The sequence below is a fragment of the Cloeon dipterum genome, chromosome 2 (assembly GCF_949628265.1).
Source record: "Cloeon dipterum chromosome 2, ieCloDipt1.1, whole genome shotgun sequence".
Lineage (NCBI taxonomy): Eukaryota > Metazoa > Arthropoda > Insecta > Ephemeroptera > Baetidae > Cloeon > Cloeon dipterum.
Genome location: NC_088787.1, coordinates 1525116 through 1661414, shown reverse-complemented (window position 1 = coordinate 1661414; position 136299 = coordinate 1525116). Strand labels below are relative to the sequence as shown.

General features: G+C 39.0%; 17 protein-coding genes and 5 long non-coding RNA genes across 26 annotated transcripts; 8 read left to right on the top strand and 14 right to left on the bottom strand.

Annotated features, from left to right (window-relative positions):
• Positions 1-5397: 5397 nt before the first annotated feature.
• LOC135935945 (uncharacterized) lies at positions 5398-9034 on the top strand. The gene is made up of 9 exons (XM_065478576.1): positions 5398-5462; positions 5518-5729; positions 5787-6010; positions 6062-6197; positions 6255-6447; positions 6536-6750; positions 6804-7018; positions 7087-7162; positions 7223-9034. Exons 1-9 carry the CDS (start codon positions 5398-5400, stop codon positions 8425-8427), a joined length of 2541 nt encoding a protein of 846 aa, XP_065334648.1. The 3' UTR covers positions 8428-9034.
• A 2768-nt stretch (positions 9035-11802) lies between these two features.
• Positions 11803-18298, bottom strand: LOC135935944 (uncharacterized). Its single transcript, XM_065478575.1, has 9 exons — positions 18231-18298; positions 17965-18176; positions 17723-17904; positions 17539-17668; positions 17274-17478; positions 16957-17201; positions 16685-16902; positions 16514-16592; positions 11803-16462 (listed from the first exon to the last, which is right to left on the bottom strand). The coding sequence occupies exons 1-9, from the start codon at positions 18296-18298 to the stop codon at positions 12129-12131; spliced, it is 5673 nt and encodes a 1890-aa protein (XP_065334647.1). The 3' UTR covers positions 11803-12128.
• Positions 18299-26746: 8448 nt separating this feature from the next.
• Positions 26747-27419, bottom strand: LOC135938144 (uncharacterized). The gene is made up of 3 exons (XR_010574606.1): positions 27191-27419; positions 27000-27135; positions 26747-26945 (listed from the first exon to the last, which is right to left on the bottom strand). It is a non-coding gene; the product is annotated as an uncharacterized LOC135938144 (long non-coding RNA).
• Positions 27420-30550: 3131 nt separating this feature from the next.
• On the bottom strand, positions 30551-36308 carry LOC135935940 (serine/threonine-protein phosphatase 6 regulatory ankyrin repeat subunit B-like). Its single transcript, XM_065478571.1, has 6 exons — positions 36272-36308; positions 36009-36213; positions 35691-35938; positions 35419-35636; positions 35224-35299; positions 30551-35163 (listed from the first exon to the last, which is right to left on the bottom strand). The coding sequence occupies exons 1-6, from the start codon at positions 36306-36308 to the stop codon at positions 30935-30937; spliced, it is 5013 nt and encodes a 1670-aa protein (XP_065334643.1). The 3' UTR covers positions 30551-30934.
• A 130-nt stretch (positions 36309-36438) lies between these two features.
• LOC135935939 (uncharacterized) lies at positions 36439-46482 on the bottom strand. Its single transcript, XM_065478570.1, has 15 exons — positions 46420-46482; positions 46162-46344; positions 45898-46105; positions 45625-45839; positions 44629-44814; positions 44433-44577; positions 42207-42271; positions 41945-42040; positions 41684-41891; positions 41414-41631; positions 40856-41041; positions 40664-40802; positions 36957-37032; positions 36690-36901; positions 36439-36635 (listed from the first exon to the last, which is right to left on the bottom strand). The coding sequence occupies exons 1-15, from the start codon at positions 46480-46482 to the stop codon at positions 36439-36441; spliced, it is 2397 nt and encodes a 798-aa protein (XP_065334642.1).
• A 10763-nt stretch (positions 46483-57245) lies between these two features.
• LOC135936198 (uncharacterized) lies at positions 57246-61136 on the top strand. 3 transcript variants are annotated; one of them, XM_065478940.1, is made up of 6 exons: positions 57246-57388; positions 60000-60126; positions 60266-60317; positions 60382-60648; positions 60706-60821; positions 60884-61136. In XM_065478940.1, exons 2-6 carry the CDS (start codon positions 60084-60086, stop codon positions 61015-61017), a joined length of 612 nt encoding a protein of 203 aa, XP_065335012.1. In that variant the 5' UTR covers positions 57246-57388; positions 60000-60083; the 3' UTR covers positions 61018-61136. The 3 variants fall into 3 exon arrangements, with proteins under 3 accessions (XP_065335012.1, XP_065335009.1, XP_065335010.1); XM_065478937.1 differs by lacking the exon at positions 57246-57388 and adding an exon at positions 58405-58543; XM_065478938.1 differs by lacking the exon at positions 57246-57388 and adding an exon at positions 58405-58543 and having other exon boundaries at positions 58792-60126.
• A 662-nt stretch (positions 61137-61798) lies between these two features.
• On the bottom strand, positions 61799-63799 carry LOC135936286 (uncharacterized). Its single transcript, XM_065479046.1, has 5 exons — positions 63665-63799; positions 63391-63599; positions 62767-63333; positions 62376-62713; positions 61799-62323 (listed from the first exon to the last, which is right to left on the bottom strand). Exons 1-5 carry the CDS (start codon positions 63795-63797, stop codon positions 61870-61872), a joined length of 1701 nt encoding a protein of 566 aa, XP_065335118.1. The 5' UTR covers positions 63798-63799; the 3' UTR covers positions 61799-61869.
• Positions 63800-64993: 1194 nt separating this feature from the next.
• LOC135936368 (uncharacterized) lies at positions 64994-66485 on the top strand. Its single transcript, XM_065479159.1, has 3 exons — positions 64994-65552; positions 65608-65945; positions 66002-66485. Exons 1-3 carry the CDS (start codon positions 65121-65123, stop codon positions 66453-66455), a joined length of 1224 nt encoding a protein of 407 aa, XP_065335231.1. The 5' UTR covers positions 64994-65120; the 3' UTR covers positions 66456-66485.
• Positions 66486-68289: 1804 nt separating this feature from the next.
• Positions 68290-70303, top strand: LOC135936115 (serpin B4-like). The gene is made up of 8 exons (XM_065478813.1): positions 68290-68424; positions 68513-68695; positions 68754-68961; positions 69013-69230; positions 69332-69520; positions 69574-69712; positions 69911-70065; positions 70120-70303. Exons 1-7 carry the CDS (start codon positions 68305-68307, stop codon positions 70060-70062), a joined length of 1209 nt encoding a protein of 402 aa, XP_065334885.1. The 5' UTR covers positions 68290-68304; the 3' UTR covers positions 70063-70065; positions 70120-70303.
• Positions 70304-70466: 163 nt separating this feature from the next.
• On the bottom strand, positions 70467-72585 carry LOC135936114 (uncharacterized). The gene is made up of 5 exons (XM_065478811.1): positions 72339-72585; positions 72144-72283; positions 71651-71861; positions 70981-71588; positions 70467-70925 (listed from the first exon to the last, which is right to left on the bottom strand). Exons 1-5 carry the CDS (start codon positions 72441-72443, stop codon positions 70517-70519), a joined length of 1473 nt encoding a protein of 490 aa, XP_065334883.1. The 5' UTR covers positions 72444-72585; the 3' UTR covers positions 70467-70516.
• A 486-nt stretch (positions 72586-73071) lies between these two features.
• LOC135936667 (uncharacterized) lies at positions 73072-76005 on the top strand. Its single transcript, XM_065479551.1, has 6 exons — positions 73072-73124; positions 73245-73428; positions 73771-73967; positions 74086-74625; positions 75002-75321; positions 75424-76005. Exons 2-6 carry the CDS (start codon positions 73260-73262, stop codon positions 75875-75877), a joined length of 1680 nt encoding a protein of 559 aa, XP_065335623.1. The 5' UTR covers positions 73072-73124; positions 73245-73259; the 3' UTR covers positions 75878-76005.
• A 570-nt stretch (positions 76006-76575) lies between these two features.
• On the bottom strand, positions 76576-77719 carry LOC135937685 (uncharacterized). The gene is made up of 5 exons (XM_065480870.1): positions 77532-77719; positions 77335-77386; positions 76991-77266; positions 76818-76933; positions 76576-76755 (listed from the first exon to the last, which is right to left on the bottom strand). The coding sequence occupies exons 1-5, from the start codon at positions 77572-77574 to the stop codon at positions 76622-76624; spliced, it is 621 nt and encodes a 206-aa protein (XP_065336942.1). The 5' UTR covers positions 77575-77719; the 3' UTR covers positions 76576-76621.
• Positions 77720-80624: 2905 nt separating this feature from the next.
• Positions 80625-81299, top strand: LOC135935322 (uncharacterized). The gene is made up of 4 exons (XR_010574202.1): positions 80625-80707; positions 80771-80838; positions 80891-80990; positions 81058-81299. It is a non-coding gene; the product is annotated as an uncharacterized LOC135935322 (long non-coding RNA).
• A 7892-nt stretch (positions 81300-89191) lies between these two features.
• LOC135935021 (uncharacterized) lies at positions 89192-90232 on the top strand. Its single transcript, XR_010574168.1, has 3 exons — positions 89192-89330; positions 89379-89575; positions 90021-90232. It is a non-coding gene; the product is annotated as an uncharacterized LOC135935021 (long non-coding RNA).
• A 7675-nt stretch (positions 90233-97907) lies between these two features.
• LOC135935927 (RCC1 and BTB domain-containing protein 1-like) lies at positions 97908-99241 on the bottom strand. Its single transcript, XM_065478558.1, has 7 exons — positions 99015-99241; positions 98857-98951; positions 98626-98798; positions 98452-98576; positions 98304-98401; positions 98125-98255; positions 97908-98076 (listed from the first exon to the last, which is right to left on the bottom strand). Exons 1-7 carry the CDS (start codon positions 99239-99241, stop codon positions 97936-97938), a joined length of 990 nt encoding a protein of 329 aa, XP_065334630.1. The 3' UTR covers positions 97908-97935.
• Positions 99242-101131: 1890 nt separating this feature from the next.
• LOC135936402 (RCC1 and BTB domain-containing protein 2-like) lies at positions 101132-103349 on the bottom strand. 3 transcript variants are annotated; one of them, XM_065479200.1, is made up of 9 exons: positions 103118-103349; positions 102925-103062; positions 102311-102531; positions 102120-102214; positions 101875-102062; positions 101703-101818; positions 101553-101650; positions 101374-101504; positions 101132-101325 (listed from the first exon to the last, which is right to left on the bottom strand). In XM_065479200.1, the coding sequence occupies exons 1-9, from the start codon at positions 103223-103225 to the stop codon at positions 101185-101187; spliced, it is 1236 nt and encodes a 411-aa protein (XP_065335272.1). In that variant the 5' UTR covers positions 103226-103349; the 3' UTR covers positions 101132-101184. The 3 variants fall into 3 exon arrangements, with proteins under 3 accessions (XP_065335272.1, XP_065335271.1, XP_065335273.1); XM_065479199.1 differs by having other exon boundaries at positions 101875-102214; XM_065479201.1 differs by having other exon boundaries at positions 101387-101504; positions 101875-102214.
• Positions 103350-104020: 671 nt separating this feature from the next.
• Positions 104021-107588, bottom strand: LOC135935926 (uncharacterized). Its single transcript, XM_065478557.1, has 21 exons — positions 107576-107588; positions 107283-107518; positions 107173-107223; positions 107081-107126; positions 106934-107010; positions 106779-106875; positions 106470-106726; positions 106361-106420; positions 106268-106307; positions 106145-106212; positions 105993-106092; positions 105674-105936; positions 105546-105618; positions 105431-105489; positions 105335-105370; positions 105218-105285; positions 104966-105162; positions 104815-104912; positions 104614-104759; positions 104478-104491; positions 104021-104328 (listed from the first exon to the last, which is right to left on the bottom strand). Exons 1-21 carry the CDS (start codon positions 107586-107588, stop codon positions 104021-104023), a joined length of 2307 nt encoding a protein of 768 aa, XP_065334629.1.
• A 7373-nt stretch (positions 107589-114961) lies between these two features.
• LOC135937744 (uncharacterized) lies at positions 114962-116310 on the bottom strand. Its single transcript, XM_065480959.1, has 6 exons — positions 115983-116310; positions 115827-115927; positions 115690-115777; positions 115564-115634; positions 115411-115510; positions 114962-115351 (listed from the first exon to the last, which is right to left on the bottom strand). Exons 1-6 carry the CDS (start codon positions 116164-116166, stop codon positions 115041-115043), a joined length of 855 nt encoding a protein of 284 aa, XP_065337031.1. The 5' UTR covers positions 116167-116310; the 3' UTR covers positions 114962-115040.
• Positions 116311-124139: 7829 nt separating this feature from the next.
• Positions 124140-126319, bottom strand: LOC135935924 (uncharacterized). Its single transcript, XM_065478555.1, has 11 exons — positions 126062-126319; positions 125933-126005; positions 125818-125876; positions 125730-125765; positions 125604-125671; positions 125349-125545; positions 124952-125049; positions 124795-124888; positions 124676-124743; positions 124522-124621; positions 124140-124474 (listed from the first exon to the last, which is right to left on the bottom strand). Exons 1-11 carry the CDS (start codon positions 126317-126319, stop codon positions 124164-124166), a joined length of 1362 nt encoding a protein of 453 aa, XP_065334627.1. The 3' UTR covers positions 124140-124163.
• Positions 126320-126391: 72 nt separating this feature from the next.
• Positions 126392-127149, bottom strand: LOC135935183 (uncharacterized). Its single transcript, XR_010574181.1, has 4 exons — positions 126871-127149; positions 126664-126818; positions 126545-126612; positions 126392-126492 (listed from the first exon to the last, which is right to left on the bottom strand). It is a non-coding gene; the product is annotated as an uncharacterized LOC135935183 (long non-coding RNA).
• Positions 127150-128712: 1563 nt separating this feature from the next.
• LOC135935871 (uncharacterized) lies at positions 128713-129088 on the bottom strand. Its single transcript, XR_010574256.1, has 3 exons — positions 129011-129088; positions 128800-128960; positions 128713-128744 (listed from the first exon to the last, which is right to left on the bottom strand). It is a non-coding gene; the product is annotated as an uncharacterized LOC135935871 (long non-coding RNA).
• Positions 129089-134082: 4994 nt separating this feature from the next.
• Positions 134083-135069, top strand: LOC135935922 (uncharacterized). The gene is made up of 7 exons (XM_065478553.1): positions 134083-134191; positions 134246-134281; positions 134340-134407; positions 134457-134647; positions 134754-134851; positions 134914-135012; positions 135058-135069. The coding sequence occupies exons 1-7, from the start codon at positions 134147-134149 to the stop codon at positions 135067-135069; spliced, it is 549 nt and encodes a 182-aa protein (XP_065334625.1). The 5' UTR covers positions 134083-134146.
• The last annotated feature ends 1230 nt before the right edge of the window (positions 135070-136299 follow it).

Sequence of the window (136299 nt, the reverse complement as noted above, 5' to 3'; positions counted from 1 at the left end):
TCGTCTCGTTTCAGGTGTGTGAAGAATTCGTCGAAACTAAAATGGACATGAGGGAACAATCACGATATTGTGACATGTGTCGCAATCCCATTCACGTATCACTGATACGATGCGAAGAATGCAGTTTCCATCTCCTGCGTGATGGTAAATTTCGAACAACTTATAAATTTTCCTTACACTTATTCGTCGATTGTCAGTTCATGGACAGCCCCCAACTGCAGGTCTTGATCCGAGAATAAATAGATCTGTGTTTAACCACGAAAACCAGGCTCCTCAGGGTGGAATTCCGATGCTACCTCAGTTTCAAAATCAACCTGTGCAACCATTCGGACTGCGAGGTTCGTTATTGAATTTTTCTGCTGGTGAATATAATGTAAATTAAATTTCCAGGACTTTTGGAGCGTCCTCAAGATCAATATGCACCTTGCTACGGGATGAGCCCCCAAAATCTGGCTAGACCATATTTCCGTCCCTCTATTCCTCTGATTGGACTGTCTCAGCCTTCCTTCTCTCCACAGGGTATAATAATTACACTCATTTGTTATTTTATAAACCGTCATTGACAGGTTTCTCAGCAAACCAATCAATTCTTGAAGGTTAAATGGATATTTTACCAATTAACATTTTTCCCGCCAAAACAATATGAATGCGTGAGAGCTGGTTTGAACACTTACAGAGAGACGAATGCCTTAATTGTCGATCAAGCCGCAGCTCTCACGCATGCGCACTTCTCGCATTCATATTGTTTTGGCGGGAAAAAAGTTCTTAACGTCGCGCTGCACTTTTTATCGATTGGTAGGCTCAGAAACTTCGTCAAAGACATAGGCTGTTAAAAAGTATATCAACCAAATATCCGATTTCTTGCTGGGTGATTCTAATGTACTCTATTTTTATTTCTCACTTTGATGTTTGTAGTCGGTGCAAATTTGCCGCAAAATGGAGGCGGACTCGCCCTGCAGTCGAGCGGGAATTTGAATCACCCCGCACCACCGAACCAGCTGACTCAGAATCTCGGTGGAAACATTTCTTCGGTGCAACAACAGCGCCAACCCTATCAACCAAGACTTTCTACTCCAAGCATTCCCCAACAAGGTGAATTATAATTTGACCTTAACAATTTTTGATTCTAATTTTCTGCCCACGTTCTAGCTGCTGGGCTTCCTGTCCAGGATCAAGAAATCACATCTTCAGGTTCCAGATGCAGACGCCGTGGTAAACAAGTTCGAGAAAAAAGGCGGGAATTCCAGCAGTGAATTTGAACAAAAATTGCACCAGCCCAAAAAATCTTGCTGGAACCAACAGTTTGAAGAAAAGTGTGGTGAATTTTAAAATATGTCAAACTGTTATACTTATATACTTGGGAAATTATGGTAGACAGAGAAACGTCAATTAGTACGTTTCTATACAAACATTAAACTTAAACAATTTCAGGCCAGCAAATTGCTGATTGGTATGTAGAATAAAATGTAAATTTAGTAATAGTGTAGATTGTGTCAAACTATATAGTTGAATTTTAGTATTTTAAAAGAGACTAAAAAACAAAGAGTCTCCGATTGCAATCGATTTAAGTGTACAAACTCTTTTCATGTAAAAATAAACAGATTCTGCTGCTTGTCAATATTTATTTTCATTTTTCCAACAAAAGAAAAAACCTTCACAAAAGTTTGCCCTCTCGCGAATATCCTTTTTTGTTTTAATTAATCAAAATTCATGAATGTGAGAAAGTTCTGTATGCGTCGAGACAAAAAATATGCCAGTTTGTTGTCAGCTTTAATTAATTTAGGTTTTATAAAATAAATTCTGCTTATCGCGTATGGCCGTAAACATCTGAAACCCAGATTACAGTTATTTTTAACTTGTGTTATTGTTTTCAACAACTTTAAGCAGCTCAAAAAAATATCCAAATCACTTTCAGTGTAGCATTTAACTTTTTTACTGAATTTAATTTGCAGTTGAATAACAAAAAGTCCAATTTAATGTCTTATACACACGTGCGTGTAATGGATAGCAAAAATAATCTTCTTTATCTCAGCGAGATTGGCAGCTGAAGTGACTAACGTTCAGCGTGAAAAAGTGTAGCTCGTGAGAGGCAGCGAATTTGCCGTGCAGCCGCACCGCTCCGCACGGCGCATGCACACATCAACAAGCAGCTGCCGCGAGTCGCGAGTGTGACCGACCACGCGGCGACGGCGTGTTGCTCTCTCTTAACATCGTGAGAGGGAAGCTGCCCTGAAAATTTTCAAGAGTTGTCTGACCAAATGTGAGATCAACAATGAGGTAAATCAAAAAAATGTAATTAGGGCAACTTGTTATTTCCCCCCTCGTGCTGACGATTCGATAGCATCGATTAACGTGAAAAAATAACTATCCACTAATCAATATTAAAATTTGTTTAAATTCTACAAATTCATCCGTCAAAAAAGAGTAGCATATATAATTCGATTTATTAAAATTTGTCGTGTGCTTAACGAATCTTCCATTTCTCTGCTTGGATGGTCAAGTATAACATTTTTTTCTACAACAGAAAAATTATTTAAAATTGAAAACAATTAATTTTTATTTAAGAATTTAATGTACAATTGCCGCGTGTGTAAGTAAAAAATCAGAGTGCGGTGCGTAACAAAATAAATCATTTTTATCTCAAGACGAGATTGGCTGCTGCCGCCTCTGTGCGGCCGAGTGTTGAACTGCCAGAGAGGAGTGTGAAACCGCGGTGACACACTATCTGTGAAAAAGTCTAACTCCAGAGAGGCGACACGCCAGCGAGCCGCAGCCGCTCCGCACGCACACCACGACGAGAAGCCGGTGCCGCGAGTCGCGAGTTTTGACGTCCGCGCGGCCAGCTGCGCGTCCCTCTTGAAATTTCGACAGCAGCTGCCCTGAAAATTTTCAAGAGTTCTCTGACTAAATGTGAGATCAACTATTAGGTAAGTCAAATGTTTTTTTTTTGGTTAATTGTTCCCGCCGCGTATCTGCAATTTATTATGATTCGTGCTAACGTTTATATAGCATCGAGGATTTATTGAAAAAGGTAAATGGGAATAATTATTATTCTAATTACATTTATTTTTTTTTAAATTATAGTATTGGATTTTTTGCGGAGTCGTCAGTAAAACGAACAGAGAAAACAAAGCAAGTGTTAATAGATTTCATATTTTTTGCGTCTAAAATTTAGACAAAGAGATAATAATGTTTGAAGTGTGCTGACGGATGCGATAAGAGTGCGATAAACCGAGCGGCCTTGAGAGTGGTCCAGTGGCCCCTAGACTTTCGTGCGCGTGTTGTTTCTCTCTCTCTCTTCCTCATCCGCCCACCAAACGCGCAACTGTTTGTGGGATGCATGTGAAATATTTAAATATAACTTCTTCTATTTTAAATAACATGCGGAAATTAACGTAAAATAAAACTTCTGATGACAAAAGTTTTCCTGCACGTTAAACGTGTTAGTAAATAGATAAAACACGGCAAGAAAATTAATGAAATTAATTTATTTTTGGCAACCTTGCATATTTTTAAAGCCACAAAGCTTGCGAATTAAAATAATCTAGGCCGCCAGCTGACTGCTGCGATAAAAATGCGGCTAACCGGGTGACCATGAGAGCGGTTTTTGGTTCTTAGCCTTTCGTGCGCGTGTTGCTCTTGCTCGCTCTGCGCTGGAGCCGACCGGCAGGAGGTCCTCGGAGGTGGCCCAAAACGCGGCAAGAACGGACGCAATTCCGCTGCGGTGGGCAATTCTTTAATTAGCTCGACTTTTGCTGCTGCCTCGTGCCTCTATGCGTGCGCGTGTGAGGATTTATGAGGAAATTACACTGACAGTGAGGAGAGTGTTATACCGCGGAGAATCACTTTATACAAAAAAGTCTAACTCTCGAGAGTCGGTCGTGAGAGGCGAGAAAAAACCAACCAGCCAGCAGCAACGCAACCGCACGCACGCCACAAGGAAAAATCTGCTGTCGCGAGTCGCGAGTGTGCACGTCCGCGCGGCGACAGCGAGTTGTTGCTATCTCATAAAATTGTGAGATCGTAAATATTTGCCCCGATCAACTGTTAGGCAAGTCAAACGTTTTTAGGGTTACTTGGTCCCCGGCTTTGCAATTTATTCTATTCGTCGCTTGAAAAAATAATTACTTAAAATAATAATTATTAAAATATATGGATTGGACTGCTTCGTAATTAAACAGAGATAACACAGAGAAAGTTAATAGAAATAATATTTTCTAATGCAAAATTGCAGAATTTTTTTCTTCAAAAAATTATTCACAATAATTGGGAATTAAATTAATGTGTTCCTTCTGCTGACTGCTGCGATAAAAGTGCGATTAACTTTCATGCTTGAGTTGCTCTTTGCTCCTCTCTCCTCAAACTCCGGCCGACTAGCCGCGCGCAGTGGAACGGCAGACAGGCTTTTAAAACAGTAAGCTTGATTGATCATCCAAATATTGACACCCAGCCCTAGTGCGAACCAGTTACGGCCCTTTGGAAATACGAAAAAAAATTAAACCGAAGGAAAACGAGGATTTTTTTATTTTTGACAGGCCCACGGAGCCCGCGGGCCACATGGACCCCAATCGGGTTCAGTTACAATACATACTGTTCGGCGTGGAATTTAATTTTTTCCGATAATTGCCATTCCACCACACACGCAAGCCCGACGCAGGTCTGGACACCGATTTTGAGATTTCTAACACTCATAGAAAAATTAAATTTTTTACGGATTCCCGCCTTTTACAACTCGGAAAGTGCCCAGGCGAAAATAGTTTTATTTTTGTTAAAATTCAACAGATTAGTGGATTTCGAGTTACGAGGTCTTAAACGAAACGTCTCAGCAAGCCCTACCACCTGAGTTCCCTTATCGACCTTTTTCAGGGTATCCCACCTTTAGATCGGTCCTGGAGGCACTTTTCACTATTTTTGCAACGCCGTCTCCGGCCAACCTTTAATCGCCGAAAATCGGCCAGCACCAAACGTCAAGTGCAAATTGCGTCTTTTCTATATAAATATTTAGAGAAATTATTAATTATGTCAGGTCTGTCCCATTCAGTCTTGTTTCATTTTTATGACTAAATACAGAAGAACCATCGACGATGGAAAAAATGCCCCAAATATTGACAAAAAAAAAGTTAAAAATTTACTTCTAGCACGTGAGGTAGACGTTCTCGCATGTTAAATTGAATGTCTTGCAGTTAAAAGGCAAAAATGAAATTCCCATAACCTTCTTCCATCTCTAAGAAAGGTACGCGTCAAAGGTGGGCACCTCCTTGAGGCCCGGACCCCTAACATACCTAATAATACAGGTTAAAATTTAAGCCCGTCCCGATGCCTGAACACAAAATTTTTTCCACGACCCGGAGCTTACTATAGTGGTTTTCACTGATATTTTATTATTTCAGGGGGAAAATGCCTGACGAACCTAGTTTAGGATATTTCGTGTTGAACGACCAAACCAAACAAAATGCAGACAAGTATAACTATCGTAGAAACTATCCGACAAAATTAAATCAAAACCTTACTTCTCAGTGTTTGCGTGCTCGTTGCTCACTACAACTTTGAAAATACCAAGAACGAAGCCTGGATTCGTGGAGGTGATGCTCAGGACGTAGAGAATCTGGAAAAAACCTTCAAAGTGAACCGGAACTGCAAATTCAGCAGTATTTTGTCACCTGGAAAAGGGGAGTTGCTCCAACTTCTCTCCAATCAAGAAAAACTGCTACGATTATTTGGCACTTCAGGTAAAATATATTATAAAGCTTTTCGATAAAATATATTTTATCGTAATGAATTTACAGAAGATGTTCCATCAGTTTTTGTGCTGTACATTCTTTCTCACGGCCACAGAGATGGAATAATCTTCACAGACTACTTCAAGGACGATGCTCCCGCGAGCGCAGAAGAGCGTGCCAGAAGTACGGACCCGATAGAGTTGTTTGTTTCCTTCACAACAACCGAGATATTCGAGTCTCTGAAAAAGCTGACTAATTTCGAGGAATGTCTCAAATTTATCAACTTTGGTGTAAGTCTCAGCTAATATCATGAAAACATGGTGTTAAATAATTAATTTTAGCCATGCAGAGGGGAACTGATAGACGCAGTTCATAACAGAAACCAGAAAAATACCACGTACGAGAACGAAAACTCTTGTCGAATCACCTACAGCCCTCTGATGAGGAACACGGTAGTGTTCTTCTCAACGGTTGAAAGTGAGACTTATTGTCAATACAAATTTTATTATCTAATTTTTGCTATAATTTTCTCAGCGACCATGGCCAATCGGGACCAGACAGGAACAACTTTTGCCCGCCATACTTGCACGGTCTTAGACTCGCTTGAGAAGGACGAGAGTTTTATAAATGTCCTGACAGCTATTCAATACGAGAGTCAAAAAAATTACACTGAACAAACTCCAGAAGTAAAGATGTTTACTCAGAGCAGAAGTTTCGTCTTCTCAAAGTGAGTCTTGGTGATTTAACATGAATTCTCTTGAGTTGTGAAATAATAAGGCTATCAGCTTTATGCTATAACAAATTATGTATTTCAGAAGTCCTTCAGCTTCCTCGATGTCTGACGCACATGAAAATGAAAAGAGAGGCGATTATTATTGTTGGGAAAAATTGCGACGCCGCCTTGCGTTCCTATTTTCCGCAGAGCCAATTGATAAGTCGGAAGAAATTAAAAGCGCACTGTCCCAAAATCTATATTTTGAGACCAGCGAATTGAAGCTGATTGAAAACCTGAGAGAGTCAATCAACAAAGGTTTTACTTCTACTCTTAGTGATATACCGTAAATTATGCAGTTTATATTTCAGTCTCTGGGAATGACTCCGACTTTGGCTGCATTTTCCTATTTATGTTTGGCCGACTGAGCGAAAACCAGGACATGGAGGTTTGCGTGCAGATGAACAACAAAAAAACTGCAGTTTCCGAAGTACTGCGCGAGCTAATCGGACCGAAAAATTACCAATGGATTGGAAAACCAAAAATATTATTCCTTGTGAATCAGGAATCGGGATCGTTTGACGCCGTAAGTGTTTGATTTTTGTAAAAAAAAATATATGAAAAAAAGTAACTCATATTATATTTGTTTTAAAGAAAGGAACAAACCACGAAATGGAAATTTCAGCAACAAACCACAGTGGATGGTTAGTCCACGTTTTGCACAACAAAGGTTGGTCTTTTATATTCTATAAATTTGTTAGTATAATTAAATAAATTTTCAACTATATAGACGAACTTCAAAAGCTGATCGATATCTTCAAGGGACAGGAGCTGAAAAAGGAGAAAACGCTGCAAGAACTTCTCGCAAGTCTGTTAATTTCTGGATCAAAAGAAAATAGGGATTTGCTTAACTCGACGCTTCAGTATCTTCTGAAGTTTCCCGATCCTTTTGTCAAACCCTCCTTTTCAGTTACCAAGTCTAACGAATATCGACAAGAGCGTGTCAGCTTCGACAGCTTGGTCAAGGAATCAGCAGGAAAAATCCAAGTCTGGCTCTTGAGTTCATTCGCAGGAACAGGAAAGACGACTATCCTCAGGGAAATCGCTTTTCAGCTCGGAATACTAAGTCCAGAATTCAAAATTTTACGCTTTTCCCTCCCCAAGGTTCAGTTCAGAGGCCAAAAGAAGAAGAACGTTGTTGACGAGATTGAATTTCTCACGGAAGCCACCGAAAATTCACGAGAGGAAATTATCAAGAGCTTAGAAAACAAGCAATGTGTTGTGCTACTTGATGGGTTTGATGAAATCCCTCCTGAAAGCCAAGAAACAACACTGAAAGTAATCAAAGCTCTAGAAGAGAAGCTGTTATCAGTTTGGATCGGAACAAGACCGCACGCAGCAGAAGCAGTCCTAAAGTGTTCATCAAGTGCTGTTTTGGTACAGATTGAACCCTTGGATAAAGAGCAGCAAATCGAGTTGATTCAGCTGAAGACGGGAAAGAGACGAGATGTATGTGAAGGATTCATCAAAGATTTTCCAGCAGAGGACATCTTGGAAAATCCTTTGGACCTTTCTTTCGTTGCTCAGAGCAATGTCGAAGGAAACTTGTACCAGATATACGAAAAAGTTGTGGAACACAAATTGGAACTCTCTCTGCTCAGGAATGGATATGACAAGAACAACAAAAAAACGTTTCAAGAGGAATTGGACACTGCTTTGGAACGTCTTCAAGAGATAGCAAGTTGCCATATCAAAGGAGAAGAAATAGATGGTGAGTTAAGGGAACGGCTTGAAGAAATGAATTGCCATGGCTTTGCCACGTTTGAAAACAACGAGGTTCTATTCATTCGTCAGAATTTTGCTGAATTTCTTGCAGCCCAGTACTTTCTACAGGAAATCAAGGATAGTGGCGAATGCATTGAAGAAGCTGCAAATGCATTTTTTGGGCAATCCTTTCCGAGGTGCAAAAGGTTTCTACTCCACAAGTTAGAATGAGAGGGAAAAACTCGGATTGCACAATACATCTATTCTTCCCTTCATGGCGTTGGGTCCCGATTATGTATTGGGATTGATTGCTTCCGATTCAGCATTATGTCGCAAAAATTATGTTCATCTCCGTTAAATGATTTGATATCATTGAAGCGTAATTGAAGCATATTTTCTGGTGTAACATCTTATGTGAATAAGAAATTCCTTATCACCTTCTTGAAAAATTATATAGATAAGATTTTTCACTGTGAAACTCTTTATTTAGAGTAAGATTTTTCATTTGCATGTGTTTCAGTTGTGTTTTGATAAAATTAATGCTACTATAATTATGCTATATGGTTATTAAGAATTTAAAATTGAATTACACTAACATTTTGCATGAATAGAAGATACCTTCATTACAAAAATAAACGGCTTACGTACAAGTATGTGTTTGTCAGATTAATGTTTTAGAATTTCCTCTGTATGCCCGAAAATTTCAAAGTAATTGTTCATTGCGTAGAAATTAAAAGTGTCATATATATATGCATGATATTTGTAATATTGTTTTTAGAAATTAACGATATATTAACCCATTTTTACTGTTTTGCGGTCAGTAACATATAATAAATAAATTTGCTAAAAGCTTGTATTTGTTTCACTGTTTGTTGTCATCCTTCCTCATCTCTACCAGCAGCATAACAGAAAGAAAACGATAGAGAGATCAGAATATTTTCTCTTACTGACTGACAATGAGGAGCAGAGTTTTTCAATTTTAAAGCTAATTGAACATTATTTGAAGTGAGATTACCGCGGCATATTTTTATTTTTATGGGCTAGTGTCTTAGCATGGCTCTCGGGCTCGGCATTGAATAATGAAGATTTGCTCTGGGACTTATCAATTTTTCTGTGCATTTATGAATCAATTTAGATCATTATGGAGAGATTATTTCGTTTTTTAACTATGAAACATGCTGCAATATTACTATCTCCACTTATTAATATTTAAATGCAAATAAATCACTCGAAAAATAAGATATACAATATTGGATAATATATGATTCATTAAAAATATATTCAATCAGGAATAAAGTGAAAGACTTGAACATCCTTTAATGGAAGGCCAAAAAAATAATCTTTTCAAACTCAAGAAGGCCATCTTTTTCAGGAATGGTCATGTTTGTTAGAGTGCGGTGCAGCAGAAATAATTTTTAATAGTTTTTATCTGATGGCTGGAAAAATGGATCATATCACCAGCTTCTCAAAGTCGTGGCAATCCCAGAATTGACCTGATTCGTGCGAAAAATGTGTCACGGTAATCCATAGTGGAGAGTTTTCGTCCGATAAGAAACGCACGGTTTTTCATTTTGCTCTAAACGCGAAGGATAAAAGCTATTCAGGCCAAAATAATTCAAATCGTCGCTGTTGGTACTGCAAAAGTTGACAAGGCAAAATCTCAGGTACAACCTGAATCACTGGATCATGGTCCACAAGGATGCGGCGGAAATATATAATCCTATTTCTAGCTTGTTAATTTAAAAAAAACTTTTATGTGTAGGATCATAGTTTTCACATCGCGAGGTTAAAAAATATTTCTATGGTAGTAGTCACAGTTTCTGACGGTAGGTGGCAACGGAATTTTCAGAAACGAAATAATTCTGCAGCTAAGGTGACGAAATAATGTAACGCACAAATAACAATTTAAAAAATGAGCGAGACAATTGTTAGCGTCAACTGGGCTGTCTTGTCGAAAGTCGCAGCCAAGAAACGGATATAATATCTTACGAAATTTTAGCTCTGTTATTAGTACAAAATTTCCGAAATATCGCATAGCTTGCAGTGCTGGGTCTCGAAAAAGAAAAACGTCCTTTTACATACAATATTGCGTTCCATTTCCTCTCAGGCGGGGATAAACCGGATAAACTTACCTAAATTTGCATATCTGCGCGCTTTAAACAGAATATTAGCAACGCGAAATTCGGCTAAGTATCAGCAAACGCAGAGAAAAACCTGATGTAATTTATGTAACTTTTTCAGGACAGGTAAGTCGGAGATTCTGGCAACAAAATTCGCGTGCAGTACTGACCAGTTGACCACAGTTGTCCGCAGCATCCAGCACCAGCACTGACCAGCACCACATAGTCTTGCTTGGCTTTGTTTACTTTTCATCTGGAAGCGTCTCATGGCGGGAATATGCCTTGTGGCGCGCAAACATCGGGGAGCAAGAAAAGGAGCTAAGGGTTTGAAATCTGAAAATTATTTTACTCGATTTAAATCACAAATTAGAGTTAAAGTTTCCATTTATTAATGCAAAAAAATATATTTTAGTAGCATTTTTCAAAATTCTTACTCTATTTTGGATGAACAAATAATTAAATGTTTACTCCTTTTCAAAACCTTTTCTAATGACGTCACTGCAGTTTTGCAGGCGCCCTTGCTTATAAATGAAACTTACATTGGTTGATCCTCCGCCGCCTCCATGGACTAGAGAAATCAAATCGATTTCAATTTCTGCCAGCAGAAAACCAATAAAGCTGATAAATAAATTTTTCAAACCTGAATTTGGTCGCAGTCGAGATGTTCGGAGACCTGGAATTAAAAGATAAGACTTGGAAGGTTTTCGTCATTTATTCAACGCCACACCGGGCTCCAACTCCAAACATATCTGCCAAGGTCAAGGTAAACGGCACTTTGGGATGATGGAAAATGATTCTTTTGTTTGATGAAATTTTTAATTGTTTCAGTCAAAATACTATTAAAACGCACTGAACTATGAGCATCGTGCTATTGCCAAATTTGATATCTTAATTTAAGAGTTGTAATATTTTCTTTGTTCAACTTATTTAAAATAATATCAAATCAATTTCCGGCCCAAAAGCCACAATATAATTAGGACTCGGATGATCGCCTCTGTTGCCGGGCGGTAACTTTTTTTTACAGCTCACAAAACTGTTGCGGCATCTTCATCTTCATCTTGCCGAGCGCTCACTGTCGCTAGATGAGCAGATCCTCGAGGTTTTCGTCGTGGTGGCTGCTCCTCAAGATCAATCGTCTCTTCGTGTTTAATTATATTACTATTTATATTATAATTCCATCAACGGCTAGATCATTCGAACAAGGATGATTCTCGTAAAAAATTGATAAGTCCCAGAGCTAATCTTAATTATTCAGTGCCGAGAGCTATGCTAGGATGAACACCCATAAAAATCAGAATATTCCACGGTAATCTCTTTTTAAAAAATCTTCAATGTGCTTTAAAAATGACTGGTTAACATTCAGATGATTTCTTAATCGTTGTCCTTCTGTTTACGCTGCTGGTAAAGATGAGGAATGACAAATAGAAAGTACAATTTCATGATTTTACAAAATTATTTATTATATGTTCACTATAAACGGGTTTAATTCATTAACTTATACAATCAATATTATAAATTTCATGTATACATGACAATTTAAATGTGTGCGAACTAAACAATTGCTCCGATGTTTTCGGAATTTAGAGGTAATTCTAAAACATAAGTCTGACAAAAACATATAAGTAAGGAAGCAGTTCGTATTTCTAATATAATCATCTAAGATTCATTCTTAATGGCTTAGTACCTATATATACAAATTTAATTAAACATAACATTTATTATAGACAGAAAGATTAAGTTTGTCAAACAAGAAACTGCCACAAATCAAAACATATCGAATTAAAAATTTTATCATAAAAAGATATTTTACTATCATTTTTCAAGAAGGTTGTAGGGATATTGCTTATTTACAGAATGGTTTGAATCAGGAAAATGCTGCACATTAGGTGGCGAGGCTTCACGTTTCAATTCAATAAACCCTTTTAACGGAGTTGAACATATGTTGTCACTGTAGTGCTGAGCAGATTTCCCCTCATGGTCTTTTATAGTGACATCCACATCTTTAGACAGTAGTATTTCAACAATGTTCATTTTCCAGTCTCTCTCCTTGCAAGCCAGAATCAACGGTGTTTCGTTCAAGGTATTTGTCGCGTTCAAATCAATGCCACCATGCTCCACAAGCCAAATAATAAAGGATTCATTTCTTTCAAATTTGTGTAATTTGATTGCCAAGTGCAGAGTAGTATCGCCATTTTTCAATGGCTGTTTTACCAATTCATTGTCGATAGCATGAATGAATAATGCCATGTGAAAGTTTTGTATCGCATGGTGTAATGCGTTCTTCCCCTCGTTGTCTGTTAAAGCCAAATCCGCGCCTTTATTCCGCAACTTTTGTACCAGATCAAAAGCATGGGAATGCTCTATATCATAGAAGTTTTTCAAATTCACGGCGTAGTGTAGAGCCGTTCTATCATTTCTATCCGGCACTTGTACATCAGCACCTTTAGCAACCAATATTTTAGCAACTTTCCACAATCTACTCTTGCAAGCCAACAGAAGTGGAGTGTCACCATTGCTGTTTGTTACATTCAAGTCAATTTCGCATTTTTGGACAAGCCAAAGGAATTTGTCAGCTCGAAAGCGAGACTTTATAGCCCAATGGAGGAATGTGTCTCCGTTTTTCAAACGCTGCTTCAACAAATCATTGTTTTTCTCGTAAAGGAATGAAAATATCTCGAAGAATTGCATTGCATGGTGCAAAGAATTCATTTCTTCGCTGTCTGTTAGAGCAAAATCTGCACGTTTCTCATGCATCCTCTTCACCAAAAACAAGTTGTCACTATTTGCGGCGTAGTGCATTGCAGTTTTTCCCCACATGTCCGTGGCATTGACGTCAACATTTCTGGTCAGCAGCAATTCTGCGACACTCCAGAACATTTTCCTGCAAGCCAGTAATAATGGTGTTTCACCAGAAGCATTTATTGCGTTCAAAACGGTGTCGTCTACTTGTTGCACAATCCACTGAATGATGTTATGGTCGATTGCATTATCGAATTGCAATGCCAAATGTAAAGCTGTGTTTCCGTTTTCTGAACACTGTTTCAGAAGATCTTTGTCCTTCTCATTGATGAATTTTAACATTCCTTCGTTGTTAACAGCGTAGTGGATTGCATTCTTTCCTTCAAAGTCCGTTAGACTTAAATCTGCTTTGTTTCCCTGGAAAAACTTCACCAAATCAACATTTTCTGAGCTAGCAGCAAGGTGCATAGGTCTTCTTCCAAAATTGTCACATCTGTTTACTCTCTCGATCTCTTTCAGTGAGGATCCAGAAGAACACTCACCAACATCTTGTTTCTTGGCATCGGCCTCAGCTGCGCAGGCTAAGAGCTTCTTCACAAATTGCAAATGTCCTCTACAAGCGGCAATGTGCAAAGCTGTCAATCCTCTTACGTCTTCAACATCCAAGTCTCCACCGAGTTCTATCCAAGTTTGCAGAGCCTCTAAATCGCCCCTTAGAGCAGCTACATGCAAGCACGTTTGGCCCCGTTTGTTTTTGACGTCCAGGTTGATATCTTTTGTCATCAAATAGTCGACGCAATCCTTTCCTTTGTTAACTGCAATACGCAACGCAGTGCGGCCTTGGTTATCCTTTGCTCTTGCGTCAACTCCAATTTCTTCGACCAGAAAACGAGCTCTCCCATCCAAGGGGTCATCGCAACTTGCCACAAGAATAAGCAGCCCTGTTAGTCCTGTTTTGGTTTTATCCTTGGCCAGCTGACTGTCAATGCTGTGCAAGAATCTAATCACATTTATTCTATGGTCACTGTAAATTTTGCAAGCATAATGAAAAGCATTCAATTCATTTTTGGAAACAGCTCGAATATTTGCACCAGATTTGATCAATTCTTTGACACGTTCAAGATATCCATGTTCCGCAGCGCAGTGAAGAGCAGTTTTCCCTCTTGCGTCCTTCATGTCGATGTCACTCTTCTGCAGAATTAAGAAATGGTCCATGCATATCTGGTCATTCGGGGACCAATCTCTCGGTTCTCCACTTGGTCGTAAGGTGTTCACGTCAACCTCAACTTCGTCAACAAGCCATTGACACATTTCTAAATTTCCATTTACAGCCGAAACTTGTAAAGGACTTCCATTGGAGCCATTTTCCATGTTTACCAAACTTGGGCTCTCTTTTATTAACAATTTTGCGATTTCATTGTGCCCTTCCTGAACAGCAAAATGGAAAGCATTCAAATCTGATTTTACTTCATTGATTTCTAAAGTTTCTTTGTTGCGCTGCAGTCCACTGATAGTTTCCTCCAGTAAGAATTTGACCATTTCTAGGTTATTTTCTCTTACAGCCAACATCAAAGGGTCCCAGCTGTCACTAATTCCATCTTCTGCCAATTTCGCGCCGAGCTGAAGTAAAATTTGCACGCAATCCATAGCTCCATAAACAATAGCACAATGTAGAGCGTTTCCTTCCATAGAATGTATGAAATCTCTGTCGACGCCGTATTTCAGGAGTAGAATAAGGATTTGGCCGTGATTCTTTCTTGCTGCAAGCACTCCAGCATCGATTAAAGATCTTCTATAGTGGATCATCTCTGGCAATCTTGAATATTTTTCTCTCATCTGCTCAAAGAAGAGACATGCGTTTGCTTCAGCTACTGCCTTCAACAGGTAAGGTAAAATTATTACCAACTCTTCATCCCTTTCGATCAAGTCCGTGTCGAGCAGAATTGTTGCAATTTCTTCCGAACTATCGATTGCCCTGACCAAAAGAGTCCTATCCTTTGTAGCATATATAAAATTACCCTGGATGGTTTCTCCGAAGGAAATCATTGGATAAATCATTTTGAAAGTATTAATGCAGCCATTGTGAATGATGAATCGCAAAAACCTGTCTGGATCTAACATCATGACCAGAAGAATTGATTCTCTGTGCTCCGCAATTGTTTTCGCGTCATTCAAAACTGTGGAATAGAACAGATCGATGAACATTCTGCACAACGAAAATGGTTCCCCGAAAAATAAATTTGCACAATCTTCAGTGCTGGCTTTGAAGTCACTCTTACTATTTTCCTCGATTTCGCGTAGAAAATACAGAGCTGCAAGAAATTCGGCAAATGTCCGATGAATGAAAATAGCCTTGTTGTTTTCAAAGGTGGCAATGCCATAGCAGTTCATTTCTTTAAAGTATTTTCTCGCGACATCATTTAGATTAACTCCTCTGATGTGGCAACTTGCTATCTCTTCAAGACGTTTCAATGCATTGTCTAATTCCGCTTGAAACTTGACTTCATTTTCCTTGTCTAACCCTTTCCTGATTAGAGAGTCTTCCATCTTTTGCCGCACAACATGGTCGTAGATTTGGTACAAGTTGCCTTCGGCCCCGTACTTAGCAACCAAAGAGAGTTGCAATGGGTTTTCCAATATCTTCTTGGATGTAATGCTCTTTCTGATTAGTTCACAATCGTCTTTGCTCTTGCCCGTCTCCAGCTTCAACAAATCAATTTGCTGCTCTTCATCCAAGGGATCAATCTCTACTAAAACAGCTTTCGATGTTAGATTTTTAATTCTTTTTGCTTCGTGTGGTCTCGTTCCAACCCACACGGACACCTGCTTCTTTTCTAGAGCTTCGATTACTTTCAGCACTTTTTTTTGGTTTTCAGGACGAATTTCATCGAACCCATCAAGAATCACAACACATTTCTCATTTTCTATGCTGTCTTTTATATCCTCCTGCGAATTGTGAGTGACTTTAGCGAGAAATTCAATCTCAGTCTTGTTCCTGAGATCCCTGTTGAACAAAACTCTCGGGAGGGCAACGCGTAAAATTTTTAATACTGGATTGAGTTTCCCAATCCGACAAGCCATTTCCCTGAGGATTGTCGTCTTTCCTGTGCCTGCGACTGAACTCAAGATCCAAATATTTTGGTTTTTTCTTGCTGATTCCCTCGCCAAGCTGTCGAAAGAACGGAACTTTGCTTGAAAATCTTGATAATTTGTTACTGTAAAGTTAGGTTCAACTAAAGACCTGGGCCAGTCGGGAAAATTAAGAAGGTACTGGAGCGTCGAGTTAAGCATATCCCTATTTTCTATCGATTCGGAAATTAACAAACTTGCGAGCAGTTCTTGCAGACTTTTCTCCTTCTTTTTCAGCTCTTCCCCCTTGAAGATTTCTATCAGCTTTTCAAGTGTTTCTATATAAATTTTTTTTTAAAGTTTTTACATTTTGATTAAAAATAAACTACCTTTTCCGTGTACAACAAGAACTAACCATCCACTGTGGTTTGTTGCTGATATTTCCATTTTGGGTTTTTGTGGTACGATCTATAGAAAAATAACATAGAGTGAGTTTCTTACTTTGATTATTTTTCTATACGTTCTGGATTAATTCGAAATTAAATAGAAATATTACTTACGGAGTCAAACGAGCCCGTTTCCTGATGCACAAGGAATAGTATTTTAGGTTTTCCAATCCACTGGTCGTTTTTTGGCCCAATGAACTCGAACAGTATTTCAGAAACTGCAGTTTCTTGACCGTCCACCTGCACGCAAACCTCATTCGTGTCCTTGCTTTCACTCACAAGGCCAAAAATAATGAGGAAAATGCAGCCAATGTCGGAGTCGATCCTCGAGGCTGAAATATTAATTGCTTAATTTCAAGCTTATCAATATAAATATGTTGTAAAACCTTCATTTATGGGCGCCCATGGGTTTCCACTCAGCTTCCTTTCGCAGGTCTCAAAATCTAGGTTTTGGGATAGCGCTATTTTAAATTCTTTCAACTGCTCGTTTATCCTTGAGGAAAGTAGGATCGCAAGGCGGTGACGCAGGTTTTCCCCTGAGCTTGACTTCCACGAGTAAAACTCGCGTTCCCTTTTATTTTTAATACTCATTGCTTCAATTGTCGATGAAGATGAATCATTGGTAGAAATTCTGAAACATTTGATTCATCATATATTTTTATTCAGACTCAGGCCATATGCCTGTTCAATCATGAAAACTCACTTTGAGAAGACAAAACTTCTGTCCTGAGAAAACATCTTTACTTCGGGAGTTTGTCCACTTTTCTCTTTGACCGCAACTTTGTGAGTCTCATTTTGAATAGTTGTCAGGACGTTAATCAGACTCTCGTCCTTCTCAAGTGAATTTAAGACCTGACACGTCAGCAAGGCGAATGTTGTTCCTTTCTGGTCTCGTTTGGCCTTGGTCGCTGGGAAATATTTTGCACTTAAGCTAGAGAATCAAATTTTTATTGACATATAAGTCTTACTTTCAACCGTTGAGAAAAACACAACCGTGTTTTTCATCATAGGGCTGTAGGTGATTCGGCAGGAATTTTCGTTCTTGAAATTTTCGTCTTTGGCGAAAAAAATTGAGTCTATCTGTTCCCCTCTACATGGCTAGAAGTAAATTATTTTAATATGAGTCTTGGTGATATATAAACAGAGACTTACACCGAAGTTTATTAATTTGAGGCAATCCTCGAAACCAGTCAGCTTTTTCAGAGACTCGAATATCTCCGTTGTTGTGAAGCAAATGAAGTCTTTTGGGTCATCGTTCTGGGAGTGATCAGTGAAGATTTTTCCATCTATGTCACCGTGAGAAAGAATGTACAGCACAAACACTGATGGAACATCTGTATAAAATCATTAAGATAAAACGTAATTAATCAAAGCAAGGGCTTCTTTTGTGTTACCTGAACAGCAGAATAATTTTAATAGCTCTTCTTGATTGGCGAGAAGTTGGAGCAACTTCCCTTTTTCCGGCGACAAAATACTGCGGAAGTTGCAGTTACGTTTCTCTTCGAAGGTCTGTTTCAGATTTACTACGTCCTGAGCATCACCTTCCCGAATCCAGGATTCATCCTTTGTATTTTCAAAGTTGTAGTGAACGACGAGCACGCAAACACTGAAAATTAGGCTTGGTAATTAATTAAGTTGGATAATTTCCACGATTTCATACTTGTCTGCGTTTTTTCTAGGATGTTCGTTCGACACGAAAAATCCCAAATTGGCTGGCCCCTCAGGCATTTTAACCCCTAAAAATTAATGTCTGTTTAAACCAATGTCACGGACTACAAAACTTTAACCGGTAATTTAGGTAACGTGATGCTGAGCCTCAAGGAGGCGCGCACACTTTTTTATTCTTGTTCAAAAATTGGATTTTTTTAATCGGTCCTGTTCTCTTATCTATATTCCTCTATTTTCATATTTTTTTTAATATTCCATTTTGCAAAATGGCCTTAGCAATTTATACTACTTTCAGGGTTCTCCAGTATTTTTCAATGTTGAAAAAGTCATCATCAATTTTTGACGTATAAGAGAACACCAATTTAAAGTGGATAAGTGTTTTTTAACATATCCATCGATCAGCCACGCGGCTGATCTGCGGCTGAGGAAAGGAAAAGAGCAATACTTGCTTATTAGTCTAAGAACCGCGCTCAAAGGCGCGCATTTAATATTTGGCAAGATTGTAGACGAAAATAAAATTCTAAAATGTTGCACGAAAAACATAATACTGATTCCGTTAATTTTAACTGCGTTTGCTCTCTTCTCTTTACCGAGCAATCCACAAAAAGTCAAACACATAAATTTTAAAGAATCAGTCAATACAAATGGGAAAGTTATCATTAACATATTTTTTTTTTAATTTAGCATCGATGCTATCAAACCGTCAGCACGATTAAAATAAATAGCAGAGCCGGGAACAAGTTACCCTCCAATCATTTGACTTACCTAATAGATGATCTCACATTTAGTCCGAGGCAACTATAGTTCTGCTCTCACAATTTGAAGAGAGAGCAACTTGCCGGTCATCGCGCGGCCGCTGCTGCTCGTGGTTGTGTGCGTGGCTGGTTTGTGTTTTGCCTCTCGCGGGTTAGCAGAAAGTGAGTCACCGCGGTGTCGGTCTCGTCACTCTCTTTCCTCAGAGCAAGCAGCAGCCTAACTCGCGGAGCTAAACAATTAAGATTATATTTATTACGCAGCGCGCGGATTAGACATAACATTGAAAATTTGATTTTTGATTATACGCGGCAACTTTTTTAATTAAATTCTTTCTATTTTTTAGGTTAAGGCCAAAAATATATATTCCTGACTGTTCAAGCTAAGAAATGGAATGAGTAGCCACCAGCCTAAAACTTCCAACTAGCAAATAAAGAAGTTCGTGGAATTTAAGTGCTCACTCAGTAAAAATCTTAACTTCATCACAGAACTATTGATGATTAAATTTTTACAGAGATTGTAATTTTAATTCAAATTCTGAAATTTTGCATTTTATAATATTATTTGTATTAACTATCTCTGTGTTATCTTTGTTTAAATTCATATGTTTTAAGAATTAATATTTTCAGTAACAGCAGCGACAGCAGCTTTTTCCTTGTGGCGTGCGTGCGGTTGCGGTGCAGCTGGCTGGTTGGTTTTTCTCGCCTCTCACGACCGACTCTCGAGAGTTAGACTTTTTTGTATAAAGTGATTCCCCGCGATATAACACTCTCCTCACTGTCAGCGTAATTTCCTCATAAATCCTCACTCACACGCATAGAGGCACGAGGCAGCAGCAAAAGTCGAGCTAATTAAAGAAGTGCCCACCGCAGCGGAATTGCGTCCGTTCTTGCCGCGTTTTGGGTTTTGGGCCACCTCCGAGGACCTCCTGCCGGTCGGCTCCAGCGCAGAGCGAGCAAGAGCAACACGCGCACGAAAGGCTAAGAACCAAAAACCGCTCTCGTGGTCACCCGGTTAGCCGCATTTTTATCGCAGCACTCAGCTGGCGGCCTAGATTATTTTAATACGCAAGCTTTGTGGCTTTAAAAATATGCAGGGTTGCCAAAAATAAATTAATTTCATTAATTCTTGCCGTGTTTTATCTATTTACTAACACGTTTAACGTGCAGGAAAACTTTTGTCATCAGAAGTTTTATTTTACGTGAATTTCCGCCTGTTATTTAAAATAGAAGAAGTGATATTAAATTTAACATGCATCCCACAAACAGCCGCGCGTTTGGTGGGTGGATGAGGAAAGGAGAGAACACGCACACGAAAGTCTAGGGACCACTGGACCACTCTCAAGGCCGCTCGGTTTATCGCTCTCTTATCGCATCCGTCAGCACACGGCAAACATTATTTTATAACGCTAGCTCTGTGTCTCCATTTTAGACGCGAAAAATATGAAATCTATTAACACTTGCTTTATTTTATCTATTCATTTTACTGAGCACTCCGCAAAAAGTCCAATACAATAATTTTAAAGAAAACAATCAATGTAAATAGCAGGATTATAATTCCCATTTACCTTCTTTAATTAAGCCTCGATGCTATATAAACGTTAGAACGAATCATAATAAATTGCAGATACGTGGCGGGAACAAATAACCCTAAAAACACTTGACTTACCTAATAGTTGATCTCACATTTAGTCAGAGAACTCTTGAAAATTTTCAGGGCAGCTTCCCTCTCACGATGTTAAGAGAGAGCAACACGCCGTCGCCGCGTGGTCGGTCACACTCGCGACTCGCGGCACCGGCTTCTCGTCGTGGTGTGCGCGCGGAGCGGCTGCGGCTGGCTGGCGTTTCGCCACTCGCGAGTTAGACTTTTTCATTAGACTTTTCACAGATTGGTGGTTTCACTCTCCTCTCTGTAAGTTCAACACTCGGCCGCACAGAGGCGGCAGCAGCCAATCTCGTCCAGATAAACAAGATTAATTTTGTTAACGCACAGTACTCTGATTTTTTTTGCTTATACGCGGCAACTGGAAATTTATATTCTTATAAAAATTAATTGTTTCCATTTTGAAATGATTGATGGCTTTGTGTAGAAAAAATGATACTAGACCGTCCAAGCAAAGGAAATGGATAGTCTTGTTAGGCACGACAGCGTATTAAGTTTTAATAAATCAGATTATCAAAATATAGATCAGTTAAACTAAGGTTTTATCTTAAGCTTTAAAAATGAAAAATGCTGAATCTCATCGTATGAAATATTCAGATTTCTTTATCATTGTCCTCCTGTTTATGCTGCTGGTAAAGACAAGGATGGGCAAAAGAAAATAAACATAAATTCATATTTTTTGGAAATTTATTAATTATTATAACTTCCCCAAGTACAAACACCAAAAGAGTTTGATATCGATAGTTTTTAAAAATCATTATTACTATTATTTATATAATATAACACCGTTAATGATTCCCTATTGAACATTTAACTTGATAATTTCGGAAATTTAGAGAATATATACTGAAACAATAGTCTGAAAAACATATACTTAGGAGCTTTGTGATTTTATATTGAATTTTAAATAAAATTTACATAATTACAGTCGTAGATTAAGTCTATCAAAACCGAACTAGAACGAATTAAAACACATAAATATAAAATATAATATTTTTCTATAATTAACAATCAATTTTCAAGAAGGTTATAGGGATATTGCATATTTACAAAAGAGTTTGAACCAGAATAGCTGATGCACATCAGGTGGTGATGTTGCACGCTTGAATTTTATCAAAACTTTTAACGGAGCTAAACATAATTTTTCAACATAATGTAGAAACTGCTTTGCAGGAGTAGATTAAAGATTTCGCCGCGATTCTTTATTGCTGCTTTCACTCCAGCATCTATTAAATATCTTCTCGAGCGGATATCATCTGTGGTAATCCAGGATATTTTGTCTTCAGCTTCTCAAAGAAGAGTGTTGCCTTTGATTCAGCTACTGACTTCAACAGGACAGGTAAAATTAATTGCAACTCTTCATCACTTCCGATCAAGTCCGTGTCGAGCAGCAAGACTGCAATTTCTTCTGCTGCACCATCGATTGCCCTGACCAAAAGACTCATATCCTTTCCAACAGAAATATATTCGCCCTCTTGTTTTTTACCAAAGGTGATAGTTGGGTAAATCACTTTGAAAATATTTGTGCAACCATCGGAAGCAATCAATCCCAAAAATCTATCTGGATCCAACTTCATGACTGCAATCAGTGATGCTCTGTGCTCTTCAATTTTGTCCTCGTCGTGTATAACTGTGGAATAGAACAGATCGACAAATTTTCTACACCACTGAAAGGATTGCCCGAAAAATAGATTTGCAACTTCTTCAATGATTTCGCTAACACCCTTGATTTCCTGTAGAAAATACTGGGCTGCAAGAAATTCAGCAAAGTTCTTATGTTCGAAATAAACTTTGTTGTTTTCAAACGTGGCTATGCAATAGGAGTTGATTTTGCCAAGGTTATCTCTTGTGTCACCATCTATTTCATCTCCTCTGATGTGGAAACTTGCTATCTCTTGAAGACGTTCCAATACAACGTCAAATTTTTCTTGAAACTTGACATTGTTTTTCTTGTCATATCCATTCCTGATCACAGAGAGTTCCACTTTGAGTCGTACAACCTTGTCGTATATTTGGTACAAGTTTCCTTCGGTCCTGCACTGCGCAAACAAAGAAAGGTTCAAAGGATTTTCTAAGATGTCCTTTGATGCAAAGTTCTGAATGAATCGTACGCATTCGTCTCGACTCTTGCCCGTCATCAGCTGCATCAACTCAATTTGCTGTTCTTCATTCAAGGGATCAATCTGCACTAATACAGCTTTTGATGTCCTCTTTTGGATTGCTTCGGCTGCGTGAGGTCTTGTTCCGATCCAAATGGATATCTGCTTCTTTTCTAGAGCTTCGATTACATTTAGAACTTTTTCATGGTTCTCAGGACGGATTTCATCAAACCCATCAAGCAACACTACACATTGCTTATTTTCTATGCTCTTGGTGATTTCCTCTCGCAAATTGTCAGTGTCTTCCGTGAGAAATTTAATCTCGTCAACAACGTTCTTCTTCTTTTGGTCTCTGAACTGAACCTTCGGGAGGGAAATGCGTACAATTTTTAAACCTGGATTTAGTATTCCAAGCTGAAAAGTAATCTCCCTGAGAACAGTCGTCTTTCCTGAGCCTGAGACTGAACTCAAGAGCCAGATTTGGCTTTTTCCTGCTGATTCCTCGACCAAGCTGTCGAAGCTGACATGCTCTTGTCGAGATTGTTCAGGCTTGATCACTGAGAAGGTAGGTTTGACAAAAGGATCGGGAAACTTCAGAAGATACTGGAGCGTCGAGTTAAGCATATCTCTATTTTCTTCTGATTCGGAAATAAGCAGACTTGCCAGCAGTTCTTGCAGACTTTTCTCCTTTTTCAGCTCTTGCCCCTTGAAGATTTCGATCAGCTTTTCAAGTTTATCTAGACAGAAAAAAAATATTTACTGGTTCTTATATTTTGATTAAAATTAAAACTACCTTTGCCATGTAAAACAAGGACTAACCATCCACTGTGGTTTGTTGCTGATGTTTCCATTTTGGGCTGCTTTATTCCTTTCTTTAAAATAAATACAATGGGAGTTACTTTTTATTATTTTCATATTGGAAATGTTACGAAATTAACTAAAAATCAAACACGTACGGCGTCAAACGATCCCGATTCCTGATTCACAACGAATATTATTTTTGGTTTTCCAATCCACTGGTCGTTTTTTGGCCCAATCAACTCGCGCAGTATTCCAGATACAGCAGTTTTCTTGCCGTCGACCTGCACGCAAACCTCATTCGTCTCATTGTTTTCACTCACATGGCCAAAAAATATAAGAAATATGCAACCAATGTTGGAGTCATTTCTAGAGACTGAAATGTGAATTTTTTTTAATAAACAGCATTTCATTATAAGTAGTAGTCAAACCTCTATTAATAGTTTCTCCAAGGTTTTCATTCAGCTTCACTTCGCTGGTCTCAAAATATAGGTTTTGGGACAGAGCGATTTTAATTTCTTTCAAATGATCATTTTGCTCTGCGGAAAATAGAATCGCAAGACGGCGTCGCAATTTTTCCCAAGGGTAATAATCGACATTCTTTTCATTTTTTACAGCTTGTACGTCCAACATCGAGGAAGCTGAAGGACTTCTGAAAGACATAATAACCCTGCAAGAAAAAAAATATCACTGTGACGTCATATTGATGTCACATGATATCACCCGGGTGACGTCATATTGACGTCACTTAATGTCCGTCACAATTGGATCATATTGATATCATTATGATATCACGACCAAAAAATTTTCCCCAAATGCTATTATTTTAATAGCATTTTCAAAACTGACAGTTTTTGGATCCGTATTCCGAGCTCCAACCTGGAGTGACGTCAATATGACGTCATATTGACGTCACTTGAGGAATACGGATCCAAAAACTGTCAGTTTTGAAAATGCAATAAAAATAATTTTCTGGGAAAAATTTTTTGGTTGTGATATCATAATGATATCAATATGATCCCATTGTGACGGACATTTAGTGACGTCAATTTGACGTCACCCTGGTGATATCAATATGACATCACAATTATATTTTTTCCTGGAAAATTCAATTAATTTTTTGATTAGGAACGAAGAACACACATATGAATTATATTTTATTGTCACATACATCGCATACAATATAATTCTGAGTGTAAGGAATCTCCACCGTTATGAGCATAAGCGGAAAAAGTAGCCCCGTCACGCTTGTCACTTTTATTTTAATAATCTTAATCTCCCAGCCATCGCAAATTATTTGCGTTTCCAACCAATCGAAAACATGGAGTTTTTTCCATTTTATAAAATAAAAATATTTACTGATTTCCTTATTCAAGCATTAAATTTTCCATCCCTGCAATGACGTCACTGTGACATCACTTTGATATCACTCACGTCACAATTACACTCAAGTGCAAGAAAAATGATGTCAGTGACGTGAAAATGATGAAAAATTTTGTATTTCCAAAAGGCTTTAAATTTTTATTTTGAACAACTAAAAACAAGTTTTGTTGGTTTTCCATTGAATTTTGAGCAAATTTGGAAAATTTCCCATTCCTTCAATGACGTCACTGTGACATCACTGTGATATCACTCACGTCACAGTTTTTATTTTAACAACTGAAAACAAGTTTTGTTGGTTTTCCATTGAATTTTGAGCAAATTTGGAAAATTTCCCATTCCTTCAATGACGTCACTGTGACATCATTGTGATATCACTCACGTCACGATTTTTATTTTAACAACTGAAAACAAGTTTTGTTGGTTTTCCATTGAATTTTGAGCAAATTTGGAAAATTTCCCATTCCTTCAATGACGTCACTGTGACATCATTGTGATATCACTCACGTCACGATTTTTATTTTAACAACTGAAAACAAGTTTTGTTGGTTTTCCATTGAATTTTGAGCAAATTTGGAAAATTTCCTCATCCTTCCAATGACGTCACTGAGACATCACTGTGATATCACTCACGTCACGATTGCACTTCCGAAGAGACGAGGAATGAAAATGATGTCAAAATGACATACTCACGGTGACCATGGAAAAATATTAAAACGTTTGCAAACGTTTTAATATTTTTCCGTTGATATTCAAAAGATATAATATCTCTAAAATTTTCCAATTTTGGAAAAATTTAAAAAATTGAATAAAATCAAAATTTTTTGTTGGTCATATTGTCATACTTTTTTATATTTCATAGCATATGGGGCCTACAATTCAGGTGTGCAGGGTCACGATTCGATGTGATGTCCAAATGACGTCAAAGTGACGTCAAAGTGATATCAATATGATATCAATATGACATGCTCAGCGTGATGATTTTTTGAAATTCTAAGGATGCACGTGATATCAATGTGACATCAATGTGATGTCCCAAAAGAATTTGAAACAAAAAAATATGAAATCTTTGCTGATCATTAACATTTAAATTAATTAATTAATTTCATAATTTTTTTGTTTCAAATTCTTTTGGGACATCACATTGATGTCACATTGATATCACGTGCATCCTTAGAATTTCAAAAAATCATCACGCTGAGCATGTCATATTGATATCATATTGATATCACTTTGACGTCACTTTGACGTCACTTCGACGTCACTTTGACGTCACTTTGACATCACATCGAATCGTGACCCTGCACACCTGAATTGTAGGCCCCATTTGCTAATTTAAAAAAGTATGAAAAAATGACAAATTTTTTTTTAAATTTTTTGAATTTTTTCCAAAATTGGAAAATTTTAGAGATATTATATTGATTTCTTTGGTATATCAATGGAAAAATATTAAAACGTTTGGTCACCGTGGGTATGTCAATATGATATCATTTTGACATCATTTTCATTCCTCGTGTCTTCGGGAGTGCAATCGTGACGTGAGTGATATCACAGTGATGTCTCAGTGACGTCATTGAAGGGATGAGGAAATTTTCCAAATTTGCTCAAAATTCAATGGAAAACCAACAAAACTTGTTTTTAATTGTTCAAAATCAAAATTTAAAGCCTTTTGAAAATACAAAATTTTTCGTCATTTTCACGTCACTGACATCATTTTTCTTGCAGGGAAATCATATGATTTTTCAGCATTAAGCTGATATTCATTATGTCTTAAAACTCAACAGAATGCCTGTTAATCACGAAAACTCACTTTGAGAAGACGAAACTTCTGTCCTGAGAAAACATCTTTACTTCAGGAGTTTGTCCAGTTATCTCTTTGACTGCAACTTTGTGACTCTCATATTGAATAATTGCTAGGACATTAATGAGACTTTCGTCCTTCTCAATCGAATCTAACACCTGGCAAGTTAGGCGGGTGAAAGTTGTTCCTGATTGGTCTCGATTAGCCAGGGTTGCTGCGAAAATTAATGCAAATTAAAGAATACAAATTTAAATGACAAAAATCTTACTTTCAACTGTTGAGAAGAACACAACGGTGTTCCTCATCTCAGGGCTGTAGGTGATTCGGCAAGAGTTTTCGTTCTTGAACGGTATCTTTTTCTGGTTTTCGTTATGAACTGCGTCCATCAGTTCCCCTCTACATGGCTATAAATTAATTATTTAATTACAAACTCTTGATGATATTTAAGAGAGACCCTACACCAAAGTTTATAAGTTTAAGACAATCCTCGAAGCCAGTCAGCTTTTTCAGAGAATCGAAAATCTCCGTTATTGTGAAGGAAATAAATAAATCTATTGGATCTAGGCCTCCGTCACTTCTGCTGGCGCGCTGCTCTTCCACGCCCGCGCGATTATCGTTCTTGTAATGATCTGTGAAGATTATTCCATCTCTGTGGCCGTGAGAAAGAATGTAAAGCACAAATACGGATGGAACATCTGTAAAACCAACACAATGAAATAGAATTTATTGTAAAGTGATTCGTTTTACCTGAACACCCGAATAATTTTAATAGTTCTTCTTGATCGGAAAGCAATTTGAGCAACTTCCCTTTTTCCGGTGACAACTCATCGTGGAAGTTGCACTTCCGGTTCTCACTGTAGGTTCTTTCCAGATTCTTTACGTCCTCAGCATCTCCTTTTCGAAAAAGGTAGTTGTTTTTGACATGTTCAAAGTTGTAGTGGACGACGAGCACGCAAACACTGATAATTGGGGTTTTAATTCAATTATATTTGCTAATTTCCACGATGATTATACTTGTCTGCGTTTTGTATAGTTTGGTCTTTCGACACGAAATATCCTAAATTGGCTGGGCCCTCAGGCATCTTTTCTCCTGAAAAAAAAAATCGTTGAAAACCACTAATTACCTACAATGCTGTGCAAAAATGATTGCGAAGTAAAGTTTCGGACTGGATCTAACATTTTAACCGAATGTATTCAAGATAGAATGGCTTCAAGGAGGTGAGAATATTTGAGATGTAACCTTTTGGGGACTGGAAGGTTGTAGGAAATTTAATTTCCCTTTTCATAAGACATTAAATTTAAAGTGCAAACCTCAATGATCGAAATATGCACTATATAATTCAACGGATCGCATAAAAGTCTCGGATAAAGGACAACGCAGATCTTGAACTATGAGGCAACACTTTTTGGGTTGCCGTTATTCTTTTGTTTGATATTTGAAGTTCATACGAGGCTGCTGGTTTTCCCCCTTCCACATGGAATACCAGCCCGTTGGCTCGCATTGTTAAGGCACTCTCAGGAGTGTTAGAGCAATGGGAGATATTTGAGCAGTTCGGAGATCTAATACTGGCTACCCAATGTCAGAGATGGCAAAAAGTGGTTAGTTTAGTGACTCGAAATGCTGAAATTGATCGACGGGCTGCTTTGCACCTTTCCAGCATGCGTGATTTGGATTCACGGGACAAATGTCTAGCGTTTCAATGCAGTCCTCGGTGCGGAGTGCGGAGGCAAGTGGCCCTTGAGTGGGCTGGGTCCCTGTGCGGCCCGGTGCGCCCATGTTATCCGTTCGCGGTGTTATTGGGACCCGGGTTTCAGCATTCGTGCTAGTGCAGTACGCGCCCTTCCCGGTCCTCCGGTCCTCGGACAGGGATAAAACGAGCAAAAAAAATGGATTAAATTAAACCTTAAATCAGTGACACACGTTTTAACCGTGTTATCTGTATGGAAAAGCACTTACCTTGTCGGATTAAATCACTTTAGATACAGTTCATGAATAAAAGCAAAACATTCTATTGTGCATTATGTAAAACTTGACTTTATTAACGATTATTTTGGCACGAAAGTTTAACTAGAGAATCTCTAGGTTCAAGGAAGCGCGAAGGCGGAGGACAAGTCCATCCCTTCTCGACTTCTTTTCCTTACCGAGGGCCGGATTCACGAAACACGCAGATATGGCGTCTTGGTAGAGTACGGTGGGAAAGTAACAAATTGGCTTGGAGAATTTATCATGTAAATACCGTCAGCACAATATGAATATTTTTGTTGTTATTTCTTTGCGAACAGCTGATTAGCCCGGTAATTGGCGAATTGACCGTTAGATGGCACATCAGACTAAGGGAAATTTAGCAATTAAATATTTAGATAAAAAAATATTCTAAAACTTATTTTATTGAAATTTTGTCTTAAAAAGTTGGCAAGAGAGCTGAATAGGCGAAAATCAACTGCTGCAAAATTTGTTTGCAAAAACACTGGAAAAACTAGCCGCAAAAAACCTAATTATTCTCATGCCCAGCTCATCTAGCCTGGAAGGAGTTATTATTTAACATATCCGTCGATGAGTAGCGCGGCTGGTCGGCGCATCAGGAGATGAAAAGAGCAACCCAAAAAGTCTAAGTACCGTTATCAATGCCGCCTTGTTAATCATACTCTTATCGCATTAGTCATCAGACGGCAAACAATATTTCAATACGCAAGCTCTGTGACTAAATTTTAGCAGAAAAAAATCTGATTTGTTGCATGAAAAATATAGTATTACTGAGCACTCCAAAATAAAAACACCTATTTTAAGGTGGAAGAAGCTATATTTAAACAAATCCGCCGATCAGTCAGCGGATGAGGAAAGGAAAGAGCAACACACGCGCTCGAAAATCGCCTCAAGGCTTTTTAATCTTAATCAAATTCGCACTCTTATCGCAGCACAGTAGTCGGCATGCGTCAAAAATTATTTTGAGACGGCAGCCCTGTGCGGTTAAATTTTATAAGAAAATTTTGTGCAATGTTGCTTGAAAAATAAAATATGAATTATTAAGCTGTGTATTGTTTTAATAATTTTACGGAGCACTCCGCAAAAGTTACAATATATTAATGTTAAAGAAAACTGTCCCTATAAATGCGAATTTATTTTTAATTTCACCTTCAAGCTGTCAAAACGTTATCACAGATGTAATAAATTGCAGTTACCCTAAAACATTTGACTTACCTTATAGTTGATCTCACATCTAGCCAAAGAACGCGTGAAAATTTTCAGGGCAGTTTCCCTGACAATTTGGAGAGAGAGCAACTCGTCGGTTGCCGCGTGGACGTTCACACACGCGACTCGCGGCACCGGCTTCTCGTCGTGGTGTGCGTGCAAATCGGCCGGCTTGAGTGTCGCCTCTCGCGAGTTAGACTTTTTTGGCTGTGAGTCACCGCGGTTTCACTCTCTCCTTTCTATCAGTTCAACACTCGCCCGCACAGAGCCAATCTCGTCGAGATAAACAAGATTATTTTTGTTACGCACAGCAATTTTATTTTTTTCTTGTACGCGCGGCGTCTGGATATAAAATGCTTATAAAAATTAATTGTTTCCATTTTTAAATGATTTTAATTGTCTCTGGTGTAGAAAAAAAATGATATACTTGACCGTCCAAGGTAAGAAACGAAAGACTCGTTAAGCACGTATTACTGCACGTATGTTTCGCAGTTTCATCGTTGAAAAAACTGTAACCAATGCTCCAAAATGATTCATAATACATATACAAAAATGAACAAGCATCATCAAGATAATCATTTCTATTTTGGAATAAAAAAGCAATCATTTTACTAGCTATTTTAATTTTATTGTATGACGCCTCAAGCAGTACACCATTCTAATTATTTACATTCTAAAATTATTTTCCACAATTCAGAATAATTACTTCAACAACGCATTTCTTCGTGGTATATTTGCTACAGCAAGTGTAATCCTTAAGCTAAACAACCAGTTGATTTTCATATTCGTCACCGATTAACAAATTTTCCATATAAATGAAAGGTTCTTATATTCTACAAAAGTGGTTAAAATTTAAACATATAAAATGAATTCAAAATATTAAAATCAAGTATAATATATGATCCCGTTTACAAAAAAACGCTATGAAAACATTACCTAATCTGGTACTTACAAACTTAAGAGAGAATTTATCGCTAATTCTCTTCGTTGGTGACAATGCTTGACGCTTGAGTTTAATACATCTTTTTAAGTATTTGCATTGGACAAAACTGTTCTACGTAGTGCCGAGCCAGTTTCCCTTCATTGTCTTTTACATTGACATCCACATTTTTTGACAATAGAATTTTAACAATATTCCTAAGGTGATAGCTCCCCTTGCAAGCCAGAATCAGCGGGGTTTCGTTCAGAGCATTTCTCGCGTTCAAATCGATGACGTCTTGCTCCACAAGCCAAGTAACAAAGTATTCATTTATGTATCTTTCGTCTACTTTGATTGCCAGATGTAGAGAGGTATCTCCATTGTTCAAACGCTCTTTAACCAAATCCCCATTTAGCCCATGAATGTATAGAGCCATGTGATGGTTTGTTATCGCATGATGAAATGCGTTCTTGCCTTCGTTGTCTGTCAAAGCCAAATCGGCGCCTCTTTTGCACAACTCGTGCACCAAATCAAAGGCATATGGATCTCTCCATGGAATAAAGTGGTTATCCAAATTCACGGCGTAATGCAGGGCTGTTCTTCCATTTTTATCTCTCACATGTATATCAACTGCTTTTGCCAGCAAAATGTTAGCAAAAATCCAGTTCCTCACCTTGCAAGCCAGCAGAAGAGGTGTCTCGCCCTCGTTGTTTGTCTCATTCCAGTAATTTTCGCATAGTTCAACAATGAAGAGAATTGCGTTAGTTGTACCGAAATACCCGTAAAAACTAATTGCCAAATGGAGGGTTGTGTCTCCGTTTTTCAAACGCTGATTCAACAAGTCATTGTTCTTCTCGTGAAGAAATGAAAGTACCTCAAAGTTGTGCATCGCGTGGTGCAAAGCGTTCATTCCCTCGTTGTCTGTTAGAGTCAAATCCGCATCTTTCTCATACATCTTCTGCATTAAACCCAATTTTCCCCAATGTGCGGCGTAGTGCATTGCAGTTTTTCCTCTAGAGTCCGAGACATTGACCTCAACATTTCTGGTCAACAGCAATTCGGCGACATTCGAGAACAATTCTTTGCAAGCCACTAAGAAAGGTGTCTCGCCTAAATTATTTTTTGCGTTTAAATCAATGTCACCTTGCTGTAAAATCCACCCAACAACCTCTTTGTTGTATAGTGTCAAATGAAGAGTTGTATTTCCATCTTTTAAACGTTGGTTTACAAGATGTCCATTCTTCTCATTGATGAATCGAAACATTCTTTCGTTTTGGATGGCGTAGTGGATTGCATTCTTTCCTACCATGTCCGTTAGAGTTAAATCTGCGTTGTTTTCAAGCAACCATTTCACCAAATCAATATTTTCTGATTCAGCAGCAAGGTGCAGTGCTCTCCTTCCTTTTTTGTCACATCTGTTCACTCTCTCGATCTCTTTCAGTGAGGATCCAGAAGAACACTCGCCAAAATCTTGATTTTCGGCTTCGGTGGCCTCGGCTGCGCAGGCTAGAACCTTCTTCACAAATTGCAAATGTCCGCTTTTAGCAGCATAATGCAACGCAGTCGATCCTTCTTCGTCAACCACATCCAAATCTCCACCCAATTCTTTCCAAGTTTGCAGAGCATCCAAATCATCATTTACAGCGGCAAAATGCAGGCACGTTCGCCCCCGTTTGTTTTTTACTTCCAGGTCGATATCTTTTGTCATCAAATAGTCAACGCATTCCTTTCCTTCGTTAAATGCAATACGCAACGCAGTGTGGCCATTGTTGTCCTCTGATCTTGCATCAACTCCAATTTCTTCGACCAGAAAACGCACTTTCTCAACCGAGTGGCATTTGCTGAATTTCAGAAGAATGTGCAGCCCTGTTTCACCACTTTTGGTTTTCTCCTTGGCCAGTTGACTGTCATTGCTGTGCAACAAGCGAATAATTTTTTCTTTATGGTCGTCACTGTTACATTTGCAAGCAAAATGAAAAGCATTCCATCCATTTGTGTCAACGGATCGGATATTTGCTTCAGCATCAATCAATTCTTGGACGCGTTCAAGATATCCATGTTCCGCAGCGCAGTGAAGAGCAGTTTTTCCTTTTTCATCTGTCATATTCATGTCACTCTTCTGCAGAATTAAGAAATGGTCCGAGCATATCTCTTTATAAAAACACCAATTATCATCACTTGGTTGTAAAGTTTCGACGTCCACCCCTTCTTCGTCAATTAGCCATTGACACAATTCCAAACATCCACGTCTAGCCGAAAATTGTAAAGGACTCTCATCATGGTCATTTTCCTCATATTTCAAGCTTGGACTCTTTTCTAATAATAATTTAGCGACCTCTATGTGCCCTTCTTGAATAGCAGAATGGAAAGCATTCAATTTTGTCTTCACTTCTTTGATTTCGAAAGTTTCTTTGTTGCGTTGCAGTCCGCTGATGGTTTCCTCCAACAAGTATTTGACCACATGTACGTGATTTTCTTTGACAGCCAATATGAGCGGGTCAAAAACGTTATCTCTACAATCTACGGCCAATTTTGCGCCATGCTTGAGCAAAACTTCAACGCATTGCAAAGATCCATAGCTGACAGCACAATGCAGGGCGTTTCCTTCCATATCATGTATGATATCGATGTCGATACCACTTTGCAGCAGTAGATCAAGGATTTCGCAGCAATTTTTTCTTGCCGCCACCACACCAGCGTCTATAAAAAATCTTCTAGAGTGTATCATCTCAGGCAATCTTGGATACTTCGTCTTCAGCTTCTCAAAGAAGAGTGTAGCGTTGAATTCTGCTACTGGTTCCAACAGGTAAGGTAAAACAATTAGCAATTCATCATCACTGTTGATCAAGTCCGTTTCGAGCAGCATGATTGCAATTTCTTCCTCACCACAGATTGCTTTGGAAAAAAGAGTCTTATTCTTTTCAGCAGAAATGCAATTTTTCCCTTGGGTTTTACAAAAGGCAATCATAGGATAGATCATTTTGAAGATATTAATACAACGACCAGAAACAATCGACTCCAAAAAACTATCTGGATTCAACTTCATGACTTTAAGAAAGGATGCTTTGTGCTCTTCAATCTTTTTCTCGTCATTTACAATTGTGGAATAGAACAGATCGACAAACTTTGTGCACCCCGAAAACGATTGCTCGAAAAATAGATTTGCACCATCTTCAGTGCTGGTTTGGGATTCACAATCGCCAATATCCTCGATTTCAATTAGGAAATGCTGGGCTGCAAGAAATTCGGCGAAAGTCTGATGAATGAAAAAAACATTGTTGTGATGAAACGTGGCAATGCCATAGTAGTTGATTTTTTCAAGGTCTTTTCCATTTTCACCATTAAGTTCAACTCTTCTGATTTTGCAACTTGCTATCTGTCGAAGACTGTCCAAAGCAACCTTTAATTTCCCGGGAAATGTGTTTTCATTGTTTTTGTCAAATCCCTCCTTGACCAGAGAATCTTCTACTTTCTGTCGCACAACCTGGTCGTAGATTTGGTACAAGTTTCCTTCGACCTCGTACTTAGCAACCAGAGAAAGGTGCAGAGGATTTTGTAAGATGTCCTCTGATTTAAAGTTCTTGATAAATAGTTCACATTCTTCTCGACTCTTGCCCGTCTCCAGCTTCAACAACTCAACTTGCTGCCCTACATTCAAGGTATCCATCTCTACCAAAACAGCTTTTGGTGTCCACTTTTGGATTGTTTTTGCTTCTTGTGGTCTCGTTCCAACCCAAACGAACACCTGCTTCTTTTCTAGAGCTTCGATTACTTTCAGCACTTTTTGTTGGTTTTCTGGACGAATTTCATCGAACCCATCCAAAATCACAGCACATTTATCATTTTCTATGCTTTTTTTGATATCCTCCTGCGAATTGTGAGTGACTGTTGCGAGAAATTTTATCTCAGTCGCGTTCCTGAGATCTCTGTTGAACAAAACTCTCTGGAGGGCAACGCGTAGAATTTTCAATTCTGGATTCAGTTTTCCGAGCTGAAAAGCTATTTCCCTGAGGATGGTCGTTTTTCCTGTTCCTGCGACTGAACTCAAAAGCCAGACTTGTTTTTTTCTTGCTGATTCCTTCACCAAGCTGTCGAAGCTGACGCGCTCTTGTCGAGATTGTTTAGTCTTTGTCACTAAAAAGTTAAGTTTAACAAAAGACCTGGGCCAGTCGGGAAAATTGAGAAGATACTGCAGCGTCGAGTTAAGCATATCCCTATTTACGATTGAGTCGGAAATGAGCAGAGTTGCGAGCACTTCCTGAAGACTTCTCTCCTTTTTCAACTCTTGCCCCTTGAAGATTTCGATCAGCTTTTGAAGTTCTTCTGTATAAATTCAAGTTTGATTTTAATTATTCACAATTTATGAGAAGATCAATTATCTACCTTTGTTGTGTAGAACTAGGACTAACCAGCCACTGTGGTTCGTTGCTATTATTTTGGGCTGCTGTGTTGATCCGATCTTTAAAACAAAGACGGTGTGAGTTTCTTACTTTGATATGATCAATCATTGTAATTTTAATTGGTTTACACAGTTTAAAAATATTTCGTAGTTATTAACTAAACACCAATCACACTTACTGCGTCAAATGAGCTCGTTTCCTGATTCACAAGGAATAATATTTTCGGTTTTCCAATCCACTGGTCATTTTTTGGCCCGATGAACTCGAACAGTATTTCAGATACTGTAGTGTCTCTACCGTCCACTTCTACGCAAACCTCATTCGTGTCCTTGTTTTCACTCACAAAACCAAAAAATATGAGGAATATGCAGCCAATGTCGGGGTCAATCCTCGAGGCTGAAATATGAATTGCATAATTTCCAGCATTTCAATTGAAATGAGTTGTAACACCTTCATTTATGGACGTCCATGGCTTTCCTCTCAGCATCCTTTCGTTGGTCTCAAAGTTTAAGTTTTGGTACAACGCTCGTTTAATTTCTTGGAACTGCGCATTATTAGGCTTTGCGGAAATTAGAAACGCAAGACGGTGACGCAAGTTTTCCCCTGAGCTTGACTTCCACGAGTAAAACTCGCGTTTCCTTTTATTTTTTATGCTCATTGCTTCAATTGTCGATGAAGATGAGTCATTGGTAGAAATTCTGAAACATTTAATTCGCCATATATTTTTATTCAAAATTAGGCAATGCCTGTTCAATCACGAAAACTCACTTTGAGAATACAAAACTTCTGTCCTGAGAAAACATCTTTACTTCGGGAGTTTGTCCACTTTTCTCTTTGACTGCAACTTTGTGGCTCTCGTATTGAATAGTTGTCAGCACATTTATTAGACTCTCGTCCTTCTCAAGCGAATTTAAGACCTGGCACGTAAGCAAGGCGAATGTTGTTCCTTTCTGGTCTCTTTTTGCCTTGGTCACTGGGAAATATTTTGCACTTAAGCTAGAGAATCAAATTTTTATTGACATAAGTCTTACTTTCAACCGTTGAGAAAAACACAACCGTGTTTTTCATCATAGGGCTGTAGGTAATTCGGCAGGAATTTTCGTTCTTGAAATTTTCGTCTTTGGCGAAAAAAATTGAGTCTATCTGTTCCCCTCTACATGGCTAGAAGTAAATATTTTTAATATGAGTCTTGGTGATCTTAATAGAGACTTACACCAAAGTTTATTAATTTGAGACAATCCTCGAAACCAGTCAGCATTTTCAGAGACTCGAATATCTCCGTTGTTGTGAAGCAAATGAAGTCTTTTGGGTCATCGTTCTGGGAGTGATCAGTGAAGATTTTTCCATCTATGTCACCGTGAGAAAGAATGTAAAGCACAAACACTGATGGAACATCTGTATAAAATCATTAAGATAAAATATAATTTATTGAAAAGTGATTCGTTTTACCTGAACTGCCGAATAATTGTAATAACTCTTTTTGATCGGAAAGCAATTTGAGCAACTTCCCTTTTTCCGGCGACAAAATACTGCGGAATTTGCAGTTCCGGGTCACTCTGAAGGTTTTTTCCAGATTCTCTACGTCCTGGGCATCACCTTCCCGAATCCAGGATTCGTCCTTAGTATTTTCAAAGTTGTAGTGAACGACGAGCACGCAAACACTGAGAATTGGGGTTGTTAATTAATTATGTTGGTTAATTTCCACGATGTTTATACTTGTCAGCGTTTATTCTAGTTTGGTCTTTCGACACGAAATATCCTAAATTGGCTGCCTCCCCAGCCATTTCCTTCCCTGAAATAGTAAAAGATCAGTAAAAACCTGCTAATTACATCCAAGGTCGTGGAAAAATGATCCGTTTCCAGTTCCGGACGATGGGTTCAAAATATTATCAAATAATCTATATATGATTGCATCGGGCCCTTTTGTGGTAAACGTTTTAAGTTTTAATTTCTTCTTTTACGTGCCAAACAATCAACTTAACGTGCTAAAAGTTATATTTACCGAGCAAGAACACCTATACACTGTATTTAAAATGGATTTTTTGATCACTTTTATCCGTGTCACTATTATAGTTTGCTCGCCGTAACCGGTGCTGGCCGCCACATTACACAATAACATTTATATTAAATACCTTAGACCTTACCTTATTTGGTTAAGTCCTGAATTCCTTAATGCAACGGACCAGGAGCAGAACATGCACAAAATAATTCGACGGACTAAGTTATCGGAAAAAATCGTCCCGAACGCGAGATTACAGGACTTTCCTGTGATTCCTGAGAGCGCGACTCGTTGTTTAATTGATCTTTAACTAACAATCAGTCGCGTAGCTTTTAGTGCACATAAAGCTGAACGTGGAAATAGTAGGGCATCAGCTCTGATATCACTGTCACCACTCCTTAAGGCGAGGGAAGAGCTACACGTGTACGAAAATTCTATAAGAATCGCGCTCTTATCGCATTAGTCATCAGACGGCAAGCAATATTTCAATACGCGAGCTCTGTTAGCTAAATTTAAGTAGAAAAAAATCTTCCATGTTGCATAAGAAATAAATTCTTTTGAGCACTCCCCAATGCAACACCAAATTTACGTGTAACAACGCCAATTTAAAGTAAATTATATAAAGAAAGTGATGTGGACAGGCAGTTTTCCTTATGCCATGTTAAATGCACCTCAAAACGCTCTCGCCGGGCAAAATTTATTTCATTGGTACCAATGGGAAGCCGAAAATTTTTAATTTAACGGAACCAAAAGCAAAAGAATTAAAAGATTGTGAATTTCATTTTCTGTCTAGCGAGAGGATCCGGCAAATCGACGCGGGTGAGCGCGAGATTTGTTGCTGGCCTTTACACTTCAATGTAAAGTGGAGGAAGTTATATTTAACAAATGCACCGATCAGACGCGCGGCTGGTCTGCGGATGGGGAGAGAAAAGAGCGACACGCGCACGAAAATCGCCTCAAGGTCGCTCGGTTAATCTTAATCAAACTCGCGCTCTTATCGCAGCACGGCAGTCAGCAGGCGTCAAAAATTATTTTGATACCGCAGTCCTGTGTGCAATACTGCTTGAAAAATAAACATGAATTCCGATAATTCAGTGTTTTCTGTTTATTTTACTGAGCACTCCGCAAAGAGTCCAATTCGTTAATTTCAAAGAAAGCAGTCAATATCAATTTTAGTTACTTTTGCCTTGATGCTCTCAAACCGTTAGCAAGAATACAAGAAATTTTTGAGTTGGGAGCAAATAATAACCCTTAAATCATTTGACTTGCCGAATAGTTGATCTCACATTCAGTCAGAGAACTCCGGAAAATTTTCAGGGCAGCTGCTCTCGAAATTTGGAGAGGGACGCGCAGCTGGCCGCGCGGACGTGAAAACTCGCGACTCGCGGCACCGGCTTCTCGTCGTGGTGTGCGTGCGGAGCGGCTGCCTGGCGTTTCGCCTCTCGCAGGAAGTGAGTCACCACGGTTTCGCTCTCCTTCTCTCCGATAGTTCCTCACTTGCCCGCACCGAGGCGGCAGCAGCCAATCTCGTCGAGTTAAACAAAGATGATTTTTGTTACGCGCCGCACTTTGATTTTCTTGCTTGTGCGCGGCAACTGTGCATTAAATTCTTATCAAAATTAATTGTTTCCATTTTTAAATGATAAATGGACTTGTGCAGAAAAAATAATACATCTGACCGTCCAAGCTGAGAAATAGAAATTGAAAAAATTAAAATTAATGCCACAAAATGATTTTTTATTGAATCACGATACGTATATAATATTCATAAATGGACACTGTCAAAACGATATGCCGCATCTAAACAAAAATCAAAGTTTCAATGTAACCTCTTATCCGCGTGCTGCGTGATACATTTCTTAATTGTGTAGCTCAGCGAGTGTTTGTTGCCCCCTCTGTGCGGGCCAGTGACGAGAGCGAAACCGCGGTGACTCACTTTCTGCTATCTCGCGGGAGGCGGATCGCCAACCTGTCGCTCCGCACGTGGAGCATCGCCACCTGATGTGCAGCAATTTTCTGGTTCAAACCCTTTTGTAAATATGCAATATCTTTACAACCTTCTTCAAAAATGATTGGAATATATTTCTTTATTTTTCATTTCGATGTGTTTTGATTTATGCCAGTTTCGGTTTGATAAACTTAATCGTACTATATAATTATATTATGTTTAGTTAAAATGTTATATGTGTAGGTGCACAGCCATTTAGAATAATCGTAGATATTAGAAATGTAACATGCTTCCATATATATGTTCTTGTATTACCTCTAATTTCCGAAAATATCGACGGAATTGTTTATTGCGCACACATTAATATATACGCGTACACTTAGGATAATTATAATATAGATTTTAGAAATTAACAATATCAACCCTTTTTTAGTGTTTGCACTTAATGAACTTATAATAATTTTTTTTGCAAAATCATGAATATGTTTTTTTTCATTCCTCATCTTTACCTGCAGCGTAAACAGAAGGACAACGATTAAGAAGTGAACTGAATATTTCGCCAGTCCTAGATTCAGCATTTTTCATTATTGAACATTTTTAAATGTATAATAACTTGGCGTTTCCTGATTTTCTGGGCTTGCGGCCTCTAGCGTAGCTCTCAACGTTGAAAAATTATGATAGGCTTTGGGACTTATCAATTATTTTTGAGAAACCTTAGTTCCACTGAGATCTGGCCGTTGATGGAATTTTGATAGAAAAAGAATGAATATGAAACATGAAGATACGATTGATCGTGAGGGGAAGCCGCCACAAAAAAACAACCCCAACATCGAACACTCGGCAAGATCAAGACGCCGCACCAGTTCTGCAAGCTGTAAAAATGGTAGCCGAACCATTAAAAATTTTACATCAAAAGCATCATTATTTAATAATATTTATAGCATCTATATTGACTTTTGGCGAGCTCATACTTCATACAAAAATAGCTAAAGACGTCAGATAATTATTCAAGATAAAAATGGACGGTCCAAAAAATCTTGTAAGGTTAAGCACATCGCATTTTGCCTCGCACCTACAAAAAATCCAACTGAAGAAAGAAACTGCGGTTTAAGTAAAGAACTTACAAGTCACAAGCTAATTGTTAGCAGGGTTTGTGACTCTGCCTCCGAAAACGTGGGTGCCTCCAAAGTTGAGGTAAAAGACGAACGGATGGTCGCATTTCACGATTGGCGACTGCCATGTACTCCTTCAGACCAATCCTTTTTAGGGCACAAAATGTTAAAAATATATTGGTAAGTACATGCATAATTACAATATTTTAGCCTATATAGTGACAATAACCACATTTAAATTAGATTTGAAATGCATGGTGTGTCAGATTGAATGTTTTAAAGCGAGTTTTTGAAACTTTTGCAAATATGGTACTAACTCAGCCAAAGAATGACATTTAAACGAGAAACATTTACTGAAATTTACCTGTTGCAGCAGATGCCTCAGTGCCCTCCTCGCTGACCTCAATAAACGCCTTCTGCACAACTTTAGAAACTTTCAGATTCCCAGCTGTGCTGATTCCGGTCAAGTTCACGTTGTCAGAGAAAAAGTGGCTCAGACCCATCTAAAAAAACCCATTTTAAGACAAACACGACAGAATAAGGAATAATGACAAACCTTGGCCAAATGGTCTACAAGATCCAAAGACGTCTCGATCTTAAACTTGGGCAGGTGAACCTCCACATTCAGGGGGGAAGCAGATTGCAGGAGTTCGCCGAGGTCTGCAGTGGCCAATTTTTCCTCCAACACTTTCAGGCCATCCTTCTTATTTGGTAAAATTATTGCCATGCTCATTTTACTGCCCTAAAAATTTAAACAAATGTTAACTAGAATATTGGCAATTCTTACAATATGGGAAATCAAACATTCCTCTTTAGTCTGGTCGCCCATATTATGCTCAGTTTGCAAGTTTGCCTCTTTACTCTTTATTTATTTGTTAGATGACACCCAAATTCGAAACAGAAGGCCAATGCCACAACAAACGAAAGAAACATGATTGGTAGAAAGGAGAAAAGTTTATAATGAGCTGCAGGTTTTTTTTATTTTAGAGCGTCAATGTGGTAAAACTTATGGTATATTGTTAACGGAGTTTGTTAATACGCGCATAGAGCAAAAAGGCCGCTAGCTTTGATGCTTTACTGCAGTGTGTAAACACAAAACCTTTTGCATTTTTACCTGATAGGGCATGATCAATAGTTGGGCGTCCAGCTCATCCAGTTTCTTGTAGGGAAATAAGTACGTCTCCTTGTACATGATTGGAACTTGGACGCTGGTATTTTCGTCAGTGAAGAAGGGCTGGATATGAGTTGAGTGTTTTTTGAATGGATCCAGCCACGAGCCCTTGAAGTAGATGGCGTTGACCAGAACCAAACAAGTCTGGGCGTCAAAGAAATCTAAATGTCGATTTGATATTTCTTTTTAATGTATATATTAAAGTGTACCCACCGGATTGGACGAGGCTTGTGATCTTATCCTTGGTCTGCTTGGAGACCCAGTTGTTGATCTTGTCCGCAGTTGAGGGGTCAGTAAACACGACATTCTCGGCTTCAACCTGGAAGTACTTCTTGATATCCAATGAGTACTCTTCTAAAATGGGGAAGTCCTGCGTGACATTGATCTTGTTGGCAATCGACAGCTCCACATATTCCGCTCTCTTAAGTTGTGAATAAGTTAATCTTGATCCTGAATTACCCTAGAAATTTGTACCTTCAGCTGTTTTACCACTTCCGACAGCCCCTCCAAAGCGTGCGTCATGTTCTCAGGGAGGTGCAGTACCCTGGCGATTTCCTGGATGGAATCTCCCTTTGCGCCAGCGTGAGCCATCGCCATGCAGGCCAATCAGACAGCTCATGGGCGAGGAAACAAAGTTTCCAGACTCGGCTTCAGCCACCACCTGAAGATTGCATTATTATGCAAGGAAAAATCTAAAATGGGGGAAAAATAAAACTAAAAAATCAGGATTTCTTACCTTGTAGAATTCTCTGCTGAATTCCGAGTTTCCCTTAACTACAGCGTCAAACGGAGTATCCATATCTGCAGGAGCAATCAACAGAAGAAAACTGTAATATTATAAGCAACTGGAGATGATTCATTGTTAGATATAAACGAAGGTGGGACTCAGAAGATAAAAGATAAAGATCACTAAATGAGAGGAAAAGATTAGAGGTTTCTCTCCATAAGTTTTGCAATCACTTGAATTTGACTTTTCTCATTCTATTTTAATTGATTGGCTCTTGTGAAACATGTCAAATTTACGGTGTGTTCTGGTGCCGTTTTTATCTAATTGGCTCCGTAGAATTTTTGCTGGTGCAGCACATTATTTGGGGAGGGGCCGAGGACATTATCTCAGCCACGTATTTCAGGTAGCAGCTGGCAGCTGAGTATTTTATAGCAAGTGGCTTGCGTGAGTGAGAAAATTAAAAAATTGTGAGCCCAGTGCAGCGGCACGAAAGGAAATTATGAATATCATGTTATATTTGCTACATGAGCATCAGTTAATTGAGTCTAATTCACAACGACAATGTTATACAACAATTTTTGATCAATGAAGACCTATATTAGTACGAACTGCTGAGTAAACAATAAAAATCACTAATTATTCTTCCAATTTAGTGCTCTGAGGTTTTAAATGGTTTATATTTCATGTATTTGTAATGGATTCACAAATTTACCTTTAAAGACTCATAATTAAGAGAAAAGTGCTCTTTTAGACTACATATTAACTATTAACTCATAGTTTGTGTTTTTAAATTTTAACGCAACGAGAAGGCAATTGATTGAAAAGCCAGACATTTATCCCTAAAGCCGCTGGAAAAGTGCAAAAACCAGCGAGTTATCTTCCAGCCCGTTGAGCTATATCTCTTACATTATGGGCAGCAAGTATCAGAACCCCAAACTGCTCAAATATTTATTTCCATTGCTTTGACTTTTTCCTGAGAATGCCTCAACAATGCGAGTCAGCGGGCTGTTTAATATATGTTTATAAACGTATTTCATTAAAAAGCCCAATGCAGGAACCAAAAATTTGTAAGACATAAGTTGAGATAAAAATTAAACTCACCTAACGTTGCAGTTTGGCTGACTTAAACCTTCGTACTTTCAGGAGTTATAAAAAGCCTATTTAGTTCTGAATCAAGTTTCAAAGACGGACTAAACTATAACTTCTAATAAATTGTTGATATATACCAAAGTGCCTATACTGGGCCACCCCTCTTTTTCTAGAGAGATAGGATTTATATGTTTACTAAAAATAAATTAGAGTCTAACGTCTGTACTGTCTTTAAAGACCAATTAACGGAACAACAAACGCACAAATACAAAAATTGTATATAATTTTCTGCGAAGTGCAATGTGCGAAAGGCGAAAATGGTTTTATTATTATTTTAATTCGGCTTTGTCTATAATCGTCGACCACGACCCCTTATCACTTCGCTTCGACCTGGCATACCCTTATGACTGATTTCAGGGTACACACCAACCTGAGATCATATAATTCAGTGTGGTTTAATTCTGTAGACTTAATCAATAAAAAATTAATAAAAAATTAATCAATAAAAAGATAATACAGTAATTAAAATAACTTTATTCACTTTTGGCGAAGTCATACATCAGACAAAAATATTTAAAGATGTCATCATCGTCAGGTATTTATTCGAGATGAATGGACTGCCTGAAAAATCATGTAAGATTGAGCACTTTTGCACCTAAAAAATATCTGATTGAATAGTTAAATAAACTAGTTTTATTCAGACACTTACAAGTCACAAGTTAATTGTTTGCAGGATTTGTGACTCTGCCTCTGAAAATATGGGTGTATTTGAAATTGATGTAGAAGACAAACGGATGGTCGCATTTCACAATTGGCGGATTCTTCTTCCGAATGTCACACGACATCAGGCTCAAACCTTTTTTAAAGCACAAAATAATTCTACAGTAAATCTATATTTTAAAAGCAAAATTATGTGTATTCAATAAAAATCAGCACATTGAAATTAGATGGGAGAAACAAGGCAAAGCAAAGTAAAATTTACGGAAATTAGTTTTCAAGGCATAAAACATCGGGTTAAAAAATGAGGCAATGTTGATTTAAAAAATTAAATTTAAGCAGGAAAATGTGAAATGATTGAAAATGAACACAAGCTCGGCCTAAAAATTATGCTATGTAAATATTAAAAAAATATTAGCTGAAATTTACCTCCTGCTGTGACAGCAGCAGCCTCAGTGCCCTCCTCGCTGACCTCAATAAACGCCTTCTGCACAACTTGAGAAACTTTCAGATTCCCAGCTGTGCTGATTCCGGTCAAGTTCACGGTGTCAGAGAAAATGTGGCTCAGACCCATCTAAAAAAAATAAATAAAACTAACACGACCAAACTTGCGGGAAGGACAAACCTTGGACAAATTGTCGACAAGATCCAAAGACGTCTCGATCTTAAACTTGGGCAGGTGAACCTCCACATTCAGGGGGGAAGCAGATTGCAGGAGTTCGTCGAGGTCTGCAGTGGCCAATTTTTCCTCCAGCTCTTTCAGACCGTCCTTCTTATTTGGTAAAATGATTGCCATGCTCGTTTCATAGCCCTAAATTAAACATATCATTTACTAAAACATTGACTAATCTTAGCAAAACAAGAAATCAAACATTCCTCTTCAGTCTGGTCACCAATATTTTGATTGATCAATTAGCAATTTTGTCACTTAACATTTAATTGTTAGAAAACTGTCAATTTGTTTGGTGACACTCAAATTAAAAGCAGACAGCCCCAATCACAACAAACGAAAAAATGGGATTTAGAGCGATATTGCAACATCCGCAGTGGCCTGTAAATTCAACCAACATTAATGCCAGTGGGTGCCAGATTCGTGCGATGCGCAAATATGACGTCCAGTGGAGTATAGCGCGAAAAAACGATCACGTGAAAATGAGCGAAAAGAATTATGTTTTGGTCAATATTGTGACATAATTTGCATTACTTGCACTTATTGTGTCTTTTGGATCGTAAAAACAAACTTTTTTTGACACTCGTACGGCAATCCAAAGAAAGCTTTTTGTTTCCCACATTCAGACGCCATCTTGCATCTGCGCAGTGCGAACCAATTTTATCGCAAATCTGGCCCCCAATAATGCATGACCTAAATTTAATACAATTTTCTTTCAGATTCTGTTGTGGAACGAGTGTTTGTGCTATCAAAATGTTTGTCTTTACACAATAATAATTTTTTAAAGAGCGGGAGTTTCACAAGCTGACAAAACAAACCAATATTTTGTGTATGTATACATAAATGAATGTATCGTGTCAACGCAATTGTAAATACCCATATATAGTAAAAAAGCTCAGTTTCGATGCTGTAATGACGTGTAAACACAAAATCGTGATAATTTACTTATACCTCATAGTGCATGATCAATAGTTGGGCGTCCAGCTCATCCAGTTTCCTGTAGTTAAAGTAAGTTGACTGGTACATGGTTGGAACTTGGACGCTGGTATTTTCGTCGGTGAAGAAGGGCAGGTTGCGAGTACTGTCTTTCTTGAAAGGTTTCAGCCACGGGCCCTTGAAGTAGATGGCGTTGACCAGAACCAAGTGAGTCTGGTCGTCAAAAAAATCTAAAGAAGTAGATAAATCTTGTTTAAACATTTTAATTATTATTTTGAATTATCTGACTGGGATCAACGAGGTTTGTGATCTTATTATTGGTCTCCTTGGAGACCCATTCATTCATCTTGTCAGCAGTTGAGGGATCGGTGAACACGACGTTCTCCGCTTCAACTTTGAAGAACTTTTTTAGAGCCTTGGAGTACTCTGCCAAAATGGGGAAGTTTTGCTTGACGTAGATCTTGTTGGCAATCCACAGCTCCACTTTTTTCGCTCTCTTTTTTAGTCACGAATGAGTTAATTTTGAACCTGAATTGCACTCAAATATCATACCCTGAGCTGTGTTAACACTTCAGACAGCCCCTTCAAAGCGTGCGTCATGTTCTCAGGGAGGTGCAGTGCCCTGGCGATTTCCTGGATGGAATCTCCCTTTGCGCCAGCGTGAGCCATCGCCAGGGCAATCAGACAGCTCATGGGCGAGGAAACAAAGTTTCCAGACTCGGCTTCAGCCACCACCTGAAGATTGCATTATTAAACAAGGAAAAATCTAAACTGGTGGAAAAATAAAACTAAAAAATCAGGATTTCTTACCGTGTAGAATTCTCTGCTGAATTCCAAGTTTCCCTTAACTACAGCGTCAAACGGAGTATCCATATCTCTCAGGAGCAATCAACAAAAGAACACTGTGAATGGAGATGTTTCGTTGATAGATATTGCTACGGAATAGATATTAGATCCCCGAACTGCTCAAATATCTCCCAATTGCTCTGAAACTCCTTAAAATGCCTTAAATAAGCGAGCAACTTTCTCGAGCTAGCAGGAGATATGAAATGACTCGAATACGACTCTGCTAGCTCTTATATCAAGTTCCAAGAACGTACTGAGGTTGGATTATGTACTAACAAAACTTCTAATAAATTGTTTACCAGAGTGCCTACTGGGCCATCCCTCCTCTTCTAGAGAGATAAGTTTGATGTATTTACTATACAAATAATTTAAAGTCTAACCTATGTTTACCGTCTTAACAGACAAACGGAACAACAAACCAGAAAAGTTAAATAGCGTATATTTACACGTACGAATGTCGACGCCCAAAAGAGTGTAAATATTAAGATTATGCTAACTGAATTTGCTGTATTTTTTCCTGTATAACATAATATAAAATAATATTGCGTTGAGCACAAGGAAAATGTTCGCAAAAAATTATCTTCTTCATTTACGTCGATCCATTCCGAAATTGTAAACACGAGATGGCAATGACCAGCAGAAAAACAATAAAGACGATTATTAAGATGTTTCAAACCCAAATAGAGTTCTGAGTAATCGTGTGTTTCGGAAATCAATTAAAAGAGAAAGTAGGAATTAAAAAGATAAGACTTGATGTCGAAAAACGTAGCTTGAATTTTTATCTTTATGCAACGATCCCATCCATAGATTTAAATCTAAAGGTAATCGACACTATGGAATATTTATATTCACCCTAAGCCACAGTGAACCAAATTTTGTTCTTTGAGTGTTACTAAAAAACGTAAAATCAGAGTGCAAAATTTTGATTCGGTAAGGAAAGATAACAGAAATCGGGCACAGTATCGTAGTTTGGTTTTTTACTATTCGTATAAAAGGTACAGCTTCCTTGCCGCCACTGTGCGGGAGAGCGAGGAACTGCCAGCGACGAAAGCGAAACTGCTGTGACTCACTTTCTGCGAAAAAGTCTAACTCGCGATAGGCGATACGCTATCCAGCCGCCCCGCACGTACACCACAACGAGAAGCAGTTGACGCGAGTGTGAACTTCCGTGCAGTGACGGCGAGTTGCTCTCTCTTAACCCTGTGAGGGCAGCTGCCCTGAAAATTTTCCTGAGTTCTCTGACTTCATGTGAGATCATCTATAAGGTAAGTCAAGTGTTTGTATGGTTTTTTGTTCGCTGCTCTGCAGATTTTAATATTTGTACTGACGTTTTGATTTAAGTGAATGAATTTATTCACTTCAGCTATGATAACATCGAGGCTAAATTAAAAAGGAATGCAAATGAGAACAACCCCATTTATATTGTTCGTTTCTATAGCGGATTGTTCAATTAAAGAAACAGAGTAAAAACAGCAAGAGCTATTGGAATTCCTATTTTATTTTCCATGCAACATTTGTACAGTTTATTTTTGTCTACAATCTAGCCACATAGCTTGACGTGTGCCGACTTTCGCGATTAGATTAGATTAACCGAGCCGAGCGGCCTCTTGAGAGTGGTTCTTAGACTTTTTGTGCGCGTTTTGCACTTTCCTCTCTACTTCCGCGTGGCTGCTCGACGGACATATGAAATAAAACTTCCTCCACTTTAAAAAGGCGATCTATTAACGTTAATTTAGAAGTTGTGCCTTTATAGAAGTAGCTTGTATAGTTTCCCTATCATGCCCAATATATCGTTAGCAAAGTTAAATTGAACATGTTGCATTTTTTCATCCATAATGTATCTAAAATGAGTCCCTCTGACGAGGAAAAAGCTTTCCGACGAACCAGCAAGACAATTAATCTTGACACGGCAATGATAAAAGTGATGATATGATTACAACGTGTTTCAATTAGAGGTTTATTTATGCATGTAGAAGTAGGCAAACCGAACCGACAACCTCGCGAAGATTAAATACCGTTTTTGACGAAGTTTCTGAGCACACCGGTTGATTTTTGAGGGCAAAACAAAGGAAAACCAAAATGTTTGAGCACTTGTACAGAGACCGCCTGTAAGAATTGTCAGATCCAGCCAGCTCTCACGCATGCGCACTTCTCGCATTCACATTGTTTTGGCGAAAAAAAACCTAAAATAGAACTTTTAGTACATTATATTGAATATTATACGAAAGAAAGAAGAAATTAAAATTCCTATAACCTTTCGAACCCCGAAACACGTTATACCCCCATGGTGCGCGCTTCTAGGAGCTTAAGCGGCACTCGACCTTAAATCCATAATAAAATTTAGGATTTTGGAGGTAATAACTGATGTTCAGTGAAAATTTTACTATTTCAGTTGAGAAAAATGCCTGATGGGCCAGCCAAGTTTGGATATTTCGTGTCGAAAGACCAAACTAGAAAAAACGCAGACAAGTAAACAAATCGTGGAAATTATCTGACATAAATAATTGAGAACGTGAATTCTCAGTGTTTGCGTGCTCGTTGTTCACTACAATTTTGAGAATACTAAGGATGAATCCTGGATTCGGAAAGGTGATGATCAAGACGTGAAGAATCTGGAAAGAACTTTCAGAGTGAACCGTAACTGCGATTTCAGCAGTATTTTGTCGCCAGGAAAAGAGGAGTTGCTCCAGCTTCTCGCCGATCAAGAAGAGCTGTTACAATTATTCGGCTGTACAGGTAAATCGAATCACTTTTCAATAAATTCTATTTTATCGTGTTGGTTTTACAGATGTTCCATCGGTGTTTGTGCTTTACATTCTTTCTCACGGCTACAGAGATGGAAAAATCTTCACCGATCACTACCAGAATGAAGACCCAAACGACTTTATTTCATTTACAACAACGGATATATTCGAATCTCTGAAAAAGCTGACTGGTTTCGATGACTGTCTCAAATTTATAAACTTCGGTGTAAGTCTCTGTTTATGTTATCACCAAAAGACTCGTTTTAATATATAATTAATTTATAGCCATGTAGAGGGGAACTGGGAGACGTAATTTTTTTCGAAAAAGATGCAAAATTCAAGAACGAAAATTCCTGCCGAATCACGTACAGTCCTCAGATGAGGAACATGGTTGTGTTCTTCTCAACCGTTGAAAGTAAGTCTTTTGTGAATAAAATTGTTATTCTCTTACGTTTGCTATAATTTTCGCAGCTACCAGGGCCAAACGAAACCAGTCAGGTACAACTTTCGTCAGCCTAACGTGTCAGGTCTTCAATTCGCTTGAGAAGGACGAGAGTATAATAAATGTCCTGGCAATTATTCAATATGAGAGTCACAAAATTTGGGACATCATGGAAAACAATTACACTGGACAGACTCCAGAAGTGAAGATGTTTTCCCAGGACAGAATTTTTGTCATCTCAAAGTGAGTTCTCATTATTTAACAGGATTTCCCTTGAGACTTAAAACATAAACGTTTTATGTTAAAAAAATATCTATTTGATAAAATTGTGTGTTTCAGAAGTACTACTAATTACTCAACTTCTTCGACATCTGACGCAAAGAGTAGCAAAATTAAAACGAAACGCGAGTTTTACTCTTGGATGTCAAGTTCAGGGGAAAACTTGAGACACCGCCTTGCCATTCTATTTTCTACAGAGCCAAATGAGCAGTTGAAAGAAATTAAAAGAGCGTTGTCCCAAAACCTAGAATTTGAGACCAGCGTAAGGTTGCTGAGTGGAAAGCCGTGGATATCAATTAATAAAGGTTTATCATCAAATTTTGTTTGTTGCAAATTATGCAACTTCATATTTCAGCCCCAAGGCTTGACTCCGACATTGGCTGCATTTTCTTATTTTTGTTTGGCCGAATAAGTGAAAACAAGGATACGCACGAGGTTTGCGTGCAGGTTGACGGTCAAGAAATAGCAGCATCTGAAATACTGCGCGAGTTTATCGGACCAAAGAATGACCAGTGGATAGGAAAACCTAAAATATTATTCCTTGTGGATCAAGAAACGAGCTCATTTGACTATGTATGTTTTTAATAATTAGTTATTTTCGAAATGAAAACAACTGAAAAGTAAGAAAACTATAATATCTTTGTCCTAAAGATCGGGTCAATACATCCCAAGATGACAATATCGGCAACAAACCACAGCGGATGGTTAGTCCTGGTTTTGCACAACAAAGGTAAATTTTTCATCTCCTTATTTTTGAGTTAATTAAATAATTATCATTTCTACAGAAGAACTTGAAAAGCTAATCGACATCTTCAAAGGGCAAGATCTTAAAAAGGATAAAAGTTTGCAAGAGCTTCTCGTCGCAAGTCTGATGATTTCTGAAACAATTGGAAATAGGGACATGCTCAACTCGACGCTGCAGTACCTCCTCAATTTTCCCGACTGGCCCAGGTCTTTTGTTAAACTTAACTTTTTATTGAAAAAGACTAAAATATCAAGAGAAAAGCACGTCAGCTTCGATAGCTTGGTGAAGGAATCAGCAAGAAAAAAACAAATCTGGCTCTTGAGTTCAGTCGCAGGAACAGGAAAGACGACAATCCTCAGGGAAATGGCTTTTCAGCTCGGAAAATTAAATCAAGAATTAAAAATTCTACGTATTTCAATCCCGAGAGTTTCGTTCAGATCTCTTAAGCGGAACGTGACTGAGATTGAGTTTCTCGCGGAAGCAACTCAGAATTCGAAAGAGGAAATCAAAAAGAGCATAGAAAACAAGCAATGTGTTGTGTTTTTCGATGAATTTGATGAAATCCGTCCTGAAAACCAAGAAAAAACGCTGAAAATAATGGAAGCTCTAGAAAAGAAGCAGATATCCGTATGGGTCGGAACGAGACCTCACGCAGCAGAAGCAGTCCAAAAACGGATATCAAATGCTATTTTAGTAGAGATTGATCCCTTGGATGAAGAACAGCAAATCGAGTTGTTCCAGCTGGAGACGGGCAAGAGTAGAGAAGAATGTGAACAATTCATTCAGAACTTTACATCAAAGGACATCTTGGAAAATCCTTTGCATCTTTCTTTGGTTGCCAAGTACGGGGCCGAAGGAAACTTATACCAAATCTACGACCAGGTTGTCAGACAAAAAGTGGAAGACACTCTGATCAAGGAAGGATTTGACAAAAACAACTTTTCCAAGTTTCAAGAGAATATCGCAATTGCTATGGAAGATCTTCAAAGGTTTGCAAATTACCACATCAGAGGAGACAAGCGAATAGGTGACACCAGAGACAATCTGGTAAAAAATAACTACTATGGTATTGCCACGTTTGAAAACAACAAGGTCATTTTCATTCATCAGACTTTCGCCGAATTTCTCGCAGCCCTGTTTTTTCTACGTGAAGTCGAGGATAGTGGCGAAAGCGATTTCGAAACCAGCATTGAAGATATTTCACACGTCTTTTTCAGGCAATCCTTTTCGTGGTGCAGAAAGTTTGTCGATCTTTTCTATTGCACATTAATAAATGACGAAGAAAAGATTGAAGAACACAGAGAATCACTCCTTTCAGTCTTGAAGTTGAATCCAGATCGATTTTTGAGATTGATTGCTTCTGACGGGTGCAAAAAAACTCTAGAATTGATAGATCCAATCATCACCTTTAGTAAAAACCAAGAGGGTGATTGTATTTCTGTTGCAAGAGATACGTCTCTGTTGGTCGAAGCAATCGATGGTGCGGAAGAAATTGCAATCATGCTGCTCGACACAGATTTAATCAACAGTGATGATGAGTTGAAAATAATTTTACCTTACCTGTTGAAATCAGTAGCTGAAACAAACGCAACTCTCTTCTTTGAAAAGCTGAAAACAAAATATCCTAGATTGCCAGAGATGATTTACTCTAGAAGATTTTTAATAGATGCTGGAGTAATCGCAGCAAGCAAGAATCACGACGAAATCCTTATTCTACTCCTGCAAAGTGGTGTCGACATAGATTTCATGGATTTTATGAACGGAAACGCTTTACATTGTGCAGTAAGATGCGGAGCTATGAATTGTGTGAATATTTTGCTCCAGCATGGCGCGAAATTGGCAAAATGTGGATCTAGCGTGAACAGCAACCCTTTGATTGAGGCTGTTGTTGATGATAATGTTGACCTGGTCAAATTCTTACTGGAGGAAAATATTACTGGACTGCCACGCTACAAAGAAATGTACGAAATCAATGATGAAAGAGCATATTTAAATTGGAGTCCATTACAATTATCAGCAATAAATGGAAATTTAGAATTGTGTCGATGGCTTGTTGACGAAGTAGGGGTTGACGTGAACACCTTACAACCAAGTGGAGAACCGAGAGATTGGTCCCAGAATGACCAGATATGCATGGACCATTTCTTAATTCTGCAGAAGAGTGACATTACCATGACTGACGAAAGAGGAAAAACTGCTCTTCACTGCGCTGCAGAATATGGTTATCTTGAACGTGTCCAAGAGTTGATTCACTCTGGCGCGAATATTCGAGATGTAGACGAAAATGGCTGGAATGCATTTCATTTTGCATGCAAAAGTAACAGTGACAATAAAGAACAGGTGATTCAATTGTTGCACAGCACAGACAGTCAGCTGGCCAAGGAAAGAACAAAAAACGGGGAAACAGGGCTGCATATTCTTCTGAAATCCAAATATTGCTCGGTTGAGGTGGCGTGTTTTCTGGTCGAAGAAATTGGAGTTGACGTATGGGCAGAGGACAAAAATGGATGTACTGCGTTACAATTCGCATATCACGAAGAATGCGTTAACTATTTGATGACAAAAGCTATCAACATTGAAGGCAAAAACAACGAGGGGCAAACGTGCCTGCACTTCGCCGCTGGAAAGGGTGATTTAGAGGCTCTGCAAGCTTGGATAGATCTGGGTGGAGACGTGGATGTGGTAGACAATGAAGGACTGACTGCGTTGCATTATGCCGCTAAAAAAGGACACTTGCTATTTGTGAAAAAGCTTTTAGCCTGCGCTGCTGAGGCCGATGCCAAGAAACAAGATGTTGGTGAGAGTTCCGTTGGATTGTCAATCATAAAGAATGAGAGAGTAAACAGACGTGACAATAAAGGAAGGACAGCTCTGCACCTTGCTGCTGAATCAAAAAATGTTGATTTGATGAAATGGTTGCTTGAAAACAACGCAGAATTAACCCTAACAGATATGGAAGGAAATAATGCAATGTGCTACGCTTTCGACAGCGAAGAAATGCTGAGATTCATCAATGAAAAGAACAAACATCTAGTTGAACAGTGTTCACACTACGGATATACAACTTTACATTTGGCATTGAATTTCAAGAATGCAGTCGACGATAATATCATTCGGTGGATTGTAGAACAATTAGACGACATCGCTTTGAACGCGAAAAACGATTTTGGCGACACACCACTCTTACTGGCTTGCCAAAGAAGACTATGGAGTGTTGCTGAATTGCTACTGACCAGAAATGTTGACGTCAATGTTTCAGACAGATTGGGAAAAACTGCAATGCACTACGTCGCATATAGTGAGAACTTGTGTTTAGTGAAACTGATGCATGAGAAAGGTGCAGATTTGACTCTAACAGACTGCAAGGGAATGAACGCTTTGCACCACGCAGTGCATTACTATGAGGCATTTATATATCTTCACGAGGAAAACAACGCCTTGATTAAACAGCGTTTGAATAACGGAGACACAACCCTCCATTGTGGAATAAGGTCGTCTGTAACCCATAAAAAATTTATAATTTTGCTTGTTGATATTTGCCAAGCTGATTTGAATTCCACAAATGAGAAGGGTGAAACGCCGCTTTTGCTGGCTTGCAAGAGGAAAAAGTGGAATTTTACTGAAATTTTGCTGGAAAAAAGTCCCGATATAAATGTTAAAGATTTAAAAGAAAGAACAGCCCTGCACTACGCCGTTAATTTGGACGGAGCCGATTGTCTAGAATATACATATGCTTTGGATTTGGTGCTAGAGTTGTGGAAAAGAGGCGCAGATTTGACTTTGACAGACAACGACGGGAAGAACGCATTTCACCATTCGATAATGAACTTTAACATGGCGTTATTCATTCATGATATCAATGGTGATTTGGTTAAACAGCGTTTGAACAATGGAGACACCACTCTGCATCTGGCAGTCAAATTAGAAGAAATCCTGGATGAAAACTTTCTTATTTGGCTCATTGAGCAAAGTGAAAATGACTTGAATGTAAAAAATGGCGAGCGTAAGACACCTCTAATGCTTTCTTTACAGAAGAAAAGGTTGAATGTTTCTAAAATTTTGCTGGCTAAGAGTGTTGATTTAAATGTAAAAGATAACAATGGAAGAACGGCCCTGCACTACGCCGTTCAATTGGATGAAGACGATGAGCTAGAAGATTCAGATGCTTTTGATTTGGTGCCAGAGTTTTGCAAAAGAGGCGCAGATTTGGCTTTGACAGACAATGATGGGATGAACGCATTTCACCGTGCGATAGGAAGCTTTCAAATGGCTTTATTCATTCATAATTTAAATGGTGATTTGGTTAAACAGCATTTGAACAATGGAGATACTACTCTGCATCTGGCAATCAAGTTACAGGAGTACAGGGATGATGACATTATTCCTTGGCTTGTGGAGCAGTGCGAAAATGACTTAAATGTAAGAAACAATGAGGGTGAGACACCGCTTATTGTAGCTTGCATAAAGGGAGAATGGATTTTTGCTACAACTTTGCTGAATGCAAGCGTTGATATACACGTCAGAGATAACAATGGAAGAACGGCCGTGCACTACGCCGTGCGATTCGATGATTTCTATGAGCAAGAAGATGAGCTAGAATATGAGAATGACGATGAGCTAAAAGATGAGCTGGAAGATGAGCTAGAAGATGAGCAAGAAGATGAGCAAGAAGATGAGAATGACGATGAGCTACAAGATATAAATCAATTTGATTTGGTTCAAGAGTTTTGTAAAAGAGGCGCAGATTTGGCTTTGACAGACAACGACGGCAAGAACGCACTTCACCATGCGATAGCAAACTATCACATTGTTTTATTCATTCATAAGTTAAACGATGATTTGGTTAAACAGCGTTTGAACAATGGAGATACTACTCTGCATTTGGCAATCAAATTATATAAACACAACAGGAATGATAAGTTTCTTATTTGGCTTGTGGAGCAAGGCTTAGTTGATTTGAATGCTACAAATGCTTTGAACGAAACCCCGTTGATTCTAGCTTGCAAGGAGAGGCTCTGGCATAAGAAATTTTTTAAAATAATTTTGTCTAAAAATGTAGATCTCAGCATAATAGACAATGAGGGAAAATCTGCTCGTGACTACATTGACGAATCTTGTCCAACTCATTTACTCAGAAGGTTTGATGAAATGGAAGCGTCACCGAGCAAAAAAATGCGATTGAATTAAAGTCGATTTTTGTTGCTTAGATTTATGACCTTCTTGCTTTTCTTAATTAAATTCTTGATGACTTCAACGTAAATGAGGAGAGAGAACGAATAATTCACTCTAATTTAAGTTTGAAAGTACCAAGATGAGCTAATATTAGTGTATGCATGGCGTCTTCTAATATAAGGTCGTTATTTAATAAGGAATTTAAACTTTATTACCATTTTACTTACGAACATTTTAGTCACTTTTGTAAAAAAAATGTTTTGCAGAACTTTGTTTAATATTTGGAAATAATGTTTTAGGTTTAGGAGTATGAAAAATGCAGTATAAATATCTATGTCAACTATTGATAAGAATATGTTTGTTTATGTATTACATTGGGGTAGCAAATATACCCATAGTAACGGCGATGGCTAAGAAATCATTTGATGTTTAGCAGAAAATAATTATGTGTAATGTAAATAATAAGAATTATCCACTGAAAGTCATTAACAATAAAATTCAAACATCTTTAAACACAATGACTGCGTTTTATTCCTAAAGTACGTGCAATCTCCAATTATAGTTTTTTTTTTTTTAAATATTTTTCATTATTATCTTTTTTAAACCGTGCCAAATATCTGCTTTGATGAAATTTCAATGTTCCTTCAAATATGGAATTTTTAAAGTCAGCTTCCAAAGCGAAAACAGCTGTTTACACACTCTGATCTGGTCTGGACTGCTCTGAGGGTGGTGCGATAAAATGCGGCACGAGATCAAATTTTATCGCGGGACTTTTAAATTTGCATTCAGCATCTGCTATTTCATGGACCAACCTCCTCGATTGCCCTGAAGGTGGCAGGTAAAGGCAGCAGGAAATCAGCTGCGCAATCACGAACACTGAGACGCCATTAGATGAAGCTGAGAGGGTTTACCTAGACGCAACAATTTGGCACTTTCTTTTTCTGGCGAATCAATTGTACCTACGGGTAACATATATCAATCCTTGAAACTTTCTTTAGTGATTTTAATTTAGTTTTCGAGGATTTAAAACGTTATCCCCCAGCAGCAGCGCACAATTTTAATTTTAAGTTGTCGAATGAACAAATTTAAATTAAAGTGTCAGCGTAATTTTTATGCGCGTGGTGCATAATACATCAATTCTGCGGGCTTTGCTCCCGGACCATTTAGGTGCTTGCTTTCTCTCCTGGAGCCGCCAACTGGAGGCTGGTGGTGGCGAGAATTGATGAGCGATGGGGCAAAGCAAAACTTCTTGTTTATCTCGACGAGATCGGCTGCTGCCGCCCGCCACTGTGCGGGCGATAGTTGAACTTTTAAAGAGGAGAGCGAAACCGCGCAGCGACTCACTTAGTGCGAAAAGTATAATTAAAAAGTCTAACTCGCGAGTGGCGAAACGCCAGCCAGCCAGGCAGCCGCTCCGCGCGCACACCACGACGAGAAGCCGGTGCCGCTAGTCGCGAGTGAGCACGTCCGCGCGTCACTCTCAATATTTTGAGGGCAGCTGCCCTGAAAATTTTCAAGAGTTCTCTGACTGAATGTGAGATCAACTGTTCGGTAAGTTAAATGTTTTTGATAGCATTGAGATTAAATTTAAAAAATGCCCATTTGTATAGACTGCTTTCTTTAAAATTAATGTATTAGACCTTTTGCGGCGGGAAAACACCGCGAGAATTAATAGAATTCATTTTTGATAAAGGAGTAATTATTCTGCCATTTAAATTGAATTTCTTCTTTCAAAATAATATATTGGATTTTTCCTGATTGCTCAGTAAAATGATCAGAGAAAACACACTGCAAGAAATAATGGAATTTCTATTTTTTTTAAAACCTTGAAGAATTTTTGCGGTATAAATTGAGACGCAGAGCTTGCGTCATAAAAAAATGTTTGTCTTCTGCTGACGGATGTGAGAAGAGTGATGAACTGAGGGGCCGTGAGAACGGTACGTGTGACTTTTCGTGCGCGGCGCGTGTTGCTCTTTACTCTGCCCATCCGCCGAATTGTTAAAATAAATACTGCGTAAATTTACGTCAAGTTAAATTCCTTGCACGTTAAATTAGTGTTTTTGTTAGTGAAGTGGTCAGTAAAAAAAAGAGATATCATACAGCGGAAATAAATGATATTCGTGTTTTTTTTCTCTTCACACATCGCGTTAATAAATGTGTACGCGCGAAAATGATTTTTTTTCCAAATTCGGCCGCTGGTCTGAACGTCGACCACCGTTTTCGTTTTCCCTTCATTGAGATCGTATATAACAGTCGATGTTTTTGCCATTCCACCTGTACAATTATATAAAATAAAATCATTTAATATTAATAAGAGTTTAACATTCAGCTGCCACATAAACAAACGAAATTAAAGTCTCACTGCAAACGCGCGGGGAATGAGTGATAATAAATAATCTTGTTTATTTTGACGAGATTTGACTGCTGCCGCCTCTATGCGGGCGCCTGCTGAACTGATAGCAAGAGGAGGGCGAATCCGCGGTGACTCAATTTCTCTGTTATCTCGCGGGAGGCTGATCGCCAGCCGGCCGCTCCACTCCGCACACACGTGACTACACACACGTCATCGAGAAGCCGCTGCTGCGAGTCGCGAGTGTGTTGGTCCGCGTGGCGACCCGGAGAGTGGCTCTCTCAACAAATTGTGAGGGCAGCTGCCCTGAACGTTTTCTTCAGGTCTCGGACTAGATGTGAGATCAACTATAAGGTGTAGGTCACTTTTCATATCAATTTATTATCGTCGTTTGAACAGTATATAATCCGTGCTAACGTATATTGATTTCATGGGGACTAAATTAAAAAAAGAGAAAATAATTATCACTCTCCTATTTTTATTAATGCATATTGGTTTCCTGCGGATTGCTTAGTAAAATAAACAGAGAAAACAAACACAGCAAGAATAAATGAATTGTTCATATTTTATGCAACCTTGAAGAATTTTTTTGTCTACAATTTAGCCACAGAGCTTGCCGAATGCTGACTGCTGCGATAAGATTAACCGAGTGGCCTCGAAAGCGGATTTTGGACTTTTCCTCATACGCCGCCTGTAGCCGCGCAGCAGAGAGGCAGACATAGGCTTAATCGTGACCTTGATCGGATCACCTAAATTATAATCTGAGGCAGCCGCGCCGAGCCAGATTCTCTTTTTTCAATTCACGTGTATTATGTTATGTTAAAAATATTCGCCCCGTTATCTGTTTTGTGAGTTTTTAGTGCAGCAGTCATGATATACAATAAATCTCCCTTTACCTTCATACATCCTTGACGAGTGGTTAATTTTCGCAGCAGATATTTTTCATCAGATCAGTCGCTGCTTGAGGAAAGTGAAGCAAATAATAATTCAAATTCAATAAAATTTAGTGGTATATATACTTACGAATTTTTAGCTTGCATCCTCCCTCCGAAATAAGCTGGATAATTTTAAGTGCAGCCAGATCCACAAGTTTTTCTAAAGAGAACAGCCTTCTCTTCGACAGAGCCAATAAATTTGCTTTTGCTGCGTCATCGGCCATGATTAAACAGACTCTTCTGGTGGCAAGGAACGGAGTTGTGGTGGCTGGATGGGCTATTCTCAGCCAATGATCACGTTTAAACGGTTGTTGGCTCTTTTAAAAATATATTACAATGAACACCCAAGTAGAATAAATACTCAATTATAGACTCTGATACTTACAGGACAAAATTTGACGAAACTATCGACCGCGCGCGATTTGATGGTTGTTCGACTCATCTCTGATCGTGTTTTGTGTTACGCTCATTAGATCAAGTTTAAGTTTTGGAAGTTTTGTCAGCTCGCCTCTGAAGGAGGCAGCATCGTGCAGTCAACTGTTGCTTTTTAGCGGCAATTTGTGCGTGGGTGTGAAGAAAAAAGTTAGATATATTTAACGCGAAAACCTCAGATTTGTGAACTTTATCCTAAATAATTATGATTTTTCTTTATTTTAATGATTCAAAAATAGCTAGAATAATTAAAATAGAAACACATTAATTCGATCATGTTGCGTAAATTAATAATATATCATGTGCCTGAACTTCTTTTCTCACACTTCTTATCCTGTCAGCTGGTAGATGGTAGACGTAGAGAGGGGAACAAGGACAATTTTATGAATTTTATTGACGTTCGCCACCGTGTCATCCTCCCGATTTTCGACCACTTTTGTTTTAGGCTGTCGACTGTGAGTGAATCGAGAAGAGGTTTCGCCGAATTTGCATAGCTGTACTCATCCGCGCAACACAAACTCGACCGGAAATGGGCATGGGTGGCAGAAGAAGAGGAAGAAATTACGGATGGGGTAATATATGTATATGAACTGCAGTGATTAATGGAAAGATATAAACATAGTTTAACGCATCCTTTTGACTGTTCTTTCTTACAATATTTTATTTCTGTTTATTAATTTATTTTTTCCTCATATTCTCTCTCTCTTTCAGGGCTTGCTGGATTCGTAGATGGGGTCGTTGGTGCCATGTGGGTATCCAGGAGGTAACATACCCTGTACTAATTTTAGAAGCACTCCTCTCTAAAAACGACCTTTTCTTCTAAACAGAGTTATCTGGCTCAGCGCTTCTGACCTGTTTGATTCCGCGGCTGCGGGCCTCAGGGACAGCAACGGCGCCTGGATGCTAAATTTTAGCCTGCCACGCCCTGGCATCGACTCCTGCCACCTGACAATGCGCTTCAGCGGCGGTCTTGCTGGTTCGCCTGAACTACTGCTTTACCGCGTGCCACCTGCCCTGGTCGGAGGGGCCGGCGCCGCAACCCTTTTGAAGGACTGCATTCTTCGGCCTGCTCCCTACATTTGGTGCATTTGTCGGTATGATATTTTCACAATTTTACGTCTACGTCTTGTGATGAAGTTTTGCTCTTATAGAATTGGGACTGCTGTTGTCCAATATGGACATTTTGAGGAAATATTTGTGGGCGCTGCTTCCATGTTTGCTGGCTTTATGTGTGGCAATTTTTTCGAATGGATTTTCGGTGGAATTGGTAAGTTTACTTATAATTATTTATTATTATGTTGATTAAAAGTGTTGATTTCTAATTGCCAGGTGACTGCATGTTTTCGCCCCCATGCACCAAATCCAGCATTCTTCTCGGAACGGTGTTCATCGTCAGCACCAATCTGGCCTCTTTCTATGCTGCAGGAAAAGCAGGGAGGATGATCAGGGAAATTCTCGAATAAGTGTCAGTTTAATCCAGAAAGAATATATTAAAAAAATAAAATTACAATAGTATCCATATAATATTGATATTTTCTGTCAAACAAAAATAAAATTATTGTAATTCATGCCAACAGGCCGATTCCAAACCTTTTCTTTTACTAAAGAAAACCATAATCTGTTCAGCCATTTCAAAAAATAGTTTTTTACGATTCTACGGCGAATGGCTGAACCAATTTTGGGTTTCAGCTCGTTAAAAATTAGAAAATTAATTGAAGAATGCACAAGAGCTAGATTGATTCTGAAATCGCAGCGGAAGTGCCTTAAAAGCGAAAGTCTACGGTGGCGCCATCTGTTGGCGGCTTCAAACACTTAGGGTTTATGCAAGTGGTGAATTGTTTCAAAAATAAGAGAAAAAATTTCCCTTTTATAGAGAAAAAATGTATTTCAGTTGGTTTTTATCAAAAGTTATGCTTTATTTTCGATACTTTTATTTAAATTTTTACTTTTTAACAAAAGCATTCCAAATGACATCACATTCTGTTTCTTTACGGTTTTGCATGCGCTGTCCCTTATAAATTTGACATATTTTAATTGATTCCACCGCCACCCTCAACTGACTAGAGATCAAAGAATCGAATTTTTCAATCTGCCAGCTGGAAACCAATAATAAAGCCGATTTTCACAAATTTAAGGCTCTAAATAATATTTTGCTACGCTGCGATGTTGTCTTGGCTACCCGTTCAAACAATTCACCCTTTGAGAGGTATAGGAAATAAAAGGAAATAATTTCAGGCCTCCTCAAATCTTATTTATCTGAAAATTGTGAACATAACTATTGCAACATTCCTACGCAATCTACGTGATTAAAATTTTTAATCAATTATAAAACGGTCGAGGAAGGCGATGAGGTCTGTGTCGATGAACCAAATAAGCCGTTTTCTATCCGAACCGAAGAAAAAAACTCTAGAGCGAATTTTCCGTTCTTCGTAAGGTCCAAGGTGGCACCTGACCAGGGTGGAGTACTCGTCCAGTTTGTTCATAAAAAACTGGATATTCACGAGATTCGCACCTTTGAGGCATTTCTCGGCGCAGTACATCAGCTCGACGTACGACTCGAAGTTTTCTTTCTTGACCTGTCCGATCGAGGCGCAGTTCATGTCGATGACCAGCGACTTCAGGTTGCGCAGGATTCCGTCGACGTTGCGGATGCTGCGGACCACATTTTCCACGTCTTCAACGTTTTCAGTTTGGCCAATCAACTTGACCCTCTCCAAAGTGGGCGGACGCAGAATAAACGACAACAAATCGCTTCTGTCCTTTGAAATGCTGCAAAATTAAATTGTTGATTGATATGTATATTTCCTAAAAGAGAACTTACTGAGTCACCAGCAGCTCCAGTTCTGTCAGGTGATTAATCGGGGGTCGGCTCAGATCAAAATCCATTCGGTGAGACACAAAATTGAGCTTTTCCAGATGCGGACACTGCTGGAAAATGTGGCTGATGCTGCAGGTCTTGATCATCGGAGAGACGCTCACGACGCTCAGGGTCTTGATCTTGCTTTTGTACGTTCCAAAGAGCTTCTCCAAGATTTGGTTGAAGGTCGACGGCCTGGACAAGCGGAGGTCCAGGTGTTCAACCTTGGAAAAATGGAGCAGATGGTCTATTGTTTTCAAATCCACTTCTTCGGAGAAAAATAATTCGTCGTTTTGAAACACCTGCAGGGAAAATTCCTGAATTAATATTTCCTTTATTTAAATAAATTTCAAACCTTCAAATGGGTGACGTGGGGAAACCTGAGATGAATTTCCTCTGCCTTAGGAAGAACCGTGTCCAAATCAATTGTTAAATGGAGCAGGTTGGAAGCTGTGGGCGATGTTTCATCAGGATCGGGAAGGGGCAAACCCTCGCCAGTGCAGAAATGACTGGCGAATTCCTGGACGACCTGCAACTTGGGCAGGTTCGTGACGCAGAGTTCATTCAGCTGCTCGTTTGCCGTCTTTGACGCCGAGCAGAAGAGGAAAAGCCGCAAATTGGCCAGTTTTTCCTGCAACGCCTTCGCAGGTGGAAGAGACCCAGGGTCCTCCAGGTCGAGGTTGACACTGACGAACACGAGAGAAAAGCGACAGCAATAGATCAGGTCCATCACTTCTTCCAATTTGCAGGCGAAAAGTTCAATGCGCAACTCGCGCAGATACGGTATCTTGAACAGCCAGGTGTGGTGAATCAAATCGCAGAAATAGATCCTGTGGTGGAGGAGGAGGTCCAGGTCCAGGTGCCTGAAAAGCAGCACCTTGCTGATCGTTGCACGAGCGCATTTGAAGATATCTTTGAAAAGCTGTTCGTTATTGGGTTGAATTAATTTTTATTAAATGGGTAAAATTTATTTATTCACCGTTTTGAAGATCTCAAACCTTTCGTCAGGATGGCAGAAGGAGATGGGGCCGGTGAGGTCGGCCGAGTCCAAATAAGGACTAAGGACTTGATGGTACATGATGACGCAAGCCGGCAAAATCGTCGCTTGCAAGACCCATGCGTCTCCGTTTGGATGTTTACTTTTGAACGTCTTCAGCTCAAGCAAAACTTTTGACCGATGGCTCTCCGCTGCACAAGGTTAAGTTATTATAGCCAGAGAAATTAAATAATTGTACGGAATTGAACGGACTCACGGGTAACTCGAATGGCTTTGTATTTAGCTAACAACATCTCCAGGCAGCGCTGTTCCAATATCAGAAATTGAGCCCGTTCCAAAATAGTGCATTCGCATCTCTCTAAAGTCTCTTGAACGGTACGTTCAGCCATTTCCTAGTAAATCACAAGATATTTTATTAAAATTGTTGGAAGCAGAGAAAATGTGGGAAATTTCAATTATGTGAAAAGTTTAAAGCATTTTTAAAATTTTGCGTGGGGTCCTCAGAAATTTAACGGTTTAAAATTTCCGGTTACTGAACGAATTGGTTTAAAATGTCACGACACATTCGTTCTTTTGAATATCCCAGAGTTCAAAATTACCTTAACAAATCTGATAAACCTAAAGAGTACTCAAAAAACCCACCTTGTTGTATTTTTTCCTCAAATTCTGCTGAAAGGTGTCTTTCCAGGCGAGCGGCCCAGCTGTTTCTGTTGATCTCTCCCGTCAGGTCGCTGTTTCCGTGGATGTGTGGAGGTGGAGCTACGCGTCTCACAGGTCGTGTTCGTTCCCCCTCCAACCGTCAGGTGGCGCGCAGGAGAGCCATCCACGGAAACAGCGACCTGAGATAAACACAAACAGCTGGTGGGTCGCCGCTCGCCTGCAAAGACACCTTTTCAGCCGAATTTGAGGAGAATTTACAACGAGGTGGTTTTTTTGAGTACTTTTTAGGGTTTTCAATGAATATGTCATGAAATTTTAAACTTTATTCGTTTAGTAACTGGAAATTCAACATCAGGGAAATTCTTATCTGTGGACCTCTTGAAAATGCATCGCATTTTTAAAATAATTAGAATTACCCACATTTTGTTTGCTTTCATTATTCTAAATAAAATATTTGTGATTTTTACTAATAGGAAATGGCTGGACTCACCGTTGAAGAGGCTTTGGTAAAAAGCGAATGTTGTATTTTGGACCGGGCTCAATCGCCGAAAATGGAACTACGCTGCCTGGAGAATGTGTTATCTAAATACAAAACCCTTCGAGTTGCCCGTGAGTCCCTTCAATTTTCTCTAAATTCTCTGACTAAACCTGCTTTTGTAGCACCGGATGTTCGATTATACGTTTTGCTTGAGCTGAAGACGTTCAAGTGTAAAAATCCGAATGGAGACGGGGCCACCTTGCAAACGGCGATTTTGCCGGCTTACTCCATGTCTACAACAGGAATCATTGGCCCTCAGTTGGACTTGGCCGATCTGACCGGCCCCATCTCCTTCTGCAGCCCTGAAATAAAGTTTGATTACTTCCAAGAGGTGAATAAATAAATAAAACTACAAATAATGCAATTAACCCAAAAGTAGTTTTTGAAAAAAATCTTCAGAATCGCTCATGAAACGATCAGCAAGGTGCTGCTTTTCAAGCACCTGGACCTGGACCTCCTCCTCCACCACAAGATCTATTTCTGCGATTTGATTCACCACACCGTTCTGTACAAGATGCCGCGTCTGCGCGTGTTGCGCATTGAGCTTTTCGCCTGCAAATTGGACGATGTGCTAAACCTGAGTTATTGCTGCCGCTCTTCTCTCGTGTTCGTCAGCGTCAACCTCGACCTGGACGACTCTGTGCAACTTCCAAATGCGTTGGAGTTGCAGGAAAAACTGGCCAATTTGCGGATTTTCCTCTTCCACTCGGAATCGAAGGCATTAGTCGAGCTGCTGAGTATGCACTGCGCCAGAAACCTGCCCAAGTTGCAGGTCGTCAAGGAATTCGCCAGCCATTTCTGCAATGGCGAGGGTTTGCCCCTTCCCGATCCTGAAGAAAGATCACCTGCTCCTTCGAACCTTCTCCATTTAACAATTGATTTGGACACTATTCTTTTTGAGGCAGAGGAAATTCATCTCAGGTTTCCCCACGTCACCCATTTAAAGGTTTGTTATAAATTATTTAAATAACGATAAATTAATTTAGAAATTTTTCCTGCAGATGTTTCAAAACGACGAATTTTTCCCTGAAGATGTGGACTTATTGAAAACAATAGACTGTCTGCTCAACTTTTCCATGGTTGAGCACCTGGACCTCCGCTTGTCCAGGCCGTCGACCTTCAACCAAATCTTGGAGAAGCTCTTTGGAAGGTACAAATACAGGCTCAAGACCCTGAGCGTCGTGAGCGTCTCTCCGACGATCAAGACCTGCAGCATCAGCCACATTTTCCAGCAGTGTCCGCATCTGGAAAAGCTCAATTTTGTGTCTTACGAAATGGAAGTTGATTGGCTCCAACCACCGATTAATCACCTGACAGAACTGGAGCTGCTGGTGACTGAGTAAGTTCTCTCTCTCTCGAAATAAATTAATTGTAACCAACGGTCAAAATTTGCAGCATTTCAAAGGCCAGGAGCGATTTGCTGTCGTTCGTCCTGCGTCCGCCCACTTTGGAGAGGGTCAAGTTGATTGGCCAAACTGAAAACGTTCAAGACGTGGAAAATGTGGTCCGCAGCATCCGCAACGTCGACGGAATCCTGCGCAACCTGAAGTCGCTGGTCATCGACATGGACTGCGCCTCGATCGGACAGGTCAAGAAAGAAAACTTTAAGTCGTACGTCGAGCTGATCTACTGCGCCGAGAAATGGCTCAAAGATGCGAATCTCGAGAATATCCAGTTTTTTATGAACAAGCTGGACGAGTACTCCACCCTGGTCAGGTGCCACACTGGATCTTGTAACGGTCGGAAAATTCGCTCTGCAAATTTTTTCTTCGACGCGGATCGAGATCGGCTTAATTGGTTCATCGACACTGACCTCATTCTCATCCTCGACCGGTTCTTAATTGATTAAAAAATTACACCTGTAGCATTGAAATGACCACTTAAAATTGCAATAGTTCGATGTGTTCCCAATTTTCAGATAAATAAGATTTGAGGAGGCCTGAAATTTGTCTCTTTTATTTTTATTCCTCTTTACGGTTGAAGGAAAACCAAGACAATAAAAGACAATAACAGCGTAGCCAAAAATTAGTCTACGCCAAATGTTTTTGATTATTAATATCGCTAATATATATATCGTCTGAAATATACATAATTTTACTGTTTTGGTCATCAAAATTTGAAAGTGTACGTCTGTTTGTTATTGTTCCGTCGGTCTCTAAATATTCCGCTAAAGACGGTAAACAGCTGACACTATCAGTTATTTATAGTAAATATATAAATCTAATAACAACTATAGAAATGGTAGGGGGCCCAGTAGGTACTATGATATAAATTTAAACAATTTAGTTCAAGTTCTTTTAGTTGGTCCTTAAAACTTGATAAAGTCTAATTTTAGTTCTCTTGCAAGTGCGAGAAATTCGGGTTCAGACGAACTGCCTGCAACGTTAAGGTGAGTTCAATTTTTATCTCAACTTTTATATTCAATATTTTGGCTCCTGCTGCATGGGGCTTTTTTAATGAAATATACGTGTGTATATTTTAACCAGCCCGTTGGCTCGCATTGCTAAGGCTATCTCACGAGATACAGTATTTGAGCAGTTCGGGGATCTAATACCACAATTTCAGACTTTTAACCCACTTAGCTCATCAAACAGCCAGGATAGATGATGATTGGATTGGATACACCATCTCGTTTTATCAAAAACCATATTACATCACTTGCAATTTAAAAACACAAAATAATATGCGTTACGCAGGTTAAAAGCACTTTTCTCTAGTGGGTCTTTAAAATAAAATTAAAAACACATTAAACAATAATAATTTATAACCTCAGAGCCCTAATTGGAAAAATTAATAAGTGATTACGTTTGTTTACTCCGTTGGAAATAGGCCCTAATTGATAACAACAAAAAAATTAATCTTCGCTGTGACATATTATATAGCAGCCATCACCTTGGTAATTGGTTAACTAATATATTTGAAGTAGCGCGCTACCTTCGTGTACTCTTACGGAGTGGCGCCTGTCCGAAGGGTATCGGACGTCCGGTGATTACGGATGTCTTTGTAGCTATTAGGATTAGAAGGATTTTCTTGTAGAGCGCCGTTGTGTGCTATCTAGCTCCATCTTTATTCTAACTGATTGTAGCAACAAATGCTCACTAGGTGGCATGACAGTCTCTATGTCAATTCCTCCCGGCCCTTTTTAGAAGGCAATTAATTTGAATAATTAGCCTTTTATTTAACAATTGAACAGTCTTGAATGGTGAGCTTGCTTGGCTGACAATAAATTCATTTTAAATCACTGTGTTGAACTTGAGGTTTTTTCTTGCTTTACATTGTTATTTGGGTTTATCACACTAATCAGACTTTTGAGCACTATGAAAATAATCACTTTTGAATTATTGGAAAAGCACTTTTGAGTAAATCACAAAATAGAAGCACATTATATTAGCGTCGTCAAACCTCTTCGGCATTTCGCCGCTCTCGAGTGTATCTGTTTTTGCCACAGCAAACAAGCTCACACTTAATTTTGAATTTTCTCAGCCGTCGCTAAGCCAAAATTCAGCAGGTATATGTTACGTAATTTAAATATGAGAAAGGTTTCGTCGGCCGCCATGAATTCGAAGCAATGAAATCGTACAAAACATTTTCCTATCATTTAATCACCGAGTGTTTCTTTATCAAAGCTAGAGCGCTCTTTATTCTATTAATTATCTTCTGAGTCATACCTATAAATTTAATATCTTTATTGATGGATCATGTCCATTCACTTGTATCATTACAGATTTCTTTGGTTGATTATAAATGCTGCAGCCATGGATACTCCGTTCGAAGCTGTATCTAAGGGATACTCGGAATTCAGCCGAGAATTCTACAAGGTAAGAATTTCCTGATGCGGATTTTAATATTTTTAAATTTTTCCTAGTTTGGTCAAGCGGTGCAGGATTTTAATAATGTAATCTTCAGGTGGTGTCTGAAGCCGAGCCTGGCAACATTGTTTCGTCGCCCATGAGCTGTCTGATTGCCCTGGCCATGACTCACGCTGGCGCAAAGGGAGATTCCATCCAGGAAATAGCCAGGGCACTGCACCTCCCTGAGAACATGACGCACGCTTTGAAGGGGCTGTCTGAAGTGGTGACACAGCTCAGGGTATGATTTTTCAGTGCAATATTCAGGTTCGAAATTAACTCATTCGTGACTAAAAAAGAGAGCGAAAAAAGTGGAGCTGTCACTTGCAAACAAGATCTACGTCACGAAGGACTTCCCCATTTTGGAAGAGTACTCAATGGCTCTCGAGAAGTACTTCCAGGTAGAAGCGGAAAACGTCGTGTTCACCGATCCCTCAACTGCAGACAAGATGAATGAATGGGTCTCTGAGCAGACCAAGAATAAGATCAAAAACCTCGTTGATTCCAGTGAGTTCGATTTAAACATATAATAAAAGAAACACAAATTTGCTTCTCTAGATTTGTTTGATGACCAGACTCGCGTGGTTCTGGTCAACGCCATCTACTTCAAGGGCTCGTGGCTGAAGCCTTTCGAAACACATAAAACTAGATATAATCGGCCCTTCTTCACTGACGTAAATACCAGCGTCCCAGTTCCGATGATGTTTCAACAGACAGAATTTAACTACAGGAAACTGGATGAACTGGATGCCCAACTACTGATCTTGCCCTATCAGGTAAAAACTTATCAGGATTTAGAATTGTTTTTTGTACTGCAATAAAGCTTGTATTGCAACAAATTGCCTATCTTCTAGTTCACATTATATTTTAAATTTAGGGTAATGATATGAGCATGGCAATCATTTTACCAAATAAGAAGGATGGCCTGAAAGTGTTGGAGGAAAAATTGGCCACAGCAGCAGACCTCGGCGAAATCCTGCAATCTGGTTCCCCCCTAAAAGTGGAGGTTCACCTGCCTAAGTTTAAGATCGAGACGTCTTTGGATCTAGTTGATCATTTGTCAAAGGTTTGTCCTTTTTCCTTATTCTGTCGTGTTTGTTTTATATTGGATATTTTTAGATGGGCCTCAGCCACATTTTCTCTGACAACGTGAACCTGTCCGGAATCAGCACTACCGAGGATCTGAAGGTTTCTAATGTTGTGCAGAAGGCATTTATTGAGGTCAGTGAGGAGGGCACTGAAGCTGCTGCTGCCACAGGTAAAATTTAAGTCAAAAATTCACATCTATTTTATGTCATGCTTTGGCCGACTTTCATTTTGAAGTCACAATCACATTTTCCTTGAAACTTCAATGGTTTTCGTGATTTTCACACCATGTTCCCCTCATCTAATTTCATTCAGCAAAGACTTATCTAAATACAAACTTTATTTTAAAATAATTTTGTGCCCCAAAAAGCTATGCGCATCGTGCCCATGTGTCGCCCCTGCTATAGGACGGATTTGCCAACCGTGAAATGTGACCATCCGTTCGTCTTCTACCTCAATTTCAAAAGCACCAATGTTTTCGGAGGCAGAGTCACAAACCCTGCCAACAATTTTGGCTTGTGACTTGTAAGTTATTTACTAAAGCCGTGTGGTTTTCTTATTCATACGGAATTTTTGTAGGTGCGATTAAAAATGCGATGAGCTGTTCTGTTGGCCTTGCAAGAATGTTTCAGATCGTCCTTAATCTCCAAGAAATATCTGATATCTATAGCTATTTTTGTTTGATGTTTGCAAGTCAATAAAAAACTTATACTTTTAATTGCCATAATTATCTTCGATATATTTTGTAAACAATTCTTCCAATATTCCATGAAGCCACTTGTTCATGTTAATTGCTTTTCCTAATTTGAGTGTGGTGATTCACTCTCATTATTTTGAATGAAAACATTAATATCAAATCATTTTCGGCGTCAAAGGCCGAAATATTATGATCACCAACTCTAACTAAAACTAGAGTAGAATGAACTGATGAATTTATTTTATTTATTCATTTGAAGAGACAAAAAATTTCTTTCTTCTATTCATAATCCTTGTCGGCAAATCGGATCGATTTGAAAATGCAGTAAGTCTCTTCAGCAAGTTTTCTGTTTTCGCATGTATATGTTTCATCGTCATGAAACATAGAGGATGCGCCGTTGGTTACGCGAGAAAAGGCTTTCAAGGTGGCTTCCTCGTTGATTCTATTCAGGGTTTCGTCATAGAAGCGCAACTTTCTCAAGAAGGTACTTCCTTTAAACTTCGCCTTAAAAGCGAAAATCGCGCCAGCAGGAACAAGAGTAGAGAGCTTGACGAAAGTGCAGTTGCCGCATTTAGTTGCAGAGGTTGCATCCTGCTTGACCTCTTGATGAACTCGCAACCCTTTGAACTGAAAAGAATTTGAGACAGAGACCTCCATTTTTTCAAACTGTTGTGCTTTTCGAGTAAAACTGGAAACAAACGTTTAAGTTGGTTTAAATTAACAAGTTTTTGGCAAAAAATTACCTTTCGCCACATCCAAAGGCTACGCCTTCAAAGTCCAACTCGTTGACGATTTCAATGCCCAAAATCTTGATGCTAATTTTAGGCTGTAGAATTAAAGTGAAAGCATCATGGACGTCAGAGTCGTAGACGAAAAAATCGAAAGGCAAGCAAGATGCGTCTCCCATTTCCAGGTAAATCTCTTTAGGGTCGAGGATTTGGCTGGTTCGAATCAAATTCAGCGTTTTCTCGCCAACGATCTTGATCACTTCTGTTCTCCCCTCTGAAATTGGACAGAGGCTGGGCGAAAGCTGCAAGGTTTCTCCAATCATTTTCAACAAAGGACTCGTGTGGTTGACAATGCTGATTTTCTCCTCAGGAGTGAGAAAGTGAGCAACTTTAGCAAGGTGGGCCGTGTCAAGGACAAGAATCCGAAGGTCACGGAGAAAACATCGGCGAAACACATCCCTGGAGGAATCCTTGCTCGATGCGTACTGAAGACACGCTTCCAAGAGTTCAGACTCGGAAGAAATGTCCATCTGTTCCAGAGTTAGGAAAAGCTTGATGGCCTCCTCGCTGGCATCAAGGAAGCTTCGGTGTCTCAAACACTCTCTTGTCTCCGAACGCAACAACTATTATGAATTTTAAACAGAATCATTTGTGTGCCATGTAATTTATTCCTATAAGTACTCACTTGCAGACACGGTGAGGCGATGCCCTGATCCAGACAGTGCTCGCTGAGCACTGCCCACACGTTGTCGACGCTAAGAAACTTTGCCTCGAGCAGTACGGAGCATAGAGCAGCCAGGTCGTCAATCATGAACTCCTCGGCGGCACATGCTAGCTTCAGGCAAGTCTCCAGACTGTCCACGTTGGACACCAGCTGTCCACTCAGGTGTGTAAACCTTAAATTTTAAAAGGAGATAGTGTTGGACACAATACATAAAACTTGAAATAGTAATCTATAGATATGATATCCTAAATTATGGCAACGCAACACCTTGAAAGAAAATGGAAACGCTGGGCATAAGGATAGCATTGTGTGTTTCAAGGTCAAGCTAAAAACAGTGCCGTAACATCCACCCAAGTTTAACATCATATCAAAATTTGATACCAGTTTATTTTCCGGATTGCCCAAACCTAAAAAGAAAATAAGGACAAAATGAACTGTGTTCAAAATCTCTCACTCGACGACCATTGCGAAGATATGTGGCTCGATGTTCTCCAACCTGAACTTTCCATCATATTTCAGGGTCACAGGGCTGTTGAATAGGTTGGCGAAATACTCGCTGCAAACCATTAGCTCAAACTTAAAAGCTGGAATTCTCTGGAATTTTTGGAATTTCGTTTTGATGTGATATAACAAAAATTGATGTACGTACCAATTCGTCATTTTCCCCGAAAAGAAAGACAACGTCAGTGAGGAGCATTTCTTGCAGGGCCCTCAGCTTCTTTGAGGCCACTGTCACCAGATTCCCATCAGCCATTACAACTATTTTCTGTCAGCAGGCGAAGCAATAGAAAAAATTCGGAATTCTGTGAATGTAAAATCGTTGACTGACTGGCATTCACGCTTGAGACTTCTCAGGATACTAAACTTGCCGTCAATATGACCTGAGAAGTAAAGAAGGTAGGCGTATGACAGCTGACAGGATAAGAAGAGTGAGAAAAGGAGTTAGACACCTGATATTTAAATACGAGACATTTTTAATTAATTTAATTTAAATATGAACGTTTATTTATATTTTTATCATTTAAATAAAGACGTATCATAATTATTTAGGATAAAGCTTACAATTCTTAAGTTTTTGCGCTCCAGACCTAACTCTCTTTTCTTCACACGCACGCACAAATTGCCGCTAAAAAGTAACAGCTGAGGACTAGAAGTGTGAGTAAAGGAGTTATGGCACCTGTTATTTAAAAACCAGACATTATCGAATTAATGTGAATTTATTAACTTTTATAACTATTTTTTACCATTCAAATAAAAATGAATCATAAATATTTAGAATATAGCTTACAAATTTGAAGTTCTTGCGCTACACACCTAACTCTTTTCTTCACACCCACAGTGAGCAAGAGCGTTGCTCGAACAGCTGTTTCGAACAACACAACCAACAACAGTGCACGCGGCCGATAGTCTCGTCAAGTTTTGCTCGTTTTCCTCTGTAAGTATCAGTCTTTAACTGAGTATTATCCTACTTGGGTGTTCATGATATACTTTTAGAAGATTTAAACCTGATCATTGGCTGAAAATAACCCATCCAGACACTACAAATCCTTTCCAGAGGCGTTTGTAAATCATGGCAGAGGACGCAGCTGCTTTATTTGCTCTGACGGAAAGAAGGCTGTGCCGTTTAGAAAAACGGAAACACGAGAATCTTGTGGAACTGGCTGCACTTAACATTATCCAGCCTAATTTGAGCCACTCTTTAGTTTGTTTGGACGCAGGCCACAAGCTAAAAAATATTCGTAAGTACAACATTAAATTTCATTTTATTCGGCGGGGGCCAGATTCGTGCGACGCGCAGGCAGGCCCGGATAGTCCATCGAGCGCACTGGGCAATTTCCCGGTGGGCTTGAAAATGCGCCAAAAAAAGCAAGTTTTGTTCAATATTGTGACAAAAATGTAGTAATTGTGTCTTTTGGATCATAAAAACAAACTCTTGACACTCGTACGGCAATCCAAAGAGTGCTTTTTGCATCCAAAAATCAAACGCCATCTTGGATCTGCGCAATGCGAATCAATTTTACCGCACATCTGGACCCCGTTGATTTTATTTGGATTTTTATGTACTTCACTTTCTCACGCAGCGATTACTCTGAGCGCAAAGCATCTGCTGCCTAAATTCACTGCTCAAAGATGTGCAAAAGAAGAGGGAGATTTGGAGGAGTTTGAAAGACGAAAGTTAGTTTTGCGGCTTCTGCTCTCTCCAGAGGTGAAACATCTAGAAGTCGATGGTCTTCTAAGCTTCTGCCCCAAAAGCTTGAAAAGAGATAAAACAGAAGAGGTAAAAATTATTAATAATTCAAAGTTATAATTTCCTTTTTGAACTTAGCACTGGAATTCCGGATTCAATAGGTTTTCTAAACTCAAAAGAAATCAATGTAATACTCTCTTTTCAACAGTTGGTGCAAGTCATCTCGGATCATGCCTCAAATCTTGGTGCATTGACCATCGATGAGCGCAGCAATGCCTCTCTGTCCTGCGCAATCGTGATTTCGGCTTCTCCATTGATGAAACTGGCCAACCTGCGCAGCTTGACAGTCAAGTCCTGCTCCATCAGTTACGAAGACCTCGTTCAAATGTGCAGGAAGCTGGATTTCCTCGTTAACCTGGATATAAATATATTTTTTGAGTGCAATCCGAGCTTCAAAGAATTTAAGAAGAGTTTTTCCAAGTTGAAACAGTTTGCTTTCCGCATATTCTCAGCTATGGGAAGGTTCCAGTCGCAAGACTTGGCCTTGGAGTTTTGGGAAATGTGCATCAAATCTCTTCCGGCCTTGACGGTCATCGAAAGATTTGCGGACAAGAAGGACGCAGGACGATTGCCCCCGTGTCGGACGCTAGAGAAGCTTCCTAAGAGGACTTCGGCCTTGGAGCATCTGTGCACGCGGCCCACTCTATTCAAGTTGCACCTTTCTTTCCCCAAAGTCAAGCACCTCATGGTAATGTTCAAAATTCACTCAAAACCACAATTTTTTTATTATTCCAATCGATCCCGTTTGGGGTAAATTTATATTTTAACTGAACAATGTCTTGTGACGTGCAAGGAGAGGCGAAAAGCAAAACGTCTGATGTTTTGATCGCTACACTGCGCATGCGTCTCCACTATGACCGAACAGCTGTGCTTCATGCTTAACATGGCTGAGACAGCGCTATCTTTTGGCCTTCCAAGTTCATCTAGAACTGTTCTTCAAAGGTTTTTGTTTTATCAAAAAGAGCCACAAGAATCAGAGAGCCACTAAATAATCGGTTTCTTTCGCTTCCTCTGATATCTCGCACGTCATAACTTTATTAAAACGAAAATGTTTCTAATTTTAGGTGGATTTTCAATTCTGGACGTACAGCGAGAGAGAACTCGATTCGCTTCTCCATTTTGCTGACATCGAGAGTCTGGTTTTGATTCTTGTTCCGAGTTTGGAGATTTTGGAGCGATTCCTCGATGCCTACGGGCGAAACTTGCTCTATCTTTTTTTCAAGGCACACTTCGACGATGAGATCGGATTCAAGATAATTTTTGAAAAATGTCCAATACTGGAGTCATTGGGCTTGGAAGACGTATGCGTTTCAGACAAGCCTTTGAACGCGTTCTCCAATCTCAAGAATTTCGAGTGGAAACCCTGCAAATCAGCTGAGAACACGTAAATCAATCTGTCTTTTTTATAGTGTCTATCAATTCCTGCTGTATTTAACTCGATTAAATTCCCAGTGCCCATTTTGTAAAATGCTATTAAATGTTGCAGTTCTCGCCTTTGCAACATCTTGAAGGCGCCAGACCTGAAGAATCTTGTTCTGAAAACGTTCAACTTTGGAGATCTTGCGGACGTGACACGGTTGGTTAAAAGCGGCGCCATCCTCCAAAAGCTGAAAACTCTTCACATCGACCATGCTTCTGACTTTTCCATCTATTTTTTGTCATCTGATCACGGAGAACGTGATTTTAAAGCTGTGTTCCAAGTGATTAGCAACTTTATCAAGGTCTCATCAGCTCACTTGCCGGAACTAAGTACCGTAACTGCAGAATTTTCTTTTGGAAGCACGAAATGGGACGAGATCTTCACAGAGTTGGATATCAGTCCGGAAAAAGTGGACTATTTCGACTGTCGGTACGCGGCGGCGTTTAAAATTCTCGGTGACGAAACTCTTTACAAGTTTTTGAATTTGTACAAGCGAAGAAAGTTCTGTTTTCCTGCCTAAAAGTTGTGATGCTTTTTAAGAATTCTTGTATTAGCATAAATATCCTGATATTTATGTTTTCATGTTTTTAATTTGTAAAAATTGTGTATCATTAATTTTTAACCCGAACAAACCAATTTTCTCATAAACTCCTGACCAAAAGTGTCTCTAAATCCAATTTTTTAGTTTTACTGGTTACGCCCTTCTTTTTTTTGTAAAGGAAATGAATTTCATCTGGCGTTTGAGTAAAATTATGCAAATTTAATAGTGAGCAGATAATGAATTAATATTATTATTATTTCTTATTTTCTCAGATTTCGAAAGGGGTGTGTTTGGTCTCATTGAAATTTAGCAGTTGATAGTAGCATCAAAACTGCTAATATTCAAAGATTTGATAAAATTTCCAGATTCCTTCCCTCGGAGTAAATTGTTCTCAAATTTTCTGTTTTCGTACAAAATTCTTCTGAAAATTACACCTGGCCATTAGAACCTTCAAATTTTTTGAGAAAAATCAAAATTAAAATAAGTTCATTTATTCAAGAAGCATCTCAGATTTTTTTCATTTTAATTATTTTAATGCATTTGTTATTATTGAATTTTGCGGGGATGTTAACTATCATTCCTCTTTAGTAAAAGAAGGTTTAGAATCAGCCGGTTGGCATGAATTACAAGATTTTTTTTGTCTGACTTCAGAAAACATCAATATTATATGGATACTATTGTAATTTTATTTTTTACTACATTCCTTCTGGATTAAGCTGACAGTTATTCGAGAATTTCCCTGATCATCCTTCCTGCTTTTCCTGCAGCATAGAAAGAGGCCAGATTGGTGCTGACGATGAACACCGTTCCGAGAAGAATGCTGGATTTGGTGCATGGGGGCGAAAACATGCAGTCACCTGGCAATTAGAAATCAACACTTTTAATCAACATAATAATAATTAATTATAAATAAACTTACCAATTCCACCGAAAATCCATTCGAAAAGCTTGCCACACATGAAGCCAGCAAACATGGAAGCAGCGCCCACAAATATTTCCTCAAAATGTCCATATTGGACAACAGCAGTCCCAATTCTATAAGAGCAAAATTTCATCACAAGACGTAGACGTAAAATTAGGAAAATATCATACCGACAAATGCACCAAATGTAGGGAGCAGGGCGAAGAATGCAGTCCTTCAAAAGGGTTGCGGCGCCAGCCCCTCCGACCAGGGCAGGTGGCACGCGGTAGAGCAGTAGATCAGGCGAACCAGCAAGCCTGCCGCTGAAGCTCCGCAATGTCAGGTGGCAGGAGTCGATGCCAGGGCGTGGCAGGCTGAAATTTAGCATCCAGGCGCCATTGCTGTCCCTGAGGCCCGCAGCCGCGGAATCAAACACAAACAGGTCAGAAGCGCTGAGCCAGATAACTCTGTTTAATAGAAGAAAAGGTCGTTTTAGAGAGGAGTGCTTCCAAAATTAGTACAGGGTGTATGTTACCTCCTGGATACCCACATGGCACCAACGACCCCATCTACGAATCCAGCGAGCCCTGAAAGAGAGAGAGAATATGAGGAAAAAATAAATTAATAGACAGAAATCGAAAGAACCAGTCAAAATCATGTGTTAAGCTATGTGTTTAGATGGTGTAAATAGTTCTATTATCCATCCATTAATTACTGCAGTTCATATTTTACCCCATCCGTAATTTCTTCCTCTTCTTCTGCCACCCATGCCCATTTCCGGTCGAATTTGTGTTGTGCGGATGAGTACAGCTATGCAAATTCGGCGAAACCTCTTGTCGATTCACTCACAGTCGACAGCCTAAAACAAAAGTGGTCGAAAATCGGGAGGATGGCACGGTGACGAACGTCAATAAAATTCATAAAATTGTCCTTGTTCCCCTCTCTAGGTCTACCAGCTGACAGGATAAGAAGTAGAAGTGTGAGGAAAGGAGTTCAGACACCTGATATTTATTTACTCAACACGATCGAAATAATGTACGTGTTTCTATTATAATTATTGTAGCTATTTTTCAATCATTAAAATAAAGAAAAATCATAATTATTTAGGATAAAGCTCACAAATTTGAAGTTTTCGCGCTACATATCTAAATCTTTTCTTCACACAAAAATCGTGCTCAGAAACGGTGCCATATAATAGTCCACCCCCAAACAAAAATCAATCGTTAATATCGATGTTTTTGACGATAATATCGATGATTTTTAATGTATATGCAATTTTTAAACTTTCAGCATATAACATGAAGAGTGCTGGATGTGTGCGAGGTTCGCTCGCGTTGGAGCTGAACTTCCTGTCGACTCCAATATTCCTGCCTGCGCGGTCGTTCGCAGCCTATATATGTTGAAATCATATGAAAAGCCTAGCAACAACTAAATATTGAGTTGTAACAGGCGCAGTGGAAAATCCCAATTAAATATAAATATTAACCATAAATATACATGAATAAATATTGTTATTATTATCAGCAATAAGAAAAACACGTTTTATCAAGTGAAATAGGTGATCTGCTGCACCTGCCGAATATTTTACTCGTGAAAAATATGTTGCAATAAAGCTGGAAGAGCGTGGCCCCAATAGGATGTGAAACCCAGCACCTGCGTATTTCGTCGAAATTCAGGCAGGAAACACAGCCCCACATCAACTCGCTGGCAGTATAGCAGCAACAGTCGTTGACATTTTCGCTTTGGTTTTTGGTTCGGAATGATCAAAACTAAATTTGCTCTTCTTTTCGCTCTCCTTGCAACTTACTTTGCTACAGGTAGGAATTTTTAATTTCAATTTTTGAAAATATCCTCTTGTTTAACAAGATGTGTGGAGCGCAACCACTCGAAGGCCGAGAACATCCACGACCACGACGGTTGCAAAACCAACTAGAGGAATGACAACCACGACAAGGCGTCCAACAATTAGAAAAACTCCTCCTCCGAACTCCGACAGCTCATATCCCTTTTGCAGGAATTACAATCGAATAAAACAGGTATAACGATTCTAAATAATCTGAATTAACAAATTCCATTTCAATCCATCTGATGATAAGAATTTCCTGGATACTACGCTTTCCAGTGGTATGAGTGACGTATATTTTTCTACAAATATCGATAATTATTCATGAACTACTAAAATAGATTTGATTTTTGGGGAACGAGGTATTATGATAATTTCCATAATTTCCTGCTTAACTCCGTATAATGTTTATAAAAAATTGGCACAAATAATGAAAATTTTGTAGGCTTGCTGGCTGAGTTGCTCGACCCGAAACAAACACCTCAAGGGTCATTCATTAAAAAGGGAAATAGAATATTCTTCGAAAGCATTGAAAATGTTGCAACCCAAACGCAATTTTCAACATTTTCTAATATAAATTAATAAAGGTCAACCACAAAGCAGCAGCTGAGGCGTGTTTGTATCGGAAAATGCAGCTTTTGGCGCTTGATACCCCAGCAGAGATAAATAATACGTTTTTTACCTCAAAATGGAATCTCGAAGATGATAGAATGCGATTCGTTGCCTTGGGTAGAAACAAAATACTTTTGCTACAACTTGGTTGATTTTATGTTTCCCGTATATAGAGGCTTACATGGATTTTCTGTGGACGAGTGCGGTGCCGTGCTCGAAAAGCGATCCGCTGAACAAAGCCACCAATTCCTGCTCCAGCGTCACGTGGTGTTCGAGCAAAGTCGAAAGCCGCCTCGACTACACGCTCAATTTGGGTCAAATTTCCCCGCCCTACTGCTTGATTTATAAAAGGTCGACCAAGCAACTCGTGCCAACGAACTGCTCCTTCGAATCGCTCTTCTTGTGCGAGGTATTAAAATAGAGGGCTTAATTTTGAAAATATCTTATCTGCGTTTGTTTGAAAAGCTGTCTTGCTCAAAGCCAACCTGCCCATCAGAAAAAATGTGCATTAAAGATGTAAAATGTTTATTTGGAGGAATATTTGGATTTTTTAAACTTTTTCCTAGGAATCCCTTTTTGAAGTAGTTGACGGAAAAACCTACATTAAAAAAGGCATGTTGCATACATCCATAACAGTCAGATTAAAAGTTGATTAATTTAAAAGATATTTGAATACCTTTACTCAATTTTTTTCATGAGAAATTGCAAATTTCAGGAAGAGAAATTCATGGAAAGTGGGAGAAATCAAGGTTTAATAGTTCATACAACAACTTTATCGGCGAAAAATTGGTCAACCATCCAGCTGTCTTAAAATTACAAATTTAAAATCTTTATCCCAAAAAGGTGTCTTGGAGTGAAAACTGGAAGACCTGCTGCAGCCTGGGCCTGAAGCCTATATCCTTGGTTCATCATATTAACCACCTTGACAGACACAACTCCCGTAACTATAAAACAATAGACTCAATTTATTTTATCAAACCCTTGCTTCCCCCGTCAGCAATGCAGGGTAAGGTTTTCTGGACAGCGATGAACCGAGCAGGTTGTCCCTATCAATTCGAAAGCTGCTTCCAAGAAAGCGCGGTTTATCCTCACCGTGTCTATGGATTGAAAGAGGGAGGGTCTTGCGTGGCCATTTCGGTGCGCGACAGCACCGCCAGAGCAGCTATGGGAACGGCATTGGCAGCGAAAACGATGGTCTGCACTTCAAAGCTTTTGTTGGCGTGCGAAGCGCCAGATCAAACTTTTGAAATCAGGGTAGATACATTTTTTCTTCTTAATTATATTATTTTTTAAATATTTGGTATAGGAAAAGATTGCCAGCTGCGATTTGCCCAAGTGTACCGGAATTCCTAATTGCGTCATGGATGTAATAACATTTTTAAAGAACAAAAATCACAATAAAAATGCTTACAGGATTCGAAATTCATCACAAAACCTGAAAAAGTTTTGCTCAGTAAGTTTGAATTTGACTTAAAAGTAGGAGGTTTAACACGATTATTTTTCAACTCAATTAAAGATCCCAAGCGTTATGGAAAATGGGCTCATGCCTGTGACATGAATTTTCTACAGTTACGCGATGAACTGGTTAGTTTTTTATTATTAAAATTTCACTCGATGCATTTTAATTAATTTGAAGGGAACTTGGGACGAGGCTTACAAGCGGTGCTGCTCCCTCGGGATGAACCTCATGTCGGTCCAAAATCCGAGCAAACAATACTGCATGGATATATTTCGAGGTTCGGAAAAAGTTTCTTTGCAAAAAAGTCAGCTTTATTTTTAATATCGCTCTCCCGGGAATGGTAGGTAATACTGGGTATCTCCCGTTCAAAGGCCACATCTGGACGTCAGGGAGGGACCTTGAGGCTTGTCGCGGAAAATTGCGCTGGTGCACCGGCTACCTGAACGACTTCTTGAAAAAGGATATCGTTTGGAAGAAAGGCGTGGACCCGAAATCAGCAAACAACTCTTGCGTGTACATCGACTTTGACGATCCCGATGTGCGCAGCCTTGGCTTGGCTGACTGCTCTGAGAAGAAACAGATCGTGTGCGAGGTATCGATATCTAAAAATGAAAATATTTTTGGGAAAATATTAAATTATATAATGAATGCGTGTATTTTAGGCTCCTGCAGCTATGGGCTACAGGTCGCAAATGCACCTACATTTCTGTAGAAATTCTTTCAGAGTTAAACAAAGTTGGTTAAATTCATTTTTTAAATGAATATTTAGTAAAATCAAATATTTCAAGGCGAAGCAAGTAAAATCTGGAATACTGGAGACATTAGCCGAGCTGGATATAATTTTAAAGTGATTTTAAATATTGCTATCTTATTTGTAGCTTAGATATTATGAATGTTCTGAATTTTAGAAAATGGTACAATGCCTGACAGAGTTTCTAGGACTGGTATTTTGACTGAAATAATAAAAAAAAAATATATTTCATTCATTTTCAAGGTGTACGACTCGACAAAAATCAACGAGCAAGTCTATCTGAGCATGATGTCTCGAATGTTCATCCCATTGTAAAAATGCAATTACTATATAGAGAAAATTTGTAATATTTTTGGAATCTAATAATTTGAAGCATTCAATCTGAGGTGGAAAAAGAAATTCAGAATAAGACAGACGAGCTTTTGTCACAAGCTTGGCCCCTAATAAAAAACAATAAAAAAATGATGATGAAGGTGTCATCAGATGCGTATGAAGAAGTGCTTGACCAGTTCTTTTCTGGCCACTTTCAACTGGCCGCCGAAATGACCCGCCAACTCTTCCATTGCAGAGACACCGCAAGTAATTTAATAGATTATTTTTGAAATATCCGAGCTGATTTAACAAATCTGAAACTATACGAAGAAACTAAGGAAGAGACGTTCGCTTTCGATATTCTCAAATGCCTCGTTGAGTCAAAAGGATTGAATCGTTTTTGGAGTGTTTACAATTTCGAGTGGGAAGTAAGGGGAATAATTAAAGTGGCAATTAATAAATTTTAATCTTTGAAAAAAGGATTACTCAGTGATTACTCCCGATGACTTCTACTCGCCATGCTCGACGTTTATGAACATTTTACGAAATACATCACTTTGCATACGTATGTTTCCTAAATTCCTGACATTCGCAATATTTAATTTTAATTATTCCTGTTAGCAAATGATTTTTATACTGGATTGGCTGAAATTGGAATTTTTTTTTCGACCCAGCCGATAAACGTTAAAAAGGTTTTATTAAATAATATATTAAATCGAACTATTGATTAATTTCCAATCCAGTTCCGGACGTCGTCGTACACCACGTGCTTGGATAGGAATGGCGCGTTGCCTTACGCAGAAACAAAAGAGATTTTTAACTTCCTCTACACTTATTTCAGGAGTAAGCTTTCCCAGACTGAAAAAAATCCAAAAGATATCCCAATTTGATTAAACTGAGACTTAATTGGTTCTTAGGCCAGGCGCCGAATCTGACGATAATCTGGGACCAAGCGTATTTGAACGGCAATGGCGGCTTCAATTGGTGCGCCAGCAACATCAACCCCTACGACCCCTTTAGCCACATCGTGGTGCCCGTCAACGTGATTAAGGAGGTAACTGACAATGAGAGCCCCCTGATGCTGGTCTCGTTGCCAGGACCGGAGCCAAATCTGCACGCCGTTCCAGCGACTGACGTGCTCAAATACGAGACAGATGTTTTTTGTCGCTTTTCCATCAACTACTTGGCTTATTGTATGTCAAACCCAGGCTTGCAACGCTGGGAGTACTAAATAATTGTTTGATTGAACCGTTAATTGGGTTTTGTCTATGAAATTGCAAATAAAAATTGGTTTGATTCGAGAAAAATTCAAAGGGCTTCTTTTATTTACGCATTCGACACACTGATAAGCTTATCACAGCTTTTTCATCCTTAGTTTCCCCTTCAGAGCAGTGCAGCCAGAGATAAATTTTAGTTCTTAATCTGCGGAGCTATGTTAGAGTACTTTTTGGACAACTGGGAAATATTTCGTTCTCTGGACGGTGAACTTAAACGACCAACGTCAGCACTGATTGGCTGATGGGTGAAAATTCTTATTTTAAAACCATCTTTCTGCTGTTATTAAATCATAATGCAAAATTAAGATAATTATAACAGCTGACAATTTGTTGGCTCCCAATATTCCTGCCAGCGCGGTCGCTCGCAGCTGATGTTGAAATCATGCAGTAGTGCGCGGCGACCACAAACCTGTAACTGCTCCAATTCTAGTTTTGCAAAAATCTCTACATTACAAACCACAATTAAAATTCAACCCTTGTCGGAATGAGTTACTGGTCATCATCACTTATAAACAATGTCGATATAAAATGCAACATTAAAAAAATTAAGTTCTGGACAACGACCGCGAGTCAAAAATTCAAATTAATTATTAAAACTTATACTTTAATAAAATTTGCTGTTTTTCTCAATTATAAAAACATTTTGTTAAATTTCAATAGGTGCTCTACAACTGAGAATTATGTGTTGCAATAAAGCCGAAAGCGTGGCCCCCATATTGGAGCTGCGGGCCACTGGAAGCAAAACACAACATCAATATACACGAAGCAAAAGTTTTTCGTTGAAACAACGACTGTATAGCGCTGCTACCGCCAGCAGGCCGATGTGGAGCTGTGTTTCCTGTCACAATTTCAACGAAAAACTTTTGCCTCGTGTGTATACTGATGTTGTGCTTCGCATCCTATTGGGGCCACGCTTTTCCAGCTTTATTGCAACATATTTTTCACGTGTAAAATAATTGGTAGTTGCAGACCCCCTATATATATTGTACTTGAACAAAACATTTTATTTTTATTACTGAGAATTACTACGAAATTAATGTAAGTATTGAGGAATAAGCTCGTAGCCAAATCATACGAAAACCAACAGTAAAAATTGAGTTGTGACAAAACGGGAGTCAAAAATCCAAATTATTTAAATTTTTTAGCCATAACTTAAATAAATTGTGCTTTTGTTCTCAGCAATAAAAAGGATCGACATGTTTTGATGAAATGAAATAGGTGCTCTCTGCAGCTGCCGACTATTTTACTCGTGAAAAATACGTTGCAACAAAGCTGGAAAAGCGTGGCCGCAATATAGGATGCGAAACACAGCACGAGGCAAAAGCATTTCGTCGAAATTCAGGCAGGAAACACAACTAGCTCTACGTCAGCTGCTGGCATGAGTAGCAACAACAGTCGTTGCCAGTATGAAAACGTATTGAAACGCTGGGAGTATTAAATGATTGTTTGCTTAAACCCTAAATGAGAGTTTATAAGATTCGACAGTTGGGGAAATTCTTGGGAAACATTTTAAAATTTATTCTGTATCCATTACAATTCGATGCAAAAAACGGAATGGGTGAAAAATCTTGTGTTTTGTTTTTGGAATTGCAATTAAAAATTCGTTTGATTCGAGAAAAATTCACAAGGCTTCTTTTATTTACACATTTGACACACTGATAAGCTTATTTATATCCTTAGCTAAGTCTCCCCTTCAGAGCAGTGCGGCAAGAGAAAATTTTCAGTTCTTAATCCTCGGTTCCATGTTGGAGCACCTGGACATGTGGGAAACATTCCGTGCTCTGGACGATTTACTTAAGCGGCCACTACGTCAGTACTTAAGTGGCTGACGGGCGAAAACTGAGTTCTTATTTTAAAATCATCTTTCTGCCTGTCGATTCCAATATTCCTACCACAGCGCTGTTGCTCGCAGCCTATGTCGAAATCATACGAAAAGCAACAGTGGAAAATTGACTTCGGATTAGCGAAGTTGAAAATCCAAAATAAAAAACATCTAATTTAAACTCTTAACTTAAATAAATATTGTTACTTCCCAGCTTGAAAGAGGGATCCATCAGGATCTCCAAAGGTTAACCGGATGAAATACGTTTAAACAGCCTTTCGTGATAGGTGGATATCCAATATATCTTGCTGGATATCCTCGACACTAAAAAGAAAATGATGTTCAGGTTCAATATTAGTTGCTCTGCCAAATATTTTATGAAAAACATATATGTTGCAGTAAAGCTGTAAGTTTGGCCCTAATAGCAATGGAGCAAGGATGATAAACGCCATCGTTGGCCATTTTTAAGTAGAGAAGGAAAAAATCGAGATAATGTAAATCCAGGCAGGTTAATAATAAAATATAAACGGGATATTTTCGGAATTTTAATCTGAAATCACGAGTGTCATGGTGGGAATCATCAATTCTGACACACTTGCATGTTTTGTTGATGCAAAGCGTGGCGCTAAGAGCGCTTGTGGAAAAAGTATTATAGAATTACATTATTTTACTTAGAAAACACAGGCTTCTTGATCTCTTCTCATATCTCTCCCGTTCCAAAAGCAACCTGCTCACCCTGAGATCATCCTGACCTGCCCCTACAACGCAGTCATAACACATCAATGTAAAATTTTGAGCTACCGTAAAAACATTCTGGTCTGCTCTTCTGCAAAATCTACAATAGTAGTGCTCGTGTGTTCCCAATATTTTTGCTCTCTTTTAACAGAAAGTCTGTTTTGTTGTGGACAACATTTTGTAACTCCGGATGTGTATGTTTTGTGAAACGAAAGCACTACCGTGAGAACTTTTCAGTAAAATAACAAGCGCAAACAGGAAACAGTTTCTCTGGTCGCTGGTATTGAGCGTCATTGTGGTCAGTTCGAAACGCAACATGGTACTGGCCAACAGGCTCCTTTTTCAGGTCCTGTTTGTGCTCTCAATCCTCGTTATTGTTGCAGGTTTGTTTAGATTTTCTAATGCAGGTCTGGACTCCCGTTAATTTCTTTAGAGGTTTGGGGAGCGACAACTCGCAGGCAGGAAGCAACCACCAAACCCCTGAAAAAAAGGATCAGGAAATCGACAACTACAACTACAGTCAAGCCAACGACTACCAGTCCGAAAACAGAGAGTCCAAATTATATATTTTGCAGAAATTACAATCGAATTAAAAAGGTTGGTTCATAATTTTGTTGCAATTATTTTAAAATTTGTTTTTTATTAAATTAGAACGTACAAGAAACGGCAATAAGTGAAGGTTTAGCAACATTTTTGTGTTCAATTTTACAGTTTTTAAATTTGATTACTTTATTCAAGATTTCATCACAGGAAAGCGAGGTAAATATAAAAATCTAAAACAATGATTAATCCGTGTCAAAGACAGCATGACCGAATTACTTGACGTTCGAGACCGGCCGATCGGAACTTACAACAAAAGAGGATTCAGAATTACCTTTGACAGCGTTGACAAAGTAAACTCTGCGTGCTGAAACTTAAAAATGATTTAAAATTTTTCCCAGGTCGAGTACGGCAGAGCCGTGGAGGCGTGTTTGTACCGGAAACTGCAGTTGCTGGCATCTGAGAAAATCGACGATTCGTATTTTTATGGCAGGTCGTTGAAATCAAGCTTGAGAAACAGAGGTACAAAAACACGATTAATAAATTGAAAAAATTACCCTTTGGCATCAGACACCAAAGAGTTTTTGTGGACGAGTGCAGCGCCGTGTTCGAAAAGCGATCCGCTGAACAAAGCCACGAATTCGTGCTCCAGTCTCACCTGGTGTCCAAACAATGTGGAAACTCGACTAGATTACACGTTGAATTTGGGCAAATTTACTCCGCCCTACTGCATTATTTACAGTAGATTGACCCAAAAGTTCTTACCTATGGATTGCTCCTTTGAAGCCTTTTTTTCATGCGAGGTAATTAAATCGGTGCTTTTTTTAATGAATCAATTAATCTTGTTGAATTTAGTCGGCTTGCTCGAAGCCAGTGTGTCCGTCACAGAACGACTGCAACAAAGATGTAAGCGATTAAAATTGATTTGAATTTAAATAATGAAGCAGTTAAATTTGGCAGGAGTCCTTATTTGAAGTAATTCGAGGGAAAACATTTCTCAAAAAAGGTTTCTTTTGAATTTTCCGTATAGAAATATTTATGAATTTTATAAAACAGAACATGAGATCGTCGGCACGTGGGAGCAAGCTGAATTTGGCTTTTGTTTCCTGGGAGAGAAATTTGTATTTTTATATATAGATTTATCATGGAAATTAAAAATGTTATCTCGAAGGTGAGCTGGAAGGAGAATTGGATGACGTGCTGCAGGCTGGGCCTCAAACCTTTAGCTCTGACTAACTCTTTTTTCAACCATTTCAACAGACCCAATTCCCGTAAAACTATTTTTCTTCAATAAGGGCATAAAGCACTAGAGTTTAATTTTTGACATGGCCAATCAGAGGGTCAATTTTAATTATTCAATCGAAATATATCAGTAGAAACAAATAAACCATTACTTTTGCGTATAACATCTACCACAAGAACGTCGTCGACCAATCAGAGATGAGAGCGGCCTCCGATAGGCCTGATCGAAACAATAACCTCATATTTTGCACCACCTGTAGTTCGTCGGCGTTCTTTTCAGGCTTTTTGATTGGTCCGAACCCTAAATACCTCCAAAGTTTGACGCTTCCACTAATTTTCGGTGTGTCGACAATCACGACTGAGTGACTCAGCTTCAAAATTTTATTCTAGCTTCATGAATCGATATTTGGATTGTCTAAAAACCACTTTTGCAGCCATGCAGGGTGTGGTTCACTGGTCGGCAATGACTCGAGCGGGATGTCCGCTTTTGTTCGAAAACTGCTTCCACAACGCATCGGAATCGTTTGACATTGACATCAATGGGGTCCGACAAGGAGGCTCCTGTGTGGCTGTTTCGAACATAAACCCAAAGGCCAAGGAGTTGATGTTCACGTATCTGGCAGTGAAAACCACCGTCTGCGCCTCTAAACTGCTGTTGGGCTGCCAAGGAACGGAACAGACCTTCGAAATTAGGGTTACAAAAACTATGATAATTTAATCGATTTAAAATAAGTCTGGTAGGATGGCAAAATAAACAACTGCGACCTGCCAGAGTGCAAAGGGCTTCCTGATTGCGTTATGGAAGTAGAATTGTGAAACCTTTAAATATTTGAAAAAAATTTGAATATTATCTGCAGGATAAGTTGTTCTTCAAGCAACCCTTCCAAGTCTTGCTTGGTGAGTTGCGAATTAAATCCTTCTAATAAAAATATAAATTCAATTGAAAGCACCCTGGCGTTTCGGCAATTGGCATTCATGTTGCGACAGTAGCATCCTCGAGTTGCATGATGAATATGTAATGAGATCACAGAGAGAACCGTTTGATTTAACGAAATCTTACACCAGGGCACTTGGGACGAGGCCTACAAGAGGTGCTGCTCCCTCGGAATGGACCTCCTTTCAGTACACAATCTAGACAAGCAAGACTGCTTCGGCAGCCCTTACAGTTACGCTTTTATAAAAGTTATTTTCAGGAATTAAAATTAAAAACAAAAATCAGAAAATAGTAACCCGAATGAGAAAGGGGATTTTCCTTTTCGGACCGAGGCCTGGACGGCGGGGCGGGATATCGATTCTTGCCGCGGACAATTGCGATGGTGCACCGGCTACCTGAACGACTACCTGAAAAACGACCTGAAATGGAAAAAGGGCCACGATCCGAGATTTGCAAACAACTCATGCGTCTACATCGATTTTGGGGATCCAAATGTGCCTAGTCTGGCGCTGGCAGATTGCTCGGAAAAGAAACAGATCATTTGCGAGGTTTATTATGTCGGAATTATGGGATTCGTTTAATTTATTTTTGCAAAAAGGCGCCCATGGGATTTGGCTTCAAATCGCAGATGCATTATCAACCTTGCAGGAGAAATTTCAGAGTTAAAGAAAGTATTTCTTTATTTTCTTTCTTTGCTGTTCAAATTCTTTTTGTGTTAACTTAGGCGATGCCGAGAAAATTTGGAACACTGGCGATTTGAGCCGCACCAGTTACGCAGCCAAAGTGAAACCAAAAAGTAAATACAAATATAAATTAATGCATAAATCCGTCTTCCAGAAAATGACTCAATGCCTAGCAGAGCACATAGGACTGGTAAAGTCGAGGAAAAGGTTATTTTAAGATAAATTAATAGTTTAATTATATAATACAACCAAGGTGTACAACTCAACCAAAATCAACGTGCACGGGTTCCTGAAAATGATGTCCAGATTATTCAATCCCTTGTAAGTAGGTTAAAACAGTTACGAATCAGAAATTCAAATTTTCAAAAGTGACTACGATTCAATGGAGAATAAGAAGAGTGACCGAACGGCGTTAATCTCGTCGTTCAAAACCCTTCACGAGGCGAAGAAGATGAGCAATTTCATTGTTGATATGAAAAATGATGTGATGGATGACTATTTCTCGGCCCACTTTGATTTTTCCTACAAAATGATCATCAAACTCAATGAATGCAGGGGAATCAAAAGTATAATTCCTGAGGTCAATGGGAAAAAAGGGTAGTAGATTTAGGGCCACTTTTAAAGAGGATTGTTAACTGTAAATCCCTCGAAAATGCTTGCTGTAAATTTATCCCCTGGTTAAATGACAGCAGTTTATTTTAATTCCTTAAAACACGAGGAGGTTCTGGATTCTGCGAATGTGTTTTTTCGCTAACGAATTACGTGTCCACGTTGATGGTTTTTTGCGGGTGAGGTGCAACTCGTGGGAATTTTAAAGGTAGCGTTGCCCAAATTCTAGAAAAGCAGGTGGGTATAATCATATCTGCGGGGAATTCGAGAACTACTCTTTTACTTTAAACCATTTCATTTTTCGTTAAACCAAAAAAAATATCGATTAGTTAGGAATTGTAAATGAATGGCGGTGCCCTCCATCTACCTGGCTCTAAGAAAACTAAAATATTCACTTTAAAGTAACGAACGAGGAAACGTTTGCGTTTGACTTCCTGGTGTGTTTCCTTCAGTCCAAAGCAGTGGCCCGTTTCTGGAGGTTTTACGAATTCCCGTTGGAAGTATTTTACTTAACTTATTTTGCCAACGAGTCTTTTCAATTTATTTTCCACCTATTTTACAGAAAAGCAGTGTGATTCCCGCGGAAAACGATCTTAACTCACCGTGCTTGACGTTTGAAAATTTTTTTGAAAATAAATCTTCATGCATTCCATGTATGATTTTCCCTTTAATTTCATATAATCTTTTTTAACTTTCTATTTTTAGCACACGACTTACTTCCGCTGACTGAAACTGGGCCTTATCTCACCATGAGACCAATCAACATTAAAATGGTTGTTTTACTATACAATTTTTGCATATATTTATTAAATCTGCAGTTTAACACGTCATCTTTTACCGCGTGTTTGGAGAAAAGGGGCTCGCTGCCTTACGCGGAAAACAAGGACGAGTTTGAAACGATCTACAATTATATGAGAAGTAAGAAATTCAAAGAAATAAAGCTGACGAAATGCTAAAATTAAATCAAAGGAATTGCTCCAACGCTGACGATCATCTGGGACCAAGGATTTTACGACAAGCTGAACAACAAATTCATGTGGTGCCGCAGCGACGCCGGTCCAAATATTGCGATCCCTGTCACCGTGAACGCGACGACCAAACAGGATTTCGTGATGCTCGTCTCGCTGCCGGGAGCCAAACCAAATCTGCACGCCGTCCCCGCGACCGAGCAGCTCATGTACCAAACCTCAGTCTTTTGCCGCGTTCCAGATTACGTCGTGAACGAGTGCTCGACAAGGATGGAAAAAGACACGTTAGTGGAGTACTAAATGCTTTTAAATTATTTTAATTGGGAATAAATTTGTCAACAATAAATTTAAAATCTGGTGAAATCAAAAAAATATTGTCCTCTCTAATTATGTCTTTCCTTTTCCGAAATCCTGTAAATGTAAGTTTATAATCAAAATTAAAGGTCTCAGCTTGCAAAGTCTTGAAGCCGTGCCTTGTGCCATTCCACCGTTTTTGAGCGGTTGGTATATTCCACTCTACATTTCGACAGAATTCGAGTTTGATCCTTATGTGAATTGTTGCAAACTGTCGAGTAACTGACGTTTTGCTCGAATTCCGTGTGAGATTGTGCCTGTTTTGGGAGATAGTGCAGGAGAGCAAAACAAAAACGTTGCTCAGATAAATTGTTAAATCTTTTTTATTGATATTGATTCCTTTATTTTTTGCATCTATCGCTGTCCTCGGAGCGGGAAGGGCGCGCACTGCACTAGCACGAATGCTGAAACCCGGGTCCCAATAACACCGCGAACGGATAACATGGGCGCACCAGGCCGCCAGCAGGGACCCAGCCCACTCAAGGGCCACTTGCCTCCGCACCGAGGACTTTTTTTGAAACGCTAGACATTTGTCCCGTGAAGCCAAATCACGCATGCTGGAAAGGTGCAAACCAGCAAATAGCGAATTTTTCTATATAGAGATATGCAGACGGCAGCAAAAGGCAGTCACCCATCCAGCTACCTAACTTCGGTGATCTAACGAGAACATCTGTGTCCAACATATGCTACACCCTAGCTCTTTTTTTATATATTGTAAAAACATTCTGATCTGCTCTATGCAAAATCTACAATAGTAGTGCTCGTGTGTTCCCAATATTTTTGCTCTCTTTTAACAGAAAGTCTGTTTTGTTGTGGACAAACATTTTGTAACTCCGGATGTGTATATGTTTTGTGTAGCAAAAGCACTACCGTGAGAACTTTTCAGTAAAATAACAAGCGCAAACAGGAAACAGTTTCTCTGGTCGCTGGTGTTGAACGTCATTGCGATCAGTTTGAAACGCAACATGGTACTGGCGAACAGGCTCCTTTTTCAAGTCCTGTTTCTGCTCTCAATCCTCGTTATTGCTGCAGGTTGGTTTAGATTTTCTAATGCAAGTCTGGACTCCCGTTAATTTCTTTAGAGGTTTGGGGAGCGACAACTCGCAGGCAGGAAGCAAGCACCAAACCACTGAAAAAAAGGAACAGGAAATCGACAACTAGAACAACAGTCAAACCAACGACTACCAGTCCGAAAACAGAGAGTCCAAATTATATATTTTGCAGAAATTACAATCGAATTAAAAAGGTTGGTCCATAATTTTGTTGCAATTATTTTAAAATTTGTTTTTATTTTAAATTAGAACGTACAAGACACGGCAATAAGTGAAGGTTTAGCAACATTTGTCTTTAATTTTTACATTTTGATGATTTTTACACCTTATTCAAGATTTCATCACAGGAAAGCGAGGTAAATATTTTGGACAAAATTTAAAACCATAAATAATTCGTGTCAAAGACAGCATAACCGAATTACTTGACGTTCGAGACCGGCCGATTGGAATGTACCACAAAAGAGAAGTCAAATATATCTTTGACAGCGTTGACAAAGTAAACTCTGCGTGCCGAAACTTCGAATAAACTCGTTTTGTTCCCTTCAAAAAGGTCGAGTACGGCAGAGCAGTGGAGGCGTGTTTGTACCGGAAACTGCAGCTGCTGGCATCCGAGAAAATCGACGATTCGTATTTTAATCGAAGATCGTTCGAATTTAGCGGGAATTACAAAGGTACAAAAACACGATTAATTAATTGAAAATATAACCTTTTGCTTCAGACACCACAGAGTTTTTGTGGACGAGTGCGGCGCCGTGTTCGAAAAGCGATCCGCTGAACAAAGCCACAAATTCATGCTCCAGCGTAACCTGGTGTCCAAACAATGTGGAAACTCGACTAGATTATTCGTTAAATTTGGGAAAATTTACTCCACCATACTGCATTATTTACAGAAGGTGGACTAAGAAGTTCTTACCTATGGATTGCTCTTTTGAAGCCTTTTTTTCATGCGAGGTAATTAAATCGGTGCTTTTCTTTCATGAATCAATTAATCTTGTTGAATTTAGTCGGCTTGCTCGAAGCCAGTGTGTCCGTCACAGAAAGACTGCCAAAAAGATGTAAGTGATTTAAATTAATTTGAATAAATATTCAATTAATGAAATTTTGGCAGGAGTCCTTATTTGAAGTAATTCGCGGAAAAACATACCTCAAAAAAGGTTCCTTTTAAATTTTCTGTAGAAATATTTCTTAATTTACTAAAAGCAGAACATGAGATCCGCGGCACGTGGGAGCAAACGGAATTTGGTTTCTTTTATTTCCTTGGAGAGAAATTGGTATTTTTCTTACATTTCTCAAACAAATAAAAAATATATATTCTCGAAGGTGAACTGGAATGAAAATTGGATGACATGCTGCAGACTGGGCCTCAAACCTTTAGCTGTGACTAAATCGCTTACGGACCATTTCGAGAGACTAAATTCCCGTAAAACTCTTTAAAAATCTTGCCTGAACATGGCATATAGCACTATAGTTTATATTTTGACTTAGCCAATCAAATTTAGAGGGTCAATTTGGGTTATTTATATCAGTGAAAACGAATAAAACATTACTTTTGCGTATATATCTTCTAACACATGATCGTCGGCGACCAATCAGCCCACTGATAAGCCTAATCTAATCGAAACAGCAAAAGTTTCAACGCTATTTAGCAGCCGGTAGTTCGTCGGCGTTCTTCCCCAGGTGCCAATCCCGGTGGATTTAATGATGTATTTTCCCTATGTCAAAGTTCACTGGTACCTGGGGTTCTAACGAATTTGATTGGTCGTGAACCTATATTCCGATAAAGTTAGGCATTTCCACCGATTTCCGATACTGAAGTGACTTGGCTACTAAATTTAATTCGAGCTTCATGACTCGATATTTGCATTGTCTAAAATAAACAACTTCTTTCAGCCATGCAGGGTTTGGTTTACTGGTCGGCAATGACTCGCGCGGGATGCCAGCTTTTGTTCGAAAACTGTCTCCACAACGCATCATCGGAACCGTACGATATGGACATATATGGAGTCCGAATAGGAGGCTCTTGTGTGGCCGTTTCGAACAGAGACCCAAAGTCCGCGGAGTTGATGAGTTCAAGTCTGGCAGCGAAAACCACCCTCTGCGCTTCCAAACTGCTGTTGGGCTGCCAAGGAACGGAACAGACCTTCGAAATCAGGGTTACAAAAACTATGATCATTTAATCGATTTAAAATAAGTCTGGTAGGATGACAAAATAAACAACTGCGATCTGCCAGAGTGCACAGGCATACCCGATTGCGCTATGGAAGTACGATTGCGAATCCAAGAAATATTTTAAAATAATAATTGAGATTTTTCTGCAGGATGATTTGTTCCTGAAGCAACCCTTTCGAGTCTTGCTTGGTGAGTTGCGAATTAAAAACTTCACACGATAATTTAAATTAAATTAAAAGCACCCTGGCGTTTCGGCAATAATTGGCATTCATGTTGCGACAACAGCATCCTCGAGTTGCATGATGAATATGTAATGAAATCTCGTTAAGAACCAATTGATTTAACAAAATCTTGAATCAGGGCACTTGGGACGAGGCTTACAAACGGTGCTGCTCCCTTGGAATGGACCTCCTTTCAGTCCACAATCCAGCCAAGCAAGACTGCTTGGGCAGCCCTTACAGTTACGCTTTTATAAAAGTTTTTTTCAGAAATTAAATTTGAAAAAATTAGAAAATAGCAACCCGAATGAGAAGGGGGATTTGCCTTTTCGGACAGAGGCCTGGACGGCTGGGCGGGACATCGATTCTTGCCGCGGAAAATTGCGATGGTGCACCGGCTACCTGAACGACTACCTGAAAAACGACCTGACTTGGAAAAAGGGCCATGATCCTAGATTTGCGAACAACTCGTGCGTCTACATCGATTTTGGGGATCCAAGTGTGCCAACACTGGCGCTGGCAGACTGCTCGGAAAAGAAACAGATCATTTGCGAGGTTTATTGTGTCGGAATAATGGGATTGGTTTAATTTATTTTTGCAAAAAGGCACCCATGGGAGTCGGCTTCAAATCGCAGATGCATTATCAACCTTGCAGGAGAAATTTCAGAGTTAAAGAAAGTATTTCTTAATTTTCTTTCTTTGCTGTTCAAATTCTTTTTGTTTTAACTAAGGCGATGCAGAGAAAATTTGGAACACTGGTGATTTAAGCAGAACCAGTTACGCAGCCAAAGTGATATCAAAATTAAACCCAAATTCTAAAAATTATGCGTAAAATCTATCTTCCAGATAATGATTCAATGCCTGGCAGAGCACATAGGACTGGTAAAGTCGATGAAAGGTTAATTCAAGATATAATTTTGAAAATACTACCCATAGGTGTACAACTCAACCAAAATCAACGTGCACGTGTACCTGAAAATGATGTCCAGATTATTCTGTCCCTTGTAAGTAATATCAAACGAATGTAAATCAGAAATTAAAATTTTCAAAAGGAACGGCGATTTATTGGAAAAAACGATAAATGACCAAATTGCGATGTTCTCGTCGAACCAAGCCCTTATTCACGATGACAAGAAGATGAGTAATTTCATTGTTGATATGAATATTAACGTGAAGGACGAATTTTACTCGGCTCACTTCGATTTTTCCTCCGAAATGATCATCAAACTGTACGAATGCAGAGGAATCAAAAGTAAACTTGCTGAAGTCAGTGGAATAAAACGGTAGACGATAGCACCATTATTCCTTTATTTATGCTGCAAAACCTTAGGAAATATTTATTACCAATGCATGAAATCTTCCCTCAGGATTCAGTATTGAAACTTGATTTGACCTAAGTATTAGCGGTGTGGATTTTTGAGAAAGGAGGCTTTTCAAAGGTTAGCACTGTCTTCTTACTTTTTATCCTATTTTTTCATAACAAAATGGTTTCACATGCTGTTGGACAGATCATGATGCCCACATTTTTGAAAAGTTGGTGCCCTCAAAATTGCGGCGAATACTTTCGATTATACCATTTCATTTTTTTGTAAAACTATGTATCAAAATTATAACAATTTAATTAGGAATTGTAAATGAATGGTGGTGCCATCAATCTACTGATAGCTTAAAGAAAACTAAAATATTCGCTTTAAAGTAACGAACGAGGAAACGTTCGCGTTTGACTTCCTGGTGTGTTTCCTTCAGTCCAAAGCAGTGGCCCGTTTCTGGAGGTTTTACGAATTCAACTTGGAAGTATTATATTTAACCTATTATTCCAACGAGACATTTTAATTCATTTTCCACTTTTTTAACAGAAAAGAAGTGTGATTCCCGCGGAAAACGATCTAAACTTGCCGTGCTTGACGTTTGAAATTTTCGTGGGAAATAAGTCTTCATGCATTCCACGTACGACTTTTCTCTCTTATTTCATTTTTTTATTATTTAATTTTTTTTAAAAAGCGCATGGCTTGCTTTCGCTGACTGAAACTGGGCCTTATCTTACCAAGAGACCGATCAACATTAAAAAGGTTGTTTTGCATTACAGTTTTTGACATATGTTAATTAATTTCTGCAGTTCAACACGTCATCTTTCACGGCGTGTTTGGAAAAGAGGGGCTCGCTGCCTTACGCGGAAACCAAAGATGAGTTTGAAGTGATCTACAATTATATCAGAAGTGAGAAATTGAAAGAAATAAACCCAAAACGCTAACATTAAATCAAAGGAATAGCACCAAAGCTGACGATAATCTGGGACCAAGGCTTTTACGACAAGCGACACGATAAATTCATGTGGTGCCGCAGCGACGCCGGTCCAAAAATTTCGATCCCTGTCGCCGTGAACGTGACGACCAAAGAGGATTTCGTGATGCTGGTCTCGCTGCCGGGTTTCTATCCAAATCTGCACGCCGTCCCGGCCACCGAGCAGCTCATGTACCAAATGTCGGTCTTTTGCCGCGTGCCAGATTACGTCGTGAACGAGTGCTTGACCTACATCTCACCCGACACGTTGGAGTACTAAATTATTTTATAATATTTGGATTGGGTATAAATTTGTGAAGATACAAATAGTTATCCTCTGCAATTAATAAATTTTCACCCTTAAATCAAATGAATGGACTAAGTAGATTATTAATAAATTAATAAACACTAGGTTGATTTACAAAGATAAAAAAATATAATTAACATCGTGATATTTCGTACATTCGTATATTTTTTCATTGCTAAAATATGGGATTATTTTGTCACGAAGAGAATTAATAAGAGAATTTATTAATGTCCGCTTTTGGGGGTTGGATTAATAAGAGGGCTTCCGAAACAATAAGTGAATGTAGCAAAAAATTAGGGCTTTGACGTAGGCAACGCGCCATGCAGCACTGTCAGGCAAATTGCATATTTCGAACTTTTGCAGGCGTTTAACATCCATCATCTGTGAATCAGTGTAAGTCTCAGATCAATCGACTTGACGAGCACTAACACCTGACCAAACCTGACGACCTTTTCACTCTGAGATGGGGCAAGGAGCAAATTATTGCGATTTTTCTCACTCCACTAACTTTTTCCAAATTGTCAACATTCGCTCGAGATTTTTTGGGCAGCGTTGAGATCGTCAGGCGCTTGTATTGATGCCATAATACCCAAAATTATGCAGAAATACTTCACAAAAAAGGGATTTTTTATTTTGACACTATCATCGTTGCCATAGCAACAGTTGTTCAGCCAGAAAAGTCAATAATCTACTCGTTATCGCGTGGCGGTCGAATTCTTATCTCTCAACATCACCGACAGGCTTAAAGCTTCAGTCGTTGTTATCTTTGTTCTGACTCATATAGATTAATACGTCAATCATAACTCACCGCACCATCATCCGCCGGAGTAATTATTAATGATTGAAATAAATAAATGAATTACAGACGAGAAGGTGTTCCTCGAATTCTAGTAAAATAAATGTGCAGAATAAAACCAAGGTGCCTTTTTTGTGAGGTTTTATTTAAACGATAACAAAGCAACAAAATAATCAATTCTTGAATGCACCGTGCTGTGCCGCGCGCCTGAGAAGCTCTGATAAGGTATCTGGTTTCAAAGTCTTGAAGCCGTCACTGCTTATCACGCCAGTCATGTGATCCACGCAGAACTTGAACACGTACTCCTCAAGTTCCTAAAAATTAATTTAGGAAATCCATTCAGAATTAATTTGCTATTTCACCTTGGCTTCGTACTGAATCGCTTTCTCGAAAATCGCAGCTGCGTTTTCCACCGTCACGCCCCTTTTGATGAATTTTCCGCATTTCTCTTGCAGCGCGGGAAGGTGGTAGAAATGCGCCAAAGCAAGCAGCTCTTTTAAAAATACTAAATTAATTTTAATTGTTTTAAGATTATTTATACCGAGTGCGGAATCTGGTGGCAAGTCGATTTCGTCCGTGTAGAAGTATTTCATGAAGGCGTAAAAAGCGACGTAGCTGTGCCCTTCGACTGTTTGCTCGCTAAAGATAACTTTAAGATAAGCGCGGTTGAGGAATTTTATTATCTTTACCTAGTGTTGCTCTCTTTCCAATCGCCTTGAAACATGGTCTTGAAGACGGCGCATCGCATCATCAAAATCAATTTGTGGACGTGGATCTTCTTACCCTCAACCACAAACGCGAAATCAGACGTTTCCTATATTTGTGCAGTGAAGTTTTAATTTATTTAAGTGATCATTTCTTACCGTATCGTCCATAAATTGTTGAGCACATTCGTTCAGAGAAGATTTCGCAATGATTTTTCCTGGGATGACTTTCTCTTCTTCCGATTTCAAGGGTCGGAATGTGCGTGCCTGCTGAGCGAAAACTTGGTCCAACGTTGAAAATGACGTCAGTGTTGGACTCGAAAGGGTTTCACCTTTGACAAGAGTGATTTTAAGATTTATGAATTTCTTAGACAAGGTTTGAGCTAAAACCATTGCATTGCTGCCAAATGTAAACGTCATCTGTCTCGGTAATTGCAGCAAAATTCTGCACGTCGTCATGATATACGGCTGCAATATCCTTCACTCTGAAAATTGGGAAAAGTTTCCGTGCGGGTTTGCTCTTTTGAAAAATTACAGGAGATAAGCACCTGCCAATGGCTGTTGAAATCGTGGCAAAGATGAGGTTTCCATTTTCGAAACTGCTTCCCGGCTGGTCGGAATCCGTTCTTTGCCAGAAATGCACATCCCCATCGTAGGACAAAGCTAGAATCTTGTTGCTGCTGGACACAATTTTTGAAATTGCTACTCCTCTCAAGCTTCCCACTTTGTGTGGAGCTTTTTTCTTGCGAATAGCTTCAAGAAGATGTTGGCGCATCATCGATCGTTGGATCGAGGCATCAAATTGATAATTGTACTCCCATGCGAATACCTTGAAGTTAAAAAAGATTTTTTTTCTTCGTCGTTTGTTATTGTAGTTCAATTTACCTCTCCTGAATCTAGAAGTGCAAGGCAAAAATTTCCAGCACAGGCAATCGAGATGATAAATCTCTCATTGAGATCACCAGCTTCCAGCTTGGCATGAGAGATATTATTTGAATTACCACATGCACCACCTATATCCAACTTTCCACAAGCGTAAACCTGGTTACAAATTAAACAGTTAATAAAAAAAGGTTAAGCCAGTTAAAAATGGAACCTTTCCTTCTGATGTTAGAGCTAAGGTGAATAGTTCAGAACAGGCCACTTGCACAATTCTTTTTTGGTCCAAAACCCCCTTTATTTTGATAGGGAGCATGATGTCTTCGGTCGTTTTAAGTCCCAGCTGGCCAAGCGGATTCGCTCCCCAGGCATAAGCCGAGCCTGACGCCGAAATTGCAAAGATTCGGCATGATTCACCAGCTTCGTAATAAACAAGGTCTAGAGGCAAGCGCGGCATAAGCGTTTTTTAAATCTTATGTGACTTCCAGGTTCACCTTCTATTTGTTGTCCACACAACCTTGTTATTGTTTTTGGCTCTGGAAGTGGGAATGTTGTACCAGTGCCAAGGCAACCCTTTTCATTCTTCCCAAAGCCAAACACTTCATCCTCTCTCGTCACAAATATTGCATTTTCACCTTGAATGGTGCGCATTAATGAATGAAACTCGCTTAACAAAAAACTGACTCACCGAAAACAATGGCAAGTCGGATATTCTGCTTCAGTTCATCGTCCAGAGGCCGAAATATTTCCCACTCGTCCAAGCTGTCCGACATTGCAACAGCTTCTGAACTAAAGACTTGTGTCTGTTGCACTGATCTGATAAGGATTGACCGCAATTGTTCATCTGAGATAAGCTTATCAGAGTGGCGTACGTGTGTAAAGAAGACTCTAAGCTCACGAATCTAATTTTCGCATACAGACAAAAACAATAAGAAGATCAATTTTAATTAATGAATTTAGTGACTTTATTGAGGAAATTATCGCAGCTTTTTATTTTTGCAAAAGCGACACAGAACATGTATCCATAGCCGCTCTTAATTGTTATCTTTCTGGTTTTCCGTGGTAATCTCTTTGAAGCGTCTGCTTTTTCAGAGATAACAATTTTGTGCGTCGCGGCTTCAATGATGTAGGAGTGGAGAGGGCAGAGTCAGGCGGCAGCCATTAATAAAATAATCAAACGAGACCGCATGTCAGATAAGCATGACAGACTTTAGACAGAAATTATACGCGCGTGACAGCGATATTCAGACTCAATTCGTAGGTTCTTCCCTTTAAATTGTTTCTTTCAATAAAGCGTTTGCGGGTTCCAAAGCCACGATTAATGTTAGCAATCTATTCTGTTCTATTAGGTTTCATTTTCGGCTTTCAAATTTTCATAAAACTTGCCCTCGGACTTCTAGTTGAGTCTTCCATTAATCGCAACGGACGTTGACCAAAAAAGTGACGTATTTTAATTAAATTTTACTATTCAAACAGGGAAATTTTAATTCCGATGCAATCGTCGTTGCCATAGCAACAGCTGTTCAGCCAGAAAAATTCAATCTATTCGTTACGGTGACGGTCGAATTCTTATCACGTTATCACTCACTATCACTGAGACACGATGAAACATTCAGTTTTTGTAATCTTTTTTCTGACTCGCAGAGATTAAAACGTCAATCACAACTAACCCATTCGCCACAGTATTTAAGGTTTAAAATAAAAATAGTAATTAAAGAGCCAGAAATTTCAGCTAAAATAATTTCTTAGAACTCAATGGTTTTCATAAATATTTAAAAACCGAAGATTTACATTTTGCGAAGAAAGAACTTATTTATAAGATAAAAATCAACAAAATTATCAATTCTTGAATGCTCCGTGCTGTGCCGCACGCCTCAGAAACTCTGATACGGTATCTGGCTTGAAAGTCTTGAAGGCGTCACTGCTTATCACATCAGTCATGTGATCCACGCAGAACTTGAACACGTACTCCTCAAGTTCCTAACATATAATTTATCGAATCCATTCGGAATTAATTTGCAAATTCACCTTGGCTTCGTACTGAATCGCCTTCTCGAAAATCACGGCTGCGTTTTCCACCGTCACGCCCCTTTTGATGAATTTTCCGCATTTCTCTTGCAGCGCGGGAAGGTGGTAGAAATGCGCCAAGGCAAGCAGCTCTTTTTAAAATTATTAAATTAATATTAATTGCTTTAAATTTCTTTTACCGAGTGCGGAATCTGGTGGCAAGTCGATTTCATCCGTGTAGAAATATTTCAAGAAGGCGTAAAAAGCGACGTAGCTGTGCCCCTCGATTGTGTGCTCGCTGTAAAGATAATGCTATACGATAAGCGTGGTTGAGGAATTCTTTTCTTTACCTTGCAGTGTTGCTCTCTTGGAACATGGTCTTGAAGACGGTGCATCGCATCATCAAAATCAATTTGTGGACGTGAATTTTCTTTCCCTCAACCAAAAACGCGAAATCGGACGATTCCTGTATATTTAAGAAAATTAAATAGTTTTAAAAAGGATTCATAGCCCTTTATATACTGCGTCATCGATAATCCGTCCCGCGCAATCATAGAGCGTGTTTGAAGGGCTCGAAATTTTCGGTTTCAATGGGGCTACTTCAAGTATTCTTTCCTTCGGTTTCAATGATCGACATGTGATCCCTAGACCAGCGAAAACCTCATCCAGAGTTGAAAATGTCGTCTTTGAAGGGCTCAAATAGTTTTGACCTAATTTATCATAAAAAAAATGGTAATGGATTTTGATTAATTTATTTAAATGTAGACCATTGTAATGCCCCCAAATATAAACTTCATTTTTTTCGGTTATTGCGGCACAAGGCTGTTTCTCGTCGTAGTTGACCGTGGCAATGTCCTTCACCCTGAAATCAGGAATATTTTCTCGCTTTCATTTGGTGACTATGGAATACATGCGTTGTGATTCTTTTATAATTTATTGAACAAAATTAGAAACAAACCTGCCAATTGCCTCTGATATAAATTCCATTGGATAAAGGTTATGTCCAACATTGGTGGTTCCGTTTCCCAGCTGACCGTATTCATTGTTGCTTCTCCCGCCAGAATATACTTTTCCGTCAAAAGACAAAGCTAGCGCGTGTGATTTTCCACACACAATCTTTGAAATTGCTAAACCTTTCATATCTATTTTTTCGTAGCGAGGCTCGAGCAAAGTAGCAACCTAGAGAAAAAATCAAAGCAATAATTTAAATGCTATATGACAAATTTTAATGTTGATCAATAATTTGTAATATTCAATTTTTAAAAAATAATATGTAGTCAGGTACACATTTTTTTTTATTTCATTATAAGTTCAAATTTAAGTTTGAATTGCATACTTCAGAGAGCACTAAAGGTATATTTACACAGGTTCCTTTTTACCAATTTTTACAATAATATAATGAAAACATTTAATCATTATAGTCAAATATTTCTTATTTAACTCATTGTTTTTAGTATAATTTGATATAGAACGTTAAAACCAACAAAATTTCGACATTTTTATTAGAATTTATAATTAACACAACATTAAATAAAAAATTTACAGAAAATCACATGCTTTAACTTGGCTTACCTCTCCTGAATCAAGAACTCCGAAGGGATAGTTGTCATTACAAGCTATCGAGGTCATCACTCTTGTAACACAAGGACCACCTAACTTTCTTACGCAGAAGTCTCTGTCTGTGCTAAACCTTTGTCCAAATCCATAAACCTATTATATATGCTTAAAGTTGAGTAGCTCTAATTGATGAGTTCCGAGAAAAAACCTGTCCGTCTGATGTAAGTGCCAGGGAATATGTTGTAGTACCAGCCACTTGCACAACTCTTTTCGGGGCCAACTTTCCATACCCTCCCAATATTCTGGCTGGAATCATGGTGTCACCCGTCGTGCCTAATCCCAGCTGTCGCTTGCCATTGGCTCCCCAAGCAAAAACCGAGCCAAGAGCCGATATTGCAAAGATCGAACCTCTGCTAGAACCATCTTCGGAATATTCAAGAGCTTTTGCAGGAAGAGAAAGTTACGAAAGCGGAGCTCCAAAAAGGTTTAAATTGATTGCCTTTTATTTTTTTTCCGCACAGCCTTGCAACTCTTTTTGGCTCTGTCAGTGGAATTGTTTCGCCTGTGCCGAGACATCCATTTTGGTTTTTCCCAAATGCGAGCACCTCGTCATCCTCCGTTACAAATATTGCATTCTCTCCTTCGCATTTAAATAATTATTTAGTTTCGTGGTGAGTCAAAGCAAGCAACTCAAAATATTATTAAATACTCACTAAAGACGATGGCAAGTCGAATATTCTCCTTCAATTCATCGTCCAGAGCACGAAATATTTCCCACTTGTCCAAGTACTCCGACATGGCACACCGCAGATTAATAACTAAAAATTTCTCTTGCTGCACTGCTCTGAAGGCGAGACTACAAGAGCAGATAAGGATGAAAAATAATCTTCAAGCTGCGATAAGCTTATCAGAGTCTGACGTCTGTGTTAATAAAGATAAAGCCTTTAGAATTTTTCTCAAATCAAACAAATTTTTATTCGCAATTACATAAACAAAACATTCCGATTTTCGCCTTAAATTGTAATTGATTCTAATTATATTTTAAAATGTTTCCAAAGAAAGTCCCCAATATATGAATCTTTAAAACACTTCTTTAGAGTTTATATTATTATTAGTACTCCCAGCGTTGCACGCCTGGATTTGCCTTACAATAAGCCAAGTAGTTGACGGAAAAGCGACAAAAAACATCCGTCTCGTATTTGAGCTTGTCAGTCGCCAGAACGGCGTGCAGATTTGGCTCCGGCCCTGGCAGCGAGACCAGCATCAGGGGGTTTCCGGACACCTCCTTGATCACGTCGACGGGCACGTTGATGTGGTCAATGTTTTCGTATGAATTGACGTCACTGGCGCACCAATTGAAGCCGCCATTGTTGTTCAAATATGCTTGGTCCCAGATTATCGTCAGATTCGGCGCCTGGCCTAAGAACCAATTTAACCTCAGTTTAAAGAAATTGGATTTTTTCAGGCAGGGAAAGCTTTTACTCCTGAAATAAGAGTAGAGTGAGTCAAAAATCTGTTTTGTTTCTGCGTAAGGCAACGCGCCGTTCCTTTCCAAGCATGCGGTATACGACGATGTTCGGAACTGCAATGGAAATTATAGTCAACAGTTCGATTTAATATACTATTTAAGAAAACCCTTTTAACGTTAATCGGCTGGGTTGAAATAAAACCAGTTTGACTGAATCCAACATAAAAATCGTTTGCTAACAGAAATAAATAATATTAAATAACAGGTTTGGCAGTAATAATTCAGAATACATACGGATGCAAAATGATGTGTTTTGTAAAATGGTTTGAAACGTCGAGCATGGCGAGTAGAAGTCATCAACCATTGGAATCACGCTGAAGCCCTATATTTGTCGAAGATTCATTAATGAAATACCTTGATGAATTATTCCTATATACTTCCAACTCGAAATTGTAATCACTCCAAAAACGATTCAACCCTTTCGACTCAACGAGGCATTGGAGAAAGTCGAAAGCGAACGTCTCTACGTTGGTTTCTTCGTAGACTTAGAATTTTAAAAACCATCTCGGAAATTAAAAGAAATTGTACTCGCGGTGTCCCTGCAATCGTAGAGTTTGCGGATCATTTCAGCGGCCAGTTGGAAGTGGCCAGAAAAGAATTCGTCCATGATGTCATCAGTCACTTTTGTTGCGAACTTCGTTTTACTTTTTGCGGATTTGAGCGTAGGTTGCGACATGAGCCAATCAATTTTATCCTGAATCTGATTGTTCATCTCAGATGCATTGCTTTGATTTATCAAATTGAAATGTATTATAAATCTATATTGTAATCGAATTTTACAAAGGGAAGAACATTCGAGACATCATGCTCAGATAGACGTGCTCGTTGATTTTTGTCGAGTCGTACACCTTAAAATTGAATTAAATGTTTTTACTCTTATTTTTAAAATTAAAATACCAGTCCCAGATACTCCGCCAGACATTGCACCATTTTCTAAAATTTAGATCAACCCAAAAACTTTTCAACAAGTGTTTTGTCAATATTCGATATTACTTTAAAGCCATATCCAGCTTGACTCATGTCTCCAGTATTCCAAATTTTATTTGCTTCACCTTGCGATATTTGAGATTTTACCAAAAATTCAAAGACAACATAAAATTTAACCAACTTGTTCGAACTCTAAAAGAATTTCTACAGAAAAATAAGTGCATTTGCGACCTGTAGCCCACTCCTAAGGGAGCCTATAATACGAACATAAATATTAATACCCTCCAAAATATTTTTAGATATCGATACCTCGCACACGATCTGTTTTTTCTCAGAGCAGTCTGCCAAACCAAGGCTGGGCACATCGGAAACGTCAAAGTCGATGTAAACGCAAGAGTTGTTTGCTGATTTCGGATCCACGCCTTTCTTCCAAACGATATCCTTTTTCAAGTAGTCGTTCAGGTAGCCATTGCACCAACGCAATTTTCCGCGACAAGCCTCAACGTCCCTCCCCGACGTCCAGATGTGGCCTTTGAACAGGATTTTTTCGAGATTATCCTCGTCCTTAATAGCTAATCAGAAATAAAATTAATTCTGACGTTTTTTGTGAAAAATTTAAGTTCCCAACATGGAGATTTAAACATGCAGTTTTGTTTGCTCGGATTTTGAATCGACATGAGGTCCATCCCGAGGGAGCAGCACCGCTTGTAAGCCTCGTCCCAAGTTCCCTTAAAATTAAATAGATGTATTGAGAAGAATTTTACTATAATTATAACATACCAGTTCATTTCTAAATGGGAGAAAACTCATGTCGCAGGCAATATCCCATACACCGTAAGTTTGAGTGTCTTGAGGTGATAAATTAAAGTGGTAAACCAATATTTATGTCTAATTTGAGCTCACCGAGCAAAACTCTGGCAGGTCTTGTAAGGAATTTCGAATCCTGCAAGCATTTGTTTAATCTTTTGGGAAATTTATTCTTGAAAATGTTCCTACATCCATGACGCAATCAGGAATTCCGGTACACTTGGGCAAATCGCAGCTGGTAATCTTTTCCTTTATCAAATTTTAAACAAAGAAATTAGTAATCAAACAATCTACATACCCTGACGTCAAAAGTTTGCACCGGACCTTCGCAGGCCATCAACAGCTTTGAATTGCACAACATTGTTTTCGATGCCAATCCAATGCCCGTCACGGTTTTTGCGATGCTGTCGCGGACCGAAACGGCCACGCAAGACCCTCCCTCTTTCAAACCATAGACACGCGAAGGATAAACCGTGCTTTCTTGGAAGCAGTTTTCGAATTGATACTGACAATCAGCCCTGGTCATCGCTGTCCAGTAAACCACACCCTGCATCGCTGGAGGGAAGGTTTTGATGAAAAAATAAATCAAGTCTTGTTTTCTAGTTACGGGAGTTGGATCGGTCAAAGTGGGAAACTTGTTCGTCCAAGGGTAAAGGCTTGAGGCCCAGACTGCAGCAGGTCTTCCAGTTTTCACTCCAAGTCACCTTTTTGGGATTAAGAATTTAAAATTTTTAATTATGGGAGAGTTTGCTTATGGTTAACCAATTTTTCTCCGAGAAAGTAGTAGTGATGTGTATTGTTTAACACTGATTTCTCCCACTTTCCGCGAATTTCTCTTCCTAAAATTCACAATTTATCGTGTCATTATTGAGTAAAAGTATAACAATTAACAAGATGTTGACAACTTGCCTGATTTCATGTACGTTTTTCCATCAACGACCTCAAAAAGAGATTCCTGGGAAAAAGATTAAAAAAGCAAACTTTTCAAAAATAAACCTTACATCCTTGATGCACATTTTTTCTGATGGGCAGCTTGGCTTGGAGCAAGACAGCTTTAAAAACAGAATCAATTATAAAATTCATTACAATTTACAACCCTCTATTTTAATACCTCGCACATGAAGAACGATCCGAAGGAGCAGTTCGTTGGCACGAGTTGCTTGGTCGTCCATTTATACATCAGGCAGTAAGGTGGGGAAAATTTGCCCAAATTGAGCGTGTAGTCGAGGCGGCTTTCGATTTTGCTCGAACACCACGTGACGCTGGAGCAGGAATTGGTGGTTTTGTTCAGCGGATCGCTTTTCGAACACGGCACCGCACTCGTCCACACGAAATTCAAGTCAGCCACTTAATAGAAATTATAAATTAAACTAAAAGTCTAGGCAAATATATTTAGTTGTTAACTTGAGTCAGCCATGTTATCAACCGCTACCCAGTATTTGTCAGTGAACCGATTATTTATCTCTCCTGGCGTATCAAGCGCGAAAAGCTGCATTTTCCGATACAAACACGCCTCAACTGCGGCTTTGTGGTTGACCTTTTAGGATTTAAACTTTAAAAAATGCTACAAATCGCGTCTTGGTCTTGACAACAACTTTTTCCATGCTTTCAAAGAATATTCTGTTTCCCTTTTTGCTGAAAATTCCTTCAGGGAGCGGTTTCGGGTCGAGCAACTCAACCAGCAAGTCTGAAAATTGAACTGTTCGTGCCATGTAATTAAGTTGGACACGATCATAATACCTCGATCCCCAACAACAAAATCTATGTTAGAAACATTTTAATAATTATCGATTAGTATAGTACAAAAGTCATACCATCGCTGACCGTAGTTTCCAGGACATTCTAATTATTAGAAGGATTGAAATTGAATAATTTTTTTATTTAGATTATTTAGGAAGCTACCTTTTTTATTTGATTGTAATTCCTGCAAAAGGGATATGAACGGTCGGAGTTCGGAGGAGTGGTCGTTTTCTTAGTTGGACGCTTTGTCGTTGTTGTCATTCTTCGAATTGGTTTAGCAGCCGTCGTGGTTGTGGTCGCCCTCGGCCTTCGAGTGGTCGCGCTCCATACATCTGCGGTCGAAAGAGATACAATTTAACAAATACAAATTAAATTTTCTAACCTGTAGCAAAGTAAATTGTGATGAAAATAAGAAGAGCAAATTGTGCTTTGACCATTCCGAACCAAAATCCAACGCGAAATGCGAACGAATTTTCTGCCGTCAGCTGATATGGAGCAGTGTGTTTCCTGTCTGAATTTCATAGAAATATTATGTACCCTTGCCTCGTGCTGTGTTTCGCATCCTGTCTCGGCCGCTATGTAGGCCACGCTTCCGGCTTTGTCGCAACATATTTTTCATGAGTAAAATATATAAATTGCACTAACGAGACCGCAAACCTCGCATAAAATCAGTTCGCAATAAAAGTTCAAAAATCACCAACTGCTTTTGTTATATAAGATAAGAATTGAAACAACCGACGAGCCCGAAAGAAGTATTTATTCCATTTCGTTCAAGAGTTCTGGTTGAATGTGCGTTGATTTTAGTTTGGACCGGTTTGGACAGGCAAATCGGGCACATGCCTGCAATGTGAAATTTAGGTTGTGCTTGGAATTCCGATTTCTAGGGAAATAAACAACTGGCTTGACCCTGTGCCGGTGGGGTCGATGACGAAGGGCAGGTCGACGCCAGTGTGCATTGAACATGTAATGCTTCCTCAGTCCTGAGAGGTTCAACAAGAAATTAAATCCGAGTTGCAGAGAGTGAAAAGGTGGCGAACTCATCTTTTTAGGATTTCAACAGGACTTCAAGTGGAGACTCAAAATATCTACTCCTTGATTGGTAGGTTTGCAATAAACAAAAAAAAACAGCTGTCCTTTTCAATTTTTCTCAAATCAATCAAATTTTTAATTGCAATTTCAGAAACAAAACACTCAAAAGTATTTTTAATCACTCAGTTTTTTTTCTTCGAATTATAATTTATAATGGATGCTAATTATATTTAAAAATGTTTCCCAAGAAATTCCCAACTGACGAATCTTTAAAGTTCTTCATTACTGTTTTTAAGTAAACAATTTTTTAGTATTCCCAGCGCTTCAAGCCAGGATTTGAGAGACAATACTCAACGGTGTCGATGTAAAAGCGACAGAAAACATCCGTCTCGTATTTGAGCTGGCCGGTCACCGGAACGGCGTGCAGATTTGGCTCCGACCCTGGCAGCGAGACCAACATCAGGGGGTTTCCGGACACTTCTTTAATCACGTCGACGGGCACCGCGACGTGGTTTAAGAGGTTGTAGGGGTCGTAGTCGCTGGCGCACCACGCGAAGCCGCCGATGTTGTTCATGTACGCTTGGTCCCAGATTATCGTCAGATTCGGCGCTTGGTCTAGAGACAAATTGTGCCTCAGTTTAAAGAATTTGAGGTAATTTTTGGATTTTTTTAGGACACTTTCATGCTTGGAAAACTCACTCCTGATAAAAAAGTAGAGGTAGTAAAATATTTCTTTTGTTTCTGCGTAAGGCAACGAGCCGTTCCTCTCCAAGCACGCGGTGTACGACGACGTTCGGAACTGCAATGGAAATTAGTCAATGGTTAAATTTAATTAATTCTTTAAGAATACCCTTCTAACATTGATCGGCTTGGTTGAAATAAAAATTCCAGTTTTACCCAATCCAGCTAGAAGGTCAGTTGCTAACAAAATTATTATTAAATAGTACGTTTTGCAGGAATTTAGAAGAAATACGTATGCAAAGTGACATGTTTTGTAAAAAGTTTTGAAACGTCGAGCATGGCGAGTAGAATTCATCAACCATTGGAATCACGCTGAATCCCTATTTTTAAAAAAATTAAAAAAATTTAATGAAGCGTCTTTTAATTATTTCCATATACCTCCAACTCGAAATTGTAAGCACTCCAAAAACGATCCAACCCTTTCGACTCTACGAGGCACATAAGAAAATCGAAAGCGAACGTCTCTTCGTTAGTTTCTTCGTAGATTCAGAAATTCAAAGTCAGGTCGGATGTTTTAAAAAAGATCTAAGTTATTTACTTGCGGTGTGTCTGCAATCGATGAGTTTGCGGATCATTTCGGTGGCCAGTTGAAAGTGGCCGGAAAGGAATTCGTCCATGACTTCATCAGTCGTTTCTGTCAGGATCTTCATTATCATTATTGTGGAGTTGGATCGAGGTAGCACCCGAACCAAACCATTCAGATCCTGCGTCGCTTTGTCTATCTCAGATTGATTGCTTTAATTTAGTTGTTTAAAATATATTATAAATTGTCTTTATAGTTATTGCATTTTTACAAACGGAAGAATACTCGAGACATCATGCTCAGATAAACATGCTCGTTGATTTTTGTCGAGTCGTACACCTTAAAAATAAATTAAATCTTAATATTTTTATATTTTTGCATTCAAGATACCAGTCCAAGATGCTCCGCCAGGCATTGTACCATTTTCTGAAATTCAAACCAACCAAACAACGTTGTTTCTATGAAAGAAATTTGTCTATTTTTTATGTTACTTTAAAATTATATCCAGCGCGACTAATGTCTCCAGTATTCCAAATTTTACTTGCTTCACCTTGTGATATTTGATTTTACTAAATATTCGTTTACAAAATAAATTTAACCAACTTTGTTTAACACTGAAGGAATTTCTACAGAAAACCGAGTGCATTTGTGACCTGTAGCTCACTCCTGCAGGAGCCTATATTACAAACGTTTTAAAATCCTCCCAAATAATTCTTTTAATTATAGATATCAATACTTCGCACAGGATCTGTTTTTTCTCAGAGCAGTCTGCCAAGCCAAGGCTGGGTACATCGGGTTCGTCAAAGTCGATGTAAACGCAAGAGTTGTTTGCTGATTTCGGGTCCACGCCTTTCTTCCAAACGATATCCTTTTTCAAATAGTCGTTCAGGTAACCGGTGCACCAGCGCAATTTTCCGCGACAATAAGTCTCAAGGTCCCTCCCTGACGTCCAGATGTGGCCTTTGAACGGGAGTCTACCATTGTTTATCTTTATCGAAAGGGCTATGAAGAGAAAAAATAAAAGAATGCTGATATTTTTTGCGTAAAAACAATTTCCGAACTTGGAACTTTATTCATGCAGTATTGTTTGCTCGGATTTTGGATCGACATTAGGTCCATCCCGTGGGAGCAGCACCTTTTGTAAGCCTCGTCCCAAGTTCCCTTAAAATTAATTAAATGCATCGATTGAAGTTTTTATTATGAAAAAGAGACCAGTTCATTGCGCAACAGGAGAAAACTCGTGTCACAGGCTGGAGTCCATTGTCCAAAGCGTTGGGGATCTTGAGATGAAAAGAAATTGTGGTAAAGCCATTTTTATGTTTAATTTCAACTCACTGAGCAAAACTCTGGCTGGTCTTGTGAGGAATTTCGAATCCTATAAGCATAATATGACGAAGTTCTTGCGAAATTTATTATTAAAAATGTTATTACATCCATGACGCAATCAGGAATTCCGGTACACTCGGGCAAATCACAGCTGAAAATCTTTTCCTATTCCAAATTTTTAAACAAAGTAATTTAGAATTAAACAATTGATATACCCTGACTTCAAAAGTTTGCGCCGGCCCTTCGCAGGCCATCAAAAGCTTTGTGGCACAGACCATCGTTTTCGCTGCCAATCCCGTGCCCGACATGGCAATGGCGCTGCTGTCGTGGACCGAAATGGCCACGCAAGACCCTCCCTCTTTCAACCCATAGACACGCAGAGGAAACTCTGTGCTCTCTTGGAAGCAGTTTTCGAATTGATACTGACATCCAGCCCTGGTCATTGCTGTCCAGTGCACCAGACCCTGCATCGCTGGAAGGTGGGATTTAATTTAAAAAGAAATCGTGCCATAACGTTTTTTTAAAGTTACAGGAGTTGTATCGGTCAAAGTGGAAAATGTGTTGGCCCAAGGACAAAGGCTTGAGGCCCAGGCTGCAACAGGTCTTCCAGTTTTCAGTCCACGTCACCTTTTTCGATAAGGAATGTAAATATTTTTAATTTTGGTAACAGCTATTTTGTTGGTTAACCAGTTTTTCTCCGAGAAAGTAAAAACGATATGAACTGTTAAACTTATTTGATTTCTCCCATTTTCCTCGTATTTCTCTTCCTGAAAGTCACGATTTCTCAACTTAATAGTTGAGTTAAAGTATTTAACCATTCACCTGTTTTCAAGTATGTTTTTCCATCCTTAAGCTCAAAAAGGGATTCCTGGGGAAAAGTTTAAAAAATCCAGAAAATCTTCGAAAAGAAAAATCATCTTACATCTTTGATGCACATTTTTTCTGATGGGCAGGTTGGCTTTGAGCAAGACAGCTTTAAAAACAGAATCAAATATAAAATTTATTACAATTTAAAACTCTCCATTTTAATACCTCGCACATGAAGAGCGATCCGAAGGAGCAGTTCGTTGGCACGAGTTGCTTAGTCGACCATTTATAAATCAGGCAGTACGGCGGGGAAATTTGACCCAAATTCAGTGTGTAGTCGAGGTTGCTTTCGACTTTGCTCGAACACCACGTGACGCTTGAGCACGAATTGGTGGTTTTGTTCAGCGGATCGCTTTTCGAACACGGCACCGCACTCGTCCACAAAAACTCCATGTAAGCCGCTTTATTGGAGACATGAAGATAATTTAATTATTTTAAAAATATGTAGTTTACATGTGTCATTGAATTGTGTGCCATCATCGAGTTTCCAGTTCATGGTAACAAACTTATCATCTATCTCTCCTGGCGTATCAAGCGCCAAAAGCTGCATTTTCCGATACAAACACGCCTCAACTGCTGCTTTGTGGTTTACCTTTTAGGATTCACATTTTAGAAAATGTTAAACATTGGTACCTTGGGCTACAACCTTTTCAATGCTATCAAAAAATATTCTATTTCCCCTTTTCCTTAAAAATCCTTGAGGTATTGGTCTCTGGTCAAGCAATTCCAGCACCAAGTCTAAAAATTTCATTTTTCGTACCAGTTTTTGTTAACCGTATAATTAAGGATGGTCATTATAGTAATACCTCGTTTCCCAGCAACAAAATCTATATTAGTTTCAGCGAATTAATAATTATCGATTAGTTAAGTAAACAAATATGTCAGTCTTACCATCGGAGAGCGAACTTTCCAGGAGATCCTTTTATTATGAGACGGATTGAATCGAAGATTTTAATTTAGATTCTTTTCATTGTTACCTTTTTTATTTTATTATAATTCCTGCAAAACGGATACGAACTGTCGGTATTCGGAGGAGTCGTCGTTATCTTAGTTGTTGGACGTTTTGTCGTGGTTGTTATTCTTCCAATCGGTTTAGCAACCGTCGTGGTCGTGGTCGCCCTCGGCCTGCGAGTGGTCGCGCTCCAAACATCTGTTCGAAAGAAATCGTATTTAACAAAATTAAATAATAATTACCAACCTATAGCAAAGTAAATTGCGAAAAGAAGAGCAAATTGAGTTTTGATCATTCCGAACCAAAAACCAATCGAAAATGCTAACGACTGTGGCTGTTACTGGCATGAAACACCTGGTTTGGAGGTGTGAGGTGTGTTTCCGGCCTCAATTTTGACGAGAAACTTTTCGCTCGTGTGATGTTACTAATGATGTTGTGTTTCGCTTCCTCTGCGGCCCGCATTTTTAATTAGGGGAGCTTCACACTTTTTGATTTATTGCAACTTATTTTTCACGAATAAAATAACGATCAGTTGCAGTTTAATAACTGTTCTTCGTATTAAAAATTTAGATTTTAGTATTGCGGCTTTTCAGAGGTTATTTTTTATTGTTGCTAATTATATCGATTTATGATTATCAGTAACGTTTGACATAGGGTTGAATTTTAATCGTAGGCCAATTTTTGAAACCCTAGAATTTGAGCAGTGACGGGTTTGTAGTCATCGCTATACCTCATGATTTCCACACGTGCTGCGAGCGACCGCGCTGGCAGGAAAATTGGTATCGACAGGAAGTGAAAACTCGATCGAGAACGAACGCTCTCATTTCATGCTGATAAAAGTTTGAAAATCACGAACTGGTTAGATATTGGAGCATTGGAACAACGAGAAAGCAATACTTTCGAATTTAAAAAATTATAATTTTCATCTCTTTTGCGGTGGTTTATTAATTAGAGAATATATTTACTATGCGTCTTAAAATATTACAATATTAATCCGTCATTGTCTAAGAATATAATATCAATTTATCTTGAAATTTTTAGGTGATCTTCTACCTGGAATAATTCATGGAATTGTGGTTCTCACCGCTCGATGGTGGGAGCGTTCGATGTCACGAAATTTCCCCACACCAACTTCCGTTCGCCTACCATCATTCGAGCGGACGTCAAACAAAAAGCTCGCGCGAGAGTTTCGACAAAGTGCTGTCTATGTACGCACTACGTGAACACCCTTCATCGACATTCTCCCTTGAAATTAAGTTGAGCAACCTGAGCTCCTTATAAGAATACTCCTTAAAAAATCTAGGTATTTATAGAATAATTCTGGAAGAACGTCGAAGAGCATGAAATACTCACAATGATTTAAATATCAAGCCAATTAGAGCATTAAATCTTCGCTTTTCACGAAACACGAACTAATTATTAATTAACGGCTGTCAAGTAAAAACTCCTTAAATTTGATTGGTAAGGAATAATTAAATAAAAAAACAGCCTAGCTTTTGAATTTTTCTCAAATTAAACATATATTTAATAGCAATTTCAATAGTAAAAACACGCAGAAGAATGTTTGCCGCCTCCATATTTTTCCTTTAATTGTAAATGGATAGTAAAATTATATTTTAAAATGTTTCCCAAGAAATTCCCCAACTGTCAAATCTTTTAAACTCTCTTTTAGGGTTTAAGCAAACAATTATTTAGTACTCCCAGCGTTTCAAGCCTGGGTTTGACCGGCAAAAAGCAACGATGTTTATGGAGAAACGACAAAAAACATGGGTCTCGTATTTGAGCTCATCGGTGACCGGAACGGCGTGCAGGTTTGGTTCCGGCCCTGGCAGCGAGACCAGCATCAGGGGGTTTCCGGACACCTCCTTGATCACGTCGACGGGCACCGCGACGTGGTTCATGGGGTCGTATAAGGGGTCGAAATCGCTGGCGCACCAAGTGAAGCCATCGATGTTGTTCAAATACGCTTGGTCCCAGATTATCGTCAGATTCGGCGCCTGGCCTATGAACCAAACCTCAGTTTAAAGAAATTAGGATTTTTTTCAGTCTGGGAAAGCTTACTCCTGAAATATTTGTAGAGGGAGTCGAAAATCTCTTTGGTTTCTGCGTAAGGCAACGCGCCGCTCCTCTCCAAGCACGCGGTATACGACGATGTTCGGAACTGCAATGAAAATTAGTCTTTAGTTCTATTAAATTTTAATTCTTTTATATAACCTTTTGAACATTAATCGGCAGCTTTGAATAGTAAATTCCAGTTTGATCTAATTCAGCTACAAAGTCAGTTGCTAATTGAAATAATTAATATTAAACATTGCGTTTGCAGGAATTTAGAAAACATACGTATGCAAAGTGACGTGTTTTGTAAAAAGTTTTGAAACGTCGAGCATAGCGAGTAGAATTCGTCAGGCAGTGGAATCACGCTGAAGCCCTGTTATCAAAGATTAATGTGTGAAAAGCAATGTAAATTATTCCCGTACATCCATCTCGAAATTGTAAGCTCTCCAAAAACGATTCAACCCTTTTGACTCAACGAGGCATTTGAGAAAGTCGAAAGCGAACGTCTCTTCGTTATTGGTTTCTTCGTATAGTTACAGAATTTTAAAATTAGCTCGCAAAAATGTAGTTATACGTACTTGCGGTGTCTTTGCAATTGTAGAGTTGGCGGATCATTTCGGCGGCCAGTTGGAAGTGGCCAGAAAGGAATTCGTCCGAGATATCTTCGGTCGCTTCTGTCAAGAATCTGGTGAAAACTCCAGCGGAGCTGAGCTTAGGTTGCGACATAAGCCAATCGTTTTTATCCTGAATCGCATTGTTCATCGCAGATGAATTGCTATGATTTATTAAATTGAAACATTATTATAAATCATCATAGTTGTCGTATTTTACATAGGGAAAAACATTCGAGACATCATTCTCAGATAAACATGATCGTTGATTTTTGTCGAGTCATACACCTTAAAATTGAATTAAATCTTGTTATTCTTATTTTTAAAATTAAATTACCAGTCCCAGATACTCCGCCAGGCATTGTACCATTTCCTGAAATTTAGACCAACCCAAAAACTTTTCTTCAAATGATTTATAAATATTTATAATTACTTTAAAGCTATAACCAGCTTGGCTCATGTCTCCAGTATTCCAAATTTTGCTTGCTTCGTCTAGTGGTTTGATTTAAAAAAAAAAACATTCAAAAAATAAAGTTTAACCAACTTTGTTTAGCTCTGAAAGAATTTCTACAGAAAAACAAGTGTATTTTCGTCCTGTAGTCCGTTCCTGCAGGAGCCTAAAATACGCGTACATAAATTTAAAATCCTCCCAAATAGGTTGCATACCTCGCACACGATCTGTTTTTTCTCAGAGCAGTCAGCCAATCCAAGGGTGGGCACATCGGGATCGTCAAAGTCAATGTACACGCAAGAGTTGTTTGCTGATTTCGGGTCCACGCCTTTCTTCCAAACGATATCTTTTTTCAGGTAGTCATTCAGGTAGCCATTGCACCAGCGCAATCTTCCGCGACAAGCCTCAACGTCCCTCCCCGACGTCCAGATTTGGCCTTTAAACAGGCTTTTTTCGAGATCTGCTAGGCCTACAATGTCCAATCCAAAAAAATAATTCTGACGTTTTTTGTGTAAAAACTAATAACCAACCTGGAGATTTAGACATGCAGTTTTGTTTGCTCGGATTTTGGATTGACATGAGGTCCATCCCGAGGGAGCAGCACCGCTTGTAAGCCTCGTCCCAAGTTCCCTTAAAATTAAATAAATGTATTGAGAAGAATTTTACTATAATTAACAAACCAGTTCATTTCTCAACTGGAGAAAACTCATGTCGCAGGCAGTATCCCATTTACCGTAAGTTTGAGTGTCTTTTATTGAGGTGATAAATTAAAGTGGTAAACCTATATTTATCTCTAATCTGAGCTCACTGATCAAAACTCTGGCAGGTCTTGTAAGGAATTTCGAATCCTGCAAGCATTTCTGTTAGCTTTTGTAAAATAGATTTTTCAAAAGGAAATTACATCCATGACGCAATCAGGGATTCCGGTACACTCGGGCAAATCACAGCTAGCAATATTTTCCTTTAACGAAAATTATAAACAAAGTAATTTAGAATCAAACAATTGATATACCCTGACTTCAAATGTTTGCGCTGGTCCTTTGCAGGCCATCAAAAGTTTTGAGCTGCAAACCATTGATTTCACTGCCAATCCCGTTCCTATCTTGGCTCTGGCGCTGCTGTCGCGGACCGAAATGGCCACGCAAGACCCTCCCTCTTTCAAACCAAAGACGCGCAGAGGAAACTCCGTTCTCTCTTGGAAGCAGTTTTCGAATTGATAGGGACAACCTGCTCGGGTCATCGCTGTCCAGTAAACCACACCCTGCATCGCTGGAGGGAGAGGGTTTTGATTAAATTCGTGTCTTATATGTTTTATAGATACGGGAGTTGTGTCGGTCAAAGCGGGAAATGTCCTCGCTCAAGGGTAAAGGCTTGAGGCCCAGACTGCAGCACGTCTTCCAGTTTTCGCTCCACGTTACCTTTTTGGGGTACAGAATTTAAATTTGTAATTTTGGCAAAACTACGGATGGCTAACCAATTTTTCTCCGAGAAAGTAGTAGTGATCAGAATTGTTGTGAGTCGATTTCTCCCACTTTCCTCGTATTTCTCTTCCTGAAATTCACAATTTCTCATGATTCGAAGTGAATAAAAGTACATTACAATATCATTTAAATTAATCAACTAAATCTGACGAGTATTGTAGATGTTGGTAACTTGCCTGTTTTCATGTACGTTTTTCCGTCAACCACCTCAAAAAGGGATTCCTGGAAAATAGTTTATTAAAACCCGAGAATTCCTTCTTCTAACAATCCTTTTACATCTTTAATGCACATTTTTTCTGACGGGCAGGTTGGCTTCGAGCAAGAAAGCTATTCAAACAGAATCAGTAAAGATTTATTTCAATTTAGGTCCATATTTTTTTAAAACCTCGCACAAGAAGAACGATGCGAAGGAGCAGTTCATGGGCACGAGTTGCTTATTCAACCTTTTATAAATCAAGCAGTAAGGCGGGGAAATTTGACCCAAATTCAACGTGTAATCAAGGCGAGTTTCGACTTTGCTCGAACACCACGTGACGCTCGAGCACGAATTGGTGGCTTTGTTCAGCGGATCGCTTTTCGAACACGGCACCGCACTCGTCCACACATAATCCATTTCAGGCACTTTAGTATGGAAAACATAAAGCCAATCAAGTTTCAGCGAAAATTAATTGGATTTTAACCTGAGTCAGGCATGTTTTCAAGAAATGCCCAGTATGTGACAAAAAACCGATTGTTATTTATCTCTGCTGGCGTGTCAAACGCCAAAAGCTGCATTTTCCGATACAAACACGCCTCAACTGCTGCCTTGTAGTCGATCTTTTCGGATTTACATTTAAGAAAACGTAAGAAATTGGTACCTGGGCTACAACCTTTTCAACACTTTCGAAGAATATTCTATTCCCTTTTTTGCTGAAAATCCCTTGAGGTATTTGTCTCGGGTCGAGCAACTCAAGAAGCAAGTCTAAAAATTTCATTTTTTGTGTGAATTGTTGTTGAAGTAGAAAGTAGAACATTATTACAGTACCTCGTTTGCCAGCAACAAAATCTATGTTGTTAAAATGTATTAATAAATATCGATTAGTTTAAAACACAAATATATATGTCAGTCGTACCATCGGGGACCGCAGTTTCCAGGAGATTCTTATTATGTGATGGATTGAAACATAATTTTTCATTTAAATCTTTAGAAGTTCACCTTTTTTATTTGATTGTAATTCCTGCAAAAGGGATATGAACTGTCCGTGTTCGGAGGAGGAGTCGTTCTTTTAGTTGGACGCCTCGTCGTGGTTGTCATTCTTCGAATTGGCTTAGCAACTATCGTACTCGTAGACGTCCTCGGCCTTCGAGTGGTCGCGCTCCAAACATCTGCGGTCGAAAGAGATACAATTTAACAAACACAAATTAAATTTTCTAACCTGTAGCAAAGTAAATTGCGAGGAGAGTGAAAAGCAGGGCAAATTGAGTTTTGATCATTCCGAACCAGAAAACAAATCGAAAATGCCACCGAATGTTGCTGCTACTGCCAGCCGCACGTGGAGCTCTCTGTTTCCTGTCTGAATTTCAACGAAAAACCTTTGCCTCGTGTATACAGATGTTGTGTTTCGCATCCTGGCTCCACTGCTATTGGGGCCACGCTCCCAGCTTTATTGCAACATATTTTTCACGAGTAAAATATATGGCAGAGCAACTCTGGCACTTGAATATCGTATGATCATGTTATTGCTGAAAATCCAGCAAGATATTGGATATTTACGTTTGACGTAGGCTGTTCAAAAGTATTTTATCTGGATATCGTTTTTAGATCCTTAAGGATATCCAATTTCTTGCTGAGAAATAACAATATTTATTTAACTATATACAGTCGGTCGTTAATTTTAAAATTAATTTGGATTTTTGTCTCAAATAATCAGAAGTCAACTTTTTATTGTAGCTTTTCGTATGATTTCAACATAGTAGGCTGCGAGCGACCGCGCTGGCAGGAAAATTGGAGTCGACAGGAAGTGCTGCTCCACTCCAACGAGAACGAACCTCGCATACACTCAGCACTCTCATGTTGTGCTGATAAAAGTTGAAACATCACGAACTGTTTAGATGTTGGGGAATTGAAACACCGAGAAAGCAATAATTTAGAATTTGTAAGGAAATTAATTTTTCAACTATTTTCTGGAAATTTTATTTATTAGAGAATATTATATTTGTAGCCAGATTCGGCACTCGGTAAAAGAATTTTCAAACTATTAATATTAATTTAATAATTTTAAAAGAGCTGCTTGCCTTGGTGCATTTCTACCACCTTCCCACGCTGCAAGAAAAGTGCGGAAAATACGTCAAAAGGGGCGTGACGGTGGAAATTGCAGCGGTGATTTTAAATTAAGTAACAGAGAGAAAGCAGTGATTTTGTCTTAAAACAACGAAGGCAGGCGTGCGGCGAAAAATAAGGAATATTTATTGTTAGAAAGTTTCAAACAAAGGAATAAAAAATTTATAAACTGGCTAACTAAAGACAAATAAAGAAAAATTAAGGGAGAATAAGGTGACGTGACTGGCATTTTAATTTTAAAAGAGAATTACTCAAATGACAAATGACGGATGATAAACGCACCTGCAAAAGTTCAAAATAGGCAATTTTTCTTTCAGTTGTGCGTGGCGCGTTGCCTAGATCAAAGCCCAAATTTTTCTGAAGCAACTGCGGTGCTAAAATCGCGTAGCAGCAGGTTTCAGGTCAGGCAACCTGAAGAAGGTCGTTGACAGGCGAGGGTTAAATATCGTTGAAGAGTGTTGGCAAATGTGCTCGAAGTTATACAGAAAAAGCATTACAAAACATGCCGTGGAAGATATATCAGGTCGAGCCACCCTGAAAAAGGTCGTTTGGGCATTTCAGGAAATATAACCGAGAAAGAGCTATCTGATGAGGGTTCGTGGTCGACGTTTCGATTAGCGGTTGAATTTTAAGAAAATAAAAAGCACGTCTCCTATGGGAAAATGGCAAAAAGCATTTTTTGCAAAGTTCAAACCCTTAAATCTCGCCCGTTACGTGGGACTTGACGGTAAAATTTTCGAAAAAGGGCAAGCAAGTGGTGGTATAACGATATGTGGTAAATTAAATAATGATTGTGATTCCCATATCCCCTGTCCCTATATTTTTTTTTTAATAAATCGCGCCGCGCGTACAACGAGTGTAAAACAGTGCGTGCAGAGTGCAGTGAGTGCAACAAGAAGGAGAAGACTCCCACACCTGAGCTGCGCGCGAAATAGGTCTACCACGAGGGGAAAGGTTGCGACCTCTCGCACGAAAGTCAGTCAGTCGCCCAATAACCTTTGTCCGCCGACCTTCTTGATGGTTTCGACAGAAGGTCTCGGCAAATGTTTCGTCCGTAGGCAGGACGGATTTAACAGAAGCTCGGTCACGAGTGAAGTAAGTTTAAAAACTTATTCAAAACATATTTCTGGGCGACTTATAAATTGAGCAACACTCTGTGTGCTCATTTTTATTTTTATTTGGCGCGACTGACGGTAGACTTTGTGCGTTGTTTCCCTCAGGTAGCCCTGGTGGGCTCCTTCGTTACCCCTGGTGCAGCCCCGTCTTTTGATGGTCCGTTTCAGATGTTTAGGCTGGCACCTCCCCATCCTGAAGCGGTCGGCAAACAACACCTTGCCTGGACCCTTCGTGTATAGCAGCTCCCTTCACCTTGCGCGACTACGGCACGGGAGACGTCCTCGGTTTGAGCGTCACCGTTCGTCGTCGTCGGCGCCGTCATCGACTCCTTCTTCACCCATCGTATAGATCGTCAAACGTTAAGTACAATATCAGACTCGTGTGCGCGCGTATTTTCCGTCTCTTCCGATTCCGAATATTTTTTTCATTGAAAGGCCTATCCCCCAATTATTGTAAACCCCAAATTGTTCTATATCACAATTATTATTAAATTACCATTATCTCGTTACATTATCAATATTCTATTTAATAATAACTATTCTACAATTTAATTGTTTAATGTTTAATTATCCGTATACACCAGCAACACTTTAACTTCATTTTTAAGGGTCGAATTTTCACGAACTGAGAGTTGAGCTAATTTTGAGTCCGGAGTTTGTTAGTTTATTAGATTTTGAGTGATAGCGACTTTTATGTCGTTATAAATGGCGCCACTCAAAATCTAATAAACTAACAAACTCCGGACTCAAAATTAGCTCAACTCTCAGTTCGTGAAAATTCGACCCTTAAAAATGAAGTTAAAGTGTTGCTGGTGTATACGGATAATTAAACATTAAACAATTAAATTGTAGAATAGTTATTATTAAATAGAATATTGATAATGTAACGAGATAATGGTAATTTAATAATAATTGTGATATAGAACAATTTGGGGTTTACAATAATTGGGGGATAGGCCTTTCAATGAAAAAAATATTCGGAATCGGAAGAGACGGAAAATACGCGCGCACACGAGTCTGATATTGTACTTAACGTTTGACGATCTATACGATGGGTGAAGAAGGAGTCGATGACGGCGCCGACGACGACGAACGGTGACGCTCAAACCGAGGACGTCTCCCGTGCCGTAGTCGCGCAAGGTGAAGGGAGCTGCTATACACGAAGGGTCCAGGCAAGGTGTTGTTTGCCGACCGCTTCAGGATGGGGAGGTGCCAGCCTAAACATCTGAAACGGACCATCAAAAGACGGGGCTGCACCAGGGGTAACGAAGGAGCCCACCAGGGCTACCTGAGGGAAACAACGCACAAAGTCTACCGTCAGTCGCGCCAAATAAAAATAAAAATGAGCACACAGAGTGTTGCTCAATTTATAAGTCGCCCAGAAATATGTTTTGAATAAGTTTTTAAACTTACTTCACTCGTGACCGAGCTTCTGTTAAATCCGTCCTGCCTACGGACGAAACATTTGCCGAGACCTTCTGTCGAAACCATCAAGAAGGTCGGCGGACAAAGGTTATTGGGCGACTGACTGACTTTCGTGCGAGAGGTCGCAACCTTTCCCCTCGTGGTAGACCTATTTCGCGCGCAGCTCAGGTGTGGGAGTCTTCTCCTTCTTGTTGCACTCACTGCACTCTGCACGCACTGTTTTACACTCGTTGTACGCGCGGCGCGATTTATTAAAAAAAAAATATAGGGACAGGGGATATGGGAATCACAATCATTATTTAATTTACCACATATCGTTATAAGTGCAAACACCAAATGCCCCAAAAGCCAACGCGCAACCCTAGATTTTACCCCCCGCGTTCGTGTGGAGACGTAAATCGTTCAAATTTAAAATATTCTTTAATCTTTCTAAGGCACTGACGGACTTGAACTTGGTTTCTTTCCATATTTGGCGTCATTTTGAGTCAATTTCGGATCAAAAATAATCCCGAAAGTAGTGTAGTGACGAAAAATGGTCGCTTTTCATGTTAATCACAAGGGTAGTGTAACAGTGGACATTTTTTATAATTCAAACAGTTATTTCTCTGCTTTTTCAAAGATATTTTCACAAAATTGTGGCCAAAAGACGCGTATTAATAATTTCTATCACTCGAGATCGAGTTCAAAATGCCAATTTTTTAAAATTTTTAATTATTTACGTCTCGACTTGAACGCGAAGTTAAAATCAAGGGATGCGCGTTGACGTTCGGGGCTCTTGGTGTTGGCGCCTTTTTCATTTTCCGAAAATTTATCCCTCGGGTCACTCATAACGGGCACCATTCTCCCATTTCGTTATCATTGGCGACGCGAAAATGGTTTTTTCTATTTTTTTTTAAAAAAAATTCGGCCACTTATCGTATGGTCGGCCACAACCCTCATCATACAGATCTTTTTTCAACTTGTACCTGACATGCCAAAATAACCTTTTTCAGGGTAGCCAGACCAGAGAGGCTGTGCGCGGCTAGTTTTTAATGCTTTTTTAATGTTTATTCCAGCAGGTTTAAAGCCATGAGATATATTGGCTCAGCTTAGCGGAATTTTTTATTCTCTTGCACCATTTTTGACTGCGGTGGCTGCCAACGTGACCTAAAATTTGTCGGCTTGCGCGGCGCAGTGTGGCTGGCTGAGACTTTTAATTTTAATAATAAACTTAGATTTACAGGATTTCGGAAAAAATGCAGTAAGAAAATACATATTAAAAGAGAGGATTTGCGACAGAAAGAATACATTTTTCGGATTTCACCAGATTAAATTTATATTTTGACAAATTAATTCACAATTCGAATAGAAAAGCATTTAGTACCACGACGTCTTGCTTGAATTGTTGGTCGTGCACTCGTTCACGGCGTGATCTGGGAAGCGGCAGAAGACGTCTGTGTTATACTTGAGCAGCTCAGAGGCGGCGACTGCGTGCAGATTTGGCGTCGCACCCGGCAGCGAGACCAGCATCACGAAGTCCTCTTTGGCTATCTTGTTCACGGCGACAGGGATCGGAATTTTGGCCCCGGGTCGGGAGGGACTCAAGTCGCTGCGGCACCACATGAATTTTTTCTTCAGCTTGTCGTAATAGCCTTGGTCCCATATGATCGTCAGCTTCGGAGCCTCACCTTTGATTTAATTTTAGCAATTGGATTAATTTCTTTGAGTTTCTCACCTCTGATGAAATTGTAGATCATTTCAAACTCCTGCTTGGTTTCCGCGTAAGGCAGCGAGCCATTCCGCTCCAAACACGCGGTGAATGATGACGTTTTGGACTAGAGAAATGAAAATGAAAATTTGAAACGCTAAATTTGTGCAAAATACAAAACCATTGTTACGTTGATCGGTGTCAGGGTAAGAAAAGACCCAGATTCATTCAGCGGAAGCAAGCTACCCGCTTTTAAGAGTAAAATAGAAAAGAGAAATAAAATTTAAGAGAAAAGCCTACGTTGAATGCATTTAGACGCTTCATATTTCAAAAAATTGTCAAACGTCATGCACGGTGAGTTCAGTTCGTGGTCCGCGGGAATCACAGTGCCTTGCTTATATATTGGAGGAGAAACAAGATTAATGGTCTCGCTGGCAAAAAATATTGAGTGAAATACTTCCAAGTTGAATTCGTAAAATCGCCAGAAACGGTCCAACACTTTGGCCTGAAGGACGCACACCAGGAAGTCAAACGCGAACGTTTCCTCGTTCGTTACTTTAAAGTGAATATTTTAGTTTTTTTCTCAGAACCAGTAGTAGATGCTGGCACCACCATTGAACGCCACCTTTTAAAATTCCCGTGAATTGTGGAATTGTGCCTTGCCCGCAAAATACCAACAACGTGGAAACGTAATTCTTTAGCGAAAAAATACATTCGTAAAATGCAGAAACTCCTCATGTTTTAAGGAAAGAAAATAAACCAGGGGATCAATTTTCAACAATCTTTTTCCAGGGCTCTCTGAATGGTGCCGTATTTACTTCGGTATTTCCCATTGATATATCAGCAAAGTATACTTTTGGTTCGTCTGCATTCGTCGAGTTTGATGATCATTTCGGCGGCAAAATCAAAGTGGGTCGAGTAAAATTCGTTTTGCAAGTCTTTCATCATGTCGAAATAGAAAATTTTGGACTTAATCCCGGCGTATTGGTTAGGGAATGACTGGAACCACGCAGTGTAGCTATCCATCACTTGATCCAATGCATCGATGTTTCTTTTGAAAAGTTTAATGTTTGAGTCATATATATCTATAACAATGCGATGTTATTTACAGGGGATGGTTTATTCTGGACATCATTCCCAGGTACACACGCGTGTTGATTTTAGTTGAGTTGTACACCTGGGTTTTATTGTTTAAACTATTAATGTTTCTTAAAATAACCTTTCCTCGACTTTACCAGTCCTATGTGCTCTGCTAGGCATTGAATCATTTTCTGGAACACGGAGGAAGTATATCAATATTGTAATGTCAATTTCAGGTTTTACTTTGGCTGCGAAACTGGTTCTGTTCAAATCGCCAGTGTTCCAAATTTTCTCGGCATCGCCTTAGTAACAAATAAATGAAGAATTGTAATGCCAAGAAAACTAAAAAAGAAAATACTTTCTTTAACTCTGAAATTCCTCCTGCAAGGTTGATAATGCATCTGCGATTTGAAGCCGACTCCCATGGGCGCCTTTTTGCAAAATTATATTAAACTTTAATCATATACATATTTCTGACAAACTAAACCTCGCAGATGATCTTTTTCTTTTCCGAGCAGTCAGCCAGCGCCAGACTAGGCTCAACTGGATCCCCAAAGTCGATGTAGACGCACGAGTTGTTCGCAAATCTCGGATCGTGGCCCTTTTTCCAATTCAGGTCGTTTTTCAGGTAGTCGTTCAAGTAACCGGTGCACCATCGCAATTTTCCGCGGCAAGAATCGATATCCCGCCCCGCCGTCCAGGCTTCTGTTCGGATTGGCAGATACCCTTTCTCATTTGGGTTCATGTTTTCTGATTTCATTTAATTATTTTTTAGTTATCATTTTAAATTCGTAAAAAAACTTCAATGATAGCTTAACTGTAAGGATTGCCCAAGCAGTCTTGTTTTCCTAGATTGTGGACTGAAAGGAGGTCCATTCCAAGGGAGCAGCACCGTTTGTAAGCCTCGTCCCAATTGCCCTGATTTACGTTATTGTATAATCTGCGATTGTTCATCTTGTGAATTCGTTACATATTCATCACGCAGCTCAAGGATGTTATTGCCGCAACATGAATGCCAATTCCCAAAACGCCATGGTGCTTTCAATTGAATTTTAAAATTTCGTTTCAAAAATTAAATGACCAACTCACCAAGCAAGACTCGGAAGTGATGCTTTAGAAAATGTTTATCCTGCAGATAATTTTCAATCATTTTTTTCGAATATTTCTATGATTCATAATTATACGTCCATAACGCAATCGGGTAGCCCTGTGCACTCTGGCAGATCGCAGTTGCTTTCGTCATTCTTTTGCCGGATATATTATAAATCAATACAACAAGTTTTTAATTTTTGTAACCCTGATTTCGAAGGTCTGTTCCGTTCCTTGGCAGCCCAACAGCAATTTGGAGGTGCAGACGAAGGTTTTCATTGCCAAACTGTTGCTTATATACATATAAATATCATCAATTGGGTCTCGGTTCGAAACGGCCACGCAAGACCCTTCTTTTCCGTAGATGTCACTGTCAAACGATTCCGATGCGTTGTGGAGGCAGTTTTCAAAGAAGAGCAGACAACCCGCTCGTGTCTTTGCCGACCAGTGAACCACACCCCGCATGGCTGCAAAATCGGTTTTAGGCAGTGAAAATATCGATTCTAGAAGCTGGATTAAATTTAGAAGCCATCGTGTTTCTCGGTCGTGACCGTCGACACCGAAATTTGGTGGAAGCGTTCACCTTGGGCGGAACTTAGGGTCTGGACCAATCAAAAAGCGTTAAAAGAACGCTAACCAACCACCGTGGGTGCTAATCTGGCTCTAAAAGACGTTGAAACTTTTGCCGTTTTGATCCAGCTTATCAGAGGGCCGCTCTCTTCCCGGATTGGTTGCTGACGTTCTTTTTGCTCTATAAAGTGTTAAAGATTTCCGCAAAACTTTTGGTAATTGATATAACTCAGCTGAATAACAAAAATTGACCCTCTGAATTTTATTTGCCGTGTCAAAATTTAACTATAGTGCTAAATGCTCATATAAAGGAAAGATTATTAAAGAATTTACGGGAATTTGGTGTGTTGAAATGGTTGAAAAACAAATTAGTCACTGCTAAAGGTTTGAGGCCCAGACTGCAGCATGTCATCCAATTTTTCCTCCAATTCACCTTCAAGAATATTTATTTTAATTAGTGTGAGACGTTTCCATGCAATATACCAATTTTTCTCCAAGGAAATAAAAGCCAAATTCGGTTTGCTCCCACGTGCCACGGATGTTATGTTCTGCCTTAGAAATCAGTGATGTTTTTAAGAAAAATACAAAAGGAACCTTTTTTTAGGTATTTTTTCCCTTGAATTTCTTCAAATAAGGACTCCTGCCAAATTTTCATTGTTTACTTAATCATTCAAATCTAAATTATTTCCATTTACATCTTTTTTGCAGTCGTTCTGTGATGGACACACTGGCCTCGAGCACGCCGACTAAATTCAAGAAGATTAGATAAATTTGTACATTAAAGAATAACCTATTTAAATTACCTCGCACGAAAAATAAGCTTTAAATGAACAATTCATAGGTTCCAGTTGCATTGTCGACTCTCTGTAACTAATGCAGTAGGGGCGAGTAAAGTTGCTTAAATTCAACGTGTAGTTTAGACGAGTTTCCTCATTGTTTGGACACCAGGTGACACTGGAGCATGCATTCGTGGTTTTGTTCAGTGGATCGCTCTTCGAACACGGCGCTGCACTCGTCCACAAAAACTCTGTGGTGTCTGAAAGAAGGTTATATTTTTCAATCAATTAATCGTGTTTTTGTACCTCTGAAATCCAAGCTAGTTTCAAACGACCTGTCAGAAAAATAAGAACCATCGATTTTCTCGATTGCCAGCAGCTGCATTTTCCGGTACAAACACGCCTCCACTGCCGTGCTGTACTCGACCTATTTGAAGGGAAAAACGAGTTCATTCTACGTTTTGGCATGTAGCGGCAGCGACAGTTTACTTTGTCAACGCTGTCAAAGGTAAGTTTTGATCCTCTTTTATGGAACATTCCGATCGGCCGGTCTCGAACGTCAAGTAATTCAGTAAAGCTGTCTTTGACACGAATTATTATTGTTTTTAATTTTCGTCCAAAATATTTACTACGTATTCCTATAACGAAATCTGTAATACGGTATTCAAATTTAAAAACTACCTAATTAAAGACAAATGTTGATAAACCTTCACTTAGTGCCGTGTCTTTTAGGTTCTAATTAAAATAAAGAAATTTTTCACAAGGAATTGCGATATTGTTATGAACCAACCTTATTTATTCGATTGTAATTTCTGCAAAATTCGTATGGACTCTCGGTTTTTGGCCAGATGGTTGTTGGCCTGACTGTAGTTCTAGTTGTCGATTTCCTGATCCTTTTTTTCAGGGCTTTGGTGGTTGATTTCTGCTTGCTAGTTTTCGCACCCCAAACCTCTAAAGAAAACAGTATGATTCCAGACGTGAATTTGAATTAATAAACAAACCTGCAACAATTACGAGGATTGCGAGCAGAAAGAGGACTCGAAAAAGGAGCCTGTGCACCAGAACCATGTTGCGTTTTCACTCTGTTCAAAGTGACTTTCAACGCCAGCGGCCAGAGAGATCGACTGTTTCCTGTCTGCTTATGCTTTTGCTGAAACGATGATTGCAACAGCAGTTTTAATGGAAGTGCCGCGCTTTCGCTTCGATGCCGTTTTGCACGTACACCATGCACATCCGGCCTCATAAAATCTAGTCCACCACAGAGCAGACTTTTCTGTTAAAAGAGAGTAAAAATGGAAAGAACACACAAGCCCTGCTATATTTGATTACAAAAATTTTAAGGAACACTAAAATGTAATTTTAACTTTGTGTAATTATGAGCGGACACCTAACAGGATATACATATACTCTCTGTAGAGGGTAGTCATCACCAAATGTTTTTGACTATTGATATAAATCGATATTAATCGTCTGAAAAAATATCGATGTTAAAATATCGTCCTATATAACCAATGTAAAGCTACAGAAAATATCGATAAAAATCGATAAATATCGTCCGAAAAAATATCGATATTAAAAATCGATTTTTTTTATTCGACAATGTCTAGTAGAGGGTATTATTTTTACTTTGCTTTCTATGCACCGCGCTGCAGTGTTTCAGAATTACTCTCACCACGGAACCCTGATCCAATGCATGAGGATGTACCTGAGTTTTTGCTGCCACCTGTTGTTTAAAAAAATTGTATCGATTATTGCTTCAGAGCTGGTTCGAGAACTTGCAGAGAAACCGCACCTGTACCAATGACCTGTTTTTGTCATAATCAATATACAATTTCTTTTTTTAACGACAGGTGGAAGCGATATCTCAGGGTTATCCTGATGCATTCGATTAGGGTGCCGTGGCGCGTGGCGCGAATAATTTTGACACACTATCTACTGGCACGTTCGTGCCGTTTGTTTTCCGTCGCGGCGCACACATCGCTATTAGCATGGTGCAGGAAGCAAAAGTAATATAATTATGTCCTTTAGAAAACTCAAGTTGTTCAATCTCTTCTCATTTTTCTCCCATCCCAAAGGCAACCCGTCCCTTCTGAGAGTATTCTGACCAGGTGACACTCTAATAAAACAAGAATAAATATAAAAACTACCGTAAAATCATTATATGGTTTCTCGATCTACAAAATTTTTAAACATACAAAAGCTGTGCTCGTGTGTTCCCAATATTTTTGCTCTCTTTTAACAGAAAAGTCTGTTTTGCTGTGGACGTGATTTTATGAGTCCGGATGTGAAGCGTCGTGCATCGGTAACGACGTTTCGCAAAAGCACTACCGTGGGAACATGTCAGGAAAATGACAAGCTCTAACAGGAAACATTATGTCTGGTTCTGATGTTGAACGTCATTGTGAACAGAGGCAAAACGCAACATATGCGGCACTGGCGAACGGGCTCATTTTTCAATTCCTCTCTTTGCTCTCAATCCTCGAGCCCATAGTGTCAATTTTTAGAAAGTGAAAATCGAGACAATTTAAATCCAGGCATGTAATAAAATACTCTCCGCTCATAGCATTACAAAGTATATGCAATTGTTTAAGTACCGTAAAAACATTGTGGTCTCTCTGCAAATTTATTAACACACGAAAGCGGTGCTTGCGTGTTCCTTCCATTTTTGCTCTCTTTTAACATATAAAAGTCTGCTCTGTGGTGGACTAGATTTTATGAGGCCGGATGTGCATGGTGTACGTGCAAAACGGCATCGAAGCGAAAGCGCGGCACTTCCATTAAAACTGCTGTTGCAATCATCGTTTCAGCAAAAGCATAAGCAGACAGGAAACAGTCGATCTCTCTGGCCGCTGGCGTTGAAAGTCACTTTGAACAGAGCGAAACGCAACATGGTTCTGGTGCACAGGCTCCTTTTTCGAGTCCTCTTTCTGCTCGCAATCCTCGTAATTGTTGCAGGTTTGTTTATTAATTCGAATTCACGTCTGGAATCATACTGTTTTCTTTAGAGGTTTGGGGTGCGAAAACTAGCAAGCAGAAATCAACCACCAAAGCCCTGAAAAAAAGGATCAGGAAATCGACAACTAGAACTACAGTCAGGCCAACAACCATCTGGCCAAAAACCGAGAGTCCATACGAATTTTGCAGAAATTACAATCGAATAAAAAAGGTTGATTCATAGTTTTAAAGCATTCCTTGTCAAGTATGTTTTTTTAATCAGAACGTACAAGACACGGCACTAAGTGATGGTTAAACAACATTTTTCTTTAATTTGACAATTTTAAAATTTGAATACCTTATTCAAGATTTCATGGTAGGATTGCGCGGTAATATAAATTTTGGATGAAAATATATAACATTATATATATATATATATATATATATATATATATATATATATATATATATATATATATATATATATATATATATATATTATATAATTAATTTGTGTCAAAGATCACTTTATCGAATATTCTGATGATCGAGGCCAGCCGATCGGAAATTACAGAAGAAACGGAACACAAATTATCTTTGACAGCGTTGACAAAGTAAACTCTGCGTGCTAAAACTTAAAAATGAATTTTAATTTTTTCCTTGCAATTACAGGTCGAGTACGGCAGAGCAGTGGAGGCGTGTTTGTACCGGAAACTGCAGCTGCTGGCCTTCGAGAGAATCGAAGATTCGAATTTAAGTAGCATGTCGTTCCCACCGAGCGAGATTTTCAGAGGTACAAAAAAAGAATAATAAATTGAAAAATATAACCTTTTGCTTCAGAAAAAACAAAGTTTTTGTGGACGAGTGCAGCGCCGTGTTCGAAAAGCGATCCGCTGAACAAAGCCACGAATTCATGCTCCAGTCTCACCTGGTGTCCAAACAATAAGGAAACCCGACTTAACTACGCGTTGAATTTAAGCAACTTTACTCGGCCGTACTGCATTATTTACAATAATCAGAAGAAGAAATTCGAGCCGATGGATTGCACCTTTAAATCTATTTTTTCCTGCGAGGTAATTTAGATCGGAGATTCTATATATTATAACTTCTTTCTTTGATTTAGTCGGCGTGCTCGAGGCCAATGTGTCCGTCAGAGAATGAGTGTCAAAAAGATGTAAATGGAAACAATTGAGATTTGAATGATTAAGGTACCATTGAATTTTGGCAGGAGTCCTTGTTTGAAGTAATTCGCGGGAAAACATACCTAAAAAAAGGTTCCTTTTGAATTTTCCGTGTAGAAACATTTAAGAATTTTAAAGCAGAACATAACATCCGCGGCACGTGGAAGCAAACCAAATTTGGCTTTTATTTCTTTGGAGAGAAATTGGTATTTTTCTAAAATTTCTCAAACAAATAAAAAACCCATTCTCGAAGGTGACCTGGCAGGAAAATTGGATGACATGCTGCAATCTGGGCCTCAAACCTATGGCTCTAACAAACTATTTTTTCGACCGTTTCATGAATCGAGATTCAAGTAAAACTTTTTAAAAATCTTTCATTTATATGATATATATAACACTAGAGTTTAATTTTTGACATGGCGACATGGCCAATCAAATTCAGAGGGTCTGGATAAATCAGTATATACACGGAAAAACCGCAACTTTTGTGGATATCCTCTGACGCTAGCGCCATAAGAACGATGGTGATCAATTAGAGAAGCTATAGCGGGTGTCTTGATTAGGTCTGATTGAAGCAGCAAAAGTTTCAACGTCTTTTAGAGCCTAAGTAGCACTCGGTTGATCGTCGGCATTCTTGTAACGCTTTTTGATTGGTCCTCACCCTAAATACCACCATAGCTTTACATGTCCACCGATTTCCGCCAAATCGACTGAGCGCCTTTTGATTTCGAGCTTCAGGAATCGATTGGCACTGTTTAAAAAACGCTTTTTGCATCAGTCATGCAGAGTAAGGTTTACTGGACAGCAATTACTCGAACTAGATGTCTGCTTCACTTCGAAAACTGCCTTCAAAATGCACCAGAGGAATCGTTCAACTTTAAAATCCAAGGAATCAGAAAAGGAGGCTCTTGTGTGGCCGTTACTACATGTGACCAAGAGACCAAGAAACTAATGAAAGAGTTTTTATTAGCAAAATTTACCGACTGCGCTTTCAAATTGCTGTTGGGCTGCCAAGGAACGGAACAGACCTTCGAAATCAGGGTTTAGAAATATTAAAACTAATTATTTTGTTTTAAAATATATCATGTAAAAGAATGATGAAAGCAACTGCGATCTGCCAGAGTGCAAAGGCCTACCCGTTTGCGTGAAAGAAGTACGATAGCGAAACATGGAGACATTCGAAAAATTAATTGCGTTTTTTCTGTAGGATGAATTGTTCCTCAAGCAACCCTTCCGAGTCTTGCTTGGTGAGATGTGAATTAAAAATTTTCAAATGAAAATATTAAATCAAATAAAAGCACCCTTGCGTGTCGGCAATTGGCATTCATGTTGCGACAACAACATCCTTGAGCTGTCTGATGAATATGTAACGAATTCTCAAAAAGAACTATTAAATGATTTAACAAAATTCCTAAATCAGGGCACTTGGGACGAGGCTTACAAACGGTGCTGCTCCCTTGGAATGGACCTCCTTTCTGTCCATAATCCAGAAAAGCAATACTGCTTGGGCAATCCTTACAGTTGAGCTTTTTTAAAAGTTTTTTTCAGGAATTAAAATTAAAAACAAAATCAGAAAATAGTAACCCGAATGAGAAGGGGGAACTGCCTTTTCGGACAGAGACCTGGACGGCGGGGCGGGATATCGATTCTTGCCGCGGACAATTGCGATGGTGCACCGGCTACCTGAACGACTACCTGAAAAACGACCTGACGTGGAAAAAGGGCCATGATCCTAGATTTGCGAACAACTCATGCGTCTACATCGATTTTGGGAATCCAGTTGTGCCTACTCTGGCGCTGGCAAATTGCTCGGAAAAGAAACAGATCATTTGCGAGGTTAATTGTGTCGGAATTATGGGATTGGTTTAATTTATTTTTGCAAAAAGGCGCCAATGGGAGTCGGCTTTAAATCGCAGATGCATTATCAACCTTGCAGGAGGAATTTCAGAGTTAAAGAAAGTATTCTTTATTTTTTTTTGCTGTTCAAATTCTTTTTGTGTTAACGAAGGTGATGCCGAGAAAATGTGGAAGACTGGCGATTTGAGTAGAAGCAGTTACGCAGCCAAAGTGAAGCCAAAATATATTTACAAATTCGATGTAATAATTTAGTTCTTCTTGCAGAAAATGATTCAATGCCTAGCAGAGCATATAGGACTGGTAAAGTTGAGGAAATGTTTAATTAAAATAAATTAAAAGTTTAAACAATAAAACCCAGGTGTACAGCTCGACCAAAATCAACGATCGCGTTTACCTGAAAATGATTTCCAGATTAAACCACACCATGTAAATCAAAATTAATCTGTTTATTTTGAAAAAAAAAATTTTTTTAAAGTGACCCCAAAGAAATGCAAGATGTGCTGAATTACTTTACCTGGTATAACGATGTGAAAAGACAAGTGTCTGCCCGATATTTAATTCTCATGGAAGGGATTGTATCTGAGAATGCGGAAGAATTGTACGTGGAACCTTTTGATTTTGCCGCCGATTTGATCAACAAACTCGACGAATGCAGAGGAATCATAAGTAAGTGGCCCATATATTTAAAAAGTGCCATGGGTTTACACTTTTTGTACAATTGTTACAAAATTATGACGATTCCATTAAGGAACTTAAAACATTCTTTTTAAAGTAACAAACGAGGAAACGTTCGTGTTTGACTTCCTGGTGTGTCTCCTTCACGCCAAAGCGGTGGACCGCTTCTGGAGATTTTACGAGTTCAACTTGGAAGTATTTCACTCAACCCTTTTTTCAACGAAGCCTTTAAATTTATTTTTCCACCGGTATCTTAGCAACACAGTGTGATTCCCGCGGAAAATGATCTTTACTCACCGTGCTTGACGTTTGAAAATTTTTTGAAATATGATGCGTCTAAATGCATTCAACGTACGGTTTTCTCTGTCATTTTTTTCTCTTTTTAAATTTGCATTCAAAAGCGAAAGACTTAATTCAACCTACTAAAACTGGGCATTATTTTACCAAGAGACCGATCAACATAACAATGGTTTTATTTTTTTTGCACAAATGTAACGTTCCAATTTAAATTTTAATTAATTTCTCTAGTTCGAAACGTCATCTTTCACCGCGTGTTTGGAACTGAAGGGCTCGCTTCCTTACGCGGAAACCAAACAGGAGTTTGAAATGATCTATTTTTCTATCAGAAGTGAGAAATTCAAAGAAATAAAGCTGAAATGCTAAAATTAAATCCAAGGAATTGCTCCAACGCTGACGATAATCTGGGACCAAGGATTTTATGACAAACTGAACAAAAAATTCATGTGGTGCCGCAGCGACGCCGGTCAAAAAATTGCGATCCCTGTCGCCGTGAACGCGACGACCATAGAGGATTTGGTGATGCTGATCTCGCTGCCTGGTGCCAAGCCAAATCTGCACGCCGTCCCGGCCACCGAGCATCTCATGTACCAAACCGACGTCTTTTGCCGCTTCCCAGTTAACGCCAAGATCGATTGCTCGAAACATTTGCCAACCGATTGGAGAGATTACTACTACTAAATGCTTTTCAATTATTCGAATTTGGAAGGAATTTTCAAACATTAAATTTTATCTGGTGAAATTAAAAAAATGTAGTCTGTTTGTCGCAAATTCTCTCTTATTATGTCTCTATTCTTACTGCATTATTCTCCGAAATCCTTTAAATCCAAGTTAATAATAAAAATTAGAGGTCTAAGCCAGCCGTACACTGCGCCAGCCGACAAATTTTGAGTCTCAAGGCCAGCCGCTGGTAGGAAAATCAAAAATTCCAGGAGAAAAAAATACGTCCGGCCCTTTGTGCTGTTAAGCTCTATCAAACATCCTGAAGTTAATCGAGCACCTTATGCTGTGGTACGCATCTTCTGAATTGTGCCATTCATTAAACTGTTCGAAATATTTAGTTTCGGTTTCCCCTTAGCGTCTTGTCTGCAATAAAAGCAAGGAATATATATATATATATATATATCCCGAAAGTGTTTGGCATGGCTAACTCAGGCACGCGAAGGGAAAAATCGATTTCTCCCTCGTCCAGCACAACCACAGCTGAAAAGCATGACGTCACTATAAGATAATAAATTTCATAAATTTATTTTCTTTCTAATAATCGCAGAGTATGTGGGATAGAAATCCCATTTTACAGAATATTTTGGAAGGGGGCTTTAGTGCCAATAGGGATTAGGAGCAAA

Bases quoted from the DNA above. Each gene is read 5' to 3' on its own strand.
- LOC135935924 (XM_065478555.1), bottom strand. From the start codon at position 126,319: ATGAACCCAAATGAGAAAGGGTATCTGCCAATCCGAACAGAAGCCTGG. The intron at 124,744-124,794 runs GTAGGCTTTTCT...TACTCTTAAAAG, and splicing joins AGCGTCTAAATGCATTCAAC to CGGGTAGCTTGCTTCCGCTG. The intron at 124,475-124,521 runs GTGAGAAACTCA...ATTAAATCAAAG, and splicing joins GATCTACAATTTCATCAGAG to GTGAGGCTCCGAAGCTGACG.
- LOC135935944 (XM_065478575.1), bottom strand. From the start codon at position 18,298: ATGCCTGAGGGGCCAGCCAATTTGGGATTTTTCGTGTCGAACGAACAT. The intron at 17,905-17,964 runs GTAACACAAAAG...GATTTTATACAG, and splicing joins AAAATTATTCTGCTGTTCAG to ATGTTCCATCAGTGTTTGTG. The intron at 17,669-17,722 runs GTAAGTCTCTGT...ATTTACTTCTAG, and splicing joins TCAAATTAATAAACTTCGGT to CCATGTAGAGGGGAACAGAT.
- LOC135936402 (XM_065479199.1), bottom strand. From the start codon at position 103,225: ATGATTCCAGCCAGAATATTGGGAGGGTATGGAAAGTTGGCCCCGAAA. The intron at 101,819-101,874 runs GTATATAAAGGG...TTAAATATACAG, and splicing joins GACGGATTATCGATGACGCA to GAATCGTCCGATTTCGCGTT. The intron at 101,326-101,373 runs GTGAATTTGCAA...ATTATATGTTAG, and splicing joins CGATTCAGTACGAAGCCAAG to GAACTTGAGGAGTACGTGTT.
- LOC135936368 (XM_065479159.1), top strand. From the start codon at position 65,121: ATGCCGCGTCTGCGCGTGTTGCGCATTGAGCTTTTCGCCTGCAAATTG. The intron at 65,553-65,607 runs GTTTGTTATAAA...TTTTTCCTGCAG, and splicing joins CCCACGTCACCCATTTAAAG to ATGTTTCAAAACGACGAATT. The intron at 65,946-66,001 runs GTAAGTTCTCTC...CAAAATTTGCAG, and splicing joins CTGGAGCTGCTGGTGACTGA to CATTTCAAAGGCCAGGAGCG.
- LOC135935945 (XM_065478576.1), top strand. From the start codon at position 5,398: ATGCCTGACGAACCTAGTTTAGGATATTTCGTGTTGAACGACCAAACC. The intron at 6,198-6,254 runs GTGAGACTTATT...TAATTTTCTCAG, and splicing joins GTTCTTCTCAACGGTTGAAA to CGACCATGGCCAATCGGGAC. The intron at 7,019-7,086 runs GTAAGTGTTTGA...TTTGTTTTAAAG, and splicing joins AATCGGGATCGTTTGACGCC to AAAGGAACAAACCACGAAAT.
- LOC135936198 (XM_065478940.1), top strand. From the start codon at position 60,084: ATGGGCATGGGTGGCAGAAGAAGAGGAAGAAATTACGGATGGG. The intron at 60,127-60,265 runs GTAATATATGTA...TCTCTCTTTCAG, and splicing joins AGGAAGAAATTACGGATGGG to GGCTTGCTGGATTCGTAGAT. The intron at 60,822-60,883 runs GTAAGTTTACTT...TCTAATTGCCAG, and splicing joins ATGGATTTTCGGTGGAATTG to GTGACTGCATGTTTTCGCCC.
- LOC135935939 (XM_065478570.1), bottom strand. From the start codon at position 46,482: ATGGATACTCCGTTTGACGCTGTAGTTAAGGGAAACTTGGAATTCAGC. The intron at 46,106-46,161 runs GTATGATATTTG...TGACTAAAAAAG, and splicing joins AAGTGTTAACACAGCTCAGG to AGAGCGAAAAAAGTGGAGCT. The intron at 44,578-44,628 runs GTTTGTCCTTCC...TATTTTTTTTAG, and splicing joins TTGTCGACAATTTGTCCAAG to ATGGGTCTGAGCCACATTTT.
- LOC135935927 (XM_065478558.1), bottom strand. From the start codon at position 99,241: ATGCGCCAACATCTTCTTGAAGCTATTCGCAAGAAAAAAGCTCCACAC. The intron at 98,952-99,014 runs GTGCTTATCTCC...CCCAATTTTCAG, and splicing joins ATTTCAACAGCCATTGGCAG to AGTGAAGGATATTGCAGCCG. The intron at 98,077-98,124 runs GTGAAATAGCAA...ATTAATTTTTAG, and splicing joins CGATTCAGTACGAAGCCAAG to GAACTTGAGGAGTACGTGTT.
- LOC135936114 (XM_065478811.1), bottom strand. From the start codon at position 72,443: ATGGCTGATGGGAATCTGGTGACAGTGGCCTCAAAGAAGCTGAGGGCC. The intron at 72,284-72,338 runs GTACGTACATCA...CAAAAATTCCAG, and splicing joins TCGGGGAAAATGACGAATTG to AGAATTCCAGCTTTTAAGTT. The intron at 71,862-72,143 runs GTGAGAGATTTT...TTAAAATTTAAG, and splicing joins ATCTTCGCAATGGTCGTCGA to GTTTACACACCTGAGTGGAC.
- LOC135936115 (XM_065478813.1), top strand. From the start codon at position 68,305: ATGTCCATTCACTTGTATCATTACAGATTTCTTTGGTTGATTATAAAT. The intron at 69,231-69,331 runs GTAAAAACTTAT...TTTTAAATTTAG, and splicing joins TACTGATCTTGCCCTATCAG to GGTAATGATATGAGCATGGC. The intron at 69,521-69,573 runs GTTTGTCCTTTT...GGATATTTTTAG, and splicing joins TAGTTGATCATTTGTCAAAG to ATGGGCCTCAGCCACATTTT.
- LOC135937744 (XM_065480959.1), bottom strand. From the start codon at position 116,166: ATGAACAATGCGATTCAGGATAAAAACGATTGGCTTATGTCGCAACCT. The intron at 115,928-115,982 runs GTACGTATAACT...AACTATACGAAG, and splicing joins CAATTGCAAAGACACCGCAA to AAACCAATAACGAAGAGACG. The intron at 115,352-115,410 runs GTAAGCTTTCCC...TTTGGTTCATAG, and splicing joins CCTCTACAAATATTTCAGGA to GCCAGGCGCCGAATCTGACG.
- LOC135935940 (XM_065478571.1), bottom strand. From the start codon at position 36,308: ATGAAAAACACGGTTGTGTTTTTCTCAACGGTTGAAA. The intron at 35,637-35,690 runs GTGTTACAACTC...TTCATATTTCAG, and splicing joins ATGGACGTCCATAAATGAAG to CCTCGAGGATTGACCCCGAC. The intron at 35,164-35,223 runs GTAGATAATTGA...GAATTTATACAG, and splicing joins CCTAGTTCTACACAACAAAG to AAGAACTTCAAAAGCTGATC.
- LOC135936286 (XM_065479046.1), bottom strand. From the start codon at position 63,797: ATGGCTGAACGTACCGTTCAAGAGACTTTAGAGAGATGCGAATGCACT. The intron at 63,334-63,390 runs GTGAATAAATAA...AATAACGAACAG, and splicing joins GGTTTGAGATCTTCAAAACG to CTTTTCAAAGATATCTTCAA. The intron at 62,714-62,766 runs GTTTGAAATTTA...TTTTCCCTGCAG, and splicing joins CCCACGTCACCCATTTGAAG to GTGTTTCAAAACGACGAATT.
- LOC135935926 (XM_065478557.1), bottom strand. The intron at 107,011-107,080 runs GCAAGTTGTCAA...TGTGAATTTTAG, and splicing joins AAAAACGTACATGAAATCAG to GAAGAGAAATTCGCGGAAAG. The intron at 105,371-105,430 runs GTAATATCGAAT...TCTAAATTTTAG, and splicing joins AAGCTGGATATGGCTTTAAA to AAAATGGTGCAATGTCTGGC.
- LOC135936667 (XM_065479551.1), top strand. From the start codon at position 73,260: ATGGCAGAGGACGCAGCTGCTTTATTTGCTCTGACGGAAAGAAGGCTG. The intron at 73,429-73,770 runs GTAAGTACAACA...TTTCTCACGCAG, and splicing joins CCACAAGCTAAAAAATATTC to CGATTACTCTGAGCGCAAAG. The intron at 74,626-75,001 runs GTAATGTTCAAA...TTCTAATTTTAG, and splicing joins CCAAAGTCAAGCACCTCATG to GTGGATTTTCAATTCTGGAC.
- LOC135935922 (XM_065478553.1), top strand. From the start codon at position 134,147: ATGTGGAAGACTGGCGATTTGAGTAGAAGCAGTTACGCAGCCAAA. The intron at 134,192-134,245 runs GTGAAGCCAAAA...TTCTTCTTGCAG, and splicing joins GAAGCAGTTACGCAGCCAAA to AAAATGATTCAATGCCTAGC. The intron at 134,852-134,913 runs GTATTTCACTCA...CCGGTATCTTAG, and splicing joins TTTACGAGTTCAACTTGGAA to CAACACAGTGTGATTCCCGC.
- LOC135937685 (XM_065480870.1), bottom strand. From the start codon at position 77,574: ATGGGCATGGGTGGCAGAAGAAGAGGAAGAAATTACGGATGGG. The intron at 77,267-77,334 runs GTAACATACACC...TCTATTAAACAG, and splicing joins GCCATGTGGGTATCCAGGAG to AGTTATCTGGCTCAGCGCTT. The intron at 76,756-76,817 runs GTAAGTTTATTT...TCTAATTGCCAG, and splicing joins ATGGATTTTCGGTGGAATTG to GTGACTGCATGTTTTCGCCC.